The following is a 144,179-nucleotide window of genomic DNA, read 5'->3' as shown; positions in this document are numbered from 1 at the left end:
AATGGTGCTGTATTGATTTATGCAGCATAAAAGGCAGACTTGGAGGTAAAGGAAAGGGCAGAAACCTTCTTCCTGGGAAGGAAATTAGAAAAGAAGGAGTCACGCTGAGATCTGTCGTATGGTAATCACGGTGTGCTGCCTGCAAGGGAAAGGTGACTCCTGCAAAAACGGCTGGGAGCTTTTTTCCTTTCTTTTCTCCTTTTTTTTTTTTTTTTTTTAAATAATCTTGCCATCATCGTGGAAAGTTTATTGCCAATTAACTTTATGGGAAGGGATGATGGTGGTGGTAAGCAATTAAAGAATACTGTCTGTATTTATGCAGAGGTGAGCAGAAGTAATAGAACTTAACTTGCTTTTTAAGCTGGGCCATAGCCTTGTCCCTGGATATAAGACTGAGATAAACTGCTGGGATAAGAACCTGCATTTTGTTAAAAATCAGAACATATTTTCTTTTATTTATTAGTGTTAGTCATAAAACTCCTATTGGAAATAGCACACAAATGAGCTCCTTATCCATAAAATCATTGAAACATAGCATTACATTTACTACCTGTGGTATATAATTAGGCTCCCATTCACTTGTATAACCTTTTCTTCCAGCCATTGGTGATTTGAAGACAAGCTCGCTTTCTATTAAAAAGTGAAAGCTTAAAATGTCTCTCCTTCTCTCTGTGCCCCACTTCTATAAGAGGGTGTTATTTCAGACAAAGTAGGCAAATCTGCAAAAACAACCCCTAATTCTGTTTATGAACTGCATCACAATTACTGAACTTCTCCTCAGTTATTTTCTCTTTGCATGGTGAACTTATTTATGCAGTCTTTCACTATCACTCCCTAATAGTGATTTTAATTATAAATAAAATAATTACTCCATTAACCCATCTGCAGTTAATGTACAACATTAAAGATGATCAATTTCAGGCACATAAAATTTATTCTTCACCACTTCCATTTGCAAAATGATGTCCAGTTTCAAAGTGAGGTTGCCGACTTGCTTTCAAGTTCAGTTATTGAATATAAATCTTAAGAATTTTTTTTTTTTATTACAAAGTTTGAATTTCTCTAAGATTAGTTTGGTGTTGAGATTTAATCTTTGTCTAAGACTTGATACATTATCCTATGAATTGTTTTGTTTCTCAAATGATTGCTGCCATCACCTTAAATCCTACTGAGCTTGATGAGGGTACCACACGAAGATGTTGTAACTGTTGTGAAGCAGCCTGGGGAAAAGCTGCTCATTGCACCAATCCAATGATTTTTTTTTCCCCTGGATAAAATGGTCAACCAGTTCTTACCTAGTGCAACTTCAATTTCAGAAGCCTGAAGATTGGAGGAGAATCTGCATGCAGCCCATCCTCAGAGGGAAGAAGGTGGAATTCTTCATTAGCTTTTAATAGAAGAAAGAGAATGAGATTTGATGTCTTCAGGGTGGGTGGGTGAATTCATTGCATGAGCAAAATTTTATGTAGGTGCTTTTAGCATTTATTAACCTGCAAAACCAGCTCTAAAGACAGTTTTAAGATCATGAGACACAAGCTGCTGGAGGCTCAAGTCTGATGAGGAGGGGCTGAGGGAGCTGGGAAAGGGGCTCAGCCTGGAGAAAAGGAGGCTCAGGGGGAAAATTCTGGCTCTGCACAACTCCCTGACAGGAGGGGACAGCCGGGGGGTCGGGCTGTGCTCCCAGGAACAGGGACAGGAGGAGAGGGAACGGCCTCAGGCTGGGCCAGGGGAGACTTAGATGGAATATTGAGGAGAATTTCTTCATGGAAGGAGCCGTCCATCCCTGGTACAGCTGCCCAGGACAGTGATGGAATCCCCATCCTGGGATTTAAAAACCATGTGGATGTGGCACATGGGGACACGGGTTAATGGTGGCCTTGGCAGTGCTGGTTGGACTTGATGTTCTTAGAGGTCTTCTCCAATTTAAATAAAAGTGTGAAAGTTAAAAAAATTAATCCAAACTGAGGTGCCTTTCAATTTATCTTATCAAAGGTCTCTTTCATCTTGTTGATAATAAAGAATTTGGTCCCTTCTAAGTCATGTTCTATTGCTGAAACCAGTTACCTTCTGTGGCAGAAGGATCAAACTCAGCCCTAATTCAGAAAAAAAATGGTTTTAGTCTTTCAGTTTCATCTGGGTCATGTACATCTTAATAAAACTGTGCTTGGGATGAATTTTGGTGCTCCTGTGCAATGGGGTTTAATGTCCTGCACACAACTCCCTCCTTCTTGCACCTTTTCTGCCACTTCCTTCAGAAAACTGTTTGATTGTGGAATGGATCCAGTCATTGGTGAATTATTCCTCTTTTAGGTTTGAGAATTTCACATGGAATGGAGGGAAGGTTGTAAGCTGAAACAATTATAACATGGTCATTAATTGGACCAAATTAATCACTGTGCCCAACACAACAACCAGGAACTCTCACTTGCTGTAGTGCTGAATAGGAAAATCTTAATAATCACCTTCCCTCTTACACATGCTGGAATTTGAGAGTATTTGTAAAATTTTCATGCCAAAAGGGATTTCAGATTAAATTACAATCCCAGTGTGCTTGTTACAGCATTTATGCATTTTATTCTCTGTAAATACCTTTTAAACTGCTTTATGAGCCTTCCTCACAGCAGGTGCCTGGTTCAGAAAGCCTGAACAAATGAGGATTTGGAATTGGAATTCCAAACATGACAGAAGAGAATATTCCACAAGTGCTTCCATGAATAACAATGCAAAGTTAGAAAATCTTACCAGGTTCCTGCCTTCAAATCTCTCCATATCTTTACTTGGGTAAATGCCACTAAATAATGTGGCCTTTAGCTTTTGGTCTTCTGAAGTGACTGTTTACTGCAAATAAAATTCATTTTTAGGGGGTCTTCCTGGACTCAAAACTACTTAATAGTTTGAAATATTTTATGTGAGATGTATATTCCAAACAGTGTATTTGTATTTGTCATTAGCTGTGAAGGACAGCTCCTTAATGCAATCAAGAATAAATTACAACCCTAAATAGGAAATTAATTTTGCACGTAGCAGAAACGCAGAGGAGACTGCCTGAATTGGCTGTAACTAACATGCAAATGTTCAATATATTGCTGATCTGCAAAAGGATTTTTATTTTCAGTTTTCCCCTGAATCTTCCAGTCACATTCCCAATACTTTTTTTTTTTTTTTTTTTGAGTTTGAGTTTATTTTTTAGGAGGTTTTTTTAAAGGTTTTTTTTGAGGGGGGTGAGTTTATTTGAAAGGACTGTGGTACCTGTTGATATTGCTGGATCATATGCACATGCTTAACATAGATTTTCTCCATGCTTGGAGCCAGATGTGCAAGTGCTGCTCACCATCCCCTACACTGTCCATCACCACATCCACCTGAACCCTTGTGGGAACAAGTACTCAGAAATAACCCAAATCTGTGATTTTCATTTTCATTCTTTTCTGGATTATGCAGCAAAGCCTGAGCTGGCCATCCAACCTCCCTTACTATAAAATCATGACGAAAATAGTTCAGAAGATTTTAGTAACGATTAACTTGGGTTTATTGTCAGAACATTTCAATCCAAGCGTTGCAGAAACCTCTTAAATGGTTCACTTGTGATATTGAGCTGTTCTTGTCTTGTAGGTAAATAATTCAATATACACAGGGATGCAGGAGACCTGAGAACTGCTCACATGACTCTAAAACTCATTGAAGACTTCAGCAAGCTTGGAAGTGCTTCCTTAATTATTGAAACTGGAAATATTTCGGAGCAAACCCATTCTGTGTGATTTATGGTACTAATTTTGTGGGTTTGCTGCTCTTGGCCTTTCACTGGGGTGGGCTCTGTTCAGAGGAATCACTGGTGCTTCATTCAGACTAAATATGAACCAGGGAGATTTGTGGGGAACTTTTGATTACAGTAAATGGACCAGATCTTTTGGCGCTACCAGGTAATATGGGGAAGCCAATAAAGGCTGGACACAGACAAAATATAAAGGTGGTGCCATGGTATTTTAATTCCAATGTGAGATCTGTGTGGAGTCCTTAAGAACTGCAAGGCTTTTCCAATGCACTGATCCTCTCTAAAATGAAAAAAAAAAAAAAAAAAAAAAAAAAAGGAAATCAGGTTTGAATGGGCTGTGATTTTTGTATGTTTGTTTTAGGTGGCAAAACAGAAATGTCCCAGAGTTGTGTGGTACTTTGTGTCTGCACTGCAGCAGTGTTTTTCACTGACTGCTGCCTTGTTTACAGCTCCTTCCTACAGTAAATCTCCACTATTGTTTTGTCTTTATTGGCTGTGCCAGAAGGCTACGGAGCTAAAGCACATCACAGCTCTCCTCCAATACTTATGAACCCCTTCCCATTGCTCATCTGTCATTTTAACTGCCAGTTATCTTGATGTAAAATATCTGGAAGTCTCCAATCACCTAGACTCAGGATCTGGAAACAGTGGGGATTTTGGAAGCAACTGTTCATTAATAGAAATTATATAAAATTAGCATGGAAAAAAGAAAAAAATATTAAATGTCTTGCTTAATTTATTTCAGAAAACTTTTCCAGCCCAAAATCAAACTTTCCAAATTCTTAACTCTGGCTGCCTGATTTTATGAAGCCTGCATCCTTTCTGCCAGTAATTTGTAATAGGGGGAGATCCTGAAAGGACACATATTTAAACATCCCTTGTTTTCAAGTTATGTGCCAATTAGGTGGTTCTGTAGGGCTGTAGGTTTCTCCCTTTATCTGTTTATCTGTTTATTTAGGGCATAAATCATATTTCCAAGCACCATTCTCACAGGGTAAGGCACACATTGATCTTTCTCTGTGAGTTAACAGCTGGTTTAATCAGGACATCTATGCAGTGGTTGGAATTAGATGATTTTTGAGTTCCCTTCCATGCCAGGCTGTTCTGTGATTCTGTGATAAATGGTTTTCTTCTGGGTGAAGAGGAACAGGACAGTCCTGGATGTGTCCATTCAATTGTCCACATCACGCAGCAGGCCATGGTAAGAGACTGGTTTGGAAAAGTAGAACAAGCAGTGCCACCCCCAGCAGCCAAGCCAAGGACTTGGAAAAGTGTTTTATCCTCAGAAGATTCAGCTGTTGCACAGGATTCAGAACAATGAAGGGCCAGTGAAGTGTCCCTGCCCATGGTGGGGGGTCAGAATGAGATGGTTTTTTAAGATCCTTTCCAACCCAGGCCATTCTGTGAGTCTATATTTGCACACCCTAAGCTTCCAGAAAAGAAACCGAATTCCTCATTGAGTACTCACTGGAACTCTGCACTGAAGGATTATCAAAAACCCCAAGAGATTTGTCTGTCGTGGTGTGGTTGGGCCCAGAAAGATGTCCAGTGCCTCACCAAAGCCCTTCCATCAGCCCCTTCTTCAGCAGGACAGGGGGAAGAAAATGTAATCAGAGGCTTGTAGGTTGGGATAGGGACAGGGAGAGATCACTCAGCAATCAACTTGCCCACTTACATGGGCAAGGCATATCTGACTTGGTGACTTTATATCAAATCTGAGTAGGTGTAGTCTTAACACCTCTTCCTCCCACCCCTCCTTTATCCCTGGGCTCAACTTTACTTCCAAATTCTCTCCTTTGTTTCCCCACAATGGCATTTGTTTTCCAAGTGTCCCTGTATTCTTACAGGAATTCGTCACTATTTGTATAGCCAGGCTGTGCTTGCTGTCAATACTGTTGGAAGAATTGGCTGATTGTTCCTAATTAACAAGCTCTGTTCCATTTGGGAACTCGTTGATGATGCCTTTGGTTGTCTTTAGTTGTTCCTGGTAGAGGGGAGTCATGGAAGTCAAATATCCCAGAGTATTGCCCATCATTAATGGACAGTAGGATGGAAAATAGGAACCCCAGGTTTGCCAGTGCCTTATACTTCTCAAGCTTTGGATAATGCACTGCAGCAATTTATTTGATTTTAATGACAGAGAGGAGGAAACATGTCATTTTTCAGTCATTTCACACATGTCATTAGCAACATAATTTGAAAAGATAATGATTTACAAACCACCTGCTGTCTGGCAGATGCTTAAATATTGGCACGTGCTTGGAATGTGGTATGGAAGATATCTGAGGGGTTTAATTGCCCGCTAATGCAATAGCTTCTGTTGTGTGCAGGTTAATGAGGGAGAGTTGCTTTTGAAGTACATCTGCCAGGGATCCTGTTTGTTAGACAACCAGCAAGGATGATCTTCACAGGTTTAGTCACTTGCTTGCAATTGTTTCTATATTAGTTGCTATCAAATGGCAAGAAATGGGGTAGAACATCAGGCTTGTAATAAAATGAGACCTTTGGAAAGCAAGTTGAGAAGGAAGCTCACATCCTGACCTAGTATGTCAAAAACAGTGATTGATATGTTATCTAAAATGTACTGAGGATGTCTGATCTGCTCAAGAGTGAGTAGATAAAGTCATGTCCATCAGGAGCCACTTTTTATGGAAGGCCCATGGCATCCCAAATCCTGTGCTAAATTCAAGCTTTCTCCTGGGTGACACTTCCAGCAGCTCAGGCTGACATCTTGCAGTGACTGGTGTTTATTTATGGGTGCACACATTCCTTTAGTGTACTCAACAGCAAGGAGCTAAAGCAAATTGACACTATTTTCCACTAAAACTCAAACCTTGATCAAAAGAAGACACTTGGATGGGAAAGAAAGCCTTTCATGTGAGTACCCCCAGGGAAATTTGCATTTTGGTCCAAATTCAGTCCTGAAACTGCATTTGCTTACTACTATTCCCTTTTAGTGAAAAAGTAAGAAAATCCCCACCCCAAAACCCAGAAAATCAATACGACAAAAACCGCAGTCACTGTGACAGCATTGGAATTCCTTAGGGGTTCTTGGATGAGTGCCTGATACAGAAGCAGCACCCAAACCATTGATTCCACGCATGGACCCAAGTCAGGTGCAGATTGGGACCCCATAAGGTCAGTTTTTTATGGATATTGGCAGTGACTGTAAAACTTTTTAACAGTCTTGAAGACAACAGGGTAAGAGAGTCACCACCAATGTATTTGTGATGTTCGTGCTGGTGATGTCAGAGTGGGAATTTGTTTTAGCCACTCCAGGCGATGTGATCTTAGGCACTAATCTGAGCCAATGGAAAAAGCTGGATGTTAGTTAAATGAGAAAATTATAACCTACTAGACCTGTGTGGTCAGAGAGGATGAGGGAGCAGAGCTGGTGCTTTAACCAAGCTGGGGATCTTTGCACAGACAAATGTGGCCAGGCCAGAGATGCCAGAGCTGACTGGAGTCACAGCTTTGGCACAGAATTATCTTTTCCTGTCTCTCAATGCCCTGTACCGGATGAATCAGATACCTATTTTTTTTATTCCCATTTTTTATTCCAACTTGCAGTGATACACTAGAAGGAATGACCACCCTTCTGGGTTTTTCAAGGTCGCTGAAAATTCAGCATCCTTTGAAAAACTGTATTTTAAATATTCTTGTATTTATCCAGCTTATATAAGAATTAGAAGCCCTGCTAAATCCATCTAGGTATAAATTTCAAACAGTGGCTTGGAGAAGCATCTATAAAAATGGAAGCACTAACCATCTCCAAATGTTCCCCTTGATGCACGAGTGTTTTACTGAATTGTGGAGCTGCTTCAGCTACAGCCTGATTCCTTCTCCTGCAACTCTCAACTCTCTTAGCCATAATTTTGAGTGATTAATGATTGAAATGTTATTTCAATCACTGAGCCATCCTCTTGTCAGAATGCAAAACTAACTCGCTAATGGGGAAAAAACTGAAAAAGTCTGTTCATTGTTTCTTTCTTCTTTTGAGAAGTGCTAAAATCTTGGCTATTTCTGTTCTCTACTACAAGGACAACATAAAAGGATGTCTCAGAAGGAGTGATAATGTAAACATTTGCCCCTGACAGATAAAGCAGTGAGGAATAAACTGGCTTTGACAGCATTAACAAATTTCCAGTGCTGGGTTTGAAGGCATTAGCTGTGGAAAGGTTTGATAATGTTGTGGCTTTCAAATGATGGTCTCAGCAAAGTGCTTAACAGATTTGTCTACTGTTTCCCATCTGTAAATGACTACATAATTTACACTTTTAATGGGTGTTAGATTACCTGTCTGCCATTAGACTCTCAGGCTGCAGTGAATGAAAAACAGAAAACACCACTTTCCCAGGACATAAATGATGAGTTACCATCACTGGCACCCATGTATCAACCTCCGTGTCACAGCACTGTGGCTTTGGAAAATCCCAATAAAATGGATGGTTATACCCAGCCATTAATTATATTTTAGAATTTCTGTCTATTATCCACAGAGAGATGGCTGGGGAAAGGTTGTTTTATAGTTGTGGCAGGTTAAAATGATGTTTAATCAAAACAGTGATGTTGAACATTGATAACCTGGGGAGATAATGTCTGCCATGATAAAGGTGACCTTTAAAAAAAGGTTACTTCATTGAGGCTTCTTTTTTTTCCCCTCTTGTCTGGCAATAAAGGAAGTAATAGAAAAATTTGGAGCACTTATTATGCCATTAGCAGCATTTAAAATCCTAAAATAAATACTGGAGTAGGTTGAGCACATACAGATAAAACTTTTGAAAATATTTCAAGGTTTTGTAGACAGGTAGGAGTAAACAGGACTTGGTGATCTAACTTATTATCTTTTTCATAAAATCACCTGAAAAAATGGTTGCACAGTTAATAAACTCTGTAAAAGATAAGCTATAGCCTTTGAATAGATTTCCATGTCTGAAAGGGTATAATAGAGTTTGGATAGAGAATTTTTTTTTTATAGCTTCAAAGTAACATGGAAATTAAAAAGAATATCATTCCTGGTGTGCAAATTTATTAGCAGGCTTTCTTTCTTTATTGGCATGCAATGAGGTCTCCTCCATCTGTGTGTCACACTGATCAATCCTCTAAATTATGTGCATTGATGCATTTCTGGTACATCCTCACTCAGCTCCAAACATTCAAGGCACTTGGGGAAATTGAGTCCAGCCTTGCTCTAAGCTGTTCCTAAAACTTTCCACTTTGTGGGCTAAAACTTATGCTGGACTTCCTCTCTCAGTCTGGCCAGTTTCTGTGACTTTAACCCCAACCCCCAGATCTCTATTCCAGTCCCAAATTCAGGCGCTTTGGTTCTCCCTGGGGACACTTGGCCAGGGGCCACCAGCACCAGGAGAGAGGGGTCAGCTGTTTCAAAGGACAGTTTTGGTAGCTAAAACTGGCCTTGGTTTTTGATGGAAAATATTTGCTTTTGTACTGATGGCACCTGTATTTCTGGCACAGAGTTTGCTGGTTCATTTGCTTAAACAAGGCTGGTAAAGATGGGATATTTCCTTAAGTACACCCTGCCAGCTGAATTTTTTTGTCTTTTGTCCATTTTCCCAGCATAGAATATGATAATTTCCCTGATTCCAAGCCGTTGCCTGGGCCTCTATTATCTAAAGGCTTTTTAGCCCAAATGAGATTTTCAGTTTCTAATCTAATTTTGAATGATGATTTAGCCCCACATCAGGGGGGCCTGTAGTTTGTGTCTAATTTACACCAGTATTTGAGTGTCTGATATAGTGCTTATTACATCTATTGCCAGTGTGATATGAACAGACCCTGCTGTAAATAAGAATTAAACCCTGTAACTCAGCCTACTAAAATAATCTTATTTAATGAAGTTTCATTTCTATCAGGCATCCTATTTCCCATTGTGTATAATTAAACTCAAAAATAACTGCCCAGCAACTAAAATGTGTTAAAAACAAAGACAAGCTGCAGTCTTGAATTTATTAACAATCCACTATTTATTTGCAATGGTAATCTGCTATTTATATGTGAACAATAAAATTAAATTTAATTGTTCATCAAGGTATATTTTGTTATAGTGACTCCAGCTAAAGCTTTTAGGACCTTATGACATAAATTCAAATATTCCCAAGTAGTTACATCCAAGGTATGAGCTGTAAAATTAATATGAATCTGGAAAAATAATTAATAGTAAGAAATTGATTGGCAGTCTCAGTGTAAATGTTGTCTTGTTTTCATTACAAGGTTGGTACACATTGCTAGTGCTCCATTTTTCCCTAAATTATATTTTTCTGTAATAACTCTAGATAATCTTTCAAGCCAAGTTTTTATGGCTGTCATTATTTCACAGAGGGAGGAAAGAAATACAACAGGGTTGTGAAAATTTAACACCGCATAAAAGTGCCTGTCTGCCATGCTGCCAGCCAGGAGGGATGAACTCCCAAAATTCCTTTTATTCCCCTAGAGCCATCCCAAGGCTGAGAGAGGCACCAACTCCTCCCAAAGAGGGAGGCAGAGCCTGTTTTGAGCTGAAATCCTCTCCTTTAAGGTGTGAACCAAAACATCTTTAACTTAGGGCACAGCCTGCACTTGGCATTGGAGAGAAGGGCTCATTTCAGGCAACACTTCTGGTATGAATTCCAGAATTTCCAGAAAAATCAGAGGCATTTCATCTGGGTTTGTAAACTTTTTTCTTTGCAACAAGTACTAGATTTTAGCTAGTATAATTCAGATTTCCTGGCAGTCTCTCACTCCTTCTCAGCCATTTTAAGGATCATGTAGCTGGGACAGTCAGTAATTACCCTGCTTTACCTCCAAGTGAGTGAACCTTGGTGCACAAGGACTGACATCCATCTCCTTCAGAGTATTTATTGATCTAACTGGAGCAAACGTTTGAGCATCACTGGCTTTGCTCTCTGGTTTGCCAAAGAAGCGAAGCCCAGAAGTGCTGAGGTGCATCAACTCTCAGAAATTACATTGCTCAGGGAGAATAAATACTCCCTTTTCTGCTGTTACAGACTGTTGCTCTGAAAACAGGTCAGGTTGCTGCTTGTTCATGTAAATTTTTGTCTAAAAACTAAACCAGTCCTGCTCCAGTCATTGCACAGATATCTGCTCTGGTGCCTCTCTGTTGCTGTTGCCCTCTCACTCCTCTGGCTTGCTGCTCAAGGTATGTATGTCAAGTTTGACAGAGTCACGCCCCTGTGAAATTTTGTGATATGATCAATTGATTTAGTTTGTTAAAGTAATTCCTCATGCAAACATTCCTTTCTTGTTGTCCTTTGTTCCTGCTGCTGTATTGACTGTTAACACGGTGTGAGAATCGATTGTGGATGTGGAAGGTTTGTGGATCTTGCCACTCAGTTTGTGCTCTGCCGCACGCACAGAGCTGGTGACAAGAACTGATGATTCTGTACATGCCGCTTCATGAAACACAGGGAAAATGTGGGAAATTGCTGAGTTTCAAGAGCTGTAGGCTGCCAGAAGAGATTTCACCAGACAGAGCTGTTCTTTGGCCAAATTATGGTGCATTTTGCTCTCAGCAGCTCCCTGTAACTGTGTGTGCTTGTCATTCCCACTCTGCAGCTTCTGTCCTTTGCAAAATTGTCTCACTTCCCACACCAGAGTGTGGATAACTCACCTTCCCTACTACTGGTTCTCCCTATGGGTGCTGCTCAGCCCTGCCACTCCCTCTGCTGCCAGGGTTTCTCCCCCTCCCTGCAGTACTGCCATTCCTCCCGGTTCCCTCTGCCTGACAAAGCCAGCAATCACTCCTGGGCATGTCTCAGTTGTGGAGCATTTGCCATGGAAATGAAATCTCTGCAGCATTTTTACTGAGGTACCAACTCTCCCTACACCAGCTGCTGGCAAAGCATCCCTGAACATCTGATTCCCTTTGAAATCCAACAGCTGCTTTTCCATTAAACCTCACACTTGGCCTTACTCAGGGAGAAAAAGCAAACTCCAAAACAGCCTTTATTTTGGGTTGTTTGTAGCGCATTTTCTAAAGATTATTAAGGAATTCAAAAATCTATTGAACCAAGGCAAAAATAACCGAGCCTGACTGAAGGAAAAAGGCCAGCAGAAATTTCAGGGACATTTAAGAGCATTCATATATCAAGCTCCTTTCCAAATGTTCTTAGACACCTTGTCCTTTCCATGGAGGGCTGGAGAGCAGGCTCACTGCCTGCTGGAATGCTGTGAAGACTGGGGGAAGAGTGACCTGGGCTGATGTCAGGCAGAGCAGATGGAGCTTGCTGGAGGCCCAGGGAACACGGATTTGAGCTGCCTGGGCAGGAAATGTAAAGATGAAGTGTCTTGGCACAGAGTATCCAGGGTCTTGTGCCATGTCTGAGCTTCCCAGGAGTGCAGGGAAGCAGCTAAGGCAACATCAAATGCTCAAGGGATGCTGTCCCACACACCCAGGCAAACGTGCTGCTCATCACTGAATAAGCACCTTTACAAATAAAGGTAAAAATCCTGAGCAGAAAGCAGCACCAGCCTCCTGGACCTGGGACTTGGGACATAGGCTGGAGCAACAGGACACAGGGAATGGCTTCCCACTGCCCGAGGGCAGGGTTAGATGAAATATTGGGAAGGAATTCTTCCCTGTGAGGGTGGGCAGGCCCTGGCACAGGGTGCCCAGAGAAGCTGTGGCTGCCCCTGGATCCCTGGCAGTGTCCAAGGCCAGGCTGGACAGGGCTTGGAGCACCCTGGGCTAGTGGAAGGTGTCCCTGGCAGGGGGTGGGATGGGATGAGTTTCAAGCTCCCTTCCACCCAAAGAATTCTGTGGTTCTAGCACTGCTTAAAAACATGAGAGTTGGCCCCTGAAAAAAGTGGCAGGTTTTTTATACCAAAAAATCATATGTTCCTTGTAACCCTCTTGTCTGCAAAAATCAGATATTTGGTATGCACTTACCAGCTCCAAAGTGCTGATGAAACTTCTATGTGATTTAAAAAGAAATAAGAATGTAATTTTGCATTCTGAATTGTGCTGCTGGTGGCAGCAGTGACATGGCAGATTTTCAAGGGCAGGAGCAGGGGTAATCATCTTGGTCAAATTACAGTTTTAATTTAAGAAAAACTTCTTTCCTTACCGAGAATATTACCATGCATATTTTCATTTTATTAGTCTATGTACACAACCACTAAGTTATTTGCATGTTATAGGATTTTATTTTGTACTTAGCAAATGAATGACATCCAAGCAATTTTAGATTTAATTTGATCAATATTTAATGAATTGTAATTATCATTACAACTCTGAATTTTGCACTGCTGTATATTGCTGCATAATGTTTAATCAAGGGGAGAGAGAGACTAAAATATGACTGGAAAACAGCTATAAAGTCTATGTTAAAGAAATGTAGTGGGATTATTAACTAAATTACAGCGGTCTAATTTAATAATTTTCCTAGTTACAGCTTTAAGATTGAATTTCAAGAGCATTTCCCTAATTTATGTTTTTAGATGCTTGCAATAAATACTTTTAAAAATACATACACAAAGACCAAAATTACTCTGTGGTATCAGAATTTGAAATCTCTGCATGATTGGAAAAAATTCCCAGGTGCTGTACCTGGGAAAATGGGAATACCAGATAAAAAGGATATCAGCTTATATGAACAGAATAGTCAAAAGATTTGGTTTATACCAAAAAAAGATAAATCTTTTTACATTGGTAAAGGCCAGGTATGTAAATATTGCAGGAATCAGCAAAACCATTTACTGTATCTGAAAATGGTGAAATAGGTCAAAAAATACACTAAAGAATATAATTTAAAAAAAAAACCCAAAATTTAATACCTTTTTTCATAAGTTAAAGATTTATTTTCCTCAGAAAAGCAGGTTTAATGTTTAAATTTAGTCATTTCAACATGATCCCTCAATTTTGGTAGTTAAGTAAAGCTTGTGGACTCTGAAGCACCTTCTCTGATACAGCCAGTGAGGAAGAAACACCTGTGTGGGGAAAACTCATTAGGAAAGCGGGAAAAAGTCTAAAATATTCTGGTTTCTAGAATCCCAGAGTGGTTTGGGGTGGAAAGAGCCTTAAAGCCCATCCAGTGCCACCCCTGCCATGGGCAGGGACACCTCCCACTGCCCCAGGCTGCTCCAAGCCCCTTCCAACCTGGCCTTGGACACTTCCAGGGATCCAGGGGCAGCCACAGCTTCTCTGGGCACCCTGTGCCAGGGCCTGCCCACCCTCACAGGGAACAATTCCTTCCCAATAGCCCAAAAAAGCACTCCTCCACTGGAATATTCACCATTATTTCCTCTTGTAATTTCCCAGTTTCAACTGCAGCTACAGGAACATATCAGTCATTTTGGAATTATATTCCAACAACTCATCTCTGGAGTTTCTTCCTTTGCCTCCTGAACCCTGTGAGTGCTCCTGTGGTTCACTCTGCATTTAAAAGGATAAATGAAGGCATTCTTAACTATGGTGGAAGGAAAGACTTTTTCCCAATAAGCCCACCATTTTCACGTCACAGGTCTTGATCCTAAATTTGGTGTTGCACATGCTACACGTGCAAGAGCCGCTGCATTTTTCAGTGGGCCCTCTGGCCTGATTTTAGAAGGGAATTCTCTGCTGAGTGTGCAATTATCACAGCTAATAGACACCAAAAAATAATGGCTTGGATTTTTTTTAATTTTCCACAATTTTACCTTTGAAATAACTCTGGGATTTGTGACTACAATAAAAAGTAAATACTTTCCAATTATTTTTTTCAATTGCAGTCTAGGCAAGCCCATCTGAAGCAGTTGTGCATGGTCAAGCTGTAGATTTTCACTTGGATCCAATTCCAAACTCCAGACCCAAGGCAGGTCCCAAACTGAGGCTGAGTTTCACCCATTACAGAGTTAAGGAGAATGTGCAAAAAACCCCACATGTCATAATGAGCCACATGAAAACCACATTATTCCATGGCCTTTGATCAAAATTTGGTGAGGCTCAGAGGTGAGATCTCTGTAGAGACAGCTGAGAGACAGGGAGATCTATAGAGTTCTATTTAGGATTTCTCTATGAAATGAAATCAAAGGAAATAAAGAACAATAAATATGCCTGACACATCCATGTACTGTATGTGAAAATTATCCTGCTCCTGGTGTGGTTGGTTTTGGTTCAATAATTCAGGTTTATTCTTTAGCAGCACATCCTCAGAAGAAAATCTGTAGTTTAATTTGTGTCTATGCCTCTGCAATTTGCAGAGAAATGTTGCTGTTACACAGAGAGTTTAATTTTTAAGATTTTTTTTTCCTTTATTTTCCCCTTATTATTCTCACTCTCTACTCTCAGGCCCACAAGCTAAAAAACCACAAACAAACAACACAATTAGGGAAAGAACAGAAATACTCTTTAACATCTGTCCTTGCCCAAACAGGAGAATTTATCTAAGACAAAGGTAAAATAAATTATAATACATTTCTATTTCCACTTGAGAAAGGGTTTCTGGACTCCCAGTTTCTGCACTTATTTGGAACTCTTCATATTTGCAAAGAAATCCCTTGCTCTGCATCTCTTTGGAAGTGATTTTTCCCTTACTCTTTGAAACATCTTCCCTTACACTCTTTTATTTATTATTAACTCTTGTGTTAAAGGCTTTCGTGAAATAACGTTTTTCAACTTCATGTAATTAATAATTTAATTTAAAATACTGGTTGTTACTGAGCTACAACATAACTTGTATATTGATTTTCCTTTCAAAACTACTTCAAAATTAAATCCCTGGAATTAGAGACACAAATGTTATTATCAAAGTTCTCAAGCAGAATAATAAGGAGATACCAATAACCATCTTGTCAACAAAGCGGAAAGAATATTCTTTTGTAGGAATTTCACATCTACATAAAACCACTTTGGATTAAATGTTGACTTCTTCACAAGTAAAATTTGCTCACCGGGATTGTTGAAAACAAGGCTCTTCATGGAAACTCATAAGCATGCACACAGAGCAAAGCACACAAAAAATCAGCTATGGCACTACTGTAGGAGTCCCCAGTTCAGTGAAAAATTGTCCAGCCCACATGGTCCAGACTGGAAAAAATATATAGGCACTTAGTCTGTGCTCTCACATCTTGAAACCCCAGAAGGATTTTGAAATTCTTCAAGATTTTTGCCCTCCCTGTCTAAAACAGATTATTTTCAGCAAATGGATCGTATTAGAACCAGTGCCTTAGAAATTAAAGGTTTTATTGGTGCTTTATGAGCTGGCTCCCTCGCTCCACAATTGTTCTTCATTATCCCTCAACTCCAGCTGTACTGTGCTTCCCATAAAACCAACTGCATGCTCCCACTATGAGAAATGCCCTGGAAATAGCACTTGAGGCTCTCTGCAACGTCTCCCATAAATGATCTGGAGTCACTGCAAAAGAGCTTGAGAAGGTTGTTCTGCCCTCAGCTCCTCACACGTCACCTTAATGGCAAGTACAGCACAAGGATGAAGAGAGGGGAGTTTTTGCTCCCAGCCCTGCTCCAAGCACAGCGGGTTTGCCACTGCTTCTCCAGGAGGGATGTGGAATGCAGCACTGAGGAGGGAATAAACAGTGGCCAGGAAAGGGCAGTGTAACAGAGGTGGGGAAATAATGCCAGGGCTAAAAATAAGTGTGAATAGGGGTTCTCTGTGATTCTGGAATTCTGAGTTAATAAACATCCTGCTTGTGCCTGGAGCAATGATATAAAAGGTGTCAAACACAACTGAGTGTTGGGGTGGGTGTGGGGCCTTGGTTGATCCTCACTCTGTGACTGTGACACACTGCTGAAATTTCTGAGGGGATCAAACTCCCTCCCCACCAAAAAAAAAAAAAACAAACCATCTTTTATTTATTTAAAAATTTCTCATTCCAGCTTTCCATAGAAAACTCTTTCAAAGCCCAGAACAAAACAGGTGGATGGCTGAAGATTGGAAATCATAGAACAGCAGAGTGGTTTGGGTGGGAAGGGACCTTAAAGCCCATCCAGTGCCACCCCTGCCATGGGCAGGGACACCTTCCACTAGCCCAGATGGCTCCAAGCCCCATCCAGCCTGGCCTTGGACAATTCCAGCCACAGCTTCCCTGGGCATCCTGTGCCACGGCCTGGCTCCCATCACAGGGAACAATTCCTTCCTAATATCTGACCTAAATTACCCCTCTTTCAATTTGAACCCATTGCTCCTTGTCCTGTCACTAGAGTTCCTGATGACATTTTGTGGTCAACTAAAAGCTCAGTTCAGATTTCCTACACCTGCAAAAAGCCTTACTGAGCTACCAGGAACACCAAGAACTATTTTATATTCTTTACCCAACTGGTGATAAAGCAGCAGGGAGTAGGTGGTTATTTGGTACTTATTTGGGTGTTCAGTGGAATCATGGAATCACTGAGGTGGGAAAAGACCTTTAAGGTCACCAAACCCAAATCTTGATTCTAGAACCACCCCTCTTGTATTTGCAGGGCTCCCAGGCGAAGGAAGGAAATGATGAATCTGACTCCATGTTCTCAGAAGGCTAATTTATTATTTTATGATCGATATTATATTAAAGAATACTAAACCAAGCTATACTAAAGAATACAGAAAGGATACAGACAGAAGGCTAAAAAGATACCAATGAAAAACTTGTGACTCTTTCCAGACTTGACACAGATTGGCCATAATTGGCCAATGAGTCAAAATAATTCACATGAAACCAATCAAACAATCACCTGTTGGATAAACAATCTCCAACCACATTCCAAAGCAGCAAAACACAGGAGAAGCAAATGAGATAATATTGTTTTCCTTTTTCTCTGCGGCTTCTCAGCTTCCCAGGAGAGAAATCATGGCAAAGGGATTTTTCCAGAAAATATGATGGTGACACACCCCCACATTCACCATTAAACCAATTCCCCAAGGACATCAAATCTGTCCCCATTCCCTGCAGAATGAGTTCAGTTTAATTTTGGAGGCTGTATAAGGAATCAAATCAAGTCATGATCATCCCATGCAGGATCATCCCTTTGCCCCACCACCTTTCCACTTGGGGTATTTCCACACCTAAGGACCACAAAAGAAATTAATGTCTTGATGGCTCCACAAGAATTTGACTTTGGATCATCTTTTTTTTAAAAAGAAATCCAGCCCAGGAAGCAGTGCAGCACAAAGGACATCCTTTCTCACTTCCCCTAGAATTCACATGGAATATTAATCAATGAAGAATTTTGATAATATGTGTTCTTGACAAAGGTTGTAACAAGAACAAGAAATGGGAGAAACTAATTCTTCATATGGGAAACAGTAAAATTATAATTCACTGTAATCGCTGCCTTAGATTTTAATTTTCTGGTTCCCTTGGGCTCCACAGTAGGAGAAACTGAAGGACCTCACAGAAGAATTAAAAAGGGATTTATATCAGTGAAAAAATTGACTCATAAATAGTTATAGATTATATTGCAAGTTCTCATCAGACCGGTTAAAACCAAAGCAGAGAGCCTAATTTAGCTTGTCAGGGTTTTTTAATAATGATCCTTTCAATTAAAATCCAGTAAATACATAATGGAAAACTTATATTGTTTTCAGTAAACAAAACTGTGGAGAGAGCTGATGGAAAAACAACATGCCAGAAAAAATCTCTTCTTCCCTCCCATCTGCTTTCTCTCCAGTTTTACTCCGATTTCAGCTAAAAAGCCCAAATAAAAAGCATCAGCACCCCAGCATTATCCCAGAGAGACAGGGAAATGTATTTCCCTGCCTGCAGACAGCAGGAACATGGGAATGTGTCCCTGCCAATATCCAGCAGCCCCAGCACACAAAGCTTTTGTTCCTAAAAGTGTGGGGCTTAGTGCTGGGAAGCTCTTGGAAGGAGACATCTCCTGTCAAGGATTTCTGTGCTCACACTGCACAGCTCTCACCTGCTCTGCAATCTACAGCTGTGCAAGAAGGGAAGGGACTGAAAAGAACTCAGTGAGACAACACCCAGAGAGAGACAACAGCTTGGAAATGCTGTATCACAAAGCCTCAGCTTTGTCATTCTCTTCCCCACAGCAAAAAAAAAAACAAAAAAAAAAAACAAAAAAAAAAAAAAAAAAAAAAAAAAAAAAAAAACCCACAGCTATTACCCAAAAGCTGCTAGGGTTGTTCAAACCCCTCTCCCAAACACAGCCTGCAGTTTCCCAGTGGAATGAAGCACCACTCCACTCAAGGAGCACTCCTGTCACTTGTTCCCTCTTGAAGAGCATCTTGGCATCATCCCAAGGAAATTCAAAGTAGACTCATCTCGCTGTGGGGCATTTTCACAAGTGCTCTGCCATGAAATGCTGCTTTGCCCACATCTTAGGGAGCTTGGTTTCATCGGAAAGCAAAAGTAAAAAATAAAAATACAATGAGGAAGTGATAACTGAGAAAGGACACATTTCTATTTTACTCTTATAGGCAACCAGATTCCTTGGCATTTTTAGCAAGAAAGAACTTTATTTTAGTGGAAATTCATTCCATTTACCTGTTCTTTAGCAAAAAATGATCTGAGGGATGGAACACCTCTCCTGTGAGGAAAGGCTGAGACAACGGGAATTGTTCAGCCTGGAGAAGAGAAGGTTAGACCTTATGAGAACTTCCAGTGCCTGAAGAGCCTGGAGAGGGGCTTGGGACAAGGGCTGGAGAGACAGGACACAGGGGGAATGGCTTCCCACTGCCAGAGGGCAGAGTTGGATGGGATATTGGGAGAGAATTCTTCCTGTGAGGGTGGGCAGGCCCTGGCACAGGGTGCCCAGAGAAGCTGTGGCTGCCCCTGGATCCCTGGCAGTGTCCAAGGCCAGGCTGGACAGGGCTTGGAACAACCTAGTGCAAGGTGTCCTAGCCCATGGCAGAGGTGGAACAAGACATTTAAGGTCTCTTCCATCCCAAACCATTTTGGGATTCTGAAGATAACTTGGCTCTTTCCCTCCACTCAGTTCTGAGCAGTCATGGAAACAAAAAAACCCAACTCTTAGGAACAGCACAAGCTGGACAAGACCTGGGCCATGTCAGAGCTGGGCATTCCCAATGCCATTGGGAACGGAGCAGCAGGAGAAGCTGGCAGGAAAAATGCATCCTTAAGGATACAGGAAGCCTTCCTCTGCTCCCTGTCCTTTTCATGACAGTCCATCTGAGTTTGTCCCTGGCTGGGGACTGACACCTCCTGCACTGCCTGGTGGAGACAAACCCAGTCAGGAGACTGGAGAAAATATAGGAAACTCTTATTTCTTGCAAAAAGAGAATGAGGATTTTTTTTGTGGGAAGGCAGATTTCTGGATTAAAATGTGGTTTTCTCTCTCACGCTTGAGCTACCTGGGAAAATAGAAAAAAAAAGAGAATAATTTAGTTCTATCTTTACTAAATTTTCGTTTGGTTTTGCCTGAGGTTCCTGATGGCTCCTCTGCTTTTCCTATGTCTTTCTAATAAACCAGGAGAGTTTGCAATTTGTATTTTTTGTGTGTGGTGGATAAATCACACTTAGTAAGGTTTCACATGGCCTCACACAGGTGAGCCCACATTTCTGTACCTTATTACACCTTAAATGCATAAAAAGCATGTTTTTCCCAGATTTTTCCCAGGCATAGCCAGGCTAACCCAGAGGGGATTTGGGCACAGTAGTTCCTTGCAGCTTTCTCTGTCTCTGTCCAAGAAAATACAGAGCTCATCTCCCTGTTCCTACCAAATCTGCAGCAAATCTCAATTTTCAGTCCAACAGCCCAGCTGAAAAATGTATTTTCTGCGACACTGTTGTGCTTAAATGATACCAAAAATCAATTGTAATTAAAATAGAAAAAAAGCAAGGCACCAATAAAAAGCTAAAAAAGCAAATCTACACATTTTCCAGAATACTGAGGTGTGTTTACCTCAGTCAAAGCACTGTCCCCAAATGGTCAGTTCTCTTAAAAAGTTGTCTACCCCCAGTGCACAGTCAGTGGGTGTTACCTGAGGAGCTGCAGGCAATAATATTTAGTATTTTATTTTTTATTCCAGACAGGATGGTTTGCCTTCAGCTGTGGACTTCTACACCCTTCATCCTCAAGGCTAAATATCAACACCAAAAAAAGAATGAAACTGATACACAGGACTTTATAAGAATGAGCCTGATTAGGCCATTATTTCTACAGCATCCAGATAGATTGGAATTATTTTCTGTAATACTTAAAAAAACAGATCTTTTTTCATGTTTCAATTTGCACTGATATAAAAATACATTTTTTTTTTAAGAAAGAAAACCCACCTTGTAAGTATTTTCCTATTTCAAACAAATCCTTTTATCTAAGGGTGAGCCCAGGTTGTTACTTGAGATTGTTTGCATAAAATCTCATTAGCCTATTGATTCTCCTTCTAACACCTCAGGTAGTGCTTCATTACCATGCAAATAGAGACAAGCTTTTTACATGTACCTTAATGCAGCACTGATTATTCTCCTTTCACAGCACCGCCAACAAAGCCCCGTAATGAAAGTCATCAATAATTGTTCAACAGGTGAAAGAGATTGGAATCAAAGAGACACTTTCTTATCAGCAAGAGCTTCCTTTTCCCCTCCAAAACACGAATTTGGCACGTTCTCAGGGATCTGCAAGGCTCCCAGTTTCATCTTTTCCTCCCACAGACAGGCACAGTGCACTGCAGGGTGAGATGTTTTGGAATTCAGAGGGAAATCCCGGACCCAAAGGAAGCAGTGGCGCTTACAGTGCTGCCTTCTTCCCCAAATCCCAGCCCTGTCCTTCCAGCCAGCTCCAGTGATTGCTCTGAAGCACCACCTCAGCTTTTAACTTAAACACTTCTGATGTGGAAAGTGCCTGCTTTAACGTGGCACACAGCTTGTGAGAAAGAACAGAATCAGAGAGTCATGGAATGGTTTGGGCTGGAAAAGACCTTGAAGAACACCCAGTGCCACCCCCTGCCATGGCAGGGACACCTTCCACTGTCCCAGCTTGCTCCAAGCCTCATCCAACATTTGGCCTTGGACACGTGGGGAGCCTGGGTAGGGTGGGATTGTTGGGGTGTCCTGAGCCAGAAATGGGACTCAGTGGTGCTTGAGCATCCCTTCCAGGACTGGAGATCCTGTGATTCCATGAGCCAGGAGCAGAGGTGTGCACAGAAGAAATATAGGGATGAAATAAAAATGTTGGAAGCAGCCTCCAGCACTTTTTTCCTTAACAAGCACAAATGCAGGCACAGAGCAGCAGCAGCACTAGAAATGTGGCTGTGAGAGGCAGTAAAAGACACAGCTGTTGGTGCAGAGTGCTAAGTGGGAAAAAAAAAGAAAAGTAAAATTAAAAACACCTACGATTTTAAGTGAAGGAAACACTTCCTACTTGTTTCTCCAAAAGTGAAGGGCAATGGGCTCTCCCATGTAGGCAGACAGCACTTGGCTGTTAAATTTTCCTGCAAAAAAGAACCTGTAAGAAAGAAAACATCAAGTAACCAGCCAAATAAAGGAAAGGAAACTTGACTTTTATGTGCCTATAGTTTATAATGAATTGGGCCCAATTTCTGCAGCAATTGTGAGCTGAAAGCCAGAGCTTTGCTATAATTCAGTTTGATTACTATTGTTGACTTCCTTTTCAAGAGTTTTCTTAAGAACCAATAGAAAAAACCAAGAATCTATTATCAAAAAGTCCAGCAAGGAGGGGAGGAGGAGGAGGGAATACATGAAATAACAAAAATTTAGATGTTTTGAGCAGAACCTCCTATTAGAATGAAAGGGTTTACTCCACAGGCAGATTTTATCCCATTGCCAAGAAATAACAAGCAAAGAGGCAAAAAAAAATAAATGTCAGAAATTCTGTTGTCTTGTCAAAAGCAAAGCAGATTAATTGTGTAAATATAAATGTAATAGTAGTGATATTATACAGCTCAAGCAAAGCCAGCTAATGAATCCCAAAAAGCCAATGCCTAAAAGAGCCTGCTTCAGTTATCAGCATTCCAGTCACAACTGCTACAATTTCCATTTGTGTTGTCAGAACACAGAAGTGGCTTAAAAGAAAAGGCAAAAGCCCTAGAAATGCATGTATAATATTTACTAATCACTACTAATTCAGAAAGATTTAGGAATTTGTATGCCTTCAGCTGCCAAATATCATCTGAAATGTTTTAATACTCTCCAAAACCCTTATTGCCCTTTCACTTGCAAATTTTAGACAGGATTACATTTTCTTGCTTGCTTTCTTTGCACAGAAATTGTGCTCTATGCAAGGAATCGGCATTATGTGATTAACACAGACAAGAAACAATCAATACAAACAAACAGTTTAAAATGGGCTGGAGGGACAGGACACAGGGAATGACTTCCCACTGCCCGAGGGCAGGGTTAGATGGGATATTGGGGAGAAATTCTTCCCTGTGAGGGTGGGCAGGCCCTGGCACAGGGTGCCCAGAGAAGCTGTGGCTGCCCCTGGATCCCTGGAAGTGTCCAAGGCCAGGCTGGACAGGGCTTGGAGCACCCTGGGCTCATGGAAGGTGTCCCTGCCCATGGCAGGGGTGGGACTGGATGGGCTGTAATGTCCACCCCAAACCATCCTGTGGTTCTGTGATTCAGTGGATGGCGTTGGTAGCACCCAAAGCAATGTAGGATAGGAAAGAAATTCCATATTCCTGCCACTATTGGGGAAACAATTCCAATACAATGATACTTATCATCCAAATAATATCAGTCAGAAAATTTAATGTCTTTAATGGAAAAGATAACAATGTTTTGATCATGAACAGGTCCTGGCACAGGATCATTCATATTTGCTATGCTGCTAATTCAGACAGCTGCTGCTAATTGGTCCCAGACAACCATGTTATCTTCTTTGATGCACTTCAGAAAACAGGAAAAATTAAGTAAGTCGATGAAAAACACAAACCCAGGGCTTACCCCAAAAATCTGTGGGCCTTTGGGTTTGATTTTTTTTTATTGTTTTCAATTTTCTAAGCACTGCAACCCGTATATCAAAGCTTGTGTTTGATTAGCCAACCCCAAAGTAACATTTTGTGAATACCACTAGCAAAGAGAAGAGATGAAGAGAGAGTCCACCCGTTCTGAAAGGGTCTTTACAGGACAGGATCAGTGTGAATAAACAGAAATGCTACCTGATACACTCTGGACACCAAGGAAGTACATGGAAACATGCAGCTGGGTCTATGGCTGAGTTGTTTCTATCAGAATTCACTTTGAAAACTATTAGATTAAATTGGACCATGGCAAATTGTGAGACAATTTGCATTCCTGCTTAAAAATCTATTGTCTGAGTAAATCGCCCTCAAAGCTTCATCTCTGTTAAACTGAAATATAAGACGTGGTATTAAAGAGCAAAATTCACCTGTTGACAGCAGTGATGGACTGTCTTTGCTCAAAAGACATTGCTTAATTAAAAACAAATGGGTTAATGTGAGTTAAAGCTACGAGCTCAAGTGCAATCAACAGTCAAGTCAATCTGAGAGCGGGGTGACCTTCAAAGGAGAATGTTTTCACTCCTTAAACACATTGCTGACTTTGGGGAAAGAAATACAAAGTTTAAAAAGAAAAAAGAGAAGGGGTTGTTAATAGGCTGTGAGGAAAGGATCTAAAGAAAAACAATCTTGCATCTTGCTCTTCCGTGGCAAGTGAGACAAGGACCTATATTTTTAATGAATATTTTCTGTGCACTTTGATTTATCTCCTCCATATTGTTCTCCCTAAGTGTCTACAGTTAAATCAAAAGAGACACTCACTAGGGAAAAATAACCCAGCCGAGCCTAACAACAACAAAAGTGCTGTTATCCACAGGAATACCACAGCTTCTGAGGAAGAGAGAAAATCAGGGAGCCATTAATTAGAAAATTAGTTCCAACCAAGCTGGCAAGGTTTATTTTCATGTGGAAAATGGGAATGTTGCTGTTTACATCTCTCAGAGGCCTTTAGAGATGCCAACTGTGAAGAAAGTTAGGAATGATCAAAAATAAAGGATTTTTTTTCTACACTTCAAGGCACGATGGCAGAAGAATCAACTAATTACATCCCATCTTCTCCACCAGCACATGAACAGCAGGGTGTGTTGAGGAGTGGGGTGTGAGAGAGCAGCCAGCCAGGCCACCCCAACCCACTTTTTATCCATAGAAATCTTGGGAGAAGTTTTTTATTAAATGTAAGAGAAATAAGAATCTTTAGAGGATGCCATTCTTCTAAGAGAGCCCCAATCCTGCCCGCTGGGGTATTTCCACTGAGGGCAATTTCCACAGGCCAATGAGGAAGTTCCCAGGGAATGAATGAGATTATAATTTTATAGCACAGTTACCTGCACAAAACTTATTTCATCTTCACAACTCGCTTGATTGCCTTTCCCGTTATTATTGGGAAGTCATTCCAGAACCTCATTTCCTCTATCTGTGAGCAAACTTCTGAAGTCCAGCTGGAATTTATGAGCAGCCTATTTGAAACCACTCATTCTTATGCTAACATTTCCCTAGAACTTTCTCCATTGATTACTTTTCTCTCTGAAGTGTCTCTCCAGACAAAGGCTATCGCCTGTCAACTTTAATTTCACAACGTATCATCGTGTAAAATAGGTCTCTATTTCTTTAGTCAATCTAATCATTTTAGAAAAATATGGGACATTTTGCAAGAGAAATGTTGGAGAGCCAGGATTTATCATGAGTAATAGGAGTAGGAGTAAGGGAGTACCTGGAGGCAGGCGGCCTTTCTGTGCTCCATCCCTCCTGCTCCCTTCTCAGAAGTGACACCTCCAAAAGGTGCTTAAATGAGCCTGAAACAGGCAATAAAACTTTACAAACACTTACCACCTACACACAAAATAAACCAGGATCTGTCCTCTGCAATAAGCAATTTCCAAGGATTGAAGCACTCACTCCTTTCCTTTCTTTCCAAAACAAGGGTATACTCACCTCTTTTTCTCACTTAAAATACAATTTAAGACTTTCTACCAAGAAACAGAAAAGGTTACACAGACTAATTGTGTCACAATTCATTTTCTTGGGCAAGTTCCCAAAATCCCAGACCGAGGATTAAAAGATCTGGCTCAGGTTGGTCCTGCACAGTTCCCAAAGCCAGGAGGAGAGCTAGCAGAAGGAATGCTCTGTCTGCACACTGCAGGAAGCTAATAAGGAGTCCTCAATTTGCTTCAGGAAAATAATATGCAAAAAGAAGAGTCTCCCATTATACAGAGGATTCTGGGAACACCTGCAGGCTCCAGAATACCAGTTGGTTTTGGGCAAGTCACAGATTTTTTTATGTCTTCTTTCTGTGTCTTTTTTAAGTGTGGTTTCCTTGGTCCACATTTAGGAAAAAAAAAATAAATAAACCAATTTTTCAGGTGTTTGCAAGATCCTGCCTGGATGAGTGAATGGGAATAGTAAGAAGGGCAACGCCACTCAATCTGATCTGCTCTGGAAAACCACAAACAGCTCAGTTAAAGCTGAACCAGCCAAAAACCACATTTGGTGAGTGGTCTGGGGCTGCTATGAAAGAGGGGAAGACAAAAGATGGGCTCATGTGGTGTTTCATCAAAGGTCCCATGAGAATTGTGACAAACCAGAACAAAATGCATTTCTTCCCCATCACCAACACGAGGCCACGCTCTCCTCCAGACCAAGGTTATTTCTCTATCCATGTCCTAATTTGCTGATAGGCATCACACACTTCCATTCCTTTTCACTCCAAATTAGATAAAAGTTAGGAAATGAGGCAGCACACCGTGTCCCCACAGAGAGACACTCGGATATTCAATGTCATCCAAAGTCTCCCTGATGTGAGGAGCCCAGACTAATTTACTGCCTCTCCCAGTCTCAACAAAATATAAACAACATCATTTACTGTGACCTGTGGCGTGCTGCTTTCCCTTCTATTTTTCAGATATGTTTAGTAAGTTTCAGAGAAGCAGAAATGCAGAAGTCAGAGACCAAGTGACAGGAATAATTTACTGAAACCTGGAGATCCACATCCCTCTTGATTTTAGCACAAATGGCAGCTTTCAGTGCCTTTAAAAAGGGGACCGAGGAGCTGGGCACTCTGCATCAGCCAGGTTTAAAACTCTCTCCAGGCACTTTCATTTCCTCTGAAATAGCAACGTGAGAGGAAAACTTGAGTTAGGAGCTGCACAGTCAGTGCCAGGACAGGAGGATTTAACACCACCCACCAAAAAGGATGAATGAGCCCCCAAAAACCCCTGTCTGGAGCCGGGGTGAAAGAAGGAATTTAACAGAAGCACTGTCCTGGCAGGGCAGCTGCTCTGTGCCTGGAGCTCAGGGACAATCCAGGGAGCCAAGAAAGCCCAAGCCTTTAAAGCCAAGGTGTCCATCTCCACCCCAAAGCCTTCATCCCTCAGATGCTGGGAGAGCATCTGCTTCAAACAGCCCTTCTCATGGCTCTGGGAGGTTTGGAGAGTGTTTCTGTGCTTAGCACAGGAGCTCATTCCGTTCCCTGTTAAACTCAGGTCTGGCAAGGCTGGAGAGGATGTCCCAATGTCCCACCCTCACACACGGAGGGTGGAGGGAGATCAGCCCTTGAATCCTCCCAGGGATGTTGCCCAGGGCATCAGCACTTCCAGCCTCCCTGGAACACCCCAGAGCAGAGGAGATGTTCTGTGATTTACTGCCATCAGTGCTTTTGCCCAGAGCACTGATAAAAAAGTTGGCTTGGGCAAAGTAGCAATAAATGAAACATAAAAGAAATAAAATTTTGCGGGGTTATTATCATTGCTGCTCTCATTCCAGAAGAAAGCCAGAAGGGGGATTTCCCAAGAAACTCTGGTTTTCTTAAAGACTTCCTAACAGCAGATTGAAACTACACCCAGCCATCCCCACTGTGGGACTAAAAGGAAAGCAAAGGCTACACGGGAATTGCAGCAGTTGGAGACACTTTGGGTTTATCCCAGGACAGGAGGGAAATGCCTGATTTCCTGTGGCTGCTGTCTCTAGATCCCAGTGCAGGAGAGCCTCACCCACCCTGCTCAGCATCCCTTCTGGTTCACCCCTTCCAGCCATTAGCAGATCCTCAGGGAGTGTCGATTTCTGGCTCATGCCAGGCTGGCTGCCACTGCCAACGCTCAGATGCAAAGAAAAATCCTGAGCACTGATGTCCAAGATATTATTGGAACAAAAAGATTCACTAGAGCACATGCCTTGCCTATCCTGTGGCATTACTTTCTCCTTTAGCGACTCTAAGTCCAGTAAGTTGTTCTGATCCTGAAAGAATACAAATCTGGAACCTCAAATGTGCCAATCTCTGTGTATTTTGCTGGCAGAATTTATCCATACTACCAATTAATATAATTTAATCAATAGCAGTGAATCGAAAAAAACCAAATGCACAAATGTTCCTTCCCTCCTGCTACTCAGTAACAGAGTGAATAAAATCCAATAAGGGGGTAAAGTGGACAACTAAACACTCAAATCTTTATCTCATGCACCAAGACATCCTGAAGCCTTGCCTAATACAAACCTCTTCCATAACAGAGAAAAATACCATGGAATATGAAATAAGAGAGCCACACAGAGTTTAAAGCACACTCGTGCATTGGTAACAGGGTTTTGTGGGGTAGCCACAGCAAAATAATGCACTAGGGGCTATAAAAAACATGAAATCCCACACAGGTCTGGATAAAAGTTGTCACTCTTACAAGAGTGATCTGGATTCACCCACTGAGGATTTCCCACCTGGAAAGCCCAAACACACAGATACGTGTCTGCTCAAATGCATATTTTATTTCCAACTTTAAATTCTCCTAGAATATTTTGATCTGATGGTTGCAGCCATGCAGATATTAATTTAATGCTTGTAAATTTAAATTCAACTTGGCAGCCTGTGCACAGAGCAAGCATTACCTGTCCCACATATGAAGCAAAGAGCTGACAAACTGCTTCCTTTCTGTGACACAAAATGATTTTCAGGGTGCTCCCCAAATCTATACTGGGGAGCTGCAGCCAATTTAGAGGCCTCTGACACTTATGAATTATGAATTTACCACTCAGTATTTAACTAGAGCCCAGCTGTAATTAATATTAGCTTGCCTGGAATGCAGGGATAAGCAAACTGAACTGCCTGTGGGGTACATAATTTTTGGAACACACCATGATGACACAGCCAGGCACTGTGGAAGTGTGGAAGTGTGGAATGAATGGGACTCCCAAAAGGGTAGAGATGGATGTGTGCAGCTGCTCATAGGAGGCACCCAGCAAAACTATTGATTAAAATGTTATACTCAGGAAACTTGAGCTCTGTTTTGAAGCTGAGCTCTCCAGGGTTTTCCCTGTTTCTCCATCCAGCCCTTCCTCCTCTGCAACATGGGGAATGGGGAAGCCCCATTTTCCCCTCTTCCTCATCCATTTGATGTAAACCATCCTTTATAAGCTGCTCAGGTCACCCTTTGTATCCCAAAACATGCACATGAACCAGGACAAATGACATTTTTCCAAGGAGTGTGATGGAGTCACAGATCTCTTTCTCCCATCTCCCAACACATTGCTCCTGTGCACTCACAGTGCTCCCCAAACTGGATATGGGAAAGCCTCAGAGCAGAAGAGCAGCCCAGTTTAATTTTGGATAGAGTTTGGTAATTAGATTTATCAGACAGTAGGAGCCTTCCCCAGGCATGTTTGAAACTCCCTCGAAGGAAAGACAATGTGATATTGTGAATATGTTATTTCTTTGCAAAGATAAAAGCTGGAGTCGTGCTGTGGTCCTCATAAAACCACTCTCTCTTCTGGTTTCTGATGTTTTTCTGCACTTTCTGTAGATCCTGCTCTTCTGTTTCTTCCAGCTGTATCTGCTTTAGACAAAATAATCTGTAAATCTGCAGTAGTGTGACACCAGCTCACTACAGCAAACTAGATCTAAAAACACAGCCCACAAGTCAATCCATTAAATGGATGGCTACTAAAACAATCTATAAATTCTAAAACCTGCAGAAAATAGCTGATATTTGAAGGTTGTCACGTCTTGCACCAAAACTCTGAAATTTTATCAGCTTTGGGAATAAATTTGTTCTGGCTGCAATGTCCCAGTGTTCAATTCTCCCTGCATTGCCTGGTGGGAAACATCCTTCCTGTGCAAGCCAGGGAAAACTCAAATTAACTCCTGTGTAGAAAGTTGTGCTTATAATCACCTTTTTTTTAAGGAGCTGGAGGTTTGGGGAGCAGATTGTGGTCAGCAATGAACCTGCTTGACAAGGTCAGGTGGCTTGTGAAGAGAAAATTGTTGCCTGTGTAAAAGTAATTAGGTTGCACTGAAGAGAAGCTGCCAAAGTCCCAGTGGCCTCCATGGGGTAAAGCAGAGTAATTAAAGCAGTTTTAATGCCTATTTACACCAGCAAAGTCTGGCTATAACACTGGCTGTCAAAAAAACCCAGGAAAGCAGAGGTGATGAAATTGCGTCATTTCATAAAAACCTACTACTAAATAGTGAGGTGTGGGTGCTGAAATATCCAATTATCCGCTGGAATATTAACCAGGTGTCCAAGCAGGAAGCAGGAGAGGGGAATTTGGTGCAGTCCCACATTCCCTGAGCCTTCACCAACACCTAGAGCCCTGCCAGCAGAGCAGTCCATGATTTAATCTGCTGTGCAGCTCCAGCTCATGATCTGCTCTGCAAAACCCCCCAAAAGTGTGAGCCAAAGCTGATCTGCTCTGCAAAACCCCCCAAAAGGGTGAGCCAAAGCTTTCTGCAGAAAAAAAAAAAAAAAAAGCACTGACAGGAAGCCTTTGGAGCAAGGGAAAAGCAGGAGGAGCTTTGAGAGCTTGAGCACAAGTTGGATAATCCAAAACTCCGATTTTCCGAGGCTGCTGAGGTGAGGGTGCCCGACCTCAGCTCAGCTCTCTGGTACCCAGACTATAACAGTCTTGGATTTAAGCACTATTTCTCCTCCCATATTTCCTGGGAAAGAATTTGCCATCAAGGCCAAAATTCCATCCACAGGAACCAAAGATAACCTTAACTGGTGAAGAGATAAGATTTAATCTCAGCCATTAAGGATGTTTCTACAGTTCTCATAAATTGTTGAGATTTGAAGGGCGGGTGTTGTTTTGCCTTTTTTTCTTTGTTTTATTTTTAATTAAGCAAGGCAGACAATTTGTACTAACTCTGTAATTTTCCCCTCACCCACAGAAGATCTTTGAACAACAACTTCTTCCAGTTCTTTCCATTTTACCTGCGAGCTCAAAGCCGACTTTCCTCTGCTGCTGACAAAGTGAACCTGAGCAGTGGGAAGCCAGTAAATCTCAAGCAGCAGTGATGCTTTATGTACCTTAAGTACTGCAAGATTAAAAATGTGGTTTTATCACAGTGTGATACCGACGTTAATAACTCGTCTGGAGCAGGAATTCAAAGCTTTCACTATTCTATAATTGAAAGTTGCCCAGTTGCACATGGATTCAGGTAGCAACAGAGGAGCTCAGATCATCTTAGTCAGTGTTTCACTCCAACAGGAGTCTGAGAAGGGCAGTGGAGCATCACTCAGTCAGGCATTACCAACACTGGGGTTTGCATTAGCAAATGAAGCTACATGCAAGTCACAATCCCACGCCAGCCGACTACAAAGCAGGTCAGGCATGCAGAAAAATTCATTCGTGGCACTCTGAAAGCAGAGAGAACATTTAAATTTCAGATTTTCAGCCCATCAGCAATAGCCTTACCTGCTGCTACATTTTCAGTTGTCCCAGCAACAAGCAATTCCTTTCCTTTCAGCCTTTTTATTATCGCTTCTCCTTTTCAGTAGCCTTTTGTGGGGCAATTATTTCATAAATCTTAATTACTGTTTCATTTTGTTTTGACTGGGCTCCACATAACCACTGCAGGCAGTCACAGAAAGCAGCTGTCCCTCCCAGCACGGCCACAGCCACTGCAGCTCTGGCTCTCACATCCCAAGGAGGCAGAGCAGCAGCAGCAGGACACTGGGGGGATTTCAGGGCAGGACAGAGGGACACAGCCTGGGAAGGGGCAGGAGGAGCTGCACTGTGCTGGCTGTGGCATCCCCGCGGTGCCAGGGACAGGGTGGGAGTGCCTGGCTGCAGGGAGGGTGGGCACAGCTCACCAGGGAAGCAGGCAGGAGGCTGCACCCCACTGCAGGGAGTGCTTGGGATGGCACAGCTCTGAGAAGGGTAGGGGGAGGCAAAGGCACATGAGAGGCATTCTGGTGCAGCAAGGAAAGGAAAAAAAGCCTTCCTCAAATAGTTTGAAGAAGCCTTTACCCTGCCTGGGAGCTCCTGAACCTCCCTCTTTGCAGAGAGCTCTCCTCAGGGTGGGCAGGACAAGCCTCCTGGAGCTCTGGCAGCCTTGACCACTGCCCTGATCTACTCGTGTCCAATAAAAGTGTCAGAATGTCATTTTAGCAGCTTTTGGTTATAATTTCACCCCCTTCTCTCGCAGGGCACACAGTGCACCTGACTTTAAAAGATGATAAAAATGTCAAGGATGCAGAAATGCTCTGTGTGTGTCCACAGCTTTGGGCCTGAATCAGCTCTGCAGTTACAGTCATCTCTGAAATCCAGCAAAAGTCTCTGGGCACAAACTGTCACCATTTGTATTTCCTAAATCAGCTTAAGCACAGCCTAAACCACAGGGCTCAGTTCTGCCTGTAAGCCTGTGTAAATGGCTCTCCGTGCATGCACGTTGCCCATTTCCCACCTGGATTTCCTGCTATTCCATCTCATTTGTGCAAATCAGGCCCAGCTCGTGTTCCTGTTCCAGGTCAGGCTGCGGAGGAGCAGGAGCTGCAGCACACAGGGAAAGAAAAACCAATCCACTCCTCCCTCGTCAATCATAAAGAAACTATGTAGGTAGAACACAACTCGGGCAAATTCCTGCTTTTCTGATTAAAGAAATCTAAAGGTAGCAACCAGAAGCTTGCCAGACACCTACAGGAATTTAAATAATAAAAAAATCAACTTATGCAGACATTTATACGTTTTTTCAAAAGTAATAATATTCACATAAAGTGGGTGAATATCCTAAGGTGGAATTGAAAGAGTTTTAGTCAGCCACCATTTCATTTGAAAAGCCTAATAACACCCCTGGATTTAAATTCCATATATCATTCTGCTTTTGGTTTGCAGCTGTTGAAAATGCCATCACAAGAAAACAGTGTACACCATTTCTAGTAGTGCATATTTATAGTTTATGGCTTTTTTATCCCAAGAAATTGCCACGTACATAAAGAAAATCAATCTTTTCAATTTCCAAACTGTTTCAGAATTTATGTTCATTTTCTATTATAAGCATTTGATCTGGTCTCTGAGAAGTCAGATGGAAAAGTTTCTCTCCTTTGCAATCAGGAAAAATATGTTCATGAGTATTTTTAGACTCTGCAAGCCTTAAAACCTGAGATATCCCCTCACATTTTATTTCCTGATGCTCAATATCTTTTCTGTTGCCCGTTTGTGATAACAATTCCTTTGGGGCATAATGAGGAAAAGCCAAAGTTTCTTCCACACAAATTCTTCCTTCCATTCATAACACTGACAGGGGTAGAGATGCTGAGGCAGTTTCTGTGAACTCAATTAAAAAAAAAATCTAATATGAAGCTGTAGAAGCAGTTTTGGTTATATTTATCATCAGATGTTGCAATTAAAGACTGACAAGTTTGCAAAGCAAACAAAACAGAAATAACAATTGAGGCCACACCTCCAGGGGGAAAGGGAAAGTCAGGGTGTAAAATTATCACCTCCTGAACCTGGTCAGCTTGGCTTAACACAGGTCTGGAGGAAAACACAGGTGTATGATGTAGATATATATGAATTTAGCTCAAATTTAGCAATTAGCCTTCTTGCTAAATACACAGAACTTCTGCTCTGAGGCCAGAAATCTCAAAAAGTTGTGAGTCACTACCACAACCCAGTCTATGTGACCACTTTTCATCCTTAAAGGCTCAGATAATTCAAGACTGTTTGTCTGCCCTTCTTCAAAAATGCAACTATTAATGAAAACCCTGAGTGGAAGCAATAAGCAAGCAAAAACGGAGTGATGGTGCCAAATTTTTGGAGAATGGCTCATCATTTTTTATTCCATGTGGCTGGTGACCAGCTCTGGGGGTTACATTCCTGCTGAGAGGGAGGCACCAGGAAATCTTGAAAGTGTTGTGTTTTCCCTCTTTTCAAATAAAAAAAAAAGGTAGAGCAGCCATGTCTGAGAAGATGCTGACACTGCTTAGCAACCAAAGTGATGGGGAAAAAAAACAAGTTGGGAAGTCACCTGCTAGGGTTTAAATTACCTTAAAAATCAAAGATGAAACCCAACAGTGCAAGGCACAACTTCTGAATGACCTGCTGGGGAATGCCCACACAGGCAGGAAGGATTCCCCACAAAATGGCCCCAAAATGGATAAAAGGATGTGGAGGAACTGTTTTCCATAAAAGATTTCCCTGTTTTTGCTATCAGCACTGAAGCTCTGCACCAGTTCCTGGTCATCATAAATAAGAACAAGGCAGAAAAATCTGGAACCTCAGTGAAGGGTATGGGAGGGGAGGAGTTATAGGATTATATTCTGCTTATTTTACCCCAGGATTACATTTTGCTTAAATTTTAGTGTGCTCTGGTGAAATTTAAAACCCAAAAAGTGAAATGTGCATGTGGAGTGGCACTGGGAGAGGCTGAAGGACCTTCTGTGTGACAGGAACCACTCTTGGAGGAGACAGGGAGAAGTGGCACAGAGAACACGTTGTGCCAGCACTTCCTCCTCTAGGATTTGACAGCAGAATTCCTGGAGGAAAAATTCAAACCCACAGTGAATTTGAGAGGCTGTAACTCTCTGCCAACAAGTGACAGTGTTCTTCTCCGTTATTATGGTAGAATTTTAGCTTTTGGAAATGTGGAGATTAGCAGGACTTCCAAAACTCTGTTGCATCTCGGGGACAAAGTGAGTCAAATCTAAACTAATATAAATCAAGGTAAAAGTGCAGATCTGGTTGAGCAGAAAGTACAGTTTGTCTCTATCCTGCTTACACATTTCTGGTACTTTCTGTGCAGTTTCAATCACTTTTGGTTTTTTAATGAGAAGAGAGGCCAGTCTCAGGAATTGCAATATAATTGTGAAATTTAAAGGTTACCATCCAAGTATATTTTCATTTATCCCCTTTAGCTCTGAAATATCCCACCAAGCTGCTAACATCTAATAATCCTTTTAGAGAAGCTGAATGTTATCTGTAAAAATTAAATTGTTTACATTCACCATGGCTTACTGTAAATAAAAATGCTCATTCATTATTGAAAATGCAGCAGAGCTTGGTGAATTTTGTGTTTTCCCTGCTCAGTTTTGGCTCTAACCAGCTCCATAAATACATTAGCACCATCTTTTGGCTAAACTGGGTCCTGACCTATATTTGTAGCTTTTCCTTACAGGTGGGGGTTGTTGCATTTTTCTGGAATTTCCAACCTTTTGAACATGAGGAGGAGCTAAAGAGAGAAGTGAAGTTCAGGCTGTGGCTGACAAACCAATGAAGACATTTTAATGTCTACACTGAGGTGCCTTTATGTTGCTGCAGCCCTGAAACTGAATTTTTATAGTTATTTTCCTTCTCCTAGAATTGTGTAAAGGTGATTTTTTTTGTACAAATGCAAATCACCTCCACTAATTATTAATCAGATGCTTGTGTGCATCATATCTTTTTCATAAAACATGGAATATGGGCCTGCTCTAAGGATTTGCTGCTACTTTGCCATTCACTTCTACTTTATGTCACCAGATATAAAAGGCTCTAAATTCAGACTTAAGGCGGTTTGTAAAAACCCCTCTTTATTTTACCTTACATTTTTTAATGTGTTTATTGAAATTAGTTGAAAGGTGGGATGAAAATGCAGTTTCTGTTTAGGCAAAAATCCCCCCTTCCTTGTGAATTCCCTTTATCCTGTTGACATCCCATCAGGAAAACCATCATTACTTGGTAATAATTGGCTACCTTATGACTTATGGCTAAAGCCATGCAGTTCACAAGTCTCCTGTGTACTATAATATTTGTCTGTATAATTTTTACCTGTACAACACACACACCCACACCAAAACATATTCTTTTATCCCTACTGATGTAATTTCAGGACTGAGAAATCTGGAGAGATTGCTTGGACTGGATGATCTGAGAGGTTTCTCACCTCAATGATTTTATTATTCATAAAGAACATGTGTGGGAACAGGGATGTTTTAAGGGCATGTGGAAAAACAGCTGGAAATAGGAGACAGATAATAATGTCTTATAAGAATATTGATATACATCTGAAGAAAATGATGCCAAGGTGGACAGAAAAGCAAGGATGTACAAGAGCTTGTCCCATTCTAGCTGGCAACAACCACATCAACCAGGAGATTTATGGAATGAAAAAAGCATGACTTGAAATTTCAGGAAGGTAGGGGAGGGATTTTCCCATTATTTACCAAATGAGGGGGAGAAGATGTTCCAGGGCTACACTGCCTATATGACTATCCTACACATAGCTGTTCAGGCAGGAAAAATCTTCAAGGAGCTGGTGGGATTCTGTTCCCATCCTAAGAGCCAGATTATCATAATTTTGCATCATTGAATGGGAGCACAGGGTTCAGGAAACTCCCATCCAGGGAGCCAGCCTGGCTCCATCCCATTCCAGCTCCTTGCAAGCACATCCAGGGGAAAAGCTGCCCTGACAACACACAGCAGTGGCCAAATCCATGCCAGCAAAATCTCATATAGGAAAAGAGAAGGGCAAAGAACCAACAGGAAAGAAAACTTTTATCATTATATTTGCAATGCAGAGGCAAAAACTGAAATCGCCTGAAGCAAGGTAAAACTGCTTGAACTGAAAAATTAGAAATAGATGTTTCTCTTTTAATTCTGAAAGGCTAAGATGTCTCACCACCTACCTATTTGCATGAGGAAGTTCAGGTTCAAGGAGATGTTTTGCATAAATAAAAAAATACTAAAACCTGGGTGTTCTTTTAAAGGTACTCCCCCAACTTGTTGCCATTAGTTTAAATAAATTCAGAAAGTCTTTGAAACACACCAAAAATAGTTTTTAAGTAGAAATATACTGAATATGGGGGAGGGAGGGAAGGGTTTGAAGGATTTGCAGAGAGGATTTTTCTCCTTGTTGCACCAGATTTGCTGGTCATTTCTTAAAATAACTCTAAGGCTTCTAAATCTATAGAAGTTTATTTTTCTTTCTATAATCTGTCAATTTTTCCGTTAATTAATCTGTTAATTAATCTTATTTCTATCATCTGTTAATTTTTTTTAGTGTGAAAGCTTTGAAATTTCAACCAACAAAACATACCACTGGGGTTTTTTTTCACCTTCCCAGTTACTATTTGATAATGGGCTATGAAACCACTTATCTGAAGAGAGCCCAGCCAGTCTCAGTGGCTTTGGGCACCTGCATTAAAAGCAGATCTGTTGTGCTCTTTAAAATGGCAATTTCCCCAAGCCAACCACACATTGTTTGGAGTCCTTTGGCCCAGTGTTTGTGTGCTGTACCATTATCATGGGAAGTGTTTTGTTTATTGAAAACCCATGCTCTGTGAGTCACTAAGCCAAGGAAAATTCTGTATTTAACAGCTCTCTGCACGCTGGGCCCTGAGAAAGCACTGCTGCAGCCACTTTATTGCAAACAACAGAAAATCAGCTCCTGCCAGACACTTAAATATTCTCTTTTTAAATCACCTAAGAACATCTGATGGATGTTGTTTAGAGATTGGGTGTCACTGTTAGAGTCTCTCCCACTTCTTCACAAAGATCATATCCCCGATGTGGGAGAGACTAACCAGATTTTTCTTGTGGATTGAGGACGACCTGGGAAAAACAGGATGACTGGTTTTATCTCTCTACTATATTGCCCTCCCTAAAAATAAAAAAATAATAACTAAAGAAAAAACCAAACAGGAGCCACACTGGAGTACCTTAAAAAAATCCCAAACAGCAATCCACACATTGTCTTGGATGATCCCATAAAGATAAACCTGAGCACTGCTTCCCTTTTGGCAGGAAAGGATCCTTTCAAATAACCCTAACAGACATGTGTCACTGCTCAGTAGTTGGATTTTCTTACCATATAAAACCAAATACCAAGGAGGCCAAGTTTTCCCTGGCTCTTAAAAATCAGCCTCAACATGAAAAAAGATATCAAGCTTCTCCCCAGCACTAAATCAGTACTCCCCAGGCTAAACCATAAATGTATTCAACCAAGTCAGCCTTAGAAACTTTTCATTTAGCTCTACAAAGATAACACTAGATCAGCATTTTCATTAAAAAGAAATGTCATGGCTCATTCCTTTCTGTGATTGAAGAGGAAGCAGCAACATCTTCCAAAACTCAGGAGAGAAACATATGCTGCAATAAAAAATAAATAAAACTGTGATTGTTGTTCCATTTAATATTTCAGTCTATGATTATAATTACTTCTTGATTGGGATGAATTCTCATGTTAAAAGCCTCATGCAATGGCAGCTCAAGTAAATAAAAAAAAGCCATGGCAGAACTCACAGGATGAGCCAGGTACAAGGTGCAGGGACAGAAACTTGACTGGTCTTCATTTGCTCTGGTTTTATTCTAATTGTGCAGCTGAAGAATGTTTCACCCCCACAACCTCTCTGTTACCTGTCCAACATCTGTAATTTAGCAAAGCCCTGGAACAGAACTACTGGAATACTTAAAGCTACAGCAGATTTTGGTTGTGGCAGGTCAGCAAATTCTTACCAGGTCCTTCCCTATCTGCAACAGCCAGAGTGGGATGGCCAAAGACTGGATATGAAGGAGTCCTTGGTCACAAAGAACAGGGGGCAGTGTCCCTGTACTGGCAGGCACAGACCCCACAGACTGTTATGGTCTGTGCTTAAAGGCTCCTAAGACTTTACTCCTCAGGAGTAAACATGGAGCAGAGCAAATGGGGAGGGGTTTGGCAAAACATCTTCCTTCCTTGCAGATCATTTGAGGTCAGAACTTTTCACTGGAGGGGGGTTGAGTTTCAAGGAATGATTTGTCCAGAAGTCTTTCTTCAGGATGAAATGGCTGGCTGGAATGAAGGGCTGATGGACAAAATGAGGGAGTAGGAAGGGGAGAGCCTCAAGAAGCGGGAGCTGAGCTTCCCAACATCATGGCTGGCATATCTGGTTCAGCCATGGCCCAGAACTGTAAGAAACCTGTGATCTGAAAAAGCAGGAGGTGCAGCAAAGGTGCCTTACAGGCAGCACAAGCCATCCCCCACGGCCCATGCAGGGGACATTACTGGCATGGAGTCAAGCCCCAGGTATCCTCAGCCTCCCCCAGGAGTGCCACACCTCCACACCTCCACGCCATTTCCACTGCTCCCCTGCCAGCAAACCCCTCTGCTAAAGCCTGATGCTGTCCAGACAGGAGGTGTACTTGAATCCCAGAAATGTTTGGCTTGGAAGGGACCTTAAATCTCTTGTTCCACCTGTTGCCATGGGCAGGGAAACCTCCTCCCATCGCAGGTTGGTCCAAGCCCTGTCCAGCCTGGCCTTGGACACTGCCAGGGATCCAGGGGCAGCCACAGCTTCTCTGGGCACCCTGTGCCTGGGAGCTGCTGGGTATCCAGGTGGAAGCAAATCCTCCAAATTCCTCTGTTCTGATAACTGGAGAGGAAGTGATGAGCAGTCTCAAGCCAACAGCAAGTTTCTGAAGTTCACACATTTTCCCTGTCACTGAAGGCTTCATGTTCAACCAGTGTGTAAACTCCACCAGAAAACAGCACTAATCTTTCTGCAAGAATCCAAGCCCAAATTTGCAAACCAAAGCGAGGACCTGAAAGAGTCTTTTTGTTGTTTACACAGCACTGTCCTCCAGCTCTTTAGTAGCACAATGTAGAGCACTAGTAATTCAACATAAATACATAACTGTACACACGGAGCGTACACAGAGTCAGTCACACACAGCATCCCCAAAACCCACAGACAAGGAGCTGGGAACCTTTGCTGTTGATCATGACTTCTTTCTTTGTGTTAACTTTAAAATAGTAATGATCTTCTTTTATCTTAAATGCACGAACAATGAAGTAAAACAATGTCAAGTCAGATGAGAGAACCCGAAGTCACTTCAAACAATTGAGATGTGACGCTCACTGTTAAGTACAGTTCTGCTTTCAACAGATTAAAGTACCTTCAGATCTATTTTTTGTTCCAGTCAAAGGCAGACACGTTGCATAAAACATCAGGGGGCTTTCTTTGATCAGATGCATAACTTTACATTTTTTGTTAAACAGTTATAAAAATAAAAAGGCCTTATAAGAGGTAAATTCAGAGGATATTCATACTTTCCCGATGACAGCTCAATTGGGGTCTTGAGTTTAGCACCACTTTCTAGATGTAAAAATAATTATTTGTAGAGTAAGTTTTCAAGTTGCATCTCTAGAGGAGATAAAGGAATGATCCACAGCTCTATGCAAAACAAGTCCCACTTGGAGAGGGTTGTTACCTTCATTGAAATAAACCTCTGCTTAATATCACTGGATTAGAACAGAGAGACTTTCTGAGCATTAATAGGGCCTTTTTGTGCCACTCTGCAAGTTCACAGGAATGATAAAACTGTCTTAATTAAGTCTAAAGATTTTCTCAGCATAAGAGATTATCCCTGGGACAGGCTGCCAGAGCAGTTCTTTGTCTTTGACAATTAGATCAGATCTGAGGCACAAATGGCAAAGCCCAGAACAGGAGCTTCTAAGAATAAAGCATGGCAAGGATAGGCTGGTGCTCAGCCTCAACCCTATAGCCTCATTTACTGAGGGTTTTAAGGGTTTTCCAAAAATATAAATGAATTTGAGCTGTCAAGTTTTCATATTGATTTCCTCTATCTCATAAAAAAAAAAAAATAAATTAAAAAAGAAAAAGGAAGGTTAATCAACTGCTGAGGAATTGGAAGGAAAGGAAAGAATTTGTAATACAAAGGAAAATGGGGCTGTTAAGACCCTCATACTTAGGGTGAGATAAAAACCATGCTGGACTAAAGGTTGATTTCTCCAAGTTTTTTTATCTTGCAGCTCTGCAGATTTTAACACCCAGCAAAATAAATCCAGCCACAGAGTGAATGGCTGCTTTTCCTGGGAGCACTTTTTTTGTTGGATCACCAGGTGAGCACCAGGGATGCACGGAACAGTTTTGGTTTGTGTGTTTCCCAGGCAACTTAGTTTTATCAGTCAGAGCGAAGAGAGAAGGAATTCTTCTTAAAACATCAAAAAATCAAATAACCTGCCAGCAGATTAAAGGAGTTTTATCCTCGTTTATCTAAACTCCTCGTCAACATCCTTAAACTCAAAGGGATGTAGGTCAGCTCTGCTGTCCTTTCTTGAGTCACATCTGAAACTGTGACAGGGTTCAACCACTTTGAACAGCATCAGCTCTGTGTGTGCTGCCAGTGCCAGCCCTCCCCTCAGGAATGTGAACTTTCATCCTCTGAGACACTGAGTTTTAAAAGTGCATTTTTTATCTTGCCACAGTGATATGATAGCATTTCTAAAGTCTTGGTCTCTCCATAAAAAATGCTTGTTGGTTATGCAAATAAAGGCCAGCTCAATGCTGGTTGAGTTAATTGACACAGTTAGGAATTCATACACACAACTTTTCCAGACTGGAGAAAGCAATTTCACTCTGATTTGCAAGACAGCAGCTCAGAATCATCAAAGTTGGAAAATACCTCCAAAATCACATAACTGCATTCCTTTAGTGGCCCACTCTGCACAATCCCTCAGCTGTTTCACAGGGTGTGCAGAGGTGTGCTGGAAAAACAGCACTTCAATTCCAGCTCCACACTCATTAAAATTACATACAGGTACCTGTGTTGTGTATCTGCCAATGCATTATTTATTCTCCTTCCCAAAACTGGGATGGATTGTGCAGTTCTCCTTGAGGAGGAAGCCAGGAGCAGAGCTCAGACAGCTGACCCACAGCTGGTCAGGGAGATATTCCATCCCCTGGAATGCCATGCCCAGTGCATAAACTGGGGGAGCTGACTGGGAGGAAGCAATCACTGCTGGGGGACTCAGATATTGGGCATCACTCACCTTTCCTGCTGTTTTCCTCTGTCTCTATCCCTTTCACTGCAATTATTATTTTATTTTGTTTCAATTATGAAACTGCTGCTTCTTCCCAATCCTCCTCCCCACCGTGGGAGGAGAGGTTAAACCTAAACAGACAGAAATAGATTTTTGTCTGCAGCTTTGTTATTCTCCGACAAGTCCTTTGGCCAGTCTGTGCCATCTCTGGCAGGATTTTTTTTCACGTCAATCAGGAGATGAACCAAGAAATCCACTGAGGCTTTCCATTCATCTTTCAGCTGTATATCAAGCATTTAAGGATAAGTATCCACCTGCACAAGGAGCTTTGGTGACACAGCATGGGAAAAAGAGCTCTATTCCACTTTCCAATAGCAGACAATGTCTCCTGTTCACCTTTGTGCAAAAAAATTTGCAAAGAGCAGATACCAGAATATGGGGCAAGCAGTGAGGAAAACTCCTTCCTTCCTTCCTTCCTTCCTTCCTTCCTTCCTTCCTTCCTTCCTTCCTTCCTTCCTTGGTTTGAGGGTGTTCTTTTCCAGCAGTTCAGCTGGATCTGTGCTATAATCTATTTGCATAATCCCCTCTGAATAATAAATAACAAGAATAATAAAAAACGAGCAGGAATGACAGAGTGAATTCTGTGTCTATACCAACAGGAGCTGGTGTCAACCCCACACTCCCCTTTGCTGCTTTCGGGGCATTTTTGTTTCACTTTCCTGTGAGACCTAAAGCAATATTCTGCTTTTATTTCAAAGTTTACATTCCTGTGATTGATCCTGGGCTCCCCTGTGGGTGCTGCTCCACTCAGAGCTCAGAAAACATCTCTCCACCCCTGTGATTTGTTTTTCAGGGTGGTTTAGACAGTTCCAGGCCAGGCTGGATGGGGCTTGGAGCAACTTGGGACAGTGGAAGGTTCCCTGCTGAGAGGGACCTCTCACCTGCCCACGGCAGGGGGGGAACAAGATAATCTTGAAGGTCCTTCCAGCCCAAATCAGGCAGTGATTCTGTGATATCTGCAATGAAATCCCAGTTTCCAAGTCACAGTTACTATCCAAAGAAAACATTCTGTCCGCATGGCAAGTGATGACTGGAAAGCAGAGGAAGAAATTCCTTGTGTCTCACAGGACTGCATCCATGCAGAGGTGACAAACGGGGGGACAGGCAGTTGGGCAAGACAGAGAACAAGCAGAATTCATGAGCATGTTCCAGGTAAAGCACAGAGGATTATCCCTCAAAGAGACACAGGCTGGGGTCTGGCAAGGAGGGACCTCCCAGCTGCAGCCAGGCATCACCAGCCAGAAACAATTAAATTCAACTAATTCCAGCTAATGAAGCAGTTCAGATGGAAACCTCTCAGACAACTGTGACACACAAACAGCTTCCTCCAGTGAAGCTTTGGGGAAAGGCTGAACCCTGGCCATAAAACCAAAGCACACACATCACACCTGAGCAGGCCAGCACCTTGTCCTGAACCCTGGAGTTCTGCACCAAAAGCACCAATATGAGGAATATGCCACTGGACTGTTCAATTTTAGCCAATAAACCTACAGGAAGATTCCAAGACACATGAACAGTCATCAAATAAACCAAGGTAGAAGGTGAAATTCATGTCTTTTAACAGTTTTGGTGCTGGCCCTTTCAAATGATCCCAGAATGTTTTATACCTAAATAGTTTCTAAACACTCTTCCCCCCCCCCCCCCCCTTTTTTTTTTAAACAGATCTGTTCTACCCTTTTTTCAAAAGTTTTAAGTTAAACTAAATGGTAAGGATATTTCCTCATTCACTTTTTATTTTTAAATTAAACATGTCATGTTATACATCAGGTTAGGAAGAATTGTTGGCATGAAGTGACTTTAAAAAAACCACAAGGTTCAGAAACTTTCCATTATTATCCCATTATGATCAACTTTGAGTAAATATTTTCTCCCATGGGGTGAACCTTGCTTTAAGAAGTTCTAGTCTTCCATACCAAAAATGTGGCATAGCTAAAACCTGATGTATGCAAATGTACAACCAGCACCATCTAAAATAAACTCCAGCAAGGCACCAAGATTGATGTTCCTTTGCTTTGGAAACTTTACCATGGTACAACACTAGAAAAACACAAGACTAATCATTATCCTCAAACTTCCCCTTTAATTCTCGAGGAGGAAAAACCAAGCTGGCCAAGACCATCAAAATACTCTGTGTTTCTAAATAGCAGAGCCAAGTGCTGCTGAAGTTTCCAGTCAGGGCTTTTAAATCAAGATTATCCTAGGTGGAGGCACCAGGAAAACTCAGCATGCTCATTTCAGGTGCAAATCGAGCTGTTCCCAAAGGATGGGCAAACAAAAAAAAGTTAACAAAGCCTTGGCTGGCACTCAGCTTGAACCCTGGTTGAATCACATGTACAGACATTGTGTTTCAGGGAAAATAAAAGGTATTGCTGACATCAATACATCAGAGCCAAAGCTGCACAAGTCCCAGAGAGAAGGGCTGCTTGATGTAGCCCAAATGGGGGAGCAGGAATTACAAATGGCCAACACCTGCTGCATTACTGATCTGGATTCTCTTCTTCTGAGCCTGTGGGCATAATTTGAAATTTCTGTTCCATTTGTACTAGACCAAAGATTTCTGTCAAGGCACCATCTGTAGCAATGAAATCCCCATCCAACTCCAGTTCCTGACACAAACCAAACTGAACCAAATGGAAATTAAACCTGCAAAATACGTACATGAAAGCACACCCCTCCAAACTATCAAAGTCCTCACCCATCAGAGTGTATTTATACTCCATGTAAAATCCCTTCTGGGATCATTTGGAACAGCCACAGCCAGGAAAACCTCAGTGGAAGCAAAAGCACAATAATCTGAAAAAGGCTGACAGCCTGCATCCCCAAGGCACTCTCCAAAATTGTTAATTTTATTCCTCTGGGGACAGTTGTGGTGTCTGGGGCAGTCCAGCAGCTGCAGGTGCTGGTCCCAGGGTGTGCAGGGACCACGTGCACGGTGCAATCAGCACTTTGGAGCAAAAAAGGGAATTGTTTCTGATATAAAAACCACCTCTGAACTGCTCTGTTTTCTTTCTTTCATGATCTGCTGAAGGAAGTAAATGACTGTGGATGGGATGAGATCCAGCACTTTTGCATAGTTTTTTTTTGGTTTTTTTTCCCAGGAGCTTTCAGAAAAGCACTGGATTCTCAGCCAGGTAGAAAAATAGAAAGTAGTATCTTACAAGGAGAGAAAAGTGAAGGGTTTTCAACACTGCACATTTTAAGCTTGGACAGGGCACACAACCAAGTGTTGTGCAAACACAAGATGTGAGAAATCTGTGCACATTCCTGTTTTGCTGAGCTGTGAGAGAGGAAGGGAAGGTCTTGGAACACACAACTACAGGGTGGGAGCAGGAGGAGTGGGGTCATGCCCAGCACCTCCCTCACCCAGCAAATATTCATTCTCTGGATCTGGTGACCCACCAGAATTGTTTGGCATGAGAATTTCTCTGTGCTTTTGAACAGAATTTAAGAAATGGAATCCTTTACACCACTGGGGTGGGGATCATCAGCTAATATCCATACTGAGGTTACCCCCAAGGGAAGGTGAGCTTCCAGGCAGCAAGAAAGAACCAACCTGCTGGGGAACCTCCTGTTCTTGGAGAAATCAGTTAAAACCTTTCAGGGAGAGCTGTAACATGGCTCACCACACAGTGCCAGAGTGGTTTGGGTTGGGAGGGACCTTAAAGCCCATCCAGTTCCACAATGGGCAGGGACACCTTCCACTAGACCAGGAAGGTCCAAGCCTTGATGTCCATGGGCCCTGGATGACTTTTCTAGGAAAGATATCCCACATTTTAGCAGGAGTTCATCATGATCCTGCTGTCCCCTTCTCTGCCAGCCTCAGGCAGCTCCAGCACAGCCTGGGCTGGGGCAGGACCAGCATTCCCAGGCTGCTCCCTTTGCTTGTCCACAGCCAACCATGAATCTGCCAAATCCCACCTGTTTGGGACTCCTTACAGACATTAAATACTTTCTACAAGAGACACAGTTGGCTGGGTCAAGAAAATTTATTGAGCTGTTGCCACAGACAGTTAAAATTTATGAAGGGCTTCATATTAACTAGATTGTATATAAACATTTTAAAATGCTTCATGCAGAAGGAGCTGGAATAACTCAGAGCTGAAGCCACGGGGATTTGTTTTGAAAAAGTTGCATTTTTCCTCTGAAAACATTTATATGTGACCAGAGGTTTTATACCACACCTATATAGTTGTGGCTACTGAGGAAGAATTTTGTGGCTTTTGTCCAAAGTCACTTTGAAACACCATCCCCTCTGAGAGGATGGATGGAGGGTTTGCTGCTCGTGTCTTTTCTGACCTTTGAAAACACCCAAAACTGCACACGAGCAGCTCTTCTAGAGCACAAGTGGTCTATTATTAATTAACACTCATGGCACACTCACCTGAGCCCTTCTCTCTAGTCAAGGAAGGGAAGTTAAAATCAGACTGGGGAGGCAAGGAGAGGCTGAGTGCCCAGCAAAGCCCTGGCACAGGAATGCAGCCTGGCATTGAAGCATCCTAACCCTATGAAGGCCAGGATCTCTCTGTAAAGTCCCAGAAGTTGTTGCTGCTCCCTCATGCTTCAGTTCTAGTTTGCCATTGATTTGTGATTTATGTTTAACCCATGCAATGTCACCTTGCTGAACCTGCAGGCAACCTGAGGCAATTTTGGGGCCATTCAGCAGAATATATTTTATATATATTAAATAGATATAGATATAGATATAGATATAGATATAGATATAGATATAGACAGATAGATAGATATAGATGATATAGATATATATATAGATAGCTATAGATATATAGATATATATGTATATAATAGGGAAGGTTTTACCTTCCCTGGACCCCTCAGTGTGATAGCAGATTGAAAACCTCCTCCTGACTGCCTGCACTGGGATGTTTTGCTGAAGGTCTCCCAGTGAAATGGAAGGAAAAAGAGTAGAAGTCAAGCCTGTGAGATAAAACTCGGTTTTACAATTAATCTGAGCATGGGAATGGCTGGAGCTGTGTCAGAGGAGGGTTAGGCTGGATATCATAAAAAGATTCTTCCCCCAAGGAGTGGTCAGGCAAAAACACAACGAGAAACACAAATTCTCATTAAAAAGACATTTTCCTAAGTGCTAATGTAACAGAACAACAACAGGTGAAAACACGAGAACCCAAAATTAAAATTAATGGCAAACTTCACAACATATTCCTTTAATCCCTGAACTAATAAGAGAGTGCAAAGCTCATCAGGAATTCCTCACAGGACAGAACTCGCACTCAGGGAAGAGTTAAAATGGGCAGCCTCACTATTTGCTGGTTTGCTCTCCAAAGTGTTGCCTTGCACTGGATGCATTTAATGTGCTAAGGAAAAGGGCGACAGAGGTCCCTGCAACCAGAAGATTTGGAGGGAAATTGTCACTTTCTCCGCTTAAGTGACAATTGTGTAAATTCTCGCTGTGACAGGAACAATCGAGAAAGCGAATTAGGGGAGGGGAGGGAGGTGCTGATGCTGGGTTGCACAGAAGGAGCTCCGCACCTCGGCTCGGGCTTTGCGCAGGAATTGCGGCTCCTGCAGAGCACGAGTAGCATCTAGAGGAAGAGGGGAGAACTTCCAGAGCAGGGAAAGCATCCTCGGGAAGGGGAACGGACTAAAAGAGAAAACAATAACGAGCCCTTATCCCTGCCCATTGCTCTTAGAGCTGCTTAAACATCCCCAGTCAAATCCCACCTTGGCACATCTAAATGGGACATTATGGCATTTCTGCTGACAAAAGAGGTAAACTAATAACACACACAAATATCCCACAAACCCCACAGCAGGTGGGGAAAGGTGACACAGACTGCAGGAAGGGAGAGTCCAGTGGAAGGTGTCCCCAAAATGGCAGGGGTGGAACAAGGTGAGTTTTAAGGTCCCTCCCAACCCAAACCAGTCTGAAATTGTCATTAGAGGGTGAATGTTATTTCTCCGTTCTGTTAGAGAGAATGTTATTCTCTCCATTCCAGTTCTGGAATTAACTGGCCGTGGCAGAGGACTGGTCACCTGGCTCAGCCACCTGAAGCTTCATCTCTGATGAGAAGAGATGCAAAAACATCAGCCAGGAGACTAAATTAAGAGATATTAGGAAATCTTTTGGAAAAAAAAAACCTTTTTTTCCCCCTTCAGAAGTAGCTTTTATAACACAGTCAGTTCTCACTAAATCTCACCAATGAGCTTGGCTGTACAGTCTAACCTGTGCTTTTCTGAGCAGGAAGGACAATTTCCTACTGCTTCAAAGCAAAGCCTTGGCTGGGTTTGCATGTCTGAATGTCCCTGTGCTAGAAGACATCCAGCACAAGCTTTGGAAGGGCACCTTCTCCTCCTTTCCTATTTCATTACACATTTACTAAAATCAGAGCTCATTTTTTTCCCCTCCCACAGCTGCAATAAAAGCAGCAGCAAAATTCCAGGCAGATTTCAACCAATCTTTCTCTCTTCCTTTAGTGGAAGCCCACCTAAAGCTGCAGCTGTTACCACAACTTCTGCCCAAGACACCACTTCTGTTTGCTCTGGAAGGGCACAAAGAGCCCTTTAACATCCCTCATCATTGCTGCACCCAGCAATGGGTGCATTTAGAGGGCAGGTGACCTCACCAGCTCCCTCTCAACCCGCCTGAGCCAAAGGAGCACAATTTACATGCAGGGCCAACAATTTATTGACAGGTTAATTAAAGCCTTGACAGCCCAATCCAGGAATTATTATTGGTCCAGCTGCAAGGATACAAGCATTTGGGGTGCAAAGCACCCAATTGTCTCAGCCCTTTTGCAGTGATGGGGTGGTTACAACCTGCACATGCAGAACTTTCTCACATCTCCCCCTTTTTCTGGGAGCTCCCCCTTTTCTACTTCTTGACCCACCCATCCCTGAATGTCCCTTCATTGTCCTCAACATCCCACCTTCCTCACGGGGAGGATTCTGTTAATGGAATTTCTTCTCCACTCTATGGTTTTCTGAATGGTTTGCTTATTTGTTTTTTCCTCATTAGTGCATAAATCACATGCTGTATCCTGTCTTCTTTTTTTATGGACAGTCACTGTATGCTGGATTCTTTTTCTCTGTTATTCCCCAAATCAGCTTTACCAGTGTCCTTGTGTATCCCTGAAGGACCCTGAGTTCCCACTCCCTGTAGGTGTTTACAAGCCCCATGCCTCCTGTAGGTTCCCGCGGCAGCATTTTGGGGGCTCTCTGCAACATTCTCCTATTTCTGAGCACTAATAAGTCATTTCCACAAAGATCCCCTCTCCAAGGTGCTGCTGAATGATCCACTCCAGCAGAGCAGGCTTCAGGAGGCAGAATAATTCACATGGATTCATGTGCAAATAAGACAAAAGTACCAGCAGCTCTTGACTTTCCTTCAGTTTGGTTTTTCTTAAGAAATTCTTTCTCCTCACTCCCAATCACCCTCTGAAACTCCCAACCAACTGGAATTAATGGTTATTTGAAATATTGTTTAAAAAGCCAAAGAACTAAACCTAAATGACTCAGCTTACACTCTCTGGGGCACATTCTGCAGGCTGTCAGATTTGGGCTCATTTATTCTTCTTCCTAAATGTTTCTTATTGCCCACTTCAGGGCTTGCTCCAGCTCCTGCTGGGAAGTTTCCAGCTGTGACAAAGGAATATCAAGCCCAGGAGGGCTGGTATCTCCTCCACGAGTGTTTTTGTAAGATTAACAGCTTCCAGCAGCTTCTCCTGAAAACTGGATCCCACCTGTGGTGTCTCAGCCTAACTCTTAAACAGATCAGGATCCGGGAGCCGATTTTACCAGGGGTCAAATTGATGGTGGGATTTGTTACTTCTTGATAGTTTCTCATTTTTGGAGAGGTCAAACCACTGTGGTTTGGTTTTCCCACCAGCTCGCAACACATTGGGTGCCTTTCCTTTGCCTCTACTCTGCTCCTGCCATCCCTGAAAATACATTGGAGTCGCTGTGAATAAGCGATTGCTTTAAAAATAATTAAAAAAAAATCACAGGGTACAAAAAATAATTTTAAAAAAACCTCATTAAATTTCCCACTAAAATTTTCCTGCAGGGAATGAGCTTCAAGTGGCATTCAGAAAGAGCAACCAGCGATGCCAGGGACACTGTGGGACAGAGAGCTGTCACCTGGGTGTGATGTACTGACGTGGTGGGCCTGGGGAACTCCTGAGGATCGCCAAAAGAGGGGAAAATGACAGCACAGAGGTTAAAGGCTACCTGGAGAGAAAGAGGCTGCAGATGCTCCTGGTACCCATGGAAAAATAGAAATTGTGTGCTATAGTGTGCTAAGCAAGCAAATCACAAGTGAATTTATTCCTGCAGAGCTCCTGCAGCAGGCCATCCCCTGGGAAAGCAGGAAAGCTTTCCATCATCTCCTCGGGTAGCTCATGCAGTGGGGATAATGCAGCTCGAAAGCCAAAGTCCTCAGCTCTTCATTTCAGGGCCCTCTGACTTCATTTCCTGGGCTCTCCACTGAAATGCTTGCAGCCCTGGGGGACAGCAGTGCCACATTTCACTTCTCTACCTTTAGAGACAGATATGAACTCGAGAAGAGGCTGAATTCTCTTCAGCTGTAAGACCAATTTAGCACCATAAATGTGCAGTGAGAATTTATCCCGCAGCCTCTCTGTCCTGGCATTCAGGGAAGGCTTGCTGGATCCCAAGTGACACATCAGCATCATTTCCACCTCCATCTCCCTGACTCCCTCTCCTCAAAGAAACAAAAATGTGAACAAGGCGTTAAGAGCCAGCACTACCCACCAAAGACAGATTTATTCCGTTTGCTCCTTACTGCTCTCGGGGGCTATTTAGTCTCTTTCAATGCTAATCCATCTTCTCTCATTTACTGTTTGCATTAAACAATTACCCGGGGTCAAAGCTGAGGGTGAGATTACAAAGATTCATTGCATTTTCAGAGCTTTTTGGATGTACAAACACATATTGACCTTTTGGGGTACTCCCTTCAAAATCCAGCTCAGATCAAAGCACCCATCACTCCAATTGTGCTTTGAGTCATTTGCAGATTTCCTGACCCCTCATAGGAATAAAAGAGTAGAAGATTTCAGTCCCTTTTCAGCCCTGAACATGCACCCACACTTCCCAAAATCCCACATTACCAAAATTATTTCCTCAATCTGTGCCTTGACTCCCATTTGCTCGACAAGCATCACACAGAATCCCAGAATGGTTTGGGTTGGAAGGGACCTCAGAGCCCATCCTATTCCCTGCTATGGGCAGGGACACTTTCCACTAGCCCAGGTGGCTCCTACACCTGTCCAACCCAGCCTCAGACACTTCCATATCCCACAGCTGTCAAATTGACCTGAAATTTCTATTTCAAATGAAATATTTTTCATCCGTTCGTTTATCTCCCGATAAAACTGTTAAAATTAGAGATTTCACTCCAGCTTGTTCTCAGGCTCCTACCAAACAGGAGAGAAAATAGGGACCACTTATTTTATTTTTAGCAAACTCATTTTCTACCTGTTTTCCTTTTCTTTCCCTTGTCTTTTGCTCCAGACACAGGAAAGCCTGGCCATATTCTAGGCAAAGAAAAAACCAAGGAGATTTGATGGAATAATTCCAGTTTTACTGCTTGGCACACAGGAGCTGGAGGAGATATAAACTCAAATACTCAGAAATATAGTGCAGTGTTAGAAGCCTTACGAGTATCTGGGTGGCCTGATTGATGTCCCTGAGCCTCCTAGCTTAGCCTGGACCAGCCAGCCAAGGAGAACACCAGTCCCTGAGATGCCATATGGAAAATGGGCAATAAGACACATCCTAAGGGTGGCCTGTAGGGTAAACAAGGTGAGTAACGATCCCTGTGAGCTCCTTTCTGGTGCTGGAAATGAGTCTGCAATTCCCATCTCGGTATTCAACTCCAAACATAACCCATTCACAACAATTTCAGATTCATGGAACAAAGCTGGGCCCTTGAATTATGGCTGGGACAGCAGGAAGTAATAAAAGAAAATGCTATAGAGCTGGTAGCTGTCATTATGCACTTGTAATCAGACAATCATTAAGGCTGGAAAGGACCTGTAAGACCTCAAAATCCTATGTTTGGCAGGGGAGGAGATAGAGGGGACACAGATCACCACATCTTCATTAAGGAAAAAAAAATTAAAATTTAAAAAATTAAAATAAACCCTGGAACTTTGATCTCCAGTGTTTTGCTCCTGTCCCACTGGGATTTCTGTCCTAGTTAATCCAATAATGAGAGAAAACTACTGACCACTCAGAGCTGTACCCATTCCCAGTTCCTTTCCTTCCTAATGATCCCTTTGACTCCAGGTGCAAAATTGTCTTCTAAAAGGGGGGAAAAAAGAAAGCTACAAAAAGCAAGCATCTTTGAGCAACCTGTGCCAGGGCCACACCACCCTCACAGTAAAAAAATTCTTCCTTGTGTTGGAGGGGGGGAATTTACACCAGATTTTCCCTGGTGCAGCTTGATCTTGTTACTTTCTGCTTTGCCTTTACCACCTGCACTTTCCAGCCTGCTCTTTAAGTACTCATGGACCCCCCTCCATTCCTTTAAAACTTTTTATTGCTTCTTGTTAACAATTCCTTAATACCTAAGATGGGCTAAAATGAAGGAATATCCTTGTGCTTTTCCAAGCCATCTCACACACCCAAGTCCTAGCACTGTTCTCTCTCCACCTCCTGGCAATTAATGTTGGCTCCCCCAGGTAGAGCCAAACTGCAAATAAAGAGGAACATAAAAATGTCCAGACCCCATCTATTGCAAAAGGCAGAGGTTGGCACCCCTTGTTGCTGGAATTTACAGACTGCCTTTTGGTTTTTTCATTTTATCCCCCTTGAACGCTAAAATCAGTTAATCCTGGGTAGCAGCACAAAACTTGTGACCAGAGACAGACCGTAAATCATCCAAGGGTATTGTGGCACAAATCCCTGCTGGAAAAAAAAAGCAGCAGCACTTAACTCCTTCCCTTCCCTTCCCTTCCCTTCCCTTCCCTTCCCTTCCCTTCCCTTCCCTTCCCTCTTCAGGGCTCCAGGCAGGCTGCAAGGTGGGTATTTATCCATTAGCACCTCTCAGGGTGCTGCAGTGCATTGCCTTAATCAGTTAGTGAAGCTTTAATCAGTCGTGCAAGTGGATGGATGGATGGATGGATGGATGGATGGATGGATGGATGGATGATGGAGGATGGATGGATGGATGGATGGATGGATGGATGGACGATGGAGGATGGATGGATGGATGGATGGATGCATGGATGCATGGATGCATGGAGGATGGATGGATGGATGGATGGATGGATGATGGAGGATGGATGGATGGATGGATGGATGGATGGATGGATGGATGGAAAGGCAGTGGAGAAATACACCTGTGAGTTAATGAACAGGATGCTGAACCTCATCCTGTGATGTTTCCACTTCACATCACTGTGTCCCTATGGATATAGTGGATTTCTCTGGAAGACCTGGCATGGGCTATTCATGGGGACTAAAACCCCCACAAAAACAATAATAAGGAGTAAAACAGTAACAAAACCCAACTGGACAAACCTGAACTGACCCAAAACATTAAAATCCATTTCAGCTCACAACAGTATTGCTCACAAGGGCAGGTCTGGAATGGCTTTCAGAGATGCAGGTATTTTCATTTCCTCGGGTGGTGGTACTAAACCTCCAGCTGCTGCTGCTCCAGATGAGCTGCTGCCCTTCACATCCGTGGCTTTCCCCGCTGAAGAACAGGAATCCGGGCACAGAGTCCCTCAGTCCCCTGTCCAGCACCAAAGAGAGGAGCTGTCCCAGCACCAAGAGGTGGCGCCCAGAAACCAGGAGATGCTGCCCCTGGGACTGGTTTGTGCTGGGGCAGAGCCCAGCACGGCGAGGCAGCACCAGGGTGAGGAGGACGCGGGGGAAAACACACATCAGGACCGACTTAGAAACTGTGCAAAATGAGGATCAGCCCTTTCCAGCCCCCATTCCCAGCTGCCAGGGCTCCTCATGCTCCAAGAACCAAGCTCAGATTCTTGAAGCTGTGCACACACCAAAACAGCAATTTGTTCTTTCTCCACATGTCTGCTATCCATTTATTCCAGACAGACCCTTGACTCCTTCTCCTGGCCCCAGCTTCAGTTTTATACACCCTTACAGGAACGCTGTAACAGAGTAAATTGCAAAATTCCATAGTAAAAATCCCTGTTGTGTTTTCCAGTTTCCTTAAGCTACAATTCCTTGGGTTTGAAGTAAGAAGTGAATATTCAATATCCACGTTTTGAGCACAAACTACTGAATGAAGAAAAACAAACCTTTTACTGTAGAAATTAATGGAATTGGGAAAAAAACCTCAAAGTACAAGGCTGTAATTTCTTTCATGTTACAAACACAAGTTGATGATCAGCAACACATTGAAAGAGAAAAAAAAGAGAAGGGGGGAAATCTGGTTAAAGTTTGTCACTTAAATTCACTGCAAAGAGATTTCACTGAAGTAAGACATTTTAAGCATTTAAAAAATAGATTTTTTTTTACCGAAAAAAAGAAGGAAAATATTTACACTTTGAGAAATTGATAAGCCAGTACTTCAGAGTACCCAATCACTGACTGAGTGCTGTACTCATGGGCTGAGTTTTTTATGGCTGATGTATTCAAGCCTTTCTGAACACTGATGAAGGACATAACAATCAGCAGCAAGGAAGACATCCTCTAAACCCAAGGAAAAGAAGACAAGGTTAAGCAGCTTTCTAACCACTTTAGTAAAATAGTCTGGATTTGTACCCTGAGCCACCTGCTCCAGTGGAAGGTGTCCCTGCCCATGGCAGGGGGATGGAATGGGGGGAGCTTTGAGGTCCCTTCCCATCCAAAGCAGTCTGGGATTCCATAATTCCTCACAGCTCTCTCCTCAAAAATATATTTAAAAAAAAAAGTTTAAAAATTGTGGAGGGCACTACAATATTTTAAGGTACTTTTGAGAAAACTCTGAGGTTCTGTTCTGCACTGAACCCAGTGGAGCCTCTTCTGCCTCTTGCATACTCTGTATTTGTTTTTACCATTTCTTGTCAGTTCCAAGCAGAGCAACATCGAATTTCTTCAAAGTACTCCCTGAAAAATGACATTTGAATTTAAACACTTCACCTGCTACAACTAAAAGTCTCTGTACAGTGCCTGGAATTACATAATTCCCCCCTGTGCTTCTGCATCTGCCTAATAATTATTGTCATTCTGATGTAGAGACAACATACAGGGGACAGCTGAACACTTTTGAGAGGGTAACCGGGACAGAGACTCAAGTAAACCTTTTTTTTAGGAGACAAAGAACAAAATAGGATCTTTGCTGCAAACACAAGATCTAACTGAACTTACAAGGGGAAAACACAGAAAAAAATGTTGGACTTCTGTGCCACTCCATTGATTTTTTGCCCACTGAAACCACCCCATTTTTACAGTGCCACTTACCGGGGTTGGCTTAGTGCTGGAAGAAACTGTTATTTACATGAAAATTTACATTCATGTCCATTTCAGAGTAGCAACAAAACGCTCCCCAGGATCTTTTTTTTCTTCTCACATCAAAGAAACATATCCTGTATTAATTCTAAACCAAGGAACTGTTAAATCAATTTTTAACATTTCTCACTGTTACAAATTCATGACTTTTGGAAATATTGCTTGTGGTTTTTACACAATTCTGAAAGTTTCTTTGATTTGCAAAGAGATACTTCTCATAGTTTTTACAGAATTCTGAAAAGTTCCTTGAGTTCCTAAAAACAATTCTCATTGTGGAGTTATTTTCTGAATTCCAAAACAAATTTAGTCACTAATTGGAGACAGGTTGCTCTGGATAAAAATACAGATCCTGCTCAACTGTCCTTAATCAGAATCCTGATGGATCTGAGCCACAGTTTGATACAGTATTTGAGTGTCTTCCAGCCTCAGGATTCTGTGATTCGTTGTCAGGAAGACAAAATAAAGCAGGTAACAATTACAAACTAACCTGTGAAATAATCCAGCCTCATTTGTGCAGGTAAATATTAACTGAGGAGGAATGAGGGGTTTGTTTAGTTCAGGGCTGGAGACTCAAAACAATGCTGTGCACGCCTGGGAAAAACCTGATGGCTCATTAGTGCTCCTGTTTGGCTGAAGGGTCAGGGAGCTTGGGAGTGCTGCCAGCCAGAGAAAGCTACAGAAAAAGGCTGGATGGCTTCCAGTGGTGTTTTGATGGAAGTCAGGCTGTTAGGGATGTCCATGGCAATGTGGGGAAGAGAAACTGAAATTTCTTCTCTTTTCTTGGTGCCTACACTCCTCCTGTTCTTCATGGAATCCCAGACAGGTTTGGGTTGGAAGGGATCCTAGAACTCACCCCATTCCAGCCCTGCCATGGGCAGGGACACCTTCCTCTAGCCCAGGTTGCTCCAAGTCCTGTCCCAGCCTGGTCTTTGACACTTCCAGGGGCAGCCACAGCTTCTCTGGGCCCCCTGTGGCAGGGATCTTCCCCCAGCCCTGCCTCTGTGTGAGCCCCCTCACTATGGAATTGTGACACAGAAAATGTTTAACCTGAGATTTCCCCTTGCTGCTTACAAAATGCAAAAAGTGCCAGAGGCTGCTCTGTGGTGGGATGGGTCACCTCAGGACCTTCGCATCCATAAAGACGGGAGAGAAGAGTAAACAAGTTTAGGAAATAGTGGCAGGAATTTTTGCTCTGGTAAAAAAAAAAAAAAAATGGGCTGAGATCAAACCTCCCATCACACTATCAGCACAGGTAAATGCTCTACACTACATCTGACTCTTCCTCCAAAAACAGTGAACCAACAGATCTTAGCCACTGGAAGGAGTCCTGCCCATGGCAGAGGGTTGGAACAAGATGAGCCTAAATGTCCCTCCCAACCCAAACCATTTTGGGATTTTTATGGATGAATGTATGGAATGTCAACCACAGCAGTTAAAATACTGCACTAGAGCACATCCAGAACCATTACCCAATACACAACCCAAAGCTCACAAAAAGCCAGGGATTCTTCAAAAATTTACTGTTAAATCTGACATATCTTGAATCTTATGTTGGCTGTGTAGTTTCTAAAGAACAACTGCTATAAATAATTGTATGCGTTTATCTGCATCTAAAAGTCTTAGAGTTTAAAATTAAGCCCAAGTAAAGAGTCTAATTTTCTTTCTTGCCTTCTCAGAGTGATACGTAATAATTTATGAACTACTTATCTGTTAGGTCTTTACAGCTGAAAATACCAAGAGGCAAGAAAACCGACAAGGCACAGAGCAAAATATGAGAGACACGTGAGGATCCCACACTGCCATTCCCAGCCACAGTGCCAAGGTCTCTCCCGGGCACTCACCGACTCCTGCAGTTCCTGCTGGATAGGTGAAAGAGCCAGCAGCTCTCCTTTGGTTTGTCAGCACCCCAAAATCATCAAAAAACTCAATTTTCCTACTTTTAGATGCAGAAGTTTATTTTCTTTTCATTTTTACACACAGTTGTCCTTGTTCATAAAGTGAGCTGTGGGCTGGCGAAGGTTTTAACAGCCACAGCCCCTACAAAGTGGATGGATCAATGTGTAAATCACTTGGCAATTAACTGTGCATTAACTAACTAAACTTAGAGCCTTGAACAGCACTCACAGGTGGAGGGGGCTGGGTTGAACTCGGGGGCTCAGTGCACAGAGGCACTGAGAGTGCGTTCTCCACTGTTTTCCTTACACCTATGTAGAGAATCCCAAAAACATAACGCTGCTCAACTATTCAGTCATGAATGTCTTGTATCCTTGTACAGAATTCTGGGGCAAAAAGAAAAGAGAAGACTTCCAAATTTTTTTTTCTGCATTACCACTGAGAAGTAGAGAAAGAGAAAAGCAAGTTTTGGGGTAAGATTGCTGAGGAAAATCTGATGACAAATGGGCAGCTAAGCCTTCCTTGTAAGGGACGAATGAAACCTGTCTAGTTTTCCACTGAAACGATTTCTGTTCCAAGGTTAATCACCTTTTTTTGCAGCCTGAAGAACTGACTGTGATGTCCCTGAGCCACTCATTCGATTGCAGAGGTTGCCTGAGGGACAGCCAGGTTGCTCAGAAGCACCTGGTGTTAATGTCCTGCAAAAAGCTGTTTGTGCATCCAGGAGGAATGTCAAGAATCATTAAATCCCCATTTACTGGCCTTGTACCTCACAGCATTTATCACTTGGTGCTGGCCTGGCAAAGGGCTTTCTCACCTCTGCGGGCTGAGGGAAGCTGGAACTGCCCAGGTTTCTCAGGGAGCAGCCCCTGGCTGCCAGGACTGCCCTTTCCTCTCCCTGTAACCCTGGCGGGGTTACATCACTCTGCCAAGACCTTCAGCCCCCAGTGAGAGGGGCTGGGGACATGGGGACACCAAGGAAACCATCTGGCAGCCACTCGAGCTCTGTGTTCCTGCTGCTGGGAAGCAAAGGCTGGATCTTCACATTATTTCTATTTTTCCTAAACACGCTGTGTTTATTTAGATGGTGAAATACTGTTGCTTGGCTATTACCTGTGGATTCATAACACCAAGTTCTCTGTTTTGTAAGAGCTTTCCTCGGTGTCCCACCACACAGGGAACTGGGAAAATATGAACAAGGGCTGTTTTCCACTGCAAGGATTTGCCATCAGAGAGCAGTGATTCAGGACTGGCATCCTTTGAGCCAACAAATATTTGTAAAGTGCATCTTACAACACCGCGGGCAATTACAAAAAACTGTTTCAATGAAGTTGAATTTGTCAACCTGACATTTATTACATTACACAACAGAGCAGGAGACTTGGCTTTGGTCACACAGCAGAACACAAATGTTGGAATTTTACATTGGAGTGAAACGTTCAAACTTCACCAGACTGAGCTCCACAGGAGGAGCTCTGGCCTCACCCTTCCAGCCACATGCACAGAAGGGGCTGCTGGGTTTGGACCTTGCCCTTTTGGGCATCCCCTCCTTCCTGTTAACGTCTCTTTAAGGAATCAAACAGGGTCTGGTGGGTTTATTTCATTTCAATCAGCTCCACCAACACTGGATTAGGTATTGGGAAGGAACTGTTCCCTGTGAGGGTGGGCAGGTCCTGGCACAGGGTGCCCAGAGAAGCTGTGGCTGCCCCTGGATTCCTGGCAGTGTCCAAGGCCAGGTTGGAAGGGGCTTGGAGCAACCTGGGATAGTGGAAGGTGTCCCTGCCTGTGGAACTGGATGAAATTTAAGGTCCCTTCCAACCCAAACCCATCTGTGATTCTGTAACATTTGCTGACCTGTTTTCTACTCTGTGTATCAGCCATGCCATTGGCCCAGTCCAGATCTCTCCTGCTAAATCCTTTTAAATCAGTGCACCAAAACTGAGTTCTAAAACAAATCATGAAATAAAAGGGAAAGCAATAAGACACTGATTAAAGGCCACTCATGTCCCAGGTTACAAGAGGTCAGAACTGCCTTGGTTGGGCAGAGGGAGAGCTCCCAGCAGAAGGATTGCCTAAAACTCAGTGTTAGACTAAACTCTGTGCCTTCAAATTTTCTCTCAGATTGATAGGAATTTGGCTGATATTGTGGGCAGTTATCACTGCCTGGAAGAAAAACAGCTACATTAAAATGTGTTCTGTACAAAACACCTGGGGCTGCCACCTTCAGGACAGAGAGGCTTTCTGACTCTGGGAATGGGCAAAGCCCACAGCAGGCAATTCAGTGTCCCTCAGTGTTCACCTGCTTTTCACATCTCACCATTTTTAGCCATTTTATTCAATTTGGTCATCACATTTTGGTGCTTGCACAACTCACCCTCCTTGCCACTGGTACTAAATCATTTACAAACACAAAGACCAACCCCAACTCCAACCCTGCTGCCCTTTCCTCACACAGGGACCAAACAGAAGGACAATGATCCTTTAGGACTTTAAATACTTCCTTTAGCTGGAAATGTGCACTGGCCCTTAGGGGTGAAAGGAAAAATGGGGTCGGTTTGGTCTTGAGCAATAAGAGTTCGTAAGTTGACATAAATTTTAAATACATATATTTAACTGTATAAATACCTGTGGTCTTCATCTAGAAGACTGAGTTTCCTGTATTTCAAATAATTTACACTGAAACACTGCTCCCTCACACCACCCCACACCTGCTGCTGGATCTTCCGGCTGTCCCAGCTCACAGCCATGTCATGGAGCGTGGCGGAGTCCCCATCCCTGGAGGTGTTCAAAAACCACGTGGATGTGGCACTTGGGGACCAGGTTTAGTGCTGAACCTGGTGGTGGTGCTGGACTGATGGTTGGACTTGGTGATCTGTGAGGTATTTCCCGACCTTAATGGTTCCATGATCCCAAGATTCCAAAATAAAAGGAAGTGAGCAATAAAGACACAGTGGATTTCAGATGTCAAATTATTCTCTAATTTGTTTTCTGGCAGCTCTTGAAAAAAGAGACAGAAAAGACACAGAGGCGACACCAGCAAAAGGCTTGTGGTCTGGTGGGGTATTGAAACCTGCTCTGTATGACCTTGGAATAATTTCTTTACCTAAAAATGCGTTTAAAACGTGGTTTTAAACAAGGTATTAAAAGAGGCTTGAAGCTGAGGGAGGAACAGCAAATGTGAGTTAAAGACCATTACTAACTTCTGGGCTTCTGCAAGGTCAAAAAAGCATCACTTCAAAACAGCTTCCTCCCAGGGTTACAAAGGGACAGCGCAGTTACAAAGGAGGAGCAGAGGGACCTTCCCGACCCCAGCCCTCCAGGCTGTGTCCCTCTGTTCTGGCAGCATCCTGGGATTAATCAGTGCCAGAAGCAGGGGCTGACCCGTCACACAAAAATGCCCTCAGGCAAATCCCTGGGGTTTGGTGAAACCGGACCAGAAGGATTTGCTCTGAATCCACAGCTGGAATGCGTCAGTGTCTCTGCTTCCCAAACACTCTGGCGAAACATTTCCCTCAATCTCTTTTAAAGCCATGGCGTTAATTCCGGTTTGTGTTTTCCAGCACACGCCCTAAACGAGCTGTGAGAAAACGTCTGGAAGGTGTTAAACTCCGGGGGGATGTGGAGGGTGTCTCCTACTTCTCCTCCCCATCCCAGAATTTACAGACAGCCTGGCACAAGTCCGGTGTCCCCTGCTGTCAGTGCTGGCCCAGCATCCATCCCCCCAACCCATCCAAAGAGTTGGTGAGGAGCAGAAATGCAGCTGAATTACAAAACGGTACCAAACAAATAATACAACTTTAGAATCACAAAATCATGAAACGGTTTGGGTTGGGAGAAACCTTTGAGCCCATCCAGTCCCACCACTGCCATGGGCAGGGACACCTTCCACTAGCCCAGGGTGCTCCAAGCCCTGTCCAGCCTGGCCTGGGACACTGCCAGGAATGGGAGCTGTAGCTTTACCAATCTAGTTTATTCTTCAATGGCAGAAGTTACAGTTTCACACCCAAATAAGCCCAGAGCTGTCTATTTTCCCCTGCTCAGTTAAGACTTTCCTAAAACAATATACCTGGGTGAGAATTTGAGAGAGACACAAAGGCCAAACCTACCTCAAGGTTTCCCGACTTCTGTGGCCAGTTTGGCCACAGCCTTTGAGGAGGACACACTGGAAGAGCATTGTACTGATTAAAGACAAAATGTTTAAGTATAAAGGTGGTTTGATGTTAAATTCCCCCAGGTTTTTCTGACAGGTCTCAGGACGGCCTCACAAATGGCCTGCTGGCTCCAGGTGAAGATGGAGTGGCAGGGAAGCCCCAGGTGGAGAACAGTTCCCTCTGCAGACATCAGACCCAGCCCAGCACCAGTGACACCATCACAGCTGGAGTTCCCCTTTCAGTGTCCTGTTTGTCCCCACGTCTTTCTCAGGCCTTGTTCCTGGCACCCCTGAGATCCAAGTCCATCCTACCACATGGGTCTCTCCAAGCTCATGGCTGCCTGCTCAGGGAGCTCTGTTCCCAAATATTTCCTGACAAAACCGGGAATCTTTTGGCTTGGCCTTTGTTCTCTGATTTCAGGTTTGTGGGGCTCGGCCCTCACGGGTTACACAGCCACAGAAGAATTCCCATTCCTGTGGGGTTTGGTTTGTCTAAAGGTTAAGGAGTTGCCGTGTCCTGCCGTGCCCCAGAGCCTGCTCCTCGCGTGCTCAGCAGTGCTGTGTTTGTGTTGCCATGGGGAATTCCTGGGAGCCCTCCTGCCCCTGCCTCCCACCCTGCGTGAGAAGGGCCCTGTGTAACCTCCTGGGTGAGTCACATCCCCACACGAACCTGTCCACCCCAGGTGCCAGCAGCCAGTGAGGAGTGAATTTACAGCTCCAGGAAACGTCTGCTCAGCTGTGCTTCCAGCGAGCACCAGAGCAAAACCTGTTATGTCAACACAAGCGGTTGCACAATCCGATGTTTGATCCCACATCCACTCCCGAGCACAAGCAGATCTCCTGGAAAACCAGCTCTGTGTGCTCTGCAGGAACAGCTCTGCAGGTGATCACTCAGTGCTCAGGTGTCATCCCACAGACAAAACATGCCCGGGGGAACAGGAAGGGCATTGGCCGCAGCCCCATTCCCTGCCAAAACGGGTTTTCTTCTCACCAACACAAACAGGCCAAGGCCAAGCTCCAGTGCTCCCCAGGTCAGTGGGATTGATTCTGAACATTCCCTTCTGCTGGTAAAGACAGGCAGAGATTTCCAGTGCCCAGCCTGGCACTGCAGCCTGCCCCAGGTGCCAAGGAAGAGACGCTCAAGGCCACCCTCAGTGCTGGGTGTCCCAGAGCCCACCAGAGCTGCTCTCCAGGGCCCACCAGAGATGTTTTCCAGAGGTGTTTTCCAGAGCACAGCAGAGCCGTTCTCCAGAGCCCACCAGAGCTGATGTCCAGAGTCCACCAGTGGTGTTTTCCAGAGCCATTTTCCAGAGCCCCCACCAGAGCTGCTCTCCAGGGCCCACCAGAGCTGTTTTCCAGAGCACATCAGAGATGGATTCCAGAGCCCACAACAGCCGTTTCCCAGAGCCCACCAGAGCTGGTTTCCAGACCATACCAGAGCTGGTTTCCAGGAACTGAGCTCACCCCCAAGGCTTCACCCCCTTTACCAGCGCAGGGTGGCACTTCCATGTCCTTCAGGCATAAAGGATCTTCCATGTGCTGCCCCTGCAGAAATGTTTGAAGACTGAAATAATTCACTCTCTAAATCCATCTTTTCATGCCTCCTAGAGATCACATACTGGGTTCGGAAAAAATACTGTACACACAAAGCAGAACGTGGATTAAAGGGAGGGAAAATGGAAACAAAGGATTACATTTCTAGGTATAGGGAAACTGTGTGGCTGGTGTCACATTGTGTGTTAGAAGAGGGGTTTTCCTGCATTATTATTCTCCTACCACATTATTTTTAATAATGTCTAATAACTTCCCTGCTTTATAAGGAATCCAAGATTAAAGGCAGCAAAAACTCATCCCGTGCACTGTCTTGTGAGCTGCCTCATACCATCGAGCTCCTCCACATATCTTCACAAAAAAACCTGAAAATAGCCCACAAATTATCAAAATAAAACTGTCTGAAAACAGCAGGTGACAAATATAGTTTTATTTTTTATCATCTGGTAACACTGTGATAATATAAACTGTATAAAGCATGATAAAACTCTTCCATGAAACAGAGTAGGTACATATTATAAAATAAAAAATACAAATGTTACATTACCAAAAGGAAAGACGACATTTAAAAGAAAATATTACAATAATATAATGGTACCAGTTCCTTTCCATATTCCAGAATTTATGGAAAATGTTTAAATTATGCAGCACTAAGATAAGTTACTTTTATTTTCTCTCTTGATTTTAAACATGCACTAATTCAAACAGAAATAAAACCTATTGATCAATACAGGAAATGTTATTTAACCACAGAACTTTGCATGTAGACTTGGACCAACCCAGTCTAGTGGGACGTGTCCCTGCCCATGGCAGGGGGTGGAATGAGATCTACCTTAAGGTCCCTTCCACCCCCAACCATTCCACAATTCTTTGGTACAGTGGCTGTTAAAAGAAATGCATTGTAATTCTTTCCCTTCCCAGGGATTTACTGACTTTAGCAATTAAAGTTTTCAGAGGTGCAGCTGCATTCTCTGTGCATTTGCAGAGTTACAGCAATACTGGTTGAGATGGTACTAAAATAATCTCTGTCTATGCACAGTCTTTCATTAATCAAAGTACTAAGAATATATTTTTAATATAGCCCTTAAAGCTTCACATTCTTACCTGGGCATGTTCTACCAATCCCCAGTAAACATTGCCACTGTCCCTTTGCAGAAATGTGTTGTTTTACTCATGCTCAAATGCAAAATCACTGTTAATTTATGAAGAAACATTCAGGTCAGAAATACACAAACTGACAATAATTTAACACAGGGTTGCCAGTAGCTCAAGAGTTCAAGCAATGTAATTTTGAGGGCTAAATATGAAAAAGAAAGTATCAGAGGTTCAGTTTTTTGCTGAGTGGTACAGACATTCTCATATAGCAGTAGAATGGATTTAAATTTTTTTTTTTATTCCATCTTATCCTTCAAGCTATGCCCAGTTTACATCAATTAAAAATCAATTACCCCCCCAAAAGAAACCAGAGTTTACAATTTTATAAGAAAACACAAAGACACTGAACCCAATGATCTCCAACTAATTCCACAGTTTTAAAAACGAGGATCTCAGCCTACTGAAATGTTTTTAGCTCTCAAAAAAGCAGTACAAAATGCTATTGGAACGTGAGCATTCACAAGAAGACGTGCTTAGGAGTGTCACACAGCCCTGTGAGGAGCAGGGATGCTCCACTCAAGTCCTTTTGCCTGCAGTTCCAAAGGCAGGAGCAGTTTCTGGGCAGGGCAGGGCTGGGCACAGCCTCTACGTGTGGTTGTTGTTGAGGTTGCTCTTGTTGAAGAACCTCCTGGCCTCCACACTGCTGAGGGACACGGAGCAGCGCGAGGGGTTCTGCTTTCTGTACTCGATGCTCTCCATCATCGCCTCCTTGATCACCTGCAGCCAGCAGCAAAACTCAATTTGAACGCTTTGAAAAGGGCAGAAACAGCCCCTTCTCCCATCAACAGCTGCTGCTCCCACTTTTAGATCCCCTCCATCACTGAGCAGAGGGATCGATGAGTTTTAGCACAAATAGTATTTCTTGAGTGTATAAAATACTGATTTTAATGTGGTTAGTAAAAATATGAGAGAGGCCACTAAGACCAAAGAAATCACACAAAAAGACACAGTATTTAAAAAAGTCCCAATGGAACTCAGAAAGGTAAATCCAAACACTGAGAAAATCCTTATTTCAAGGATGTAGAAAGTAGTTATTATGTTGAGAAAGATTTAGTCTTCACTTTTAAATCCTTTGTGCTGATGTAACAAGTTTTCTTCACTACATTGATTAAACCCCCCGTATCTTTATCTGGGACGATCATTACACTTGTCACTCCACAGATCATGTCATGCTTCACCAACTAACAATTACAAATAATTATTACTGAGTTAGCTGATAAAGAAATTTTCTTCAGAGAAAACTTCCAGTGTCTTTTTTGTCCAATTAGACAAAAAAACCCCTGAGTATAAAATCTTGCACATCTTTAACAGTGCCCTTTGCTCAGCTATCCTGAATGGCTTGGGATGGTAAAATGGCAAAACCAAGGCAAGAATTGAATGAGAAAATCAGGCAAACACTGAGGCACTGTACCTTTTGTAGGGCAGATTTAGGGCTTTCCTCACATCACCCACTTCCCCCTGTAACAATCCAGCCCCTTTAACCCCCCATACTCACATCCATGTTATTGAGGGTGTTGAACTCCATGAGGTCATGGAGCCTCTTGAAAGCCTCGTTGGGATACTGGAAGTTGAAGGTAGAGAAAGGTGTATCTGGATCATCAAAAATATCAAAGTCTGCAAAATCCTTCTCTTCTTGTGTTTCTCTGGGAACGCCTGCACAGGACAAATACGAAAATTCCATCCAAATGTTACGGCTGAGGATTTATTACCTTATTTTTAACAGCTCCTTTTAATTAATTCCCTAAGGACTGCAGACAAAGCTGGAGCTGTTTCAGAGGCTAAAGTTTCCTAGCACATAACCACCAAGTGATTCCAGAGGAACAGAGGGATTCAGCATCAGGAATTGTGAGCTCACCTGGAGCTTTGTACTTCCTGAAGTCGATGTTGGCCAGCACGAAGTGGATGATGGTTGGACAGTCCTTCTCCGAGGAGGTGTCCTTTGGTTTGAAAACATAGCACTCCTTCATGCCCTCTCTGTCAAACACGTTGGGGTCTATCTTGGGGAATGGAAGCTTGTTCATTTTGGCCCATTTTTCAGCCAGCAGGATTTCCTGGAAAGAGGAGAAAGACTCAGGTGCACAAAAGCTTCCACTGCAATGTCAGGAGGTTTGCAGAGACAGGGATCATGTGGGGTGGTTAATGTAATCCATAAATTACTAAATCTCCAACACAGGAAGGACATGGAGGGGGTCCAGAGGAGGCACCAGGATCGTCAGAGGGATGGAGCAGCTCTGCTGGAAGGAAAGGCTGGGAGAGCTGCGATTGTTCAGCCTGGAGAGGAGAAGATTTGGGGAGACCTCACTGTGGCCTTCCAGTGCCTGAAGGAGCTGACAGGAAAATGGAGAGACACAATTTCCAAGGGATGGAGTAATAAGACACAGGGAATGGCTTCCCACTAGCAGAGAGTAGGTTTAGATGGGATATTGGGAAGGAATCCTTCCCTGTGAGGCTGGGGAGACCCTGGCACAGGATGCCCAGAGAAGCTGTGGCTGCCCCTGGATCTGTCCAAGGCCAGGCTGGACAGGGCTTGGAGCAACCTGGGCTAGTGGAAGGTGTCCCTGCCATAGCAGGGATGAGGTTGATGTCCCTTCCAGCCCAAACCACCCTGTGGTTGTCAGGACTAATCAAGTCCATCTCAGCACAGATGACCCAGCAGGACCAACTGAGCACCTCACTCACCCTGCCCAGGCTCTGCCACATGAGTCACAGGAAGGAACGTGGTCTGCCCCAGAAACCTGGGGGTGAATTTACAGAGCTGACACTGAGGGAGAAGCCATCCATAATTTTACTTTGCAAAGCTGTACCAGTGCTGTGGCAACCACTGAGAGCTCCTAAATACCGGGCCACACATTGTTGTACTCAGAATTAATGCCCACACTCAGGGGCCTCTCAAAGCACACCGTGTGAAGAGCTCTGGAAAACAGGCTTCTTTTTCCTCATGACAACTCAGTAAACAAGATAATTTGTAAATAATGACTCAAAAGCATGTAATGAGGGTGTGTGAGAGGGAGGAGAGGGAAGGTCAAACATCTTTAATCTTGGTTTTCAGTGAAATAGGACCCTTCTTTGGACGGCTGTTTTGGATACGCAAGAGATTAAGAGATAGTGGGTGTAAAATGGTAAACCAAGGCTCGAGTCATTGAGTAAAATATTAGAGTGCTACCATAGATACAGACCCACTTCTGAAGTGGCATTTTCTCTTTGCAATGCACCAGTGGGACAGAACTGGTACCTGTTCCTGTCCTCTGCCTCAGGAATACACCTTTGTCTGCCTCAGCAAACACCCACTTGTGCTCCAGAAACAATTCCCTTCAACAGAGGCTTCTGGAAAACCTGAGGCACCATTGAATTTTCCCACCATTTTTTATCGTGTTAAAGAATTTTTTGCATTTTGAAAATGACATTTTGGAGAAAAACCTTCAGGATACCACTTGAGTGCTCACTGATCTCCCCATGCTCCCCAAAACAACCCAGAAAATTGCAGCTGACAAAGACAGAATGCTAAGGGTAGCAGGGGTGACCATATACAGCCTTTTGCAACGACTCCACCTGTGGAATGTTAAGAAAGGGAGGCAAAAGATGTTTCAGAGGCAATGGCAGTGCTGTGTCAGCAAAATTTAGCTGCTGGGGTAAGCACTCTTGACAAAAAAAGGAGATACATTCTTATACAAATAGAATATTAAAGGAAAAAACAGACTCTGGGATTCAGTCATTTAAGGAAAAACAAAGGATCTCAAGCACTAGGAAGTCTTCTCAGTGCTCTATTCTCCCCAGTAGCCCCAAGAGACCTAGAGATCACAGGAATTTCTCCTTTTATTCTCCTGTAATTTGGCTTTGCAGTTGGCAGCACTGATCTCAAGCTCATTTTGCTACTGCTGTTGCTTCCTAATGTTGTTTTGGGGGTTTTGTCACTCCACAGCAGCTGAAGGAAAAGAATTCTCCATTTGTTGTAACTAAAATTTGCCTGTAAAACAACAAGGAATGCCAGCTGTTTCTCAAACAGGAATGTTAGTTCTGAGTTCCCTTAAAAATTATTTTAAAAATCCATTTGGGTTTGAAATAAATAATCCCCTTTTTTGAGGATGGTAGAATCATTACTGTTGGAAAAGACCTCCAAGATCACACAGATCAACCAAATCCCACCACCCACTAAAACACAGCACAAAGCGAGAAGCTCACAGCAGTCTCTGAAGTGCTGGCTTTTCTGTAGCAGTTACCAAAAATGATCCATGTAAAGGCTTTGGGATCAGCTGGAGCTGTGTGGATGTGCAGGTGGTACAGACTGACAGCTGTGCTTCCCACACCTGCTGCAGAAAACAGCCATGGCACTTAGTCCCTGTGCTCCTGTGCTGTTTTGCTCTGGTCTGGATGGATTTAAGATGGATTTTAAACCAGGATTGTCCTGGTGAGATGTAAATGAACAGTTAACCCTGATCCCAAAAGGTTATTTGTTTAGCAATCCTGAGATGATGCATTTCTGCAAGATGACACGAAACCATCCATTCACATCACAGCACACAGAGGAGACCAGCTGGGTGGAGGGAGAGGACGGCAGGGAAAATGACTTAATTGTTTAATTCTGACAGAAAATAAAACTCTGCAATCAGTGCCAAAGCAAAACTTCCATAAAAACAATCGAGCTCCTGCTTCAAAGCAAGTTCATTATCCCTCCTTGTGCCAGTTGCCTCATGGAAGGCATGTAAACAGGAACTGAGGCACAGGGCAATATTCTGCCTTGACGTGGAAAGAAATATTCCAAAGCTGCAGATACAACAGCACCGAGGCCTTTCTGGGACCATGTGGATAGAACTGAGTCACCTTGAACCCCAGAATGCAGGAAAGAAGTGCCTGTATCACTTACTTTGAAAGGAGGACTGGAATCACTTGGCCTGGCTGAGAAATCAAAGGAGATTATGAGATCCACACCTCTCTGGGGCCTTAGGATGAGCGGGTAGGGCAGGTTAAAGGTCAGCCCACTGTCCACGATGTGGATCTTCTTGCTCTTCACATCCAGGGGCTCATAGATCCTCTCAAACTCATCGGGATCTGCGTGGAACACGGGAAAACCAAACCAAGCAGGGGACACCTGAGTTAAGAACTGAGGCTCTGATGATCTTTCCAGTGTCTCCCTAAGTGCAAGGGAGAGCATGGAATTTGAACTGCACAGCGTATCCCAGGTGATACGCTGTGCAGTTCAAATTCCACCATGGTGTGAAACACACCATGAATTCAAGTCTAACTAAAACTCTAAAACTGGAGAATGAGACGAAAAGCCAGAACTGGAAGGGCCCTCAGGAGGCCAAGTTCATGAGTCAGACCCAGAGGAGGTGAACCAAAGGGGACAAATGCCCAGGTTTGATCCCATCATCCCAAATAATTCATACACACAGGAAAAAGTTTGTGGGATGTCAAGAGACAGCTGCGCATGTCAGAGGATGGTCCCAGACTCTGCTCAGTGGTGCCAGTGACAGGATGAGGAGCAATGGCCATAAACTGAAACACAACAAGCACCACCTCAACATAAGGAAGAGCTTCTTTCCTTGGAAGGTGCAGAGCCCTGGAGCAGCTGCCCAGGGAGTGAAGTCTCCCTCTCTGGAGACATCCCAAAGCCCCCTGGATGTGCCCCTGTGTCACCTGCTCTGGATGACCCTGCCTGGGCAGGGGGTTGGGCTGGGTGACCTCCAGAGGTCTTCCACCCCTAACATTCTGTGAACCCCTCAGTGTCCTACAACCCCCGCCCAAACCTATTCGCCCAGGTTCCCTCCCAACCCCACATCCTTCCCAGTGGTCCCAAATTTACCCAAAAATCCACAGTGTGGCTCTGCCCTCCTGTGACACTTGTCTGTGCCTGCTTCTGCTCATTAAATTGGGACTATCAGGTCTTGCTTTCCAACCTGCACCAGACCTGATGACCTCACTCTCACCACTCCAGCAGGAACAAAGAGAAATAGTGCCCCATATCCATAATTCAGGCACTGGACAGAATTCCCTGACAGCCACTTGCTGCTGGTGCTGTCCCAGTGTGGTATCCATCACTCTCTTCTCTAACCCCAACATTCCCTCAGGTACAGCTCAGGGAAAACCAATCCATTTTCCCTGGGTGTCTTTACACTTGTTCAGGTCTCTGGACACTACTAAACTATCCCTGCTGTACTTAAAAACTTTTTCCCTGACAGTCTTTTCTTGTTCCAGACCTTACACATATTTCCAGTGCATGGTTTTGCTTTTTAACAAAAAATCTAATGCTCGTATCTGTAGAGGGCAGTGTAATGTAAGGAATGTTGGATAGAAAAATATAATTATTTCTCTATAATTGAATTTCCTGGTATCTACTTGGTGACAATGATAGTAATTAGGAAAAAAAAAAAGTATTTCTGAAGCAAAGAAAATGCATCAAAAATAATTCTAACCCTTGTCCCTGTCATTTCAGGAGCAGCATGTTGTGAAGACCAAACAAAACGTTAAAACAAATTATTTCATTTTTATTTCTGTTGTTGTTTATAAGATGATCCTTTTCTAAATAATAAGGCACCATTTTCCCACTATTTGCCTTGATTTCTAAAGGAGAGAATGCTTTTAAATCATTGCCTATTGCTAAAGGGCTAAGTGTGTTTATAAACCTTTTTTAGAACCAGATATATTTCATAATCATGAATTAGCATAAATGAATGAAAATACATCAGTATTTATCAAATTCATCACAATTAAAAAAAAAACAGTAAAAACCCACCCTGACTACAGTTCCCTTTAGTACACGTAGACCAATTTGTTTTTTTTCTTCTTGTTTAAAGACAACAGGTCAAACATAATTAACCCTTGTTCTCACTAGAACTTCTAAGGAATTGCAAAAATATTTTTGTTCATGTTTCATCTTTTCTTATGTTACAAAAACTGACTTTGAAAGATCCTTTAATCAAGAATAGCATCAGTTATAACATGTTTGTGATGGGAGTGTTATTACTGCCACACAAACTTCCTCCCAACACTGAAGAGTGAGATGGATCCTATGGCTTACAGCCCTCATGATCCTAAGATCAAATTTATCAAAATAATCTTACTATATTTTAAAGGAGAAAATGTCTTCATGCTGACAATAAATTTATAACACCCATATAAATGGGTTTTAGTAATCATAGTCCTCATAGAATCCTAGAACCCCAGAGCCTGGGACATGAATTTTTAGCCTTTAAGGAAAGATGCACTCCTATTACCAGCACCTTCCAGTCCATCAAAAATGGGAGGATGTGGCACTTGGGGACAGGGTTTAGTGGCAGTGCTGGGTTGATGGCTGGACTTGATGATCTTAAAGGCTTTTTCCAGCCTTAACAACTCTGTGGGCCTGTGTTTACCAGCCCAGCTCCATGTTTAGCCAGCTCAGTCCTGTCAGCTTCCCAGCAATGGGATACACAGACAGATATTTGTTAGGAAATCATAAAGAGGGCACGTCCTAGGGACCAAGTCTGCCACAGATGGCAGCTCCAGTGGGAGGAGGGCAGATCAGAAGGGCATTTTCTACTGACGTCCATCTACTCCAACTGTTTCCATAAATACTGAAATAAGGAAGCAGGGATTAGGGGTTATTTTTCCCCATTGTTATGCACTTGGCATTTTCTCAAATTGTTCTGGTGTGTTGTAACATCAAGAAAAGAAACAGAACAACTCTTGATTTCACAATGAAATCACTCCTGATGAAATAAGAAAATGTTTAGGATTATCTCCACAAATAGAATCTGTGGAAAAGCAAACCAAGAGTTTAACTTCCAGACCAAGCAGGTGGGATCTCTGCTGCAGGCACTGCAGATCCTAAACTCAATCCTCAGTAATGACTGTAAGATTGCCCTAGGTCAGCCACAGTTCATCCACTGCAGAGGGTTTGGGACAACTGGAGATGGAATATTATTGATATCCTTTTTGATTCACTTTTTTCTCCTTTGGAGTGTAAGGCAATAAAGGAGAGTAAGTCTTAAAGCAATACAGACTTCCCTCTGCACTCAAGCTGACAGGTAAACTGCCAGTGCTAGGAATAAATATGCACAGTTTAAATGCATCCAGTGCCACAGTAATCTAAGGATTTAAATTTTACACCACAGTCTCCTTTCTATCTGCGCCTCTGGGCTCCTCAGCTCTTCCATATATTAGGAAAATTCACAGCACTAAAATGTGGATACACTCATCACACTACTGAATGATTACATTTTATATTAACTACTGACATTTCAAGGGGTTTTTAACTATTCTTGACTATAATATTGCAACCACTCACAGCTGTCAGATCTGAGTTGTAACTGCAGGTTTATGAATGTGGGCTTTGGCTAACAGCAAAAACCTGCAGTCATGTCAAACTTTTCCCATTTTAACCCACAGAAGTTTCAGGCACTCCAAAGTAATTGTGTCAGAGGTGCAGAGTTCTGTCAAACCAGCATTTTATTGCCATCTAAATCAAATCCCAGGAAGTTGACAGTTGATTCTGAAGACTATCCACGTGTCTTAATTATGCAAAATTCTCATCAACTGTCATTTTTTCCAACCATAAATTTCCTACCCACTTTCCTGCCTCTTTTCCAAGTACTATAAATATTAAGACTACCCAGTTGTAAACACCTCTGAGATGACAGAAATATTTAGAAAGTGGAGTCCAGATGGAAATTACTCTTCAAGCCCTGCAAGGGATTTGTTACATTAACAAATACACATTAGAGCACGGCTGCTACTTAAGCTTTTAAATGACATCAGGTATTTACTGTTGCTTAATGAGCACTTGGGACAATCTCCTTCCTCTGCATAGGAAATGAGGGCTGAGGAGAATGGTGCTGTCACCAGGGATAGTTGGTAGGGCTGTGCTGGGAGGAACAGCCTGGAGGGAACACCCCCTTCAGAGAGGTGTAGTTGTTCTTTGCTTGATGGATCACAGAATCATGGGATGGATTGGGATGGAAGGGACCTTGAAGATCACTCAAGGCCACCCCCTGCCATGGGCAGGGACACTTTCCACTAGCCCAGGTTGCTCCAAGCCCAGTCCAGCCTGGCCTTGGACACTGCCAGTGCCAGAACAACACAGAGAAATTAACTGCTTTCACTGAGCAGACTGCAGGTTCCACTAAGGCAAAGGCTCCAAAATCCTAACCAAACACAATTATTTTTCACAGCTACTGTTCCACACACCACATCCCTCATGGAATGAGGGAAGACTTTGAACCTCTTTCGCAAATTCATATTTTTCTGAAATTCTTATCCTCTATCAGCATTCTTGTTTAAGCCAACATGAAATATGGATCCACCTGCACATCAGGGATCCTGGAATGGGATCATTGTCAGATGGATTCATACTGGGAAAAACATGGTGTCAGCAAAGTAAGAATCTATCAGCTGTGTCAGGGCAGGGTCAGTCTGGAGCTCAGGTAAAAAGTTCTTCCCCAGAGAATGCTGGGCACTGCCCAGGCTCCCCAGGGAATGGGCACAGCCCCAAGGCTGCCAGAGCTCCAGGAGGGTTTGGACAATGCTCCCAGGGATGTACAGGGTGGGATTGTTGGGGTGTCTGGGCAGGGCCAGGGGTCAGACTCCATGATCCTAATGGGTCCCTTCCAAAATTCACTGATTCTGTGATCCTACAAGTGAAGAAGTGTGCTGCTTCCAGGCTTTTTTCAAAAGACAAAGACAGCAGATGAGCTACAAAGGTTTTGCAACAGGGAAGCCCTACAGGAGAACAAGGAAAGGTTTCATTTCCACCAGCAGGCTTAGCATCAATAAGAGCCAAGGAACAACCTGGATACCCTTTGGAGAAGGCCAAGACAGTGAGAAAGCAGATGTAACAAATGGCACCACATACAAAAGCAGTTTGGTCCCCTTCTGCCACACCAAGAGCCACTGTCCCTCCAGTGGCTGCTCCACACGCTGTGCCAAGGGACAGGGCAGGGAGCAGACAGAAGTCACTGTGTGGTGCCCTTTGAGCCTCCCAGTCCCCTCACAAGCTCCACTGCTGGACAATGCCCACGGCGCTGTTGTGGCCCTCCTGGTGTGACGTTACTCTGCATTCATTAATAACCACACACAGCACCAGTGTTCTGGGAACTGACCTGCCACTGCTGCCGGCTCCTCCTCCTCCAGGGACTCCTGGGTGAGCAGCTCTGCCAGAGGGGACAGGGGGTAGCAGCTGTTGAGGTTCAGCCCCAGCATGAAGTTGTGCACCTTGCCAGCGCGGCCCTCGCGCGTGTTGAACAGGGCGCTGTCCCCCACCAGGGCCATCAGCATGCGCTGCACCCAGCTCTCCTGGCTGCTCTCCTGCAGCCTCTCCTGGCACTCCCACTTCGCCTCAGCACCCTCGGTGCCTGCACGCAGAAATGGAAACACCCAGCAGTGCTATTGAAACACAGCAAGTGTAACCCCACCACTGCAGGAGTTATAAAATAAAGGACCTGCAAAAATACAAAAGTTCTTTCAACGAGCCGGGGGCTGGATGATGGAGCTTTGAAATTGATTTCAGAGATTTCAGAGAAGTGCAGAGAATTCATCCTTTCAACTTCACAGCCCAGTGAATTCTTTCATCTACACCACAAGAGTGTGGATGTGTCCATCAGGAAAATAGACTGGGAACATTAGATGACCTGGGCAGGCCTTTCTCTGTAAGCTCTGCTGGGCTCAGGGACAGACCTGAGCTGATAAGGTCCATACTTGATGTAGACATAAATTCATCTGGATGTGCATTGACAGCCTTCTCCATCTTTTCTGCCTGTTAGAAACCCAGCTTTGCTCAGGAAAGCAGAGTTAGTCTGCATAAAGGATAATGCTATAGCATGAGAATTCTAAAATACCTGAAATTGTCATTCTAGTAAACTGTAAATTACAATTAATATCTGGTTTTAATTAACTTAAGAATACAATGAAAGATCCAGACTTAGATGTCTGCAGTTGGAGCCCACAGTAAAAATGACCTGGACTGGCCTGAATGACCCCTGCATTCATTCACCTGTCAAAACTTGACTTTTTGGGGAGTTTTGGGTAAGAAAATAATTCAGGCTCAAGCTTGATATGTTAAATCCAGCTTTTAAACTTGCCTCTTCAAGCCAGGCTTTAAAGGAGCTGAGTTTTACATAAGTATAGAGAAAACAAGCATCAGAGAAGTCCAACATCTGTCCAATAACATTCTATGGAAGTGAGAAGGATTTCCAAGTGTTTACAATCCCAGATTTGTTGGTTATTCACTATGGCTACAAAGTAGGAGAGAAATGTGTTTGGTGCTGACTGTAGTGTTTAAACAGGAAATCCACAAATAAACACAAAACCTGGTACCACCTACGGTTTGACACATAAGGAGAGCTGAAGAAGCAATCACTGAGCTGAGCTAATGACATAATTCCCTGTCTCACCATACAGGATTTTCTTTTCTTCTGTAGATCCTGAAATCACAAACAGCTGCATGCTCATCTTTGCTCTACTTGCTAAAAATAAAACTCTATTTTTTGCAGGTGAAAATCATCCCAAAAATATAAACAAATACAGAAAGCTGACTAAGAGAGCAGAAATCTCCAGGTGCTTTAGGTTCTTAGAGGTAATTGTCAATAGAATCTTTTCTTCCCACTGCCCAACATTCCCTTTGTGGCTGTGCCTCTTCTGGGCACCTGGATTTGGGCACTGTTACAAACACTGTGCCATGCATGAGGAATTTCCTGTATCACATGTCATTTGTAAAGGTGCTAGAAGACACTTGTGAATGCTGGAAACACATATTAAATCATTCCCAGGTAAATATTTCATCACTAAAGCCTTGAAAACAATGGATAGTGTTGGTTTAGGGAGCTGGCAGCAATTCCAAAGTGCCTCTGAGCTCAGCAGCTTGCTGGAAACAGACTTCTAGAGAGCTCTGGCCCAGCAAACCACTTTTTTTTAGGACATATGTGGAATTCCAGACGTGTGTGAGAGAAAATAACCTGATGATCAGCTTGAGCAGGAGACATGAAGTGAAGCCCAGAACCTCTTGGGGTCTCTTGTTCTCTATTTTGCTGAGCCACACAAAAGCTGATGGAAAAAGGAAACAATGAAATGAAAACTGAGCATTTCCTTACCTTTTGGATGCTGTGACTCATCTTCACTGTCTGAGCTGTCATTGCTCACAAGGTGCTTTAGCCTAATATTTTCTGTTGAAAGAAATATAAATTCCTTTAAACTGCTGGGCTTTAACTGGTAGAACAGTTAAGAATTTCAAAACAATTTGAGTCATAAAATTCTCATAGTTTTTGTAATAGGAAATATTACAGCTGAAGAGACTGGGTCTGCTGTGGACATTAGAATGTGAGCAGCAGGTATTGGATTTAGCCTGCAATTTTTGGGCTGGAAAAGAAAATGCAACCCTAAAGCAGTACCTCCCAGTCCCGTCTGCACCACATACCTGACACACTTTATTCACCTTCATGAAAATGTAGATGTCTAGCTTCTGTCCTCTCAGTAGCTTCTACTGAGCTAGGAAAATGTTACTGTGGTGCCAGGGTGGCACTGGGCATCTCCAGCTCTGGTCCAGGCTGTGGTTCAAGTCACATCAATATTTTCACATCTGATCCCACCTCAAAGAGTATTTTTTAAATGATAGGTGAAATGAGTCACAGATGACAGATAACATTCTGTGTCTCACTATCTTTCAAAAGCAAACTTTTCCGTGATCACATTTAGTGACAGGGATCCTCCATGAGGAGGTGTTAACACTCAGGAGCTGTATCAGAAATGGGAACCTGGAGGTCTCATTCTCATCCATAAAGAAGAGATTAGCAAACAGCTGAATTCCATCCATTAGGAGGCAGACAGAGGTTATTATTTAAAAACTATCTCAATCTACATTTGCTCTTCTTGCTCTTCAGAAACATCTGGTTGTCTAGGATAATTTATTTATTGGTCAGATCTCCCCCTGTAATGCTGTTTTCTCAACAGGAAACCAAAGTGTAAAAAGCCTTTTATCGTTAACTATATTCTCAGATAAAACTCGATAAAGTCCATCCAAACCAAGCCATAACTCTTTCTTTACAGTCATCTTGTCATTTCTGTGCCAGGAGTGAAACCAAAACCACTCAATTTGCAAGGAAAGGACCAGATAATCAACAGGCTGTGGTTAGAATGGAGCAATTTAACAACCCAGAGGTAAGAAAATTCAGGTGCACTTTGCTAAACCCTTTATTAACACAGCCCAGTGTCAAGAGACTACACAAGTAATATTAAATACTTGTCACCTTCTGCTCTCCAAAAATCACACAACTAACAACATAAAGAGAAGATTCTATTAACTATCAGAAAAGAGCTGGATAGATGCATGTGACTTTCAGCAGCTCTGAGTGACCAGAAACAAAAATGAAAGAAAGGAAAGAACATTCCCAACTCTCTTTCCCCACCTCAGCAGCAACCAGCAGTTCCAGCAACTAAAGGTAATTAATTCCACATTCTTAAATGACTGCAAGTAGTGCTATCCTTCCACAGAGCGAGAATCTTGCTAGTAATTGCTCTGCATAGTGGAATTATTTACTAAATAGTACCTAATTCTTCTTCCATGGTGGGCCCTTTATTCTGAGAATTGGAGACACCAAGGACTCTGTTAAATAATATTGAAAATGCACTGCCCCAGACACCTGAAAGAGAAAAAATAAACAATGAATGGTGCTTGGCAGAAGGAAAATAAACTCCACATATCTTAATAAGCAGTATTTAAGCAGTTGGTTGCTCTCTGAACACACCTCTGAGTTTGGAGCAGGCCAAGTCATAAGCTCAGATGTCCAAATCAGAACAAAAACCCATGGACATTAGAAACAAATCAACAATGCCAATCCATATCTGTGAAATCTTTCAAATGAATGTCTTCCAACAAACTGAGAGCTCCACTTCCTGTCTCACACTTTGAGTGACTGCATTTAAAAGTCCATGAATTACTTTTAAAAATTTTTTTTTATTTATTGCTTTTATTTTAAGCCTCTTTCTGTCACATACTCACCCATTAGGAAATGCAAAGGATTTTCAGTATATTTCTTCACCACTGTCCCCATAAAAAACTTGCTTCCAAACAGATCAGGAGACATGAAAGTGCCATACTTGGCCATTCCAATTTCGTATGGACTGAATTCCACCCAGTCTGCAAAGTCAGGAACAAGACTGCTCAGTCAGAAATCTCAGGAGAGATGGAGAGAAACACAAAAATGAACCAAGCAAAAAAATTTTAGTGACATGGGAAGCCAAATAACCATTAGGAAGATCAAATCAAGGTCAGTGACGTCTCAGCAGGGAAAGAATCCTCGTTCTCTCTTATCACAATAAACTTTGGTGAAAAGAATGAGGCTGGAAAACCAGTGGTGTAAAAGGAGAGATCACAAATGAGGAACACACTGTGACATCTGGTTCTCATCCCCTGCTTCAGCATGGTTCCCTGCCACATGTGAGTGAGTCTCAGCTCCAAGCTGCTTTTCCTTCACTGCAATTCCACCAAAAACATGGAGAGCAGTGACAGAGGTGGCACAAAACCAATTACTGAATATCCCAAGGGTTGTGAAATATTCTAGCAGAGGCATTTGGATTCTACCCAAAACAAAAGTTTTGTGGGAAAGCCAATATCAAAAGGCAAAGCTGAGAGGCAGCTGATAAACTTATCAATTCAAACATTGCCAAAGATCCCCTTAGAAGTCAATTTTATTGAGCAGAGAGCTCATGAAAAATATGGAATAAAATGTTCAAATGATTTTCTGATCTTAGAAGAAAATATCAGAAGTGATGTGGATTCTATTGATGTAGGCCTTTGAAAATGGATCTTAGCTGACTTGGAAACAGGTTTTTTTGATACCAGTGGAGTTGTTCCCAGAGAATTCAGTTCAAAAAGGGAGCAAATAACAAACAAAACATATCTTCTCTTTTTAGCATTTCACCCATTCAACTATTTCACCTTCCCTATTTTTAGCGGGGATTGATTTGACTGGAAATAAAAGAAACAGCTTTGAGATATCCCCACATGTCATCCACCCTCAGGATATCCCTGCTGACGTGTGGAGGAGAAGGTGAACACTTGTCCTGAAAAGGAAAAATTTAATCATGACTGCTGGGAGTTTAATTTCAGGTAAGGGTAATGCTTATCTGAGCTAAGTCAAATACAACATCCTATTTTCCAAATAAGTCACCCACAAATTTTCACATTCACTGGAACAGAAGGTAATTCCATTGAGGCCCCAGTCCAGGAATTTCATATTCCTTTTAGCTGTGTGAACATGAATTGGCAGATATGTATGCAGAACCAGGGTGACACCAAAGCTGAACTGAGAGTTAGAATTAACTTGTGTTAAGTCCACCTCCAGCTTGCATTTGCACTGAAGGAGATTTCTCAAATCACAAAGCCTGCTCAGAGAAATAAAATTTCTGCCTTAAAATTAATGTCAATTAAGAAGTGTAAATATTTCAAAATTTACTATAGCTCTCACATCAGGAACAGCTAAAAGGAAGAAAGGAGCTTAAAATAAGAAGCAATCAAGATCTAGCACCCTGTGTAATGACAGAGATGTCAGCCTCAAAAGGCAAACCCAAGTTCCACTGGCACAGGGAATATCTTTTTATAGAGCAAAGTAAAGCCTCCAGGTGCTTCTGATCTTGCTTACAGAAAGACATTATTAACAAAAGACCATTTTGGTCTTAAAACAGTAATCCAGTTAAAATATACTGAAAAACAGAAGTTCATCTAAATCCCAAAATATTCCTATTTTCAAACAAAAGGTATCAGTTTCCTAAGAAGCAAAGTTAAAGACACATTTTCCCATGAAATATTTAGCCTAATTTACAATTCCTCATTTTCATTTCCAACCAAAGCTTTGACAGCCACTTCTCCAAATAACTATTTTAGGAAATACAATGACATATAAGCCTGAGGCAAACCACCTGGCACCTCCCTTTCCAGTCTTGTACATAACTATATAGGGATGCACACATCCTTGTCTTAGTGTAGCATCTTCCACAACTGGACCCACTCTCAGCTGAAGTTACCAGAGGGGATTAAAACCTATGGATAAAATGAATAAATACAAGTAAAAGGGGTTTTTTTTTTGTGTTACCAACAGCACTTCACACTGGGCAAGAAGTGAAAAAGAGGCATTATATCACATTTGTTTGTCCAATTTTAATCACGGAATCATTAGAGTTGGTAAAGACCTCTAAGATCATCGAGTCTAACTGTTGATGTCACCCTTCTCTGAAACAGAAGGTGACTGAGGACATTTTCATTTTCCTGTTTGATACACTAATTTAAACATCTTTTCCCTGTTGAAGTCACCAGGTTTCTCTTTGGCTTGGCACTCCTACCTGATTATGTCATCACCTGTCCCTGAGTAACTTCTTATCACTCTGTAAGATTCCCAGAAGTCAGATGCAATTAGTCTCAGATGCATTAAAAAGAAAAAGGGTTTTTTAACCAGCCACACACCTCCCTCCTTGCCAAAAGTGACTCAACACAGATTGGGAACACACCTGCAAACATCAGCTCTGAGACATCTGGTTTGACATGCAGACAGGTGAAGAGTGGCAGAGCACACTGGGCATTATTGACCTTCTCTTTCATATGGCTCAGAGTGGTGTCCATCCTCTGCAGGGAAAGAAAGACATTGGTCCCAAACACATCCTGGAAAGGCCTGCTGATATATACACATATATATATATAACTATCACATTTTTGTTTTATATAAAGGTCTGGGAGACTCCTCCTGTCAATGACATTTGATAAGAAAAGTTTTTCACTGATGTGTCAGGTTCTGATTTAAATTAAACACTGTGCATTTTTTCATCCCTTGGTACACAGGGACTTCTAACCAACCTCACAACAATTAACAGCCCTTCAGCATCAGAATTCTGTACATCTGCAACTAAATGCTCTGTTGCCTCTTTTTCAGTGTTTTAAATTGTTTAAGACCCATTATCAGTGTAGGGACAGAAGTGTATAAAACACATCTGCAAATCTATTGACACATTTCAATCTTGCCACAAGACCAAATCCAGCTGCTGCCCACCTGACTCATTTGAACTGAAAGTCTTTGTGCCTGATTCAGCCAATTAGGAATTTTCAATTATAAAATACAACAGTATGAAGCTCTCCTGTTGTCTTATTTTCACAAAGACCAAGAGGATCTTTCATGTTGAAATTAGTACTTTTTTAAGCAAATTCTGTTTCTTACAGCAAAATGTGCACCCTTTATTATATGTCACTAAGGTAATTTCAAAGAAATAGTAACAATGGGAACTATATAAGAGTTTGACAGCTTTAACAGCATCAAACAGTACTTTTTTAAGCAAATGCTGTTTCTTATAGCGAAATGTGCACCCTTAATTGAATATCACTAAGGTAATTTCAAAACAGTAGCAACAGTGGGGATTATATAAGAGTTTGACAGCTTAAATGAGCACTCACATCATGGATCAGTGTTTCCCCTATGAGCATGCCAAAGATGTCTGTGAAGGTGACAGGCTGTCCTGAGCTCTTCTTGTTCCACAGAGCCTCGATGTAGCGCTTGACCTTCTGTGGGGTGAGCAGCAGCAGGGGGTTGTGGCTCACCGAGTTCATCAGCTCCTCATTGATCTCCTTTGGGCCCTTGGCTGGGAACTCAGGGTGCGAATACAGAGTTGACATATACCTGCAAAGGCAAACAGGCTCTGTGAGCATCAAACCTGCTGCAGTGTCAGCTGCCTGGAAGCTACACGAAGCTCATACGTGAGCTGATACAGTTGCTGATTAAATCAGGTTAATTAACTCTCCATTTATACAGGAAATTATAATTTCCTTTTTCTCAAAGCACAGAAAGCTGAGCAATTTGTTCTAAATATAAGCATAGGATCAAACACTCAACATGCATTTTTCATAATGTGTATGAAGCAAATGATTAAAGAGTCCTCATTTTTCTGTTTAAGGGATAGCAAACAGAACATCCTAAGCTGAAAGGAGCTCCTCCAGTCAGCACAGCTGTGTGGCAGACTGGAGGTCCTGGAAGGACACGTGCAGCTCTCTTCCTGTAAGAGTTACCTCTCTGCCCTCCAGTTCATTATCACTACTGAAAAATTTCTGAAATATCTCAGTGTATCACCTATACCAGAAGGATTTGGGTTGGAAGGACCTTAAAGCTCATTCAGTCCCACCCCATGCCATGGGCAGGGACACCTTCCACTAGCCCAGGTTCTTCCAAGCCCCATCCAGCCTGGCCTTGGACACCTCCAGGGATCCAGGGGCAGCCACAGCTTCTCTGGGCACCCTGTGCCAGGGCCTCAACACCCTCCCATGGAACAATTCCTTCCCAACAGCCCATCCAACCCTGTGCTCTGGCAGTAGGAAGCCATTCCCCCTTGTCCTGTCACTCCACTCCTTGGAAATTGTCTCTCTCATGTTTCCGGTCAGCTTCTTCAGGCACTGCAAGGCCATAGTGAGGTCACCCCAAAGCTTCTCCTCTCCAGGTGTACAATCCCAGCTCTCCCATCCTTTCCTCCCAGCAGAGCTGCTCCATCCCTCTGACCATCCTGGTGCCTCCCCTGGGCTCTCTGCAGCAGCTCCAGCTCCTCCCTGTGCTGGGGCAGCTCTGCAGGTGGGGTCTCACCTGAGCTCAGGGGCAGAATCCCCCTGCCCTGCTGCCCAGGCTGGGGGCTCAGCCCAGGGCAGGGGGGGTTCTGGCCTGGATATGGTCCCACTTTCCAGGATATGGTGCTTCCATAATAAACTGAAGCACAGTAACTACAACCTGCACAGAGAGCTAGCTGACTGTGAGGATGAGGTAAATCTTGAGTTTGTCACTAAGAAACAAGCTTAGTTTTACTGCAAACAAAGCTCAGACACGTGCAGGCAGCCCTGGCTTCCACTTGGTTGGGTTAGGTAATACCAAGATAGGCCCTTCTAATCTGTGAGAGGCTCATTTACTATTATTTACCCAGTGACCTGGCCCAGGCATACATGCCTTACTCCAGGCACAGCTCTGAGACACACACGGGGTCAGCCTGGCCCTGAGGTCATGCCCAGCCATTTCTGTGACAGCACAGCCAGCCCTGTCCCACGTGGGCTGCCAGGACTCCATCCATCCACGGGCTCCACGTGAGCTCCTGGGCGCAGGGAAAGGGGAATGAAGCTTGAGGAGTCAGCACAAGGTTGAAGCAAGATGGCAGAAAAGCACTGCTCCAAGGTTAGGCATGCAGCTGAGGGGACAAGCAAAAACCTGCCTGTCCCATCAGGAAAGGAATTCTCCACCCTTCAGGAAAAAAAAGAAAAGAGAATTATTCCCAAAAGACAGACTGCATGGAAAAGAAAAGGAAGGGAGTGTCAAAGTGTCAATTTATTTATTCATCAAGCAAGGAAAGACTGAAGGATGACATCAGAGAGCAAAGGCAAATTTGTTCAAACACAACAGTCTCCAATCTATTTCTGACTGGAGCAGTTCAGATAATCTAATATAAATAACAATCTTGCTATTTTAACTCAGATTTTATAGGTTTACATTAGATCAACTACGTATTCACCCCTGGGTTTTCCCCAAAAAGACCTCATAGCCAGCAAAGTGACGTCTGCCCTGAGCAGGGATTGCAAACCCTTCCCTAGAAACACAGGTAATGTTTTAACACCAGGTTGCACTATTCCACCGCTCTTCATCCACCTTCTGCTGTTCCCAGCTGTGCCAGAAATCCGTCTGTCTCTCTCAATGGACAGTGATAAATCTGCCCCCACCACCAGTGAGAGAAAATAGAGGCTCCTACCTTTTACAGTGCAATCTAAAGGAGAAATTTACTCTAGTTCACAGACACTTCTGGCATTTCAAAACTTCCTGGCATTCTGAAAACTTCCCTCTAGTCTGGGAGAGGGGGAAGCAAGCTTCACACCATGAAAAATAATTGACAAAAAACCCTATACAAGGAATAGAACTGATCGTTATCTCCTTCAAGAGTCAAGTCTGGGGTTAGAGTGTGGAATTAAAATTCATGTGCTTCCTTGGAGCTAAACCAGGTGATAAAGCTCATCCCAGGCAGATTTCCTGCTTGCTTATACTACAACAAGTCTTTTTCTCTCAAAGAATTGAGACATTTGTATAATCTCATCCCTGAGTCTGAAAGGACCCTCGAGGTCTCTGCCCCAGCTTCCTGGTGCTCAGTCAAGTCCAGCTTCCACACGAGCACTGAGTCAGACTGAGGATGACACCGTGCCCAGCCCCAGGGAGGATGGCTCAACACATTCCAGTGCTTGGCCACTCTCACTGCAACAATTCCCCTAAGAGTTAATCCAATTACTCCTTGTCCTTTCCCTAGGCATCTCCAAAATAATTTGTGTTCTTCACAGTTACTCATCAGGAACTGAAGATAACAGTAAGATCTCCCCATCAATGCCTGTGCCTGCTCCTCAAGGCTAAATGAACTATTTTAAAACCTGATTTATTGTCTAAATTAAACAGTGCCGGTGGGACTGAGACAGGGGTTATCCACAGAGGGATGCCCTGCAGGGTGGCAGCCAGGCCCCAGAAATTCCCAGTCAATCCACCAGGATTTTATACTGGGTGTAAAATGGAGCAGAAGATCTTTCAGTGATTTTGAGGCACTCTAAAAGCCCTCCCAAAGCACACAACACATTTTGGGTTGTTTGAGTCAGCAGCTTCAAATCACAATGGATTTTTCTGGCTTTTCACTTTTCATCAGAAAAATAAAACACACATTAGGTGTTGATATAGAAATATGGGTGCATATGTGTGGCACCTCTTTCCATCCATTCCTGCTCTCAAAGCTCCTGGAAGAACACCTGGAGCCTGAGCTTTCCTTGCCCTTTGGGGCATCTGAAACATCTCCCCCAGCAGACTAGGATGTGTAAAATGTGCTGTGAATTATAACCACAGAAATAAGCCAGGCCTGGTGACAACTCCTTCAGAACCTGCTGCAGGGAAGCTGAGGACAAGCAAGAGGAAGGCCTTACCAGGTGGATCCGGAGAGCCCAGCAATGTAGGTGGCACAGTCCAGGACTCCTGACTCATAAAGTGCTTTCATGACTCCAGCAAAGCCCACCATGGCCCGGAACCCTCCTCCCGAGCCCAGCACGGCGATCACCGGCACCTGCAGGGATGAGGCAACACCAGCACCACATCAGGGACAAGGGACACGCCCTGGGAGCACCCAGAACAGCCCCTGGACACCCCAAGAAGAATTAGAATTTATTTATTTTATGCTACAAGTCACCGCTTGTCGCAAGATTTCTAAACAAAAATATACTTGGAATTTCTTTAGAATGTCTGTCCTTCTTATCCATTATCTGAAATAGAGGAGATATTAAATTTGGTTATTAAATGAACTATTCAGTTACAAGACCACAGGGGTTTCTAAAGCAACCTAAACACCAGCTTTAATCCAATTCGTATCATTGTGACAGAGCCAAAGGCAGTAATATTTACTAATGAGAAACAGAACAGAGACAAATAATATTTTGACTGGGAGTTTAAAAACAAGTTTTATAACAAAAACATCCACTATTACTACATAGCATGAAGACAATCTCAATTTTACCATCACTTTACAAAAATTTCCAGAGAGTTAATGGGAATTCATGGGGATCTGGACAACTACCCAAACCGAGAGAGGAGTGAGCAGAACCATGTTTACTATGGCACCAGGTTAAAATTGTGTCCACAGGGGTTCATTTTACACTTTTTTCCTTCTTACTGCCCAGACCTGACATCCAGGCTGTTCCCCTCAACTGCACAGCTGCCCCAGGTATCTAAAAAGAAGACAAAATAAAATAAAAGTTCATTTGCTCCCATCATCATATGTTTTGGCCTAAGTAACAGGCTCATCTGGTTCACAGTTTCCAAAATCCAGGAGGATTTTCCACTGTTCAGGGGTGACAAAGGAACCACCTCTCAGCTGTTACTGAGCATAAAAAGAATTGCACAGCTGTGCAGAAAGCCCCTATCTGATCAAATTGCTAATCTGTCAAAAATCTCCCTGAAAGGCAATTCCAGGTGCCAATAGGCAAGATTAGTGACAGGAAAAGGATCCATGTGATGACAGAGTCCTGTTCTTTCTGCAGACTCCATGCTCTAAGCCATGAAACTCCCCTGAGGACTGACTGTCCCAAGGAAATGCCCGTGAACCATGACCAAGGCACTCAAGATGTTTCTCAAGGCTTCCACTCCCCAAAACTGCTTATTCTTGATGCAGTGAGATTATTCTGCTACCTCCTTCCTAAGTGTTCAGCTTTAGTAATAGAAACCACAGGTATTCATCGTGCAGCTCCAGAGATAGGGATCTATCCCAAAAATGACACAGCCCAGGGAAGGATTTGGGATATGTTTTGTTAAGCCAACACCCCAATAACGGAGCAGCTGCTTTGAAGGAAGAGCCATGTCAGTAATCACTCCTTTAATAACCTGGGGAGGCTTTGAAAGCTCCTCAGGAGCACTGCCCACTCAGCCTGAGCAGACACATCCCAACAGGATGGAGATGTCACCTGCAGGTGCAAGCCTGGAGAAGGCATGTGAGAACACTCCCAGAGCACCACTGCTCCACCCATCAGGGCAATGGCACTGGGAAAATGGGAGAGTCCCTCAGGAGGCACAGGAATCCACTATGGAGATGGGCTGGGAATGCCCAGGGCAGTCACCAACATCCTGACTGCAAATGCTTCCTGATCCACAGGCACTCTGGGCAGCCCAGGTTCCTGCACTGGCAAGGGTGGGTGCAGCAAGGGGAAGGTGGATTATGGAATCACAAAATCCTTCAGGTTGGAAAAGACCTCTAAGATCATCAAGTCCAACCATCAGCCCAACACCACCACCATGTTCACCACTAAACCTTGTCCCCAGGTGCCACATCCACACAGTTTTTTAACCCTTCCAGGGATGATGATTCCACTGCTGCCCTGAGCAGCCCTTGACAATGCTTTACAGCTCTTTCCATGAAGAAATTTTCCCTAATATCCAACTTGATCCTCTTCTGGCACAGCTTGAGGCCATTCCTTCTCCTCCTGTCCTTGTTCCTTGGGAGCAGAGCCTGACCCCACCCTGGTTGCCCCCTCCTGTCCGGTTTGTTAAACCAGCTTTCTAACTCCAATTCAGTTTCTGACTTGTTTAAGGGCACAAAACAGTAAAAACTGAAATGAAATACACTCATCCTGCAAGCTGCTCTATGGGATAAATAGGGCAGAGGCAGGGAGGTGGGGAATGAGCTGCAGGCAGAGCACCCAAAGCTGAGAATCAATAAACTATGTCCTGATGAAGAACAGAGAAAAGAGGATACCAAGGGCTGTACACTCCTCTACTGAGTCACAAATCCTTTGTACAGAACCACCAGCACATGAGTTCACTCAAACCAAAAGGTTCTTAATCCTATCTTCCAGTAATCAGGCAAGAAAAAGCTAAACCATACTAAATCTTGTTTTGGGAATGAGTAGTGCAGATGTCTTTACCAAATGCCCTGGAAACACAGTGTGTAAAATCTGAATACCTGTGGTAAAAAAGAATGCCATAGGGCACACAAATGATTATTAAAAAATTGTCTGCAAATCCAGTCATAGAGAACTATATGCTTTCTTTGGAAGATTATGGTATTTTTAGAAAATTGCTTGAAGCAGCAAAAATTAAAAAAAATAAACTGAGCAATAACAGAAGTAGGAGAAATCTCTACCTCTGTGTTTCCAGAATGTGCCTCAGGATTAAGTTAGAGAATTTGGAACTACTCACTTCCCCATCCAGACATGTGTAATGAATTCAGAGGTATTAAAGTTTCTCAGCATCCCTGCAAAGCACAAGCTACTCACAGATGAAGCAGTATCTTGAATTTTGAGTATGTGACTTGTCCAAGATAAAACAAGGCCCACAGACAGCCAAGACTACTCAATGTCTCCCAGCTTCATGTTAAGACTTCAAACATCCCATAATTCCTCCTGCTATCTTCCATCTGTAGCAATAAAACTACAGTTTAATTTGAACAAAAAGCGTTTTTCCATTGCTAGAAGCAGATAAAAATCCTATAAGCTTAGAAATACACATTTGGCATATGAAAAATGGGAGGATATCTACAGTTATCTACTGTCTGGGAAGATGCAATTTAACTGATAAAATTTCAGTATTGGAGTTAGTGAGGGAGAGCAAGGGAAGACGATGACACAAGGAATAAGAGATCTTAGCTATCCTTTGTAATAATTCATGCACAGATACCACCTGCATGGAACTGAGACCTGAGGCACTGAGTATCACTCCAGTTCCAACTGGAGCTTGGCAGAATATCCACATCCTTTCTGAGGAAGACCCTATTCTGCTCTAGGTCATACCAATGTCATGCTTACAGATTCCTACTCTGAGAAGATCTACATGTGTTAAGATTAAAATAACTGAACTGAAAATTAAGAAACTTTGAAAGTGTTCCTTCTCAATACACACATTTTTTTCCCAGTCCAATTAAAATACGTACAGTACTTGTTAAATTGTTTCATGTTCCTCAGAAAGCTCACAGAAGAGCATTCACAAAGCAAGACAGAGTTCAAAAGTCCATGACAATAAAACATTTACCACCTGCTCAAAGCTTTAGGGAAAAGTAAAATATATTCTTCAGTGCTGGTTACAAAAGACTGTCACATTCTCCTTACATTAAAAATGCACAAAAGGAATCAATGGCCATGAAGGGATCAACCCAGATTAATTCATGGACTCGCTCATTGCTTGACACCCCCAGAGGCACAAAGTGTTCCTGTCACAATTCTGGAAGCAGCACAGGAGAGGGAATGGGCAAGGAAGGAAGAGGATGGGAAAGCTCCAACAAAGTAAGTAGATCTGTAGCAAGTGGATTCCTAATTAACGCTAAATAATGAAGTGTTTTATGAAACGACTGAAGAGCTCAGTAGGATCTGGGCCCTTCCTCACTGTGGTGTGAGGCCCTGGCACAGGGTGCCCAGAGAAGCTGTGGCTGCCCCTGGATCCCTGGAAGTGTCCAAGGCTGGACAGGGCTTGGAGCAACCTGGGACAGTGGAAGGTGTCCCTGCCCATGGCAGGGGGTGGCACTGGGTGATCCTTACAGTGTCTTCCCACCCAAACCATTCCCTGATCCTGTGGGATGCCCCAAGCCACCACCAGCCCACTGAGATCTGCTGACTTCCTCTTGGCTTGGCCCAAAGCACCTGCAAGTCAAGGAAAGCTGCAGTTCCTCACGTTTCAAAGAAATAAAACTTCATGACCCTAATCCAGTAAAACTGGCTCAAGGAAAAGAAGGAAGGGAAGAAATAAACTAATTTCCAAGCTGACTCTAAATTTAAACCAGCTCATTTCCTGTCTAGTCTTTCAGAGATGAAGGTCACAGAGCATGGGATGGGTACTGGGCATGCAGGGGCATATTCTGTGCTGGGTGCGTGCCCAGAGCCACTGCAGGATTCAGCAGGTATTTCACACACCCTAAGGCCCTTTTCAGATGGCAATCTCCCCTCACAGCCAACACCTTAACAAAGCCTGGGATTCAAACGGGAAAAATTGGAGCAGTTTGTTTAAGGGGCCAATGAATCACAGAACCCCAGAATGATTTCTTTGGAAGGGACCTTACAGCTCATCCATTGTCACCACAGAGACACCTTCTACTGGCCCAGGCTCCTCCAAGCCCCATCCAACCTGGCCTAGGACACTTCCAGGGATCCAGGGGCAGCCACAGCTTCTCTGGGCACCCTGTGCCAGGGCCTGCCCACCCTCACAGGGAAGGATTTCTTCCTAATATCTAATCTCAATCTCTCCTTTTCTAGTTTCCCCCAGTCATAAACTTTAATTTACAAATATAGAGCCAAGAAAAATTACTCTCCAGGCTAAATATTTTATGTTCATAGAGGAAAAGAATTTTTATAACCTATAATCTTCCTACATCAAACCCTTCCACCTCACACACCTCATTCTTTCCTCTGACAGGCAAATGAAGGATCCCAAAGGGGATGCTAACCCTGGTGGGAACTCTCCACACTTACATCACGGGAAGAGGTCAGGTTGTGGCTGTTCTCCCCCAGGAATGATTTGATGCTGTGCATGATGTTGTCTTTGCGCTGCTGCCGGAACCTCTTCTCCTCGTCGCACAGGGCCATGCTGAACCGCAGGTCCGTGGAGGAGCTGTTTGGGAAAGGGACAGGCTGTCACAAGGGGCCCAATTCCAAACAGGATCACTAACACCTCCCCGGGAAACCAGCAGAAAATCCGCCCCCACTTACAGAAGATGAAATGAAATGGTATTTTTCATGTGACGCCATCCATCGGCTCTAGAGTGATGGAGGCAAAGTGCAATGTGTCTTTAAGACATGCATTTTATATAGAACTCATTAAAAGCAAATAATTAAACACAGCAAGTGAGTTCTGCGCTCACAGTAATAAACCTACAGCACAGATCATGCTGGCACACCACAGGAAAAACTCAGCCCTATTCTCTGATGACAAAAGGGCTGATGGACAGCAAAGAGGAGGAGTGGACAAATCCACCCTGGTACCCACTGAAAAGCATACAGGGGTGAAATGGATCCATCCTCAGACAATATTTCCCCTAGATTGGTGGGATGGATCCATTTAGGGTCAGATAACAATTCCCCAAACTGGTGGAATGGATCCATTTAGGCTCAGATAACAATTCCCCAGATTTTGAAATGGATCCATTTAGGTTCAGATAACAATTCCCCAGATTTTGAAATGGATCCATTTAGGTTCAGATAACAATTCCCCAGACTGGTGGAATGGATTCATTTAGGCTCAGATAATAATTCCCCAGATTGGTGAAATGGATCAATTTAGGCTCAGATAATAATTCTCATATTTTTAAAACAACCTATTATGCAATAAAATAGTAGGATTAAGAAAAGAGAAAAAAAGAGTCCCCAGAAGCAATGTTCCAGGAAGATATTCACAATCTGCATGGCTATCAGGGAACAGCAGCAGAACTTGATAAGATCCTTTACATTTCAAAGCCTAAGAAGGCACAGCCAAGCATCTTGTGTTTATTTAATGTCAGAGATATTAAATGCTTGTAATGTACAAAGCCTGGCTAGTTCAGGGTGGTCTCAAGGACCACCCACAAATGCATTTTCCCAAGTACAACATGATGAGCAGAAATTATCCCTGGGGGATGTTTGTCATCCGGAGTAATCAGGAAATAACTTGACTATTACAGTGCTCAGTGCTCCTATTTATAGCTGCAGACAAAAGAATGACTCCTTAAATTCCTTGCTCCCAGAAAATCATTTTTAGACTTGAAATGTATTGTTCTGCTTATACCTCAATATGATTTATGGTCTTTTGCCAGGATAGGTGAAGAATGAGGGAGAAAGACAGCTAGAGAGGGGAAAAAAGGGGACAAATAAAGGTAGGCATCTGCTTGGCTTTTACATGGAGAACTCCAGGCCCTAAATCTTCACTCAGACCTTCACTGTGTAGTATTTACATTTAAATACATTTTAGGAGCAGCTCTGTAACAGCAGCAGAAAGTTCATGTGAGGGGCCAAGTTGCTGGAGAAGGTAAAACAGTGAGGATGAAGCTGCACCTGAGTGAGGTCAGTGTGTTTTTTAGAAACAAAGCCCTTGAGAAGGAAAGGACTTCTCATAAACCAGGCTGGGAGATCTACGTGGGATGGCCTCATTCCTGCAAACGTTTGGAAGGGTCAAACCTCTTAGTCCCAGTAAGGGTGTTTAGTCAATAACACAATTACTACATGAAAATAATCCACAGTTGTAAAATCTCCTCACTTTTACAGTACCTGGTATTTCTATGCTACAACAAGGAATTTTTGCACTCTACGTCACATGTTTTTAAGAAAATCCCACCAGGTGGGACTCTTGGGGTGTCCTGTGCAGGGCCAGGAGTTGGACTTTGATGATCCTTATGGGTTCCTTCCAATTCAGGATATTCTGTGACTCCATGAAAATTTTAATGAACAATTTAGAATAAAATTCCTTTGCTGCTGGTATATTTTCACCCTTTTTAAAAAATAAATACATGAGATACTCACCATACTTCCAGAGACAATTCCAAAGTCATTTCTGTGACCTAAACAAGAAATATTCAAATATTGTTACAGCACTTAGAGAGGGAAAACCCACAAACACATCTGTAACATCAACTACTACTGTAAGAACTTTTCTTTCTTTCTTTCTTTCCTCTTTATTTTTTAAAAGAAGGGTATTTTTGGCACCTATGAATGAGATTCTTTTCTATAGATTTTTTTTTAAAGCATACAGTATGATTCCAAAATACACCACTAGAACTGAATACAGTGGAAAATGTTGCTAAGTGCTGGCTTTCATTCCTCAGATCCCACTGCCTTGCCTTTCTTGCACTGCTAATCCCTTCCTGACATGCAACTCATCTCTGTCCTGAGGGGATCTGATGCTCTTCACCCACTCATGGCTGGCAGGAGAACCAGGAGATCACATCTGAGTGCCACCTGTGTGAGGGAATCACTGCTCTGTGCTCCACAGGAGCCACCAAGTGTCTCTCCACAGCTGAACATGCCTTAATTAGCAGCCAGGAAGGGTGAGTGCTTACAGCTTGCTGGAAAATGCAATAAATGTCACTGCACAATGAACTGCCTGGCCACGAGCTATGGGTTGGCCTCCTCTGCCTTTCACAGAGCACTGAAAGAGCTGCCTGCAGACAAGAAGTTAAAAAATTATTATTGAAGCACCAATTTCCCGTCAGGCACAATCCAGGAGTACTGGCTGTGGAACTCAGACAGAATGGAGAGGTATTTTCACCCTCTCTCTGTGCAATGGCCTTGCTGGTGCAGCCCTGGAGGAGAGACAGAGTCAGACTGTCCTCTGTGTAAAACCAGATTCTCCTCCTCGCTTGGGGCATGTGAGCACCAGGGATGGAGCCACAACACCCCAGACTGAAGGTCTGCCTGACCCTCAGACAGCCGAGAAGGATCTGGGATGCACAGATGCCTCCGACTCCCACACGCAGACCCAATTCCTGAAATGGGAATTGCAAATGAGGCAGGGTATGAGCAAGGTGGGGGAAAAAGAAAGAACAGGCAGAGAAACAACAAAGGGAGGACATGAACAAACAAAGTGAAGAGTCACTGAGGAAGCACTTCAAAGGCAGCAAAGCAATTACATTATTCCCCACCTGGCATTACTAATTTAGAAAGCACTCCTGAAACCATGCAGTGATCCACTGCTTACAAAAATGTATGCACATGAAAGAAACCCTTGGAGAGAAGCATTCCAACAGGGAGATATCATGGCATTTTCTATACCTTACACAGACTGCCACAGACATTTCAGGAATATTACTTCATTTTCAGTTTCAGGAATTCTAGGTATACATTGTCTACATCAGGCTCAACCTGACTTCATCTCCCCTTAACTATTTGCTTATAAATTTCAGAATGTATTTGCCTTTTTTTGTACTGTTTTTTCCCCCTATGACTCCCTACCAAGCTTTGCTGAACACTGATGAGAAGTTCAAGCGAGGCAAGGCCTTGTATTAATGGAATGAGCTCTGTGAACTGTGTTTGCAAAATGCATTCAAAAGTTCTTTCTCACTGCCACACTTCATGCCTGGCAGAACCAGGACTTGCTCTCAGTCCATGCTCTGGAAGCCCAAGAGTTACTGAAATGTAGTGAAATAAATACACAGATACTTCAAAAAATGCTGTTATTTTAAAAAGGAAAAATAATGGAATGTATCAAGATTCCAACTGCCCTAAGGCTATGCCAAATGAAATGCTAAACTTTACATATGAAGCTTTCTGGTTTCCAGTATATAGACCTTTAACCAGTTATTTGCTATAACTACACTTCTGAACTTTTATCACATGGAAAACAGCAGAACAAATCAAGATCTCTGACCATACAATCAACCATAGCCCAAACCAGAAATGCAGATGGTATTCATAGATTTCAATATGTGCAGAACAAGCTCAATTCCACCCAGATTTAACAACAGTTTCCAGGAGTTACAGTGCAGGCAGACAAGCCCTGTTCAAGGGACTCCATCTGATCTGCAGACATGTTTAAAGGGAATAATCCAATTACTGCATCACCTGCATCACTGCATGTTAACCAGGTCTGTGTTGCAACAAGCCACTTCCAGAAAGTGAAACATGTAACGATAAAAGAATTCCTGCAGCTTTCTGGAAGCCACAGGCAGCAGCAGGAGGGGCAATGCACTGACCAGCAAACTCTGAGTAACCTCACACTAACTGAGGCCATGAAACTAAACTGCACTGAGTGTGCAGGGAACTGCTTTAGGCAGAGAAAGTCCCAGACTAGACTTTTAAAGAGGGGTCTTCCAGCAGGGACACCAAGGCATTCAGTGGCACTGTTTTGTTTAATTCTCCTCTCAGCAGGGCTGTAAGAAAATAAATAATTAAGGCTTAAAAGTGTCTTTAGGCTCTGTGTTTATCCATGGGCAAGAGTGAATGGTCAGAAAACTTCTGACCAAGGCAAAGTCATGAATGTCCAACTTACATCATTGAAAGTTAGCTGGACCTCCTTCTTCTCTCCCAGTTTCAGAGAAGAGATGGGAAACGTGGATGTGCCAAGAGTCTCATCCATAACATAGTTGGCATCCATGAGAGTAACCTGGAAGAGATATCTGGATGTTCAATTCCACTGCAAGAAATCCCTTTTTAATTCCATCAAGCCTATGCCTAAAGAAAAAAGAAAAATATATATATATATAGAAGAAGAATGGGCCTGACCCAACCCAGTCAATGCCCAATGCCAAGTGACATTTCTTTTAAACCAGGATAAGCACATGGACAGTGGAGATGGCACTTCAAGGAACTGTACACCAGGATTACTCACTGCCTTTCTGGCCACAAATCTCACCATCTTTCTAATACCTTCAAATTCCACATATAGTAGAAGCAAAGCACAGTACCTTCAAATTTCCAGTCAGTAAAATTTCCCTATGGAGAAACTTGTATAGTTCTAACTATACAAGTGATAGGCCAAAAAAATATCCAGTAACTTTTCAGAGAAGATGGAATCCACATACCCCAGCCTTGACTCTGCAGACCAAGATTGTTACAGCAGTGATTTGGCAAAGTGTGCAGCATTCCAATTTACACAACGCTGCTCTCTGTATCCAGCCAGACCTTCAAGTCTCTTCTCATACCCTCCAAGTTGGAGCAGAGACCTTTCCAAAATGTGATAATATCCAAAGAAGGATGTGGATATGGCAGAACACCTTTCCATGCTTTTGCTCTAATCCATCTGGATCTATGTTTAGCAGACTTTTTTCCCCAGTGGCTCCTTTCCAAGTCCTCAAGATATATAGAAAGAATTTCAAATTCTCATTTGGATGGTTTTTATTAAATGAGATCTCCAGACTCATTTGATTTATGAGTGATTTTTCCACTTTGTGGCATTATATCTTCTAAAATATCACATGTTCGTGGCTTGGACTGTATCTTTTGTAAAAAACAAAAGGAATCAAGATACAATCACTTGAATAATTAGCTGCTACATCTGGGATCAGCCTCTTCTCAGCTATAAAGAATCTTCTTCATCCTGTGCCACAAGCAACCCTTTGAAATTATGAATTCTCTTTATTTTAGGACAGAGCTCATTATTTTAATGGTATTTACATTGTTCTGTTTCCTTGCAGAACTTTATGCCCATTCCTGCAATCTCTGAGTGCTGTCTCTTTAAAACCAAAAGCAAAAACTTCTCAGTGGGATTTTGAAGAGCTGCTTACCCTTCAGGGGGAAAACTGCACTTGGGATAAAGATGCAGATCAATCCAAGGAATCACAATCCAAGGAATCACAAGGATTGCGGAGTCTGACCTTCAGAATTCACAGAGGATTTGGGTGGGGAGGTGACTTTACATATTTGCGACACCGCACTCCATTCCAGAATCCAAAGGTGCTTCCCTGCACTACCAGGTCCACTATTAACCATTATTAAATGTTATCTTCTACTCTTTGCAGGCAATCATCAGGGAATTTTATTGCACTGTCTCAGACCCAGCTACTGCCTTTAGTTATTGTAAAGACACATTTCTACCTACAATCCATCTTGCTGTGTTTGTGACTGTAGTAATTTTATCCTTTTCAAAACCCTTGAACCAAATTTTGTCTTCAACAAATTCAAACATTCCTAGAGAACCTGCCTAAGTGAAAGGGAGCTCAGAGCAGGGGCCAGGCTCTGCTCCTTGAGGCCCAGCAATGGCACCAGAGGAAGAGGCAGGAACTGATGCCCAGGAAATCACTGTGAATTCCCTAATATCTTTTGTCTCTAGTGCAGGATGCACTTCATGACCCAGCAAGCAGACCATGGGTGTAACTGTAATGCTGTGGAGCCTTCCTCAGAAACACAGGGAACTTGTAGGAAGCACAATTCCCTTTCAGACCCAAAGTCTGATGGTCACAAGCTCAAGGAATACCTTCACAGACTGCAGTCTCTGAAGGTTTGGCAAATTTAGACTGAACTCTGTAAGCTTGGGTCAGAAGAGAGCAGGTGGCAGGGCCATCCTCTATGAAGAACAGAGCTCACAAAGGACCAGAGCTAACCTTAAATCCTTGCCATGCCCATTCAGAAAACACTCACACCTAACACTCAGCTCTGGTGTGCAGCCTGTATAGTTTAACACATGAGACTGAACAGTGGCTTGGCCAACAAGGCTGCACATGGAGTGTGCAGAAGAGCCCTGGGTGGGCTCCAGGCAAGGAGGACACAGCAGAACCAGCCTTTTGCTTTGTCTCCATGGGCAGACACTTGACTTAAGCCCCACCTATTCCCTATCTGTAAGAGCTGGATCAGGGCAGGAAGCAGGGAGTACTCTGCAGCTGATATGAGGAACAAGAAGTTACTACCCCTCAGAAGCTGTCCAAAAAATTACTCACAGGCATATCTTTTAATGACTCTTGAGGCTACTCCTTGAATAACTCAATTTATCCAACACTGCTTGCTTAGCATCACAGCTAAACCCAGATTTAACATTTTAATCAAAGGGGTGATCTTGAGGCGTCAGATGCCACACATGTGTGAGCCACAGTTGTTTTACCCTTCATCTGCCCAGCCCAGCCATGGGATTTACCTCCAGAACATTCTCCAGATTGGGGTCCAGAATGAACTCGAAGGTCTCGTTCCACACGGGGTTGATGTCATTGTTGAAGTGCTTGGTTCTCTTCCTGCAGTCAGGGGCAGTGGGGATGAACAGCTCCACGTAGGGATCTGGAGTGTCAACTGTGGGGCAGAACACAGGTCAGGCAAGGGAAAACTCCAGCTTGGGCTGGAAAAATTGATACAATTCTATGAAATCACAGATCTTCTCATGGTAAAGGACAGAAAGATATGAAACTCTTTAAGTTACATAGATGTATGACAAAAATGATACAATGATATCAACAATCTCCCCAAAATTCTGTACAATGAGGGGTTTCTTTTGTGTCAAATGGAGCCAGGGCTCAGATGCCTCCCAGGACAGCAGGGGAAGTTATTTCTGTGGTTGTGGGTCACAAAAAGCCTCCTGCTCTGCTCTGGTGAAACACCCACGTCTTTCCAACACCGAAACATGGAATAACAGAATATCCTGAGCTGGAAGGGACCCACAAGGATCATCAGTGCAACTCCAGGCCCTGCCCAGACACCCCAACAATCCCACCCTGTGCATCCCTGGGAGCATTGTCCAAACTCTCCTGGAGCTCAGGCAGCCCTGGGGCTGTGCCCATTCCCTGGGAAGCCTGGGCAGTACCCAGATTAAATCCTATCACAAGGAAAAGCAAGTCCAAACATTACTCCTTGTACATATTTTCAGTCTAAAGATACTTTTTTTCAATAAAGGCAAATTTTAGAAACTCTGGAAGTTCAGTAAGACCTTATCCATGAGATTCCTAAGGCCCAGAATCCCTCCTCCCACCTGCTGGGAGAAGAAGGAAAAGAGGAAAACAAAGAGGCTGGGTAATTTCAAATCAAATCAAATGTCTTTTGGGGAAAAAACCCTGACCAAACAACCAAAAAAAAGGCTTTTGGAAACCACTCAGGAGGTTCTGAATTTGTCTCCAGGCAAATCCTATTCAGTGTTATCCTAATCCAACTTGTCAAGGAGATTTCCCGTGTGCTCCATACCTGTGGGGCTCAGCTAATTGCTACATTGAGGTGGTCTCAGCGCTCCCTGAGTAATGAACAAGCAGCTATTTAAAGCGGGGGATCAGTGTGGAAAGGCTTTAAATAGCAACCTTTATTAGCTCCTGAGGAATTATGCCTGATCTTGTCCCTTCATCACGGGCAGGGGAACTGGGGGATCAAGCCCCAAGTCTTTCCTCACAGGCAGATGTTCCAACTTGCCAACTTTTCCATTCCTTTCAACTACTACACAAAGCCCTGCCACAAAGAAAAGAATCAAGAGAAACAAGGCTCTTCGAAACGAAAAATCCATGAAGTGACAAGGTCTTGCTAAGTCTTGATATCCAGCATGACTTTGGCAATAAACACCCAGGGTTACCCTGCCAAGAGACTGAAGTTACCGACAAAAAACTGGATTTCAGACAAAATCCTGATGACTGAGCAGAGCTCTGGGCAAAAGATCAATGCCTCTCTCTCCATTCAGATCATGCTGTGATCAGTCCCAATGCTTACAAAAATCCCATTTTTCTTATCAACACAAACAGCAAATGGTTTCCTATCCATATTCAAAATCCCAAAGCATGTAGAAACCCCAGACCTCTGACACACAGATCCATCACTACCTTTCTATCAGGCAAATCCCAGTAAGTGTTGAAACAGAAACCAAACCCAAGGCATGGATCAACTAACTTGGAAAAATTAGTTTTGGTATTTCAGTATTGCCAAGTCACCTCACTCCACGTCTTTATTAGCTTCTTAACCCAAGGCAAAGATTTAATCACCTGCCCTTTCATGTTTGAAAGTTTATTTGGAGCTTTTTCAGTTAAGAAAATGAAAATCTATTCTTTTTTAACTTCCTTCTTTAGATGAAGAGAAAATATATAGGAAGACTGCTTGCTCTGATTAAGATATTGCTATAAGCAATGCTAAATACTTCTTTAAGATATATTATATTAATCAAAATCTCATTCCTCGGACAGGGACCAAAACCTACCAGCAACCTGGCAAATAACACAGAAGTATTCACTTAATGTATTTCAAAACACTGAAGTTATCAAATGTACATTAAACAGCCAACAGCCAGTGTGCACTCACTTATTCCTGCCTGGGCTTCTGCTAATTGATTTGCCAGGTAATGTTAAAAAAACTAAGCTGAAAATGTAACTAAAAATAGCTTGATCACCACTGTTATCACAGAACCCCAAGTCCTTCTCCAGCTCTCCTGGAGCCTCTTTAGGCACTGGAAGGCTGCCACCTATATTTTGTTTTTAAAAGGAAGAATGGTTATGTTGTATGGGTCAAAAGCTGATGTTCAGCCATGACAATGACTGAATTATCTATGAATCGTCTGAGAATCATCTCTACGTGGACCTGATGACCCTAAAGGTCTTTTCCAGCCTTAAGGATTTTGTGTAGGAGCAGCACTGTTGGGGAACTGGTCTTTTGTTGCAGCAGCTCCTCAGCCTGGGGGAATTGCACTTGCTCCCAGGACATTTCTGAGGAAAGCAGAGCTTCTGTGCACCTCAGCCCTAAGGCTGTTCCTTATGCAAGCCCTGCTGCTCCATCACCATTTCTCAGAAACAAGGCAGGCTGAACCAACAATTAAGCACAAGTATCTCAAACCCCCACCTGCACTCTAAAAAACCCAATTAAGGCTTTCGGCACTGATGCCAATGAGGGTCCTACAATTAGCAGCTTGGAGGCAGATGAAGTCTTGGGTAATTAACAAAATGTTGGTGATAATTCAGATTTACAGCCCCCCCCTCACCCAAAGCTCCAGGGGCTGAAGACAAACATCCAAAAACAAGAGCAGAGTCAGCATCCCCTCTGCTGGTTTTAAACTGCTGCCTTGGGAATGGCTGAGGTAGAAAGTAAGGATTCACTGACTTTTCCTCAACTGATTTATCTCCCGGTTAAGTCATGGCTATAGGATTCTCCCTTTGAATTGCATTATGAATCACCAAGTGAAACACACAGTGGACAATAATTAGGGTCAAACATTTTCACAGTGAAAAATGAGTAATGCTTTAAGCAATCTGGCTATTAGAAAAACCTGTAAAATTTTCTGCAATGACTGGAAACCATTTGATCTTATGCTATTAAGATTGGTAAGATTGGTGAGGCTGTCATCAGGCCTCTATATTAATATGATTAATATTTCAGATATATGATTTATATTCCAGTCATTCCAATTTCAATAACTTCAACAGCATAATTACCATAAAGAAACTATAGAAAGCCTGTTCAACTATAATACTGAGATAGACACATACCTATCTCAAAACAAAAAGTGGTAATAACCCTGAATTTATCCACCATTAAGTGCAATCCCATTGATAAAAACTTACTAGGTCCCAAATGACCATCTTTGTGTATTTCCCACCATTTTTTTGGCTTGCTGCACCACAGTACAATTTGTTTAGCACATGCAGCTGAGCAGCCTGGCTGAGGTCAAGCCAATAACGGGAATTGCTGGATGACCTCTCTCTCCTCAAAGGGGAAGGAAGCTAAATAACAACACAATTTCTATTCAAATGTCGAATTTTATGGGGCCTCACAGTGCCATGGAAATATGAGTTGGTGTCTCTGCCACAGTCAGGAGAAAAAGCAATGAAATTTAAAATAATGGGTTTTCCCATTTTCATGTGATTTTTCAGTTTTTAAAAAGGGAATTCTTAAAAACTGTACTAATCAAAAACTGTCCCTCCAACCATGGAACAGGTACTTGAAATGCTCCAGAAAAATCCATAGTCTAGCAATAATACAGATGCCAGGGGACCTGCCAGAAGGCCACAGCAACCTAAAAACCGCAGTAACTCCCTGCTGCTTGTGTTTAAAGCACCACAGGGAATGCCAGGGCTGGTGGCTTTGGGGATTTTGCAAAGGGGTGATGCAGTGCCAGATTTCGTGAGCGGAAGGTGACTCCAAGGGAAGTAAGGCAGCTCTGAAGCAGCAGCTATGCTATGAGAAATCCTGGGATTAGGTAACACCTTCATTAAAAATTATTTGTGCTTTTTATGACAGTGCTTTTCATCTCTGGCGTTACTTCAGTGGAGGGAAGAACCAGCTCCCAGCACAGGCGCTGCACTATCACCCAGTTCACTGCTGCAGAACACCATTGCTCCCACTGATCCAGCCTTGAAAGGGCAAAAAAAACCCCGAACAAATCAGCTTTTGGTCAAAACACATTTGTACAAGTGTCAAGAGGAAAAGAGGCACTGCCTTCTCTATTATCTGCACAGTCTCCTTTGCAAACACACACTGAAAAGTGAGTGAAGCATTAAGCAAAACAACATTTCTCTAGTAGTGTGCCAGAGTCTAAGGGGTTTAGGGTTTTTTCATGAATTTCAGTGCCTAGTTCTCCCTGCCAAACCAGTGAAATATCTCACTCCATGTGTTGGCTTTGCACAGCCTGGATTATCCTCCTCTAACTCTGTTAGTAATAAATTCACTTTGTACTTCTAAGCCGTGTCTGTGAAATGCATAAATGAACATCCTTGAGTTGTAAGAGCTTTTCTTTAGTACAGATGGGTCTGTGGGACAGCTGGAATCCTACAAAATACAAGGCAGTACCCAGATGATGAACCACAGAATGAGTGAGGTTGGAAAAGATCTCCCAAGACCACTGAGCTCAACCACCTGCCCAGCATCATCACTGTGTTCACCACTAAACCTTGTCCCCAGGTGACACATCACATGGTTTTTGAAAACCTGCAGGGATGGGGACTCCAGCACTGCCCGGGGCAGCCCCTGCCAAGGTCTGAGCACCCTTTCCATGAAGAAATTCTTCCTGATGTCCAACCTGAGCCTCCCCTGGCCCAGCCTGAGGCCGTACCCTCTCCTCCTGTCCCTGTTCCTGGGAGCACAGCCCAACCCCCCGGCTGTCCCCTCCTGTCAGGGAGTTGTGCAGAGCCACAAGGTCCCCCCTGAGCCTCCTTTTCTCCAGGCTGAGCCCCTTTCCCAGCTCCCTCAGCCCCTCCTGGTGCTCCAGCCCCTTCCCCAGCTCTCTTCCCTTCCTTGACTCCAGCCTCTCAGTATCTTTCTTGTCATGAAGGGCCCCAAACTGATCCCAGTTCAGATTCTTCAGCTCATGCTTTTAAAATAACATTTCCAAAACTAATTAAAAGTCTCCTTCAGGCAACAACCTGCAGAACTCCTTACCCAAAGAGCTGTGGATGAGAAGACCTATGTGGCTTGAAGGAAAACCAGTAAATTTTCTGCAAGAGAAACTCAGTGACAGCTGATGACCCCAAAGGCACATCCAGCTCAGGGAGTCTCACTGAAGGCAGCCAAGGAGAGGATCAGTGGGAATTGTCACATTCTACCCTGTTTGTATTTTTCCTTTACATCTCACTATGACTGATGTTGTTCCCAATTCTCCCTTGGATCAGGCATTAGCCCAACGCTAACACAACTCCAAAGCACTCCTGGGACAGGGGATGAGAGGAAAAAGAATCAAAAGCAAGAAGTCATCAAATTATCACAGGGGACAAATGGGAGCTTCCTCCTAAATGGAGAAAGTGAAATGCCCAAACTGGAGGAACAGTGATGTCCACAGGTCCTGGAGGGGAGCCCCACCACGAAGCTTTGCCTGGAGACAGGACAGCACAGGGGACAGCGTCACAACTGAGCCAGCCATAATGAACACAGTAACACCACCTCAGAAAGCTTCAAGCATCCACCCTTCTTGTCCTTTAGCCCAGCCTTTTATCCCCTCATGCTGATGCAGTGCCCCTGTGTGCCCTCTGCTCCCCTTGGTGGTTGCTCAGTGCCCCTGGGCACTCCATGGCTCATTGCTGTCAGTGCTGCTCACCTGCTGCTCACAGCTGCACCCACTGGGGATGGGGCTGGGCCAGCCCCACTCACAGTCACCACACACTGTGTGCCTACAGGACAGGAGCAGCTCCCAGCCAACCTCTGGGGCTGGTCACAGCCCAGCAGGGCCTGGGGATTCTCCAGCCACACAAGATGGATCCCAGGCCTGAGCCAGTACTGCTCCACGTCACCATCACAGCATAACGGAGCCATGGGAGAGCTTCCTAAGGATGGGAACGAGTTTTCACCAATCTCTCGCAGAAACAGGTCCTCCTCAGTGACTCCATGGCAAGCACTCACAGACAGAATTTCTCATCAAAATTACATTTTCGCAGCTGGGAAGAGCAACATTATCTGGATCGGTTTCACCGTGGAACACAAGAGCCTTTTTCCAGCATAACTTCTACATCCCAGCACAAGACAGCCCCACAAAAGGGAAAGGATACTGGGTGTGCCAAGGAAACTGAAATCTAGCATTTGGTTGCCTCAGTGTTAGACTGAGATCTGCAGTAGGCATCTTGAGCAGTTGTTAGCAGCACTGTTCATTTAAGATTTTTTTCTTTAATCCATCTTTTATGGATCCGTATTTCAGCCACATGAAGACTTGCACATGCAGCTTGTAGGATGTGGAGGATTGGCCAACTCTGACCTACTTTTCCCAGGCTGTCAGGCTAGAAAAGGGGAGCAGTTTAGCTTGTTTTCCCCTTGCAAAAATCAGGAGCTGCTCCAGGAAGAGTCTTACCTGATGGCACTGCACCAGGTAAGTGCACTGTAGCTAATTCAGAGTGCAGGACTGGCCAGCTGAAGTCCAGAGAACAGCTGGATGAGTCCTGAATGAGCTGCTGTAACACAAACCATAATGCAAGCAGGCAAATCTCCTGTTCCTTCCTTTCAGCTAGGCTAGGTTTAAAACCCTGCTCACACCTGCCTGGGCTGCCAAGACTTGGGTTTAACCAAGCCAGCTTCAACCCCAGGAGCTCTGGCTCACAGGGAACAGCCCCAGGGGACAGGGGTGTGAGGGACAAACAGTGCATGCTGGACATCCCTTCCTCATTCCCAGCTGCCAGGGCCAGACAGGTAAAGGTGTGCTCCCATCCCAGTTTCCTTTGGAGATGCAGAAGCCATGAGGAAGGGCCTCTCCTGAACTTGGGGGGTGTCCACAGCTGGCTGCAGTGACATGGGCTGACCATGCCAAGAGCCACCCAGGAGCTGCTTCCCAGCTCTATTTGGGTAAGTTCTGCAAGAAGAGCTGAGCTCTGGTGACTGCACTGCTCCCAGCACTTGTTTATCTGAGCAGCTAAACTGCAGGGGAAAGGCATCCTTGATTCCAACGGGGTGAACAGCAACTGGGAGAGAAGCTGAGTGCCAGTGCTGCAAGCTAGCAAACTTTAAACATTTTTAAGAAGGGAATTTTTTCCTAAAAATACCCAGAATGACACTGTTTATTACCACGGCATCAAAAGAAGATGAAGCAAGGAAAAGCTGCAAATCCCAAACAGGATTAAGCAAGATGAGTGATTGTTAAGAGCAAAGCCACACAACTGGTTTCCTCTGTAGATACCACTGTATGTTGTGAAAGCCAGCACACTTAAATACACCTTTAAAGAAAGAAGACAAATTTTACAAGGCTTCCTCTGACCCAGTTTTCCACCAAGATCCTTGAAAGTCCAGAAAGGGAGAGGTGCTATGGAAAGGAGACCCAGTTTGCAAGCATTTCTCTTCCACAATGCTGCAGTTTTGGACTCTGGGGCTTTTTCCTACGAGTTCTTGTACTGTCATGGAAGAAAATAAAGGTTCTACAGTTTGGGTGGCATCTGAGTAGACTCAAAACTACACATCTACTATATAAAAACTCACTGGGCCAGAGGCAAGGTCTTTTTCAAGAGGTCCAGTCAGATAAGTGATTTTACTAGGTGTGCAATCAGCAGCAAGCTAAGCAACTAAGACAATGAAATCCTCACCAAAGCCATGCAGATGTTCTGATTTTTCACCTTGCAATAGCTTTATGTAGCAAGTTTGGGGCAGCAGTGGCACAGAATCCTAGAATGGTTTGGGTTGAAAGGGGCTGTAAAGCTCTCCCTGCCATGGGCAGGGACACCTTCCCCTGGCCCAGGTTGCTCCAAGCCCCATCCAACCTGGCCTTGACACTTCCAGGGATCCAGGGGCAGCCACAGCTTCCCTGGGCACCCTGTGCCAGGACCTCCCCATCCTCACAGGGAACCGTTTCTTCCGAATATATTTTTTTATCTTCTTTTTCATTGAACTGTGTTTCTGCCAGTTCAGCAGGATGCATTGGCTGACCCCAACCCCAATGACAGCTGGTAGAGGGATGCAGCAGGAAAGAAGGCAAGGTGTACAGGAGGTGGGTTTTCCTTTATTCCTGACCGTCCTAGGCTGCTACCATTAACTGGCAACAAATTACAGTCATTTTCTCCAAGTGAGCCCATTTGCCTGCATGGTGAGAGGTGAGAGCTGTCCCTGTCCTCATGTGACCCTTTTGTCATGTTCTCTCCCTGTCCTGTTGACAGAGGGAGTGACAGCAGCCAGCCAAGGTCACCCAGCACCCACCTGCTGCACTTACTCAGCTCATAAACCTCCCAGCCTGGACAGGAGCTGAGCACCTACCAGAGCAGCAGCCTCTAAACCAGGATTTAAACCTTTGTACAGCTACAGCTGCTTCACCTGGATGTTGGCAGGAGGTATCCAGGGCATGGGAGTCACCCACTCCCAGGGGACACTAAAACTGAAACAAGTGACACCAAAATTCCCTGTGCACAGGTAGAGTTCAGGGCCCCCGGATGAAAAACATCACACAAAGCACTTCAGCATATCTCATAAACTTAGATCTGCTCATATCTCTCAGAGCTGTTCCAGAAAGTCTTGGAAATGCTGATATTGAAAAAGAACAGCAAAACAGACAAAACCCCTCATGTTGTCCCAGGCTCCATCACCCCACAATGTAAAATTAACTCTCTTGTTCCCAGAGCACCTCTGGTTCATAATCTGAAGCAAAAACAATAGAAAAAATTAAGGGGAACTCCTCAGAAGGGTCAACAGCTTGGGAGTATCCATGAGGGAAGTGAAATTCAGGCACCCACCCCAAACAGGGCTCACACATGGTCTGCCACAGCCATCTTCCTGTCCTTGAGACAAAAACCCTGATGGAAAAGTTCAGCACTTCCCTCAACAAGTTTAATATTTGGCAAATAAATCAAATGAAACAAATATATACATATATATATATATATATATATATATATATATAGGTTGGCACAATCAACTGTAAAGGCTTTTCCCCACTCACAGCTTCAAGCACCTCCCCACAGTAACTAACACAATCATTCATTTCATCAAGTAGCTGCCAGGCTCCCATGACAGGAAATAAAAACACTCTTAATTTTCCAAAAATAATAAAAAAAAGCAACGATCTGTTTTTTCTCACTTTGGGGCATGTGCCAGGACCCCAAGGACCAGCCCTGGGTCCTTGGAAGCTCACGCAGAGATGCCCCAGACTGGGGGTGCCTCAGGCTACTGAGCTCTGGCAGCTGTCTCAGACAAGAAGCCAAGCAGGTTTCAGTGGCCCTACAGCATCACTTTGGCAGGTTTTATCAAAATAAAATGTTCTTCTTGAGCAGTTTCTTGATTTTGATGGCTTGCTACGATAAGAGAATTTTTTTTTTTCTAGAAAAAAAATATATTGATATTTGAAGTTTATACTATAGGGCCATATTTGCTCTTGTGCACAAAGTTGCCATGATCTTCTAGCTTTGTCACCCTTTCCATACTCCATTTAATATCATATCATGGAGTTCCCACTTCAACCTCCCTTTTTTTCCCTGCCCACGTTGCCCACACTGCCTCATGACAGACACCTGTACCCAAGACCCTGTATAGATTCCATTAACTCATCCTCTTACACACACAAACTCCTGCAACGGGCTCCTTGTTCCACTCTTCAGCTCCTTTCCTGAGGTCTTCTTATCTAAAGAGCACCATATGTATGAAATTATATACATCTGTATCCACACACCACTGCATCTTCCCTGTGTGCTCCTTCCCGTCACCCCACAGGGCATGACAGACTCCCAGTTCCTCTTTTCCCCTTTGCCAGGGCTCCCCTCTCTTCCCTTGTACTTGTGGCTGTTGAACATCCCCCTTTCAAGCAACCCTCCTGCAATTTTAGCATCAACAGCAGACTTCAATCACGAAAACCCCCTGAAGCAAAGAGCAGGATGGGTGGGTCGGAGCAGCTGCTGTACTTTGACCCAAAAGAAGTTTCCAGGAGTTGGGAAACTCCAGTTGTATGTCCAATCAGCTTGATGGGAGAGCAGGAGACAAAGGTCACACTCATCCTCCCTGCCCCAGCCTGCAAGCACTGGGAAAAGGGAGAGATGGCCTGGCAGCAAAGCGGAGAGACCTAAGGAAGAAGGAATATTCTTTTTGCAGATTCAGCCAATATTCTCTCCCGCTTCCCTCCTTAAGGGCAGAGCAGTGTTGCTCTTCCTAGTGGTTTCCTGTTCCTGTGAAGTCCAGAGGCTCAGCAGCCTCCCAGAAAGAGGAAGAAGTCTGGTGTCATCCATCTCCCCACTACAAGATCTGCTGGCCCACTTGGGTGGGTTTTTTTAAATGGACTTACATTTTTTTCTGCTCTCTGCACTGACTCAGCAGAGCTCTGGGCTCTTTCTTGCCCCCCACAAACCACAGCTGTGAGATGGCAGCAATTTCCAGTTTCACTGCACTCACACAGCACTTCTGACTGAGCCAAAAAGCTAATTGTAGGTGTTGCTGGCTTGTAGGCAAATCCTTTACAACTCACCCAGCCCTTCTGGATCAATGGAAAGAAGGGCAGATCTGCCCTCTGAGTGAGAGTGAGCAGTGACACGGGGACACTGCCCTGGCTTTAACAAGACAGACAGACATCCACCACCAGCCCACTGACAACCATTTAATGCACAATGAGTCACCATCTCCCCCTCCCTGCCCAGGCTCATAGAGAAAAAGCAAAATAGAAAGAGAGATACTCACGCATGTCACCAATGGCTCCTTTGGTGACATTTGTGGCTTTCCTTACTGTCACAGTGAATATGTGTGAGTACTGGTGTTCCACCTGAAAGTCAGAGAGTGAGAGGTGATTAAGCTCCAGAACCAAAAAAAACACCCCATCTATCAAAATAAGGTTTCATTTTGTCCAAAAACAGAGAGAGAGAAATCACCCAGTCAAAACGTAAGGGAAACTCATACTGGATAAAGCATCCTAGAGCTGAACTGCAGCCTGGAGCTTTACCAAGAGGTACCTGCACTGGGGCTGCTGGATTTTCCTGCAGCCACACCTACTAATCTCAACCAACAACACTCCCTCTCACCACAGAACCTGCTCCGAGGCATTTAGTCAGGCAGGAACCACTGAATACGGCAAGGGAAAAATAAAAATGGGCTATTTTACAGCTTGTCTTTGTAATTGCCTTCCCCTGCTAAAAAGAATGACAGGAATTACTTCAAAGTCTGTGTTCTGGAGCAGATAAATGCACAGTGCACACACAAGGGGTAAGAGTTAGTGTTGTACCTTCTAGTACACATCAATATTCAGTGTGAAAGCAGCCTCAAGACAATGTAAGGAAGGTACAAAGCAAGCTGTTAAAACAGCCACCAGCACCTTTCCCGCACTTTCTGGAGGTTCTCATTTCCTACAAAGCCCAAACACACAGCAGGAGCTGCCTGCCTAGGAGCAGGTGTGTCCTCAACAAACCAGGGAAGTAGGAAAAGATGTGAAATTAAGAAACAAAAAGCAAAAGCCTTAATAAAAGAGGTCACCAACTCAACTGTACTGTTGCTTTATCTACATAGCCCTGAGTTTGATCAACCTGCTGGGTACCACTGAGAATCACCAGTGCACACTGCAGGGCAGCCAATACTGCCTTTACAGGAACACAGAGATTGGAAGGAAATGTGAGGTATTAAAGCCAGGATCAGGTCTCACGCAATTGTGCATTTTCTATCTTTTCCTAACCACACACCGACCTTGTGAAGTACATTAAAATAAACTCACTCACTGGGGCCAAAACAACCTGGGAGAAGGCCAGGAAATTCACTGAAATTAATTTAAAAACATAGACAGTACCCTTGCTATGAGACATGCTTGTTCAGGCTCTGCCTGGTGCTTTCCTGATATGCCTTCATCTGGATCTTCCTTTTTTTTTCCAGAACTGGTTATAAGCCTCCTTATTTTGCGTCTACAGCTCATACCCAGAGATCTGAGCCAATCTGGATCCCTCTCATATGAATAAAGTTAATATCTTATAGGCTACATATCATTTTCTCAAAAATAAAGGGAAAGCCAAAACTAATCTTCTAAAGACAGCAAAGTGACTTGTGAGTGCTTAAGTGGTATTTGAGTCAGGAGTCATTAAAAAGCACCTCCAGTGACAGCAACACAACTCCTGCAGCAGCCTGAGGTGTGCCAAGGAACAGCCACATCCCTGTGGCAAAGGCTCCAGGAGAAAACACCCACAGCCATACAGGGTGACTCCACTGCAGCCATGCCTGACCCAGACACTTTTATCAGCTTTATCTGGCTGGAATCACCCCCACGTGGTGCCAGCTGCTGCAGGATCCGGCCAGGACTGTCTGCCTGGCTCTGGAATTTTCCCCTGGCAGCCACAGGAGTTATCTGGATCCAAGACCAAATGAGCAGGCAGGGAGAAACTGTGGCAATGCAAGTGGCACAGTATGTGGTTCAGCATCCACAGGAAAAGGGGAATTCACGCTCTTGCCAACACTCCCAGTGGGATGCTGCTCACCTCGAAAGCATCAGACCCAGCAGAGAGGAACCCAGAGTTCCTAAGGAGCAACACCTATTTCACAGCCTTCCATGGGCTGACATGGAGACATCCCAATGACTGAGTGACATCCACCACCTTCTGCACTGCAGCTTCCAAGATGGATCAACAGGAAGGAGGATGAGACTTCTCCCTGAACAAATTTCTGCCTCTGCCACAGGCCAAAAAGAAGTCCAGAGTTTTCTTCCACAGAGGGGTAAATGGAGATATTCGAGGGTTTCTGGGAAGGGCTGGGAACACAACTGTGTGAAGTCACCCCAGCTCTGTTATTTACCCTGCCCAATAACTTTTACAAGCTGTGACTCTCCAGAAACCACGGGCTCTTGCTGCCCCCTATTTCCAGTTTGCTGTCTGAAAACGTCCAAAGCTGCTTTATTATCTCCCATTATATTATCTCCCAAGTATGTCAGATTGATGAAGTTGGTTTCACAACTGGCCTCAGTTTCTTCATAAAGACTGAAGCATTTCCTTTGTCATATTCAACCTTGTAATTAAAAGAAACAGCCCAAAGTACAAACACACCACCCTCCTCCTTTTTTTTCAGCTGTCAAGAAAGAGCTTGTCCTCACTGGAGACCACAAATCAGAGATCACTGAGCATTTAACAGTGCAGAGGAATTATAATTAAGTGACAAGGATGGGACATGGGCGTGCTGGGTTTAGTTCTCAGCTGATGGGTGAAGTTCATGTGCAATTCTGATGTCCCACAGCTCTGGCTGGAAAAGGGGGATACTACATGATACTCCCTGACAGCAAGCACTCTGTAAAGTAATTTGCTTGCATCTCCCATATGCCTGAACTCATATGCCTAAATTCTTATGCCTACCATCAAAGCAAAGCCAAACCACCACTTCCCAGTTTGCTCTCTTCACAGCAGCTCAGATATCACCACTATTTCTATTACAAGTTCATAACTGTTTTACTAATGCCTTCACAAAAATTGCTTTTTATTGACTTAAGCAGCAACCTCCATCATTCCAGCTGTTGTACTGCCAGGAAAATTAAGTCTGGTTTAAGACTGGGATCCTCTGAAAGGCATGTGAAAACACAGAGGCCTGGCAAAACAGAAAAGCAGTATCTTCTTTCCCTGTGCCTCACCCAAGACAACACACTGAGGATTACAATTATACACATTTATTAATATTTGGCCATAGTCATACACTTGGAAGAAATTCACCACTACTGAAATAAACAATCTCCCTCTTAGTAAAAACTAAAATAAATACATAGATACACACAGGAAGCTCAAAAGTCTAGATCTCTTCTTACACCAAAAAAAAAAAAAAAGGTTTTCATGCAAATTAAATGCAAGCAGAAATTAGGGCAATTTTCCACTTAGGGTCCAGTTTCTAAGGAGATCAAAAGGCCTAAATGTCCATCTTTCAGGAGCATTTTTAAAATTAGTTTTTTAGAAGGAGTTCTGATGAAGGCCCCTGAAAACACAATGAGAAATGCATTGACTCTGAATGCCTTCACAAATCCAGCCCTTGCTAGTTTAGATGACTAAGCTGCATTTTCTCAAGTGACTTATGTTCACCTTAAGTCTTGATAAAAATCTGTACAAATACCTCAAGTACTTCTGAAAAACAGATGATGGTAAATAAATCACTTAAACATTGCAACACTGAGAGGAGCAACATCTACATTCCTTTAAAAATCTAGGACAGGTTACAAATTTCAAAAGCTCACAATTAACTCCAGTGCAAGGTGTCCCTGCCCATGACAGTGAGGTGGGATGGGCTTCAAGGTCCCATCCAACTCAACCCATTCTGGGATTCTGTGGATTTAAAAAACTAAAATACACCGTCCAAAGTGACCCACTTTACACCTGTGTTTCATTTCACTTCCTCTTTCTCCATAAATTTAGAGAGGAAAGACCAAAAAGTTTTCACCATGCCCTGTCTGAATATGGGTTTTCTGAGTTATGGAAACTCAGGTGGACAGTGTTCACTGTTCAAGCCACAGCATTTTCCATGACTGCACAGCCACGGTTCAGCATCTCCTGTTTTCACACCTCAGCTCTTCCTGTCTCCTTTCTTCCTCTCTCACCTTTGAGTTCTTTCCTCGCCCTCAGTAAAATTTCCCTAATTATCTGCTCTGCTCTCATTTAGATGTCCCTGCACACCAACACCACCCCCTTCCCACCAGGGGCTGGGACACAGCCCCAGGATCTCCCGGAACACGGGCGGGATTTGCCTGCCACCCTTCCGGCTGTGCCCGGCCAGGCAGGGATTTGCATGTGCTCAAAATCACATTTGTCTTACTCCAGAATGCTGAGTCACAGAGCAGAGCTCCACCAGAACACGGGCATTCTGTGTGCCAGGCAATGGGGCAGACTGCACAGGTATTAAATGGGTTTACTTCCTTCATGTTAAGGACACTTGAGCTAACAATGGAGCTGGACAAATGAAAATATTTGCTTGTTTACTTAAGTAATTGATTTTCATTAAGTCCATGTTCTTCTTTCACAGGGTATTACAGTTAAGACAAACTTTTGTGCCCACACACAAATTTTATCTTGAAGTGCTTCATTCCATTGTTATAATATTTATCCCCCGTATCAAAGTACATGAAGAGGTATTACACAATTTAATTCTTTGCAATTTTGGAATAGTCAGTTCTGTCTGCAGCTGCCTTCTGAATATCTTAATTTACACCTCAGAGTCTTTCTGAGGTATAAAAGAAAAAAGCTCAGAAAACACACAACAGTCAGCACAAGGACTTCTGGAAAATGCAGAATCCTTTTGAGTAATTTAATGCCAAATATCATTTAAATCCAAGATTTTTGCATTGATGTGAGCCTGCTGCCCATGACTGCTCAAAATTTCACTAAAACTTTCCATGGGATTTCAGTTTTCAAATTAAAAAACGTCAAAGATTTCCATTCACTTTTCAAGCAATTAAAGGATCAGCTCTTGCACAAACAGTGTTGATTCTGGAATTAGCAACATTCCCACAGCAACAATTCAGCACTCCCAGAGAGCTGTAACAACATTTACTATACACACTTTTTATTGTTTTATGTATGTAGAACAGCTCCATATTGTTGATTATTGGTATCAAAAAGTCCTTTTATAAGTGATTTAATAAAATACATAACCAAGTGCCTCAGAGACCTCTCCCATAAAGGTACAGATCATTCCAAGCAATCCATCCAGGAGAGGGCACTGATGTTGAAAGGAATTAAGCCAGTATTGTTGTAACACAGACATCACCCTGAGGTTTGTCCTCCCTCCCAGCAGTTCACAGGGCTGGGCAGGGAGTAAAAGCCAGTTTGACATCTGCTGGCTGCACACTGGCGTGGAGGATGTGAGTGCATGGGGCACAAACCACAGGCTTGATAAGAGATCACTTGTAGGAAGCACAGGGAGTATTTTTAGCCGTGTAAAAGTAAAACACTGTGACAAGTGTGTGGCAGCTATCTCTGGGGACACCTCACTGCTGCTGTCAGCCCGGTGCTGTTACGAGAAGCCCCTGATAGGAACACACCCAGTGTGGCTCTCGATTTTGGCTTGGGCAGGAATTGCCATCCCAGTGTTTGCTTTGGAAACTCACTTCCAGCACAGCTGCGTTCAGAGGCTGCTGAGCCACTGAGGGCAGTTCTGCTCCCATTTCCTCCTCCTTCCCTTGCTCCTACTTCTACACATCCATGGGCTGAGCTCACACTCCCCTTGGGCCAACAGCACAGAATGGAATTTCTAACCCTTCCATGGAATCCAAGAGTGATTTGGGTTGGGAGGGACCCTAAAGCCTATCCAGTGACACAGGCAGGGACACCTTCCTCTAGCCCAGGTTGCTCCAAGCCCTGTCCAGCCTGGCCTTGGACACTTCCAGGGATCCAGGGGCAGCCACAGCTTCTCTGCATACCCTGTGCCAGGGCCTGCCCACCCTCACAGGGAAGGATTTCTCCCTAAGAAATTTTTGTCTATTTTTGTATTGAACAGGTTTTTGCTCATTCAGCAGGATCCACAGGCTCACTGCCATCCCAAGGATGTGACAGCTGGGACAAGGATTCAGCAGGAACACTGGAAAAAAGCAGGAGGAAGGGAGCAGGGGCACAGTGTGCTGCTGCATGGCACAGATCATCTCACTCAGAGTTTGCACGATGTATTGTGAGGATTCTCTTTGAACCAACATTAGTGACACACATCAGTTTAAGATCTAAATATCCCAAATTGTCAATTTATCTCCCCATTCATACTAATGAAAAGGAAAAGAGTACAACATCACCCCCCAAAACTGCACTGTAAAGAAGAAAGCTAGACACACCTACCATTTCTTCAAGGATATAGTAACAACTTCAATTATATGTGCTTATTTAGAGTAACTTCCAGCAGGGAAGGCATTATACAAGACAGTGTACATATATCAGAGAAGATAGTGTATATATATATAAAAAATAAATATAAAAGATTCAGTGCTACTTACCACAATGTGTTGATAAGGATCTATGATAGACATTTTTGCCTCAGTTTATTCAAAGCAACTGCCAAGGATCTACTTCAATCCCACACAGGAGAGGCTTCCCCTTTTTTCAGAGCTGAGTTCAGTATGAAAGGTCCTTTAACTAATAAATAAAGAAGATATAATTAAAATTAATCTGTTCCTTTTAAACTATATTTTACAGAGCAAATCACTTCCTACTCTTTAGGAAGGTTTCCACAATTAATTTGTTTACCAAGAACTTAATTTCACTATAAGCTATATAGATATAGGTATTTACCTGCCTGAGCTGGAGAAATTTCTCGTGCTTATTTCCTCTACCTCAGGGTAAGAGCAGGAATCAAGTATCTTAAATTTCAGTCATGCCAGTGTTTCTAGCAGCTCTACAGATAAACAAAAGAAGAGAGGAATTCTATTTATTCCGCAAATATATTGTAATATTTATGCTTCCACGCATTACAATCCTAGTTATGACTGTGAGCTCTGCAGGAGCAGCAATACTGCCCTCTGTAAATCCAGGAAGGGAACTCCAGCTGGAGCTGTATGTAACCTCCTGGCCAGCCCGGCTGACTGGAGATGTTCCAGAGGCTTGGAGGGGCAAGCTGCAAATCAGGACTTCATGGCTCTTCCACAGGTTCTCCATAGGCCACTGCTTTCTGAGCACTCGGTGAAGGTCAGGGGCCATCAGAGGCCTTCAAAGTCAGAGCTGTTTTTTACCATCCAAGTACCAGAGGTTATTCCTTTCTGCATCTCAAAAAACCCTGGGAACTGCTGTACAGGATCAGTTCTCAGATCCAGCTGGACCATATGTCAGACCTGAGCCATCAGCAGATATTGCAAAGTGAAAAGAAGTGAAGCACCATTTCAAGGCCATGATTCCTAATGCTCAATTCTGAAACAGCAGAATTGAGCCCTAAACGATTGTATATATCACTCCCAAACCTTTGCTCTTGAGCAACTACATGAAGGCATGACAATAAAAAATTAGTTTCATTATGATCACTAGAACATTACAATGTCCTTTGTTTAATCACTGAATCATTAAGGTTGGATAACCCTCCAAGATCATCAAGTCCAACCATTAATCCAGCACTGGCAGGTCCATCACTAAACCACATCCCAAAGTACCACATCCCACACGTTTTCTGAACGCTTCCAGAGACAGCGATTCCATCACTTCCCTGGTCATGCCTGACCACCCTTTCCTGTCAGCCCTAACAATAGTTTGAGGCTAGGAATCACCCTGGGTTTATTTATTCATTTTTATCTGAGGAAGTGTGAATAAGAAAGACTTCAGCATTGGAGAATCAATGTGCCAAGCTATATAATTTCTGGAGGAACTGTTGACATCTTGGAAGGCAATCCAGGAAAGGGAAGAGCAGGAGCTATCCCATCACCATAGCGGAGAGGAAATTTGTAAAACCAGAAAATACTCATTTCCCCTAAGTGCACAGCCAACTACCACACTCGCTTTGAGAGGATACACAAAACCACGCCAAGGATACTGCTCTGTCTGGGGAAATAAGAGAACAGGTTAGACCCACGACAAAAAGCCTGGTTCGAGTTAATGTCCTGCATCCTAAAGGCAGAGTTCCAGTTCCCCAGATGATCCCTCAACTGGTTCAGACATGAGATCATGCTCTCTCTCCCTACAACCCCCCGCCTCATTTGTTTCAACATCTGCAGGAAGCGCGTTGGTGATGCTGCAGACAACAAACAGCCTCTTTGGCTACGGGGCCAGGACGAGTCCCCAAGCGCCATCTGGATGAGGCAAGGATCATGCAGAAGGACAAAAATGCAGGCACATCATCAACAACTGCATCCCAACGCCCGCACGGAGCGCAGGCCACGGGCAGGGCTCTCAGTGTGACAGCAGGGCCAGGGAGCAAGGAGACCTCGTACACAAAGCCTGGCATCTTGGGGTCCCACACGGCTCCCACCACCAGCACTGCACATCCCAGCCCTGCCCATGCCACGGTACCCCAAATGGCAGCTCCTGGCTGGCTGTGTTTATCAGAGTCTCTCAGGATGTGACAAACACAGGCAGCTACCCAAGCACAGGCCCCAGTGCCATTTCAGGTGCCCAAGGCTGGCAGAGGGACAGCTATCCATGCTCTTCCCAGAGCCAGCAGGACATCTCAAGAGAAAGCAGACATTTAAGTGACTTGAATACTTAATCCCTTACAGTGGATTTAATTCAAATCAGTTATTTACACCACACCCTCTGGAAGCTCGCACTGCATTACCCACAGAGTTTGGGTAAAGCACACAAAGAGATTTCTAGATCTAAAAATTGTAGTATGGCAGAGGAGCCAAATACAGCACAACCAGGAAATCCTGATTACGCTCATCAGGAGCCATGAAGAAAGTCTTGAAGAATGTTTACTGCAAACATCTGCAGCAAACAGAGCTGTAATCCCAAAATATCTTGCTTAACACTTTCCCCTACATGCTGACCATCCCACACAGCCTAATGGGAAAGTCTTCATCAAATCACAGAATGTCCTGAGTGGGAAGGAACCCCCAAGGAGCATCCAGTCTGACTCCTGGCCCTGCACACCCCAGCAATCCCTGGGAGCGTTGTCCAAACTCTCCTGGAGCTCTGGCAGCCTTGGGGCTGTGCCCATTCCCTGGGGAGCCTGGGCAGTGCCCAGCATTCTCTGGGGGAAGAACCTTTCCTGGTATCCAGAAAAACCTTTCTCTGTCCCAGCTCCAGCCGTTCCCTGGGTCCTGTCCCTGATCACAGGGAGCAGAGATTGGAGGAGCTGCAGGCCCTGGTGAGCTCTGCCCTCAGCCTCCTCTTCCCCTAACTAATTCAGGGCTGTATCACAAGGACACACAAAGTCCTGCACTTGAGCTGGAGCTGGTGAGCCCCACCCTTGGCAGATGCAGGGGAAGCAGTGCCTCTAAACACATCTTCAAGGACACTCTGACATTACCAACACAGATTGTTTTGTTTCCCTGATACCTGGTGGTGTTACACCATCTGTGACTGTGTTATTTCTGGGGCTGACAGGAAAGGAAGAGCATCTCGAGGAAGCACCACCAACATTAATGGTTTAACTGTATATTATAGGTAATCAAAGAAGAGATGAAGTTAACTGGAGAACAGAGGGTTGTGTGGAGACCTTCCAGCAGCCTTTCAGGATGTGAAGGGGCCTACAAGGAAGCCAGAGAGGAACTCTGCATCAGGAATTGTGACACGACAAGGGGGAATGGCTTCAAACCGACTGAGGGGAAATTTAGGTTCAACATACAGAAGATATTCTTCCCTCTAAGGGTGGTGGGGCCCTTGCACAGGGTGTCCAGAGAAGCTGTGGCTGCCCCTGGATCCCTGGAAGTGTCCAAGGCTAGGCTGGACAGGGCTTGGAGCACCCTGGGAAAGTATCCCTGCCCATGCCAGACGGTGGCACTGGATGGGCATTGAGGTCCCTTCTAAACCAAATCATTCCATGACCCTATGATTCTCACTGTTTTATTGGTCAATGTCCAAGTTTGCAAATTACACAGCAAACAGGCCACAGTTTAGCTTGGCCCTGTCATGGAGAGCCAGGCTTTCCCTCTCTCCCAGTGCCATAAATCCCTACCTTATCATGGAGAGCCAGCCCTTCCCTAAGTGCCTAAATCTCACTTTCATCCAAAAGTGAACTATACCTCTGCCAAGACAAGGGTGTTTCATTGCTAGGCATGGTTTCAGACACCATCCCAAGCTATCAGTGGATAGCTGGATCACTCCTTGAGTAAACAGTCTTCTGTGATCTCAGCTCATACTCACTTGAGGTGACAGACTGAAGCAGAGAAGGAATTATTGTCTTGGAAGACCAACTATAATACAGTAACTCGCAAAAAGAAGCACACACACACACGCATACATGGGTAGAGATTATTACTGGAACATTTTCATTCTCAGTACATTCCTACAGATAATTCATTTGTACAGGATATGTCAAAAGATAAGAAGAATAATGAGATTTTTCCCATTCTGAGCACAAGCTTACTCTGGAGTTAGTCTCACCAAGTGGAAAAGCCCCGAAAATGAGTAAACACAGCATAATATAAATATCATTGCCAGAATACATCCTCACAAGTGTAAGAAAAATCATTAGAGGGAGGTTGTTTATATCAAGCTGTCCAATTCTTCTTAAAAAACCAAAGACATGAACAACTTAAAATATAGTAAGTGTGACTCACCAGCACAGTCATTAACTTTCAATCTATTAGGAGAGGAGTAAGGGGTAGAGAATAACCTAAGTAATGACTCAGACTTTTTGTATGAATGTCACCCTCCATTTCTATCAAATCAGATTACAGCATTTTATTTGGTTAGATTGATCCTGTGATTGTATAACAGAAATAACAAATACGCTGTTTCTACATGACTTTGTCTGGCATCCTGGAAAATCACTGTAATGTTATTTCTTAATTTAGGGCTTCCCACACAAGGAGGAAGGATTACCTCTAACTCAGTGTAGAGTTCCCATCACACCACTTCCACCACAACTGGAAAAGTAGATGTTCTGCTGACATGCCAAGTAGACCAATGGGCCAAGGCCAAAGGGATGAGGGTCAACAAGGACAAGCGCTGGGTGCTGGCCTGGGGTCACCCCAACCCCCTGCAGCTCCAGGCTGAGGGGAACAGTGCCTGGAAAGCTGGAACAGGCCCTGGGCGTGTTGGGGACAGAACTTAAAAATGAGCCCAGGTGTGCCCAGGTGGGCAGGAGGCCGGTGGCCCCTGGGCTGTGCCAGCCCTGGTGTGGGCACAGGCCCGGGGCAGTGGCTGTGCCCTGTGCTGGCCCTGCTGAGGGACCTCGAGTGCTGTGCCCAGTGCTGGGCCCTCGTGCCCAGAGAGACCTTGAGGGGCTGGAGCGTGTCCAGGGAAGGGAACGGAGCTGGGGAAGGGGCTGGAGCACCAGGAGGGGCTGAGGGAGCTGGGAAAGGGGCTCAGCCTGGAGAAAAGGAGGCTCAGGGGGAAAATTCTGGCTCTGCACAACTCCCTGACAGGAGGGGACAGCCGGGGGGTCGGGCTGTGCTCCCAGGGAACAGGGAAAGGATGAGCGAATGGCCTCAAACTGTGATGTTGGACATCAGGAGGAATTTCTTCATGGAAAAGGTTGTGAGACATTGGAATGGACTGCCCACAGTGGAATCCCCATCCCTGGAAGTGTCCAAGGAAGTGCTCTGGGCTGGTGACAAGGTGGGGATCAGTCACAGGCCTTTTCCAATCCCAATGATTCTGTAGTTCTATGATTGCTCTCCCCACGCCTTGCCAAGGAGGTATGGGTGGGAGGAAGGATTCTGAGCAGAAGGACAAAACGCTCAACCTTTGTGCCACATTTTTGGAGGACACTGTGAGGTGAAGCTTGTCAAGGAAGTTGACACAGCATAGCTAGACAGGAGATTTTAAGATCTGACTTCCTGCTATAGGGGAGGTAATAGATAAAAAGATAGTGAATCTTTTTTTAAAGATGACTTGTCAGCCTGTAAGCAATTACTGAAAGTATAGGTGACACAGCAACAGTGGAGGGAGGGCTGTAAACACTCTAGCAGGGCTGAAACTCTGGAAAAGTCCCAACAATCACCGCCAGTGTAACGTTACTGCTTTTCTAGTGCTGAAGGCTACTTTAGAGGCCAAAAGTGAGGAAGACCGAAGTTGCAAAATTATCAGGCCACGGATACACTCCATGATACGGGAGGCAAGACTTGGTGACTCAAGGGCATCAGGACCATGTCTGTTTAATAAACTTAAATTAGGCTGGATTCAAAACATCCTCCTTATCTTATATTCTGCAAGGAATGGCCTCCCCAACAGGAATATTCAAGAGGCTGGAAGCATCTCTGCCTAACACCCACACCTGTGTCACATTGGCCATGGAAGTTCCCTGGACTGAAAACAAAGCCAAGTGCTGTAGTTTCCCCACAGACAGCATCTGCAAGTCTGAGGAAGAGGCAACTGATTCAGGGCACAATGGTTTATGTTACAATTATCCTGCTTACGCAAAGGGGACTTAACAAGAACCACTCGCCGCGACAGCCTGTGAGGTTATGAGAAAAACCCGTGTCCCCATATGTGAACTCGCTATATGGCAAACTCACAGAAGGATTTCCAAACGGAACTGAGTAAATTCAAAGTAAGGAGTTCATTTATTCAAGGAATGAAAGAGATCCTTGAGTTAATACCTTTAAATAACTGTTCTTCAACATCATATTTTACTTCAACTGAAATTGCACCGGAAATAAAAAAACAGCCTTGAGAAAGAACAACAAACTCAGCTGAGAGATGCCAAGAATACTCTTTAAAAATGGCAACAATCACTATCCTTTGCTACACAAATCAAAGCCACAAGACAGAGAGTTTAGATGGCAGAGTCTCAAAATTGGTCAAAAAACCTCAGGCAGCTGACCAGTAATCCCCACTGCGTGTGTCAGGCTTATGTGGGAAGCAGCTCACTTGTTTTCCAGCAATAAAGCCAAGAAACAAAGAGGAATGTGAAAAATCTGATGGAAGTTCCATGAAAAACAGTTATGAGGATGTAGACCTAAACCAATCAGAATGCACTAGTCAAGCCCACCTCTGCAGGTAATTTACTACAAGCACAGTGCAATTAGGAAAAGCAGATGGGAAAATGCCCAACATTTCTATACAGTAGGAATTTGGGACATTATTCCACAAATAAACTTTCCATCATATAATCCTGGAATGATGTGGGTTGGAAGAGACCCTAAAGCCCATCCAGTGCCACCCCTTGCCACAGGCAAGGACACCTCCCACTAGCCCAGGGTTGCTCCAAGCCCTGTCCAACCTGGCCTTGGACACTTCCAGGGATGTTTGACAGTTATTTTTAAGGAGTATTTTCATTTTTGGAAGCCCAGCTTAAGGCTCACTTTTGAATTTCAGGATATCGGGTGCCCCAAGTACGCAGAGCCAGGCTCTCTGAAATGGAAAAACTCACTGCCAGTGGCAGCTTCCAAAGTCTTGCCAGGAATGCAAACACTTATGCAAGAACTCCTAAAATTAAAGATAGACATCTCAACTGCAACACCTGACTGGGCAGAGCTTTTTGTTGACTATATTCCTTTAAAGCTCATGTGAAGGGGGGAAAGGAAAGAAAAAAACCTCCCTGCCTTTCTTTCTTACCTGGAGCACTGGCAAAACTTTCCACTTGCTCTGCTGCACTGTGGTCAAGAGTTGCTGCCTGCCAAAACCTCAGGATCCCCCTTCCAGAAGCCTCACTGGCACCGTGGCAAGAACTGTTGCTGCACGATTTAGAGCTCTAGAATCAGCCTCCAAAAATCTCATTCCAAACCCATCCCTGTTCCTTGGGGACAGCACCAAGCTCAGCCAATTTCTAAGTATTTCTGAGCCAATGCCTTTTAAAGATTCTATTAAAATCATGAGGGTTTGGTTCTTGCATATCTTTAACTTATCCATGCCTTCATTCCCCTTCTTTTGCTTCCCTGCTGTAAAGCAGGAATGGCTTAAAAACAGAAACTCTAGGGAAAACATTGGAATAAGCTTTCATTTAAGTGTTTATGGGGTTTTGGGGGGAGAATCCAACATGCAAAGGTGCCTGATGCACTGAGGCTTCAACTGAGGCAGCTGACAGTCCTTCTGCACTACAGTTATGCAGCGGTTTCACACAAAACCCCCAAAAAACAGCTAAAAATGGAATGAGCTGGTAAAATTTAACAGCTAGCTTCTGGTCAGTAATGCATGTAAAACAAATTTAGCTGACCGTAAGGTCAATACTTCCTTTCAATATCTTTTTCATTCTTTTTCAGTTCAATAGGTATCAATTTTGGGGATTTCCTGGCATTTTGCCACAGGCTGTAGCCCCAGCCAGGCTGCTGGCACTGCCAGGCTGGAGGAAGGGCTGCACTCACAAGGTGTGTTTTGTCATCTCCCACTCGTCATGTCTGCACAACATGACTCAACTTTCTGGTTTTGGGCTCCTCACTCCAAACACGAGCTCTGGCCACCGTCTGCAGCCAAGGGGACAATTGTGCAGCACTTCCTTTGGTCTCTATGGTCATAGCACTTAAAGCATGACAAAATTGGAGTGACTCAAGGAAATCTGTCTGGACTTTCTAGTAAAAGTAGTGATGAACAAACTTCTGACGCTGACATTTTTCAACCTCTTTAAATGCTGAGAGTAAAATTTATATGGAAATATTTCATGGCTATTGACAAGCTGGAGTCTGAGTAAGTAACATAAATATATGTTTTACACACAGACACAAAGACAAACATAGACATGCCCAACACATACATTACATTTTTGAGAAGAGAAATTAAGTACTTCCATAACAGTGATCTTTGTCTTGTATCCAACCCTTGGCTGCTGAGCAAAACCAGACCTGGAGCACACTCCACCTGGCTCCAACAGCCAAGCCTCTGGCCAGGCAGACCTTTGGCCCTGGATCTGAGCTGTTAGCCAGAATCCCAGACTGGTCTGGGTTGGAATGAGCCTTAAAGACCACCTCGTTCCACCCACAGGGATGCCACTCACTATCCCTGGTTGCTCCAAGCCCTGTCCACGCTGGTCTTGGATATCTCCAGGGATGGGGCAGCCCCAGCCTCTCAGGAGCAAGCAGCTCCTGAGCTGCCAGCTTGTGTTTGAAGGCAACCTCATCCTGGCAAAGCGTTTGCACAAGGCTTTGATTTTCTCCATCAGACTTGGCAGGGCTCTCCTCCATCCTCCTGTCCTGTTGGAGAGGGCAAGCAGTGGCACCTTCCTGCTGGGAGACCACACTGGGAGCGGCGCCTCACTGCCCCTGCCCGAGCTCCTTCCTCTTCCTGTGCCGAGGTCTCACAACTTCCCCAAGATCTCTGCTCCCAGGGCAGCTCTGCCAGCCCTGCCCTGCCAACCAGGCCCTGCTCCTGCTTTTTTCCAAGGGCTTCTGTTTCCTGCCACACCATTCCAGATGGATTCAGAGTGCCAACAGGGAAAACACCAAGCTGTGGCACGAACTACAGTGCCAATGCTGCTGATTTAGGAGGAAAGCTTTGAATCAGGTGCCACTTCATTTTCAGATAACTGTTACCCACACAGACACACAGTCAACCCCTGAGAGGATGAACGGAAGGACTGAAGCCACTACAAACAAATGCCCAACATTCCCAACTAAGGCTTTGGAGATGGATTAACACTGAAAAGAACATCTTCACACAATTCTTGGAAAATTTTCTCTATCATAAGCAAAAAAAAAAAAAAAAGAAAAGTAAATTTCTCTTTACTGAATTTGATTACACCAGTACCAGTACCAGGAGGTTCATTCCATCAGTGGTTACACAAAGCAGAAAAAACCCCACAGAAGTAACAAAACCCATAAAAACACAGCAACTTAAACATGGATTTCAGGAGTGTGATACAATAACTCTCAGTCACTAAGGAGCCACAAACAATGACTTCAAAAGTAAAAGGACAGCAATCAAAGGGAGGAAGAAACCCCAAATTTACATATCCCTTTGTTAAAAGAGCTTTGCAAAATCTGGGACACAAGGGGGACTTTCATGCTCCTCTCTGAGGCACAGGGGATTGGTTCAGGAAACTTAAATGAACTATGACTACTCTCTTACCAAACTACCTAAGCTTCTAATTTAACTATTTCTTAAGACACCGAGGGCTTACTCCCTCCCTTGCCAACTCAAACTCTCTCTCAGCATATGAAACACCCATGGATGTGTTGGCTCTGTGGTGAAAGGGAAATGACTGACACGTTACAGGGCAGAGAGTACAGAGTGCAGGTGCTTGACCACTTTTCAAGAAGACTTTCTATAAAGAAAATGTCCATTTGTCAAAGCACAAAGTTGTCAGAAGAGAGCTACACCAGTTTAAATAAAACTCTCTGGGGGAGAGTTTAACCCCAAAAACAGCATTAAATGAGAACGGCCACTAAGTGGCCAGGAAAGGTCACTCAGCTGGGGGAGAAAGACCTTGCCCTGCCCACACCATTCCTTTCAGATGGTGATTTTGATTCAGATTTGACTTAATGCTTTGGGAGAAACTATTTGATTTCACAGAATCATAGAAGGTTTGAAGTGACCTTAAAGCCCATCCCGTGCCACCCCTGCCATGGGCAGGAACACCAATATAATTTTCTCTCTATCAAAAACACCCTTATAAAAATTGAACCTGCGCTCGCCAGGCCACAGAGGAGTTATAGCACACTGAGTTAATGGATTTGGGATTCTTGGAAAAAGGAATTTAAGTATAAAAAGCAAAATAACACTTGGAAGCATGTCCCAGCTGAATGCAATCACCCAGCAAAAAAACCTGTGTGGACATGTGCTACTCCCAAGTGGAAAATGCCAGAGAAATGCAAGATGTTGGCAGGCTTTGCCATTAGCAAAGAGCTGGTTCTCATTACCATCAGCACAGGCTTCACAGCAGCTCCCTAAGGGAACCTTACAGTGCCTGGGAAAAGCAAGGAGTCTGAGAGTATCATCACTGAAACAAACACACACCCATATAAACACTCTGGATGTAGGGAAAGCCAGGACCTGCTTCCCAGTACCCTCCTCTCAGATGCTGTACAAGCTCTGTTCCCATTTTTCTTAAGTTTTCCACCAGCACTGTCCTTAAGTCACAGCTGTGGGGCTTTGGTTACACAGGGAAAACGACTTTTTCTTCACAATACAACAGTCCAAAACACCAGGTTTCTGAAAATTAGAGTCCTGCCTTTATCAGGACATAAAGGGGTGTTACACTCAGTGCTATGGTTAGAAGCTCATTAACCATTCCGCTTGGACTAAGGAGGAAAAGGATTCAAACAGAACAGCAGCACGTGAATAGTTAGTTCTGTATTTTATAGAAATTGTCTAGAAGAAGAGATGGCCACTATTGCAATACTCACTTCAACACACACCCATATTGATTAAATTAAAGAACAGATGTGCCTCAAAAGTCTTTCAAAATTCTCAATTATAGGCTAGTTTTGAAAAACAGAACACAAGAGGATCAACCAGAAAATTTTCATTTACTCACATTCCACAACCACCTTCTCCCCAAAACGTAGTTTTACGTTGTTCCTTCCAGTACTGCCAGATCAGGCAGCAGCTGCTGGCTTTGCATAGAGCTCCAGTTTTGCATGTGAGGTCCAAAGGTGCAATTTTTGGGATGGAGCATGCAAAGTGCTGGTGCGTGCTACAGCCAGAGCTGCTCCCTGTTCAGTGCAATCATCCACCGGTGCTGTTTGCTTTCCCCTGAGCTGGGATAGAATGAAACCTCTGCTTGGGGGAATTTGTTTTTAGCATCTACTTGACAGTGCAGTAAGTTAAATGCATGAGAAACACAGTTTTAGTAATTAAATCCTATTTATAATCTCTACCCTTGAGAAACAGACATGTGGGAGGGGTGGGAAAGCACCACCAAATCAAAAGTAACTTCACACTGAACCTGTAAGGCTGAATCTTTCTATTTCATGGTCTGGCCAAGGCCATGGAGCAGATGGGATGAGACAGCCTGGACATGTGCATCCAATTCTTACTCCATCACCTCCAGCTATCCCAATATTCCACTTATCAGTCCTGTCCTTCATGCATGTTTAATAAAATGCAATCCCTTGTGGGCTGGGACTGCGTGCTGCAAGAAATACACATTTCTTGCATCTTATTATAAGATCTCTGTGTGTGCATAAATAAGGACCTTTAGAATCCCAGTAAATAAAAAAGGATAATTTATTATAAAAGTGCACATTCCTACCCATCTTGGCAAAGGATATGAGCACTGCTAATACTAGTAGGAAAAGAAATTAGAGTCTTAGTGATTTATGCTGAAATCATTCTAAGGAAAATACCAGATGAATATCAAAAATTAGTCAGATCAACAGCTTTACTATCAGGTAACCACAAAAAAACACAGATGTGCCTGATACATCTCAAATACTTCAGAACTTGTGTATGTGGAAGCTTTTGACCCTGTATTCTGTGTCTCCTTCCTAAAGTTGTATATTTAGGGAAGGTGGAAAGATGGAAAGAAAAAGATTTTTGCTTGCAGGCTTAGCTGTATTTTTAAAAGTAGACCTTCAGCATCCTAAGCTGAAGTAATGCTGTTATCAGGAGAAAAAGCAGCTCTGAATCTTTCTCTCCAAGTCACCAGCGCTACCACTCATCTGGAAGGAGATTAAACATCCCAATTAAAGAGGGCTTGCCAGCAGAGCTGTGCAGCCTGGACAGCAGCCCAGTGCTCAGAGACACCACAGGCACCTCTCACCCAGCTCCAACACCAACCCCAGATACTGTGCCCTTGCACAGAGCAAAGGGCACTCCCAGAGCATCATCTCTGTGTTCTGAGGGATATCTGTTTGGAATCACAGGGACTTTATCATGGAAGCACCTGCTTTTCCTCCAGAGATCATTTAAAGAGTCTGGGACACTCCCACCCTGACTCCTACTCCAGCTGTTTGTCAGTCCAGACCCCAAAAACATCCTTCCTTACATGTGCTGAGGGTCTTGGAATTACCAGCACGCAGCAAAAGCGTAGGCTGAGAGAGAAGTGTCATCCCCACAGCCCACTCTCTGAGAAAGGAAAACACCTGGGAGAAAAGCAGCAGTGTCTGTCCCCTGGCACTGCTGCCAGCTGAGACAGGACCAGCACAGGCTGAGGAAGACCGCTGCTGACAGCCCAAAATGAGCCCATGACAAAATGAGTCAAACCTGTACATCTATCAATATATGGATGATATGTTATCCTCACCATTGATAGCTTATTTTACAGAAACTGTGTCGTACTATATAACACCACAGAATCCCAGAGTGATTTGGGTTGGAAGGGACCTCAAAGCCCATCCAGTTCTACCCCTGACATGGGCAGGGACACCTTCCCCCAGCCCAGGCTGCCCCAAGCCCCATCCAGCCTGGCCCTGGACACTTTCACAAGTGTTCAAATGGGAGAACTAATAGATATTTCTTAAAAAAGTCCATGAATTCTCATTTGCAATATCACCACAATATTTTTCATTTTAAAAAATCAGAGTAAAGTTGAAATGTTCACTAGGTCCTTTTGTTTTCCCCATAATCTATTTCTAAAAAAATATTGGAAGCTTTTGGTGCTTAGTTTGGTCACGCTTTGGGGACCACTTTCCCCTGTCCTAAAGCCCACCTCCCATCCCTGCCTCATGGGCTGAGTAACTCTGCTCCAGACGTTGACACACAGGCTACTGGAAAGTGGTACAGTCAGGAAATTTGGGTCATCTCTCTGAGGTAAACAGTAAATTAAAATCCTCAGGAAAGTCTGAATACCAAGGTGATGAGGGGCTGCTTTTTTTCTTCTTTTTCAAAAAGGAAGAATTATTTTGAAAGTATTCTGTTACAATATCACGTTATTATAACCTAGGGCAGTGATGAGGTCATTTCCTTTACCAGGGCAGGTTCTGGGATTTGTTTTTCAGACTACTGAGAAAGACACAGTTATATCAGTGCCCCAGCAAACCCAGACAAGAGTTCATCACCTCACAGCAAGATCCTGCTGCTCCTGCCCACCATATCAAAGACAAATTCTTCCACAAATTATTTGGAGCTTCTGTTTGGAAAGAGACAAATTAAATAAAACCAGACCAGTGGCAAACTCAGTTTAAAAGTGTGCTCCATGAGTGGCCCCAGGCTTTAACTGGAAGCTGAATCCCTAGCTGAACCAGAGCTGTAGGGAAGGACCTGCTTTTATAGTTTAAATCATGTCCAGACTGTAAGGCACCAATATTTTTGATGCATACTGGCCCATCAGTGTCAACTAAACCATCAGTTAAGAATTCAGTTTTGCTCCCTCAAGGCCACTGCCCTTCCTCAGATATGGAGGATACATGCCCTGAAGGATAGGGAGACTCTTCTCCACAGCAGTGTTATGTGTCAGGTAAAAAGTCAACTGGAATTTAATCTCTCAGCTCCATATCCACCACAGGCCGTACCATACTCTGAGCTTTTACCTCTTGAGCTAGAAATTTTCTCATATTTTGTAGTAAGTTTTCATATAGTTGAACTTCTGGGAACAAGGGGGAGACACCTCCTTCTCTGGATGCTATTTGTTGCTCTCCCTGGTATTTTCCATCCCAAGCCATTCAATTAACTTCATGTGCTTTGAATTCACAGTTCCCAAGTCTCCAGTTCCACTGGCAACGCTGTCCTGTTCCAACTACATGGAAGTCACCGAGGTTGCCACATCCCTGGATATTGCACATCAATTCAAACGCACCAACAGAGCCATTCCCATTATTCCTGCAGCACTGTGCACCCAAAGGTCATTTCTGCATCGCACTGGGTGCAGCCCTAGGCATTGTCAGAAGAAATGAGGTTATCCAAAGTGTCAGTGAAGTTTGCTCAATAGCTTTGCAGGAATATCTCTGAGGGAAATACTCACCCCATGCTCGTGATTTTTCCCCTTTGCAGGATGAAAATTCACGAACTGAAGGGAAAAACTATGGTGAAACCTGAAATATTTCCCATTCTATCTGGTTTAGCCCAACTGGCAGAACCAACCTATTCAAAGTGCCGTGAAAATTATAATCATGAAAACAATGTTCAATAGAACACATTCAAGTTAAGATGAAATCAAATATGCAACCCTAGTGATGCAGCAGCATTGGATAACTTTTCTTTTTTCTTTTGTTGGTTTTTTTTTTTTTGCTTTTTTTCTTATCATGCTCACCCCATGCTCATGATTTTCCCCCTTTGCAGGATGAAAATTCACGAAGTGAAGGGAAAAACTATGGTGAAACCTGAAATATTTCCCATTCTATCTGGTTTAGCCCAACTGGCAGAAGCAACCTATTCAAAGTGCCATGAAAATTATAATCATGAATCAGTGTTCAGTGGAACATATTCAAGTTAAGATGAAATCAAATATGCAACCCTAGTGATGCAGCAGCATTGGATAACTTTTCTTTTTTCTTTTGTTGGTTTTTTTTTTTTGCTTTTTTTCTTATGTTTTTAAGAAGAACAAGTCATAAACAGTGCTTGGTGTCAAGAGTCAAACTGTGTTTTTCTAGTGCAGACTGACTGGTCATGCACGAAGAGATTAATTTATGTGATTCAAGCATAAATCAATATTTGCATTTCTTTTTTTTTTTTTTTATTTTAAGGATCCTTGCCATATGGGAACAAGAGAGTGCAGAAAGGTGGACAGGGCCAACATGAAGATTTGGAGAGACAACAGTGCTAGACGAGCATTTATCTCTACACCATATATTGAAAACCTCTCCACTAACAAGACAAATAAAATAAGCACATCAGTTTCAGATTCATGCTTTCTGTCTGGAATCCTCAGCATGCTGAACAACTCTCGGTAACCACAAAGCAGCTGATCCCATGCATCAACAGCTTCACGTGCATCTCGCCCTACTGAAGTGCAGAACAGCATCTTCTGCCAGGAACATTCACTGCAGTTACAGGTCCTACCCACACCACTGCTCCTCCCTTGGGGATGGAGCTGTAACCTGGAGTCTGCATCCCGTCATCCACATGGGAAATTCCACACTCAGCAGTTCAGGCGGCAGAAGGGATTTTCTCCAAAGCGAACACACGAGGTCAAGCTCTGGGCAGGGATGACCCAGCCCCAGCACCTGCAGCTCCCCAGGGAAGGGGACAAACCCCAGTGCAAAGCCCTGAGCTGCTGCGGGAGCACAGGAACTGGTCCCACCGCTGGGGCAGCAGCTGGTCAGAAGCCGGGCAGAGCAAATCGCCCTGCACCTGTTGAGTGTGGGAGCCCCAAAGAGGCACAGGGAACCCTATGAAAACCAGGCTGGACTGGCTTGGAGCAGCCTGGGCTAGTGCAAGGTGTGTCTGCCCATGGCTGTGGGTGGGACTGGATGGGCTTCAGGGTCTTTTCCAACCCAAACCATTCCGTGATTTTGGTCCGTGCTCACACCGATGTAAGAGAACAGAAACCTGCTCGAGGCCGTGACCAGAACTCTTACAGGCATTTCTCTCACATCAGACCCAAGAGAAAAGCTGCTCACGCAGGCACTTTGCGAAATGTTCCCTCTGCAGCCGCCCTGCCGCACTTCCCCACTGCTCGCACGCTGCACCGCCTGCCCGAGCCCGTGCCAGCCGAGGGCCGGGGGCCGGGCACGCACCCCACCCGGCCGGGGATGGAGCTGCGGACCTGTGCAGGGACCCCGCGGTGCCGCTCCCACCCCGCTCCCCCGCGCTGCCTCCCCCGTACCTCTCGGAGCCCCCGCCGCGGAGCAGAGCGGAGCGGGCCGGGCGCGGCCGGGGCTGTCCGCGCAGGGACCGCTCCCCGCGGGGGCTCCGCCAGCCCCGGGCTGGACCGTCCTGTCCCGCCGCGGGGGCGGCTCCGCTCCGGCCCCGTTCCCGGCGCCGCTCCTCGCCCGCCCTGCGAGCGGCCCCGCTGACCCCCGCTCCCACCCCGCGCTTACGGCTGGGCTGCCGGGCTCCGCCGGGCGCGTCCCGCTCCGCTCCCGCTCCCGCCGCGGCCACTCCGCGCTCCGTGCGGGGAGGGGCCCGCGCCGCCACCGCCTCTTAAGGAGGATCCAGGCGCCGGCCGGGGCCGTGGGGGACAGTAGCTGACAGGGGGACAGGGTGTGTGCGGGGACAAGGCGTGAGAGGGGACAGCGGCTGCGAGAGGGGACAGCGGCGGGGCTGCGGCGGCTCCCTCACCCCGGGCGCTGCGGTGACCGGGCCGAGGGGACGGAGGAGCCCCGGGCGCTGCCGTGGGGAGCGCTTGGCCGGAGCCGGAGAGAGCGACTGATGTGGCAGAAAATAGTAATCAAATAAGTGGAGTCTGCATTAAAATATCCCTTGCGTTAAAAAGCCCTCGCTGTCGTGGCGGCCGTGGATGTTACTGTGGGAATATGCCTCTCTCGAGGTGTTTGGTTCAACAGGCGAGACCACAAAACACTTTCATGCTCTTCAAGTACTCCGTGAACAATTGCACGTGTAACACTTTCACTTACAGACTCTTGGTTTTGAAAGGATGGGTGTTGAAACAGCGGTGACTGTGCCCTGTGAACCTCGGCCAGGTCCACCAAGGGAATCACTCAGTCCCCTCTGGTCCACTTTACACTTCCTTCTAAAAAGTAGAATTTTAAGTCATTATTAATTCTGTCACTTTCATCCTTTGCGATGATTAAAGAAGACCTTAGAATTCCCTTCCATTCATTCACATTTTTTCTGTTTTGCTTTAATAGATTTGAAATTGAAGTGTTTTGAAATATACCGAAATTGGAAAATTTCTTTCTAAACTGTATTGCATTATTTGCTGCATTGTTTCCTGCTAAACAAGGAGTGGCCATAAGCTGAAGGAGGACAGGTCAGGTCTAGATTAAGAAAGAATTGTTCCCTGTGAGGGTGGGCAGGCCCTGGCTCAGGGTGCCAGAGAAGCTGTGGCTGCCCCTGGATCCCTGGAAATGTCCAAGGGCAGGCTGGACAGGGCTTGGAGCATCCTGGGATGGTGGGAGGTGTCCCTGCCCATGGCAGTCCATGGAACTAGATGGGCTTTTGGGTCCCTTCCAACCCAAACTATTCCATGAGTATGATCCTTGGATTAACACCCAAAAAAGTATTTCCTACCTGGGCTTTTGGAGCTCACAGTGAGTCAGTGGGAGAGTCTGACAGGCTCAAACCTCAGCTGCTGCTCACAACATAACTGGCACTCTTAATGTGACACCTCTCAAAGATGCCAGTTCTTCTCCAGACACACCAAAAGACAAGACTGGGTTTCACTTCAATGTTGACGTCAAGCTCTTTCCAAAGATCCATTTTTACGCTGGGGCTTTGCACAAACTCAGTTCCTAAATTGGAACTTACTTCTTTGAAAAATGTGGTCTTAAAAAAGCAAAGATAAAGGGGAGAAGAAAAGGCTTAAATGACTCAGCCGAGACCTCCTCAAAGTGCAGCAAACTGAAGGATACCAGCGAGGGGCACGTAGGTGGCATTCCCATTGTATTAACAAAGTGAAGTGTCTGGCAAAGCAGTAGCCACAATTAGAGGGCAGCAAGCCACTTCTCGGCACAAAGCAAGCCAGAAGCCTCATTTTCTCCATTATCTTACTGGTCCCCTGCTGTGATGCACTGAGGGGCTGAGCTGCCCTGGCCACCACTGATGATCTAGTGGTCTGTCTCATTTGTGAGGGTAGGGAAGCAGGGTAGGGAAGAGCTGCCCTGTAAGTGCTGTCACAAAGAAGTGCAAGTGTACGTTTAGAAAGCCAGCCTAGGACTGCCAGCTCAGAAAGCGCCTGTTTGATGTGGCAGCCTCCTCCTCCACATCCTCAATGTGCCATTTGAGGGAACATTGACCAGAAAAATGCAGCGAATCCACGACAGTGCCATTATTTGGGTCCTTTTGTCTTCCATGACAACCACTGTCTGCAGACCACCTCACCTCATCTCTTGGTAGGAAAGGACTCTGAAATGTGTCAGACAAGCTCACTGTTGGTCTGGAGACATGTAGAGATGACAAAAACATGAATAAAATTGTTCTCATCAAGTTAGTTACCCTCTCCCCTTTGACAGGGAAGGCTGAGGGTCTGACCCCCTCAACTGTGCTCTAAATCCTCCAAATGCACTTCTTTGAAGTGCCCAAGAGATGCCCTGCTGAGCACAAGAGCAGCAAGCAGCAGAGTTCCCAGTGCTCAGTAATGACTGTGAGTGCCCAGGACAGGTGTGAGCCACATTCCTGGGGGTCCTCCTGCTCCCCTTTCTCCCTGGCACAGCCCTGCTCCAGCCACAAACTTGTGTGGAGCCACGTGCTGCTCGCAGGCCTGATCAGATGTCCCTGAACTCTGCCAAGGAGGGGACATCTGCAAACCCAGGGTTTATCTCTGACTCTCCTTCTCGGCATTTTAAATCTCTCCAAAGCACGATTCCCAGGGAACGGCTCTGGTTATAGTTTTTGTGGTTTTACAGATAGCAAATGCTGGAATAAACACCACCCCCAGCAAACAGGGGAACTCCAGTATTTCCATCAGAACTCTCAGAGTCAGTTCTGATTATCAAAACTCCGATTTCTCCCTGGTCAAGGAAACAGCTCAGACTCCTGATAAGGAGTTGAGTAACTAAAAGTCAAAAATTCCTTTTCCCTTCTTGTTGACGCAAGGAGAAATAAAAAGCTTTTTTTATACATTGTGACTGTTCTTTTTACTTCATATAATTATTTTTGATCTTAATCCTTTTTCTCCAAGAAAATTATGGGTTGGGTTTCATGATTTATTTTTTTCCCCTGTAACAAAGGATGTTTAGCATCTGCCTTCCCCCATCCCTCATTCTCCCTCACACACTGTGCTGTGGGGTGCCTCACCAAGTAACCTTGGAACGGGTTAAGAAACCTCTTTGCCTTGTCTTTTACGTGAAGTTTGTTGTTCTAATTTCAGGCTGTTTCAGCCCACTGCCTGCTGCAGTGTCCCTGACGCCCCTGCTCCCCTGTGTGGGTCCAGAGCTGCCAGAGCCCCCAGACCCTGCGCTGCCTCCCCGGCTTCCCTCCCTTCCTGCGGCTGCTCCGCAGTGGGAACGAGCCCTGGACAATGACAGGGTGTGGAAAAGGGCCCTGAGAGGCACCAAAGAGATCTCCCCAGAAGCAGAACTTTAAGGGAAGCCATGCCAAATTACAGGGGCCCTCTTAGTGTGTCCTCAAGGGCATAGCTTCAGGCAGACCATGGAAAAGGGAGAGTGGGAATAGCAGGACAAACACGCAATTAAGTAAACAAAAGGGGGTATTTTGTCAGATGCTTCACACAAACCCACTACTTTCTTCCAGACATTTCACCATGTATCAGAGAAAAATCACTCTTTGATCAGGCTCACAGACATGAGGTGTTCATGGAAGGCTGACATTTGCTCCTGTCAAGATAAAATATTTTTCCTCCTTTGCTGAAAATCATTATCTATAGCACCGTGGGGTGGCCGGGGGACTGTAAATTTGCTATTAAGATTTCTCCAAGTGAAAACTAGCCATTTGCTTATCCATTGCACATCCTGACATGGTTTAGCTGGGGTTCTGCCTAAAGCAGGATTTTCAAGCTGGTGTCTCCTATCATTGACATCTGGCAGAGTAAATGCATTCCTTTTTACCACTTTACTCCTTAAGACCATTTATCAGATATAACAGGACTGCAGAAAAATGGCTTTTCCTCCAAGCCAATTTGCCTTTGCCTTACTTCCCCGCTCCCACATGGAAATATTTCCCCTATGACATAAAAAATAAGTAATAATTCTGGAGGACTTTCCACTGTGAATGAGAAAACTTTGCACCAGAAGGAACTTCTGGAGGGAGCTCTCAGTCAGGTGTCTGATTCCTTGACATTCCTCTCCTTCTTTCTCTCCCTGCTTCCACCTACAAGGTGGTTTTCTGAGGCTGTGGCCGAGCCACCCATGGCACTTATGGAAACAAACATAAAGGGCTAAAATAACAGCAGGTTTCAGTCACAATCCTGTGATCCTGAAATATCCCCTGAGTGCTTGAAGTGCAGCATGTGGGGGAAAACCTTCATATTAAGGGACAAGTCAGTCCCTGTAATTGCCTGCTATTGGATCTATGGTGTCTGCCCTCATAAAATGATGGGATCACAGGACAAGTGGCTGGAAGGGACCTCAGGAGGCTCCTATCCAACCTCCAGCTCAAAAGCAGAGGCAGCTTTGGGGGTCAGACCAGGTTGCCTAGGGCTTGTTATTCCCAGCTTTTCCTTGACAGGAAACTGGCTTTTCATGAGACTTTGACTTGTGGCTTTTCGACAAATTAGAATAATTTTATACTGAGACTGATCCTATTTATACTAGGACATTTTAAATGAGATGAGAACAGGACCAAATATTTGATTAAATTATATCCAGGAGTACCACTTACATTATGGATGTAAATAAAGTTGCCTCAGTCCAAACAAAAATCAGTCACTAAAAGAGGCAATAGACAATAAACCCCAAACATTTTAAGAACACAAATGCCAAGAAGCTCATTATTCTGAAGATCTGTTGTTCTCACTGTCATTTCCCACCTGCCTTCTTACCCAGTGCCTTGTTGACAACCGTGCCCAGCAGTTTCCCCTTGATTTCTCCTTGAAAAAAAGCATGTGGTTATCACATATTTATAGATATAATTTACTGTTCCCTGGGAAGGAGTGAGGACTCACAGGTCCAGAAGTCTCAGCTCTGTCCTGTAACCATTATTAGAGAAAAAGTCAGTGCAAACTAAAAGCTACAAGAAATAGAATTCAGTTTGAAATTCAAACTAAAAATCAGTAACTGCTGAAGTCCTTGTGGTCAATACATAAATCAAAAGAAATTAAGTCAACCCCACTCCTAAGAAAAGCAAAGAACTCCCCCAAGTATCACAAGAAAACTGAGAGGAACCCAGAGACTATATGGGAGATATACTTTTGAAGAGATATATTTTCATTAAATAGCTGAAGGTGTTTGAACAACCTTGTTTGCCCTTTTGAGAGTAATGGCACCATCAACATTCACTTCACACTCTGTTATTAACATCATGGGTCGCTGGTTTTATGGTTCATTCAGGCTCTTCAAAGACAACAGTCCATTTAAAGGGTAACTTGAACATTTCCTCTCTCAAATGAGGCCATTTCTGTTCTAATGCCTTCCTTTTCTTTCCATGCAGCCATTACTCTTCGGCTTCTCTGTTGACTAAAATCAGGCTGAGCTCTGCTGTGACCACAAGAGACCTGGTTCCACATCAGAAATTATCATGGAAATCCAGGAGCAGTGCAAAACTCCAGGTGTGACAGACCAACGAGAAGCTCTGCAGAAATGTGTTTGCTGGTTTTGCACCCTCTGTTGTCAAACACTGCCTTCATCTCTTTGGGTTATTTTGTCCTCATTCTTCCGACTGTTACTCTGTTTGTCTCACACCCATAAAGCAAATTAGACAAGAAAACCCCACATCAAAGACTGATATGAGACACTACACCAGGCAGAGGGCTGGGTTTATTTTAAATATGTCCTAACATTCAGGAAAGTTCCTAGATACCATCAAAGTTTTTGACTATCAGGAAACTTTATCCCCTAATACCCTAAATCTATTATATTGTTATGACAAAGGCAAAGCACATAAAAACATTTCCTAACCACAAAGAAACACTCTGTAAAACAAGTTAAACTCAAATAGGAGTTATGGACCCTCAGTCCTTTTCTATCACAGGAAAAAAAAAAAAAGATATTTTTGTGTGCTGAGGCTGAATTTGAATTTTCAAAATACTTCTGGAGCAGCAGAACCTCAATGTACTGATTCAGTCTGGTATCAAGCACAGTAATCAAAAATAATAAAAAAAAATCAAAAATAATCAAAAATAAGCCTTATATGGAACAACCTCCCAACCTGCTGTTTCAGGAAGAATTGAGTCCAAAGTTTCAGAATTCACAGAAAAGTGAACAATTTTTGACATCTGCAGAATGAGGAAATTGTAATTTTTTTCTAGCTTGGTTTTTTGTTTGATGCTGAGGAATAGATCAGCTGGAAGTTAAATATGTCTGCCTTAATATACAAATATAAAAACAAGAAAATCAGGAGCCAGCTGTTTCTCAGGTACTGTGCAGACTTGCACATCTCTCCCTGAGAAACTGTGAAATCTTTTCTCTGTCTTATAAATTGTCAAAGGCACTCTGGAATAAGAGCAAACTTAAAGATTTCTCACTGACAGCTGAATTTGTGAGTTTCAGTTCCTTATCAGATTGATCCTTGGCAGTCACTTTACACAGTGATTAATATTTCCATTATTTATTTCTGAAGTGGAGGATCCTTGTGATTAAAGACATCGGCTCCCAGAAATAGCTGGAAAGCATCAGGATGAGGCAAACATCACCCACACCACCCTGCCCGGCAGCAAGCCATCACTCTCCCCACAATAACAAACTGACAGATCATTTTGCAAGGAGAAGTTTAAAAACAGAAGTAAAACCTGAAAATATTCAAAGTCACCGTCACACAGAGATCAGCACAGAACAGTGGATAAATACACGGTGCATGCAGAAGGATTTTTTTACAACTCTACAAACACACCTGGGCATTCCAATACAGCAAGAAAAAAAGTGCATTTCGTGTCTCAGGACCTGACTATCCCAATTAGACTTTTTGCACAGTGTTGAGTTACAGAAATACACTGGGTAATTTTCCTATATCTTACCTCATTCTCTTATACTTCAGGGTCTGCTGGCCCCAGCCTGGCATCCCTGGTGCTGCTGCTCAAGGCAGTATGAGGCAAGGAAAGGCTTCCAGCCCTGTGATCCCTGTTCTGTAGCATGGACTCATGCTCTGCACTGGGACAGAGGGGTCTGGGGGGTGGGGGGGCGTCTAAAGCAGCTAAATTCCTAAGGAATTAAAATCTCTCTGGTGGACACATGAGCTGTGCCTTGAGATTTTTACTTGTTCTCACAGTAATGAACTGAATCCTCCCAGGATAAGGGTTTTTTTGTTATGTAAGAAAATTGAGGAGGTGCCTATGATTCTGTGAAAAAGGGGCACCTTCCCCACAAGAAATGGCTCTTCTGGGAGGGCCTCTCTCCACAATCCTGCACTTCAGCTCCATCTCCTGTCTCACTTATCCACTGCCTTGGGGGAGAACCAAAGATCAGAGTGCAGAACACCAGAACGGGAGGGTCAGGCTGGAGCTCAGGGAAAGGTTCTTCCCCAGAGGGTGCTGGGCACTGCCCAGGCTCCCCAGGGAATGGGCACAGCCCCAAGGCTGCCAGAGCTCCAGGAGAGTTTGGACAACGCTCCCAGGGATGCACAGGGTGGGGTTGTTGGGGTGTCTGGGCAGGGCAGGGGTTGGACTCCATGATCCCTGTGGGCCCACTCGGGATATTTTCTGACCCAATGATTCATGCCTTATCTATTCACCCCTTACAAGTATCACTGTCTACTGGAAAAGAATATTAGCAATTTGCCAAAGAGAGCAAACTTTATACAGGAATTAGTAGAGGATGTTATTATTTGATACAGCATAATCCTTTTTATTAATGACTAAATGGGTGCATTGAGCTTAGTCCTCAGTGATTATGCTTCTTTAAATTCCTGGATATTCCCAAAATAAATTATGTGAAGGGACAAAACTCTGTACTTACAGTGAGTCCAACAGGGCTTACTCCTGTTGAGGTGCCAAGTAAAACATCTGAAGAAAAAATACCCACAGATTGAAGCATAAACTATATTTTTGTCAGTATGTGACATGGGAATGTTTCAGTATGACAAACCAGCCTGCTAGTGGTAGAAGGACACAGTCCTGTGCCACTTGCAGGAGCAGGCAAGTGAATGAAACACATGAGAAAAACAGCTCACAGATAATATTGATAATTTCATAAAGACCCTGGTGAAGAATCATAAAGACAACAAGGTACTCAGGTATGCAAATTGTTAGAAATAGTCAGGATGCAGAAAATAAGGAGAACAAAGCAGTTCTTGTGCTTGAGACATTTGCAGAATTTCTCCTTTCTCTTTTCCACCTTTTGCTTGGGGGAATTCAGCCCAGCTGCCCTGGTGAAACAGTGCTGACTGCAGAGCAGGGCCCTCACCTGCAGCTGCACCCTCCACTCCTGGGCCTGCAGACCCCAGCCTTTCTCCTTTTGCTCTGCTTGCTTTTTTTTTTTTTTTTTTTTTTTTTTTTAAAAACATACGCGTCTTATATCATCGCCTTTTTTTTTTTTTTTTTTTTTTTTGAAATACAGAAGTAGCATAAACCATGACCAGCCTTCAGCAATTGGTGTCAATACCCAGAGCTCAGCAAAGCAGGCGAGCACACCAGCCCTGACATCAGCATCCCCTCTCACTTGATGCCAAGCACACAGAGCTTATTCCAGCTCTTTGCTTATCAGAACAAACCCTTGTTTCCTTGCTGGCTACCTCTTCCCTTTCCACATGGGAAAATGGCATCTTATTCGAGGAATGTAAAAATATTCCCTGCTGCCTTTTGCCTAATGAGACCTTTCCTTGTACACCCCCAAACAAAGCTTCCTGTGGAGACAAATTGTGACAGAGCTGTATAAAATACTGCCATCAATCCTGCACCCAGCTCTGGTTCTGAATACAATTTGGCACTACGTTTTTATTCTATAGTGAACACATTTGCCAGTGGAACTGAACATCACATAAAAATGCTTTAAGGACATCTGTTTCAATCCAAGTTTAAATCAGCAGAACTATAAGGTGATGGAAGCTTCTCTAGTCAGGACATCACTTAAGCCCTGTTGAAGTCCCATTGACGTCAAAGAAATATAAACGTGTGCTTAGTTTTAATTGTATGCTTAAAGGCTGGTCTGAAATGGGTCACAAATGGCCACCTTCTCTATTTGTTCTGAATTCTATGGGATCATTTCCATCAGGGGAATTAATTTTCCTTAACACATTCATTTTTCCAAAACCAAATCCTTTCTGCATTCTCTGTGTATAAACCATCCTAAGCCTAACCAGGTGAAAATCCTAAAGCATGAGTACCTGACAATAAAAAACTACATTTCTTACAATAAAGTGTTGAAAACAAACCATTACTGTGCTTAATGATTAATTTGCTACGTCTTTGGTTTTCAGCTTTGCCTAAGGCTGCAGGCTGTTCTTCCAGGCCATTACTTGCTACAAACATCCAATTTCCTATGTGTTTTCTTAGAATTTATTATAACACTACTGGGGAGTAAAGGTCACCAAAAAAATCCTTCTGCCAGAAGCCTTTTCCACCCATATTCCACCTTTCCAGTGTGGTTCTCAAGGCCTGATTTCTGATGTCCCTTTGGGAATATCACCCATTGTCTTGGTTTGAAAGACAGGTGTCTGCTAAGGAAGGCAGGAGCCTCCCTTGGAATGGAAAACGTCAGACCCTTCCCTCCGAATTGTTACATCTTGAAATTAGGGGGTGTTCAGGCAAAGGCATGAGGACGGGCACAGGAGTTCTTTACCGGAGTGCCTAAGCAGGCAAACAAACAAGGGCGGCTGTGCGCCGGCAGCAGCCAGAGCCAGGAGCGCGGGCCCCGGCGCTTTCCCCGCGCTGCAGCTCCGGGCACGGCCAGCGGGGGCGCTGGTGGCGGCTGGGCCCAGAGGGAAGGGATGGAGGAGAGGCCTTGCTCCACAAACCCTGGGGCAGCCGAGCCCGGAGCAGATGGGGACAGGTGCCTTGTTTTAGTGAGGAGGGTGTTCATGAGGTCCCACTTCAGTGGCTGCTCTCACGAGTAGAGGCTCACCCCACAGCAGAAGAAAGAAGCAGCTCTGGGCTGGGCCTTGGCGGCAGCAGGGAATTCCCTTCCCGAGCAGTGGCTCTGACCGAAACAGAGAGAGAGAGCCAGCAGCTGGCCCAGCCCCATCTTTTACCTGCCCACTTCTCGAGGTGTCGCTGCCCCTCAGAGAGAAACTCCCAGATAAGAGAAGCGCAACCAGATGCCCTCCTCCCCTGAGCTGGGCCACCACTTTTGTTTTTATTAAGCACCACAACACCCATCAGGAGATAGTTACGGAATCTTATCAGTTATGGAATATACAGAATCAGGGAATGGTTTGGGTTGGGAGGAATCTAAAAGTTCATCCTGTTCCATCCCCTGCTATGGGCACAGACACCTTCCACTAGCCCAGGTTGCTCCAAGCCCTGTCCAGCCTGGCCTTGGACAGTTCCAAGGATCCAGGGGCAGCCACAGCTTCTCTGGGCCAGGGTCTGCCCACCCTCACAGGGAAGGATTTCTCCCCAATATCCCATCTAACCCCACCCCCTGGCAGTGGGAAGCCTTTTGTCCTGTCCCTCCATCCCTTGTCCCAAGTCCCTCTCCAGCTCTCCTGCAGCCCCTTTTGGGGCTGGAAGGGGCTCTGAGGTTTCCCCAGAGCCTTCTCCAGGGGAACACCCCCAGCTCTCCCAGGCTGGCTCCTGTCAGGGCATGACTCCCCAGTTAGTGGGAGTCACTGTAGGCAGTGGGAATTCCTTGCTCTGGCTCCTCTGGATGGACACGTCCCCCTCTGCTCACAGGCCAGCCCTGAACTCAAGCTCTCATATCACAGCTCTCTGCTACCAACCACATGAGAAAAGGCAATTAAAGTGTGTCCTGCTACCTAAAACCCCACTGTCATTGGGATGGAATGCGTGTTCCAGGCAGGGCTGGAGGGATTCTCAGGCGCTGAGATAAAACCCTCGGAGCAGCTGTGCTCGGAGAGGCTCTGGCACACGGAACAGCCCCAGCTCCTCAGCTGGCTCCTATCAGGGCATGACTCCCCAGTTAGTGGGAGTCACTGTAGGCAGTGGGAATTCCTTGCTCTGGCTCCTCTGGATGGACACGTCCCCCTCTGCTCACAGGCCAGCCCTGAACTCAAGCTCTCATATCACAGCTCTCTGCTACCAACCACATGAGAAAAGGCAATTAAAGTGTGTCCTGCTACCTAAAACCCCACTGTCATTGGGATGGAATGCGTGTTCCAGGCAGGGCTGGAGGGATTCTCAGGCGCTGAGATAAAACCCTCGGAGCAGCTGTGCTCGGAGAGGCTCTGGCACACGGAACAGCCCCAGCTCCTCAGTGGGATGCTGTCCTCCAGCAGCCACTCCCAGCACAGCATTGGGGGGACTGGCCCAGCGTGCCTGGGAGAGGGAAAGAACAGGACAGGGTTTTTTGCCATCTCTTCTGCCTCTCACAAAGCACTTTGTGCCTGCCTTGCTTCTTACTACCCCCTCCCCATTCCTCCTGTGCTGCTCAGCGCCCTCCAATGTTTCCATCACTTCTCAGAGAGAGAATGGTATGATCTACAAGACATTATTTTCTAAGGATTCCCTCCCCTGTATCCAGATGAATATTTCCTCCATTACTTCATCTGCTATTTTTAAAGACACCTGAAACTCTTCTGTCCCCGTCCAGTGTGTGTCCATAGAAGGTGAACTGTCATGGAGCCAAGTTGTGATGTATATTTACCTACTTTATTGCCCTCTCAGAACTCCAGCCTTCCAGGCACTTACCTGGTTTATTTCTGGGTCTGAACTTCTTCCAGCTCTTCTATACTCAGAAGGGAATGACAGGATCTAGGTGGAATTGCACTAAAAACCATTACATCCTACTTTGGTACAGGATGGGACCAGCCTCAATATCATAACTGCGTTAACTTCCTAATAACTGGGAAGTTACTTCTGTAAGGAAACCATAATTATTGAGCATCTTTGATTTACTGCTATTCAACCCATTCCAGCCTGCTGAAATTTTAAGGAGTTTTGCACTTGAGATGGCAGAATTTCATTTTTCTCCCTTTTGACAATGCTTCACTCAAAGTCTAAGTCACTAAGCCATGATCCCTTCAGCCATTAGTTTGGTAAAACTCTCCTAGGAACAGATGTTGGAGGGGCACATTGCTATCCCTGGGTATAAAGAATCATTTTTAGCCCAAGCTCGAACAAAACACCTGAAGTTTTGAAAGTTTGATTCACTTTGGAAGTCCTAAAAACATATCTTGGACCCAGATCTTTTCTTTTTGAAATTTGTATCCTTCATTGTAAAATATCCAGATGCTTTATTGTTTCTAAGAACTGAGCAGTAATTCTAACATTCTTGAAGGTCCCAGTGCTTGCAGTTCTAACTGAGCTCAGGTCATAAATCCAGGTTAATAGCGCTCAGAAAATCCCCAGTAGTCCAGCAGACACAGAGGGCCATTAGCAAGGAAGGATTAGGTAGGAAAAATAACTGCCCCTTCTCTAATGGAAATTATTTCCAATTTCAACTCAGCACAGTTAAAAAAAAAAATCTTCACAAAACGGAAAGGATCCCAAGGAGGAGATCCCTGCACTAGGCTGACTTGGGAACTGTTTGTTCTAGCAAAGGACTCTGCTCCTCCTCCATGCCAGCTCTGACAATGCCAGAACAGCTCAGTGTTTCTACTGCAGTTATGCAATCCCTAGGATTGTGCCTGGCACATAAATAGTCTTCACCTCACTTCCCATATTAGAGAAATATCCCTTTATTTTTCCCATCCACAGCCTCAAGAGATTGGATGGGAATGCAGGAGCAAAGGGTGAGAAGAAAGACCAGGAATTCCATCTGCCATTGTTAATTTTACCTCCTTTGAGTGCAACAGGGCCCTGGTGCAAACAAGGTGCACAGAGCATGGTGAAATTCTGAACCCATCAGCACCACACAAAGCCTCTGCATCCATGCCATCCACTTGGGTTACGGGCTTGAAATAATCTACATCTAAATCAAGCTGATTTAGTTCCTATAAAGTTAAGATTTTATCTATACTTTATAGTTCCTATAAAGTTAAGATTTTATCTTTAGTTCCTATAGTGGTTAAGATTTTATCTACATTTTATTTAAAATTTTGTCTACATTTTATCTCTAAATGCACATGTTATAGATTTCCTAGCCCAATTGGAATTAAGTCTAGAGCTTCAAACACACCAAATACATATTCTAAAAATGAACTGAATCATAGGAGCGTCCATGCCCAGCTGAGAGCAACTTGCTGGGCATTTTCAGTTGACAAATATTTTGAAAACCAACATTTTTCCTTTTTGATAACGAAGTGGGAAGACAACAGGAGTGAGAAACTAAAGACAGATGATTATTTTTGGTCTTGCTACATTTTCACCTTTATTCTCTGGTCAAACAAAAGAACAACATGAAGTCAAAAACAATCACCTAGCCATACCCATTATTCCTTAAATCCACAGTCCCAGTGACACAGGGATAGCCTGGTGCTCCACAGCTTGCAGCTCCTCATAATCCCCCATAAACTTTTCAGGAGGTTTCAGGGGCTTGTGACAAACTCAGGGAGCAGAACAGCTCCTGTAACAGGAAGGCAAACAGGGCTCACACAGCTCCCAGCCCACGTTACGTCATGTGGATAAAAGGAGGAGGTGTGACCTCAAAGAACGACAGCAGTGGCTATCGCTCCTGCAAAATTTGTATGGATTATTTTAGGATGGACGTCAATTCAAATTTGTCATCTCATTTGCCTAATGGCACTTTATTCAGTAACTAAACAAACTATTTATTTCTGTTAGCATTGGTTACCTTCATGTTAATTATTACCTTTCAGTTTTGAGGGTAGCAAAATAAAGGTTTTTTCCTTGGTTTGGTTTTTTTTTTTTTTTCCCCCAGAGGTTTTTATATGCATCTGCCCCTAGCCACAGTACCCAGCATGTTTACAAACTCAGAATTGTGGGTGGGCAGGCACTGGAAGGGGCTGCCCAGTCCCCATCTCTGGAGGTGCTCAAGGAATGACTGGATGTGGCAC

The 144,179-nt window shown here is 43.9% G+C and overlaps 1 protein-coding gene across 2 annotated transcripts; it reads right to left on the bottom strand.

Annotated features, from left to right (window-relative positions):
- Positions 1 to 63,212: 63,212 nt before the first annotated feature.
- PLA2G4A (phospholipase A2 group IVA) lies at positions 63,213 to 130,481 on the bottom strand. Of its 2 annotated transcripts, none has more exons than XM_041479638.1 (19): positions 130,418 to 130,481; positions 114,330 to 114,432; positions 114,035 to 114,173; positions 107,797 to 107,878; positions 96,929 to 97,077; positions 94,352 to 94,465; positions 91,888 to 91,925; positions 89,869 to 90,007; positions 84,853 to 84,989; positions 81,334 to 81,556; positions 80,400 to 80,514; positions 77,896 to 78,033; positions 77,444 to 77,536; positions 75,992 to 76,063; positions 74,006 to 74,257; positions 68,794 to 68,978; positions 65,788 to 65,983; positions 65,428 to 65,585; positions 63,213 to 64,649 (listed from the first exon to the last, which is right to left on the bottom strand). In XM_041479638.1, the coding sequence occupies exons 3-19, from the start codon at positions 114,065 to 114,067 to the stop codon at positions 64,518 to 64,520; spliced, it is 2,256 nt and encodes a 751-aa protein (XP_041335572.1). In that variant the 5' UTR covers positions 114,068 to 114,173; positions 114,330 to 114,432; positions 130,418 to 130,481; the 3' UTR covers positions 63,213 to 64,517. The 2 variants fall into 2 exon arrangements, with proteins under 2 accessions (XP_041335572.1, XP_041335573.1); XM_041479639.1 differs by lacking the exon at positions 130,418 to 130,481 and adding an exon at positions 130,204 to 130,398.
- Positions 130,482 to 144,179: the final 13,698 nt, after the last annotated feature.

This window comes from Pyrgilauda ruficollis, unplaced genomic scaffold, assembly GCF_017590135.1.
Source record: "Pyrgilauda ruficollis isolate IOZ18807 unplaced genomic scaffold, ASM1759013v1 scaffold49, whole genome shotgun sequence".
In the NCBI taxonomy this organism is placed as follows: domain Eukaryota; kingdom Metazoa; phylum Chordata; class Aves; order Passeriformes; family Passeridae; genus Pyrgilauda; species Pyrgilauda ruficollis.
Note: the sequence above shows the minus strand (reverse complement) of the source record. Positions and strands in the feature narration are given on the sequence as shown.

Bases quoted from the DNA above. Each gene is read 5' to 3' on its own strand.
- PLA2G4A (XM_041479638.1), bottom strand. From the start codon at position 114,067: ATGTCTATCATAGATCCTTATCAACACATTGTG. The intron at 97,078-107,796 runs GTGAGTATCTCT...TCTGCCCCACAG, and splicing joins AGGAGCCATTGGTGACATGC to TTGACACTCCAGATCCCTAC. The intron at 76,064-77,443 runs GTACTATTTAGT...TTCTTTCAACAG, and splicing joins CACCATGGAAGAAGAATTAG to AAAATATTAGGCTAAAGCAC.